The sequence below is a fragment of the Dioscorea cayenensis genome, unplaced genomic scaffold (assembly GCF_009730915.1).
Source record: "Dioscorea cayenensis subsp. rotundata cultivar TDr96_F1 unplaced genomic scaffold, TDr96_F1_v2_PseudoChromosome.rev07_lg8_w22 25.fasta BLBR01000868.1, whole genome shotgun sequence".
In the NCBI taxonomy this organism is placed as follows: Eukaryota; Viridiplantae; Streptophyta; class Magnoliopsida; order Dioscoreales; family Dioscoreaceae; genus Dioscorea; species Dioscorea cayenensis.
The window spans coordinates 1-134,085 of record NW_024087259.1 but is presented as its reverse complement, the minus strand read 5'-3'; the positions used below and the strand labels follow the sequence as shown (position 1 = coordinate 134,085).

The 134,085-nt window shown below is 35.8% G+C and overlaps 18 protein-coding genes and 1 non-coding gene across 30 annotated transcripts; 5 read left to right on the top strand and 14 right to left on the bottom strand.

The window, feature by feature from the left end:
• Positions 1–330: 330 nt before the first annotated feature.
• Positions 331–9,809, bottom strand: LOC120255154 (MMS19 nucleotide excision repair protein homolog; the record flags this gene model as incomplete). The annotated part of the gene is made up of 13 exons (XM_039263040.1): positions 9,657–9,809; positions 8,880–8,942; positions 8,713–8,767; positions 8,082–8,179; positions 7,191–7,230; positions 6,906–7,060; positions 6,732–6,791; positions 5,315–5,503; positions 4,354–4,407; positions 3,891–3,977; positions 3,027–3,774; positions 690–989; positions 331–488 (listed from the first exon to the last, which is right to left on the bottom strand). Coding segments are annotated over exons 1-13 (2,079 nt in total), but the record flags the coding sequence as incomplete, so codon positions are not given.
• A 10,661-nt stretch (positions 9,810–20,470) lies between these two features.
• On the top strand, positions 20,471–22,842 carry LOC120255156 (auxin-responsive protein IAA26-like). Its single transcript, XM_039263043.1, has 6 exons — positions 20,471–20,691; positions 20,809–20,905; positions 21,702–21,964; positions 22,051–22,198; positions 22,402–22,465; positions 22,575–22,842. The coding sequence occupies exons 1-6, from the start codon at positions 20,472–20,474 to the stop codon at positions 22,611–22,613; spliced, it is 831 nt and encodes a 276-aa protein (XP_039118977.1). The 5' UTR covers position 20,471; the 3' UTR covers positions 22,614–22,842.
• Positions 22,843–27,150: 4,308 nt separating this feature from the next.
• LOC120255155 (rRNA methyltransferase 1, mitochondrial) lies at positions 27,151–28,799 on the bottom strand. The gene is made up of 2 exons (XM_039263042.1): positions 27,336–28,799; positions 27,151–27,230 (listed from the first exon to the last, which is right to left on the bottom strand). Exon 1 carries the CDS (start codon positions 28,733–28,735, stop codon positions 27,365–27,367), a length of 1,371 nt encoding a protein of 456 aa, XP_039118976.1. The 5' UTR covers positions 28,736–28,799; the 3' UTR covers positions 27,151–27,230; positions 27,336–27,364.
• Positions 28,800–31,434: 2,635 nt separating this feature from the next.
• On the bottom strand, positions 31,435–32,669 carry LOC120255150 (probable 3-hydroxyisobutyrate dehydrogenase-like 1, mitochondrial). Its single transcript, XM_039263037.1, has one exon. The coding sequence runs from the start codon at positions 32,626–32,628 to the stop codon at positions 31,615–31,617; it is 1,014 nt and encodes a 337-aa protein (XP_039118971.1). The 5' UTR covers positions 32,629–32,669; the 3' UTR covers positions 31,435–31,614.
• Positions 32,670–46,679: 14,010 nt separating this feature from the next.
• On the top strand, positions 46,680–51,344 carry LOC120255152 (elongation factor 2). The gene is made up of 3 exons (XM_039263038.1): positions 46,680–46,735; positions 48,030–48,173; positions 48,592–51,344. The coding sequence occupies exons 2-3, from the start codon at positions 48,083–48,085 to the stop codon at positions 51,030–51,032; spliced, it is 2,532 nt and encodes an 843-aa protein (XP_039118972.1). The 5' UTR covers positions 46,680–46,735; positions 48,030–48,082; the 3' UTR covers positions 51,033–51,344.
• Positions 51,345–52,728: 1,384 nt separating this feature from the next.
• On the bottom strand, positions 52,729–57,625 carry LOC120255153 (hexokinase-1-like). The gene is made up of 9 exons (XM_039263039.1): positions 57,307–57,625; positions 56,044–56,194; positions 55,763–55,951; positions 55,001–55,075; positions 54,700–54,855; positions 54,435–54,533; positions 54,201–54,331; positions 53,628–53,709; positions 52,729–53,534 (listed from the first exon to the last, which is right to left on the bottom strand). The coding sequence occupies exons 1-9, from the start codon at positions 57,579–57,581 to the stop codon at positions 53,184–53,186; spliced, it is 1,509 nt and encodes a 502-aa protein (XP_039118973.1). The 5' UTR covers positions 57,582–57,625; the 3' UTR covers positions 52,729–53,183.
• Positions 57,626–59,580: 1,955 nt separating this feature from the next.
• On the bottom strand, positions 59,581–62,571 carry LOC120255161 (probable pectinesterase 53). The gene is made up of 5 exons (XM_039263050.1): positions 62,166–62,571; positions 61,801–61,990; positions 61,423–61,629; positions 61,090–61,325; positions 59,581–59,826 (listed from the first exon to the last, which is right to left on the bottom strand). The coding sequence occupies exons 1-5, from the start codon at positions 62,546–62,548 to the stop codon at positions 59,679–59,681; spliced, it is 1,164 nt and encodes a 387-aa protein (XP_039118984.1). The 5' UTR covers positions 62,549–62,571; the 3' UTR covers positions 59,581–59,678.
• A 3,218-nt stretch (positions 62,572–65,789) lies between these two features.
• Positions 65,790–67,824, top strand: LOC120255157. The gene is made up of 3 exons (XM_039263044.1): positions 65,790–65,920; positions 66,038–67,368; positions 67,497–67,824. The coding sequence occupies exons 1-3, from the start codon at positions 65,851–65,853 to the stop codon at positions 67,581–67,583; spliced, it is 1,488 nt and encodes a 495-aa protein (XP_039118978.1). The 5' UTR covers positions 65,790–65,850; the 3' UTR covers positions 67,584–67,824.
• A 73-nt stretch (positions 67,825–67,897) lies between these two features.
• LOC120255158 (bifunctional pinoresinol-lariciresinol reductase 2-like) lies at positions 67,898–76,029 on the bottom strand. 4 transcript variants are annotated; one of them, XM_039263045.1, is made up of 9 exons: positions 75,846–76,029; positions 73,845–73,973; positions 72,040–72,175; positions 71,548–71,665; positions 71,167–71,400; positions 69,376–69,510; positions 68,866–69,106; positions 68,312–68,518; positions 67,898–68,176 (listed from the first exon to the last, which is right to left on the bottom strand). In XM_039263045.1, the coding sequence occupies exons 5-9, from the start codon at positions 71,371–71,373 to the stop codon at positions 68,007–68,009; spliced, it is 960 nt and encodes a 319-aa protein (XP_039118979.1). In that variant the 5' UTR covers positions 71,374–71,400; positions 71,548–71,665; positions 72,040–72,175; positions 73,845–73,973; positions 75,846–76,029; the 3' UTR covers positions 67,898–68,006. The 4 variants fall into 4 exon arrangements, with proteins under 4 accessions (XP_039118979.1, XP_039118981.1, XP_039118982.1 ...); XM_039263047.1 differs by having other exon boundaries at positions 73,868–73,973; XM_039263048.1 differs by having other exon boundaries at positions 73,878–73,973.
• Positions 76,030–76,615: 586 nt separating this feature from the next.
• LOC120255165 (derlin-1) lies at positions 76,616–80,550 on the bottom strand. Its single transcript, XM_039263055.1, has 7 exons — positions 80,443–80,550; positions 79,473–79,608; positions 78,221–78,294; positions 78,016–78,109; positions 77,310–77,438; positions 77,051–77,211; positions 76,616–76,929 (listed from the first exon to the last, which is right to left on the bottom strand). Exons 1-7 carry the CDS (start codon positions 80,457–80,459, stop codon positions 76,812–76,814), a joined length of 729 nt encoding a protein of 242 aa, XP_039118989.1. The 5' UTR covers positions 80,460–80,550; the 3' UTR covers positions 76,616–76,811.
• Positions 80,551–82,007: 1,457 nt separating this feature from the next.
• LOC120255164 (endoribonuclease YBEY, chloroplastic-like) lies at positions 82,008–88,110 on the bottom strand. Its single transcript, XM_039263054.1, has 12 exons — positions 87,672–88,110; positions 86,769–87,020; positions 86,560–86,655; positions 85,238–85,415; positions 85,078–85,161; positions 84,869–84,969; positions 84,387–84,479; positions 83,926–83,997; positions 83,410–83,529; positions 83,293–83,343; positions 82,940–83,128; positions 82,008–82,317 (listed from the first exon to the last, which is right to left on the bottom strand). The coding sequence occupies exons 1-12, from the start codon at positions 88,032–88,034 to the stop codon at positions 82,150–82,152; spliced, it is 1,767 nt and encodes a 588-aa protein (XP_039118988.1). The 5' UTR covers positions 88,035–88,110; the 3' UTR covers positions 82,008–82,149.
• A 601-nt stretch (positions 88,111–88,711) lies between these two features.
• On the top strand, positions 88,712–94,109 carry LOC120255163 (probable histone acetyltransferase type B catalytic subunit). The gene is made up of 10 exons (XM_039263052.1): positions 88,712–88,899; positions 89,587–89,628; positions 90,347–90,456; positions 90,820–90,888; positions 91,409–91,447; positions 91,524–91,597; positions 91,720–91,816; positions 92,181–92,262; positions 92,356–92,516; positions 93,179–94,109. Exons 1-10 carry the CDS (start codon positions 88,824–88,826, stop codon positions 93,839–93,841), a joined length of 1,413 nt encoding a protein of 470 aa, XP_039118986.1. The 5' UTR covers positions 88,712–88,823; the 3' UTR covers positions 93,842–94,109.
• Positions 94,110–95,134: 1,025 nt separating this feature from the next.
• On the bottom strand, positions 95,135–99,389 carry LOC120255159 (clathrin interactor EPSIN 1). The gene is made up of 11 exons (XM_039263049.1): positions 99,125–99,389; positions 98,970–99,021; positions 98,799–98,878; positions 98,640–98,718; positions 98,481–98,564; positions 98,226–98,371; positions 97,860–98,126; positions 97,639–97,754; positions 96,622–96,905; positions 95,770–96,145; positions 95,135–95,577 (listed from the first exon to the last, which is right to left on the bottom strand). Exons 1-11 carry the CDS (start codon positions 99,163–99,165, stop codon positions 95,363–95,365), a joined length of 1,740 nt encoding a protein of 579 aa, XP_039118983.1. The 5' UTR covers positions 99,166–99,389; the 3' UTR covers positions 95,135–95,362.
• Positions 99,390–100,744: 1,355 nt separating this feature from the next.
• Positions 100,745–104,022, bottom strand: LOC120255162 (meiotic nuclear division protein 1 homolog). Its single transcript, XM_039263051.1, has 10 exons — positions 103,947–104,022; positions 103,186–103,266; positions 102,763–102,879; positions 102,034–102,072; positions 101,754–101,861; positions 101,577–101,639; positions 101,441–101,492; positions 101,199–101,243; positions 101,051–101,130; positions 100,745–100,940 (listed from the first exon to the last, which is right to left on the bottom strand). Exons 1-10 carry the CDS (start codon positions 103,947–103,949, stop codon positions 100,905–100,907), a joined length of 624 nt encoding a protein of 207 aa, XP_039118985.1. The 5' UTR covers positions 103,950–104,022; the 3' UTR covers positions 100,745–100,904.
• Positions 104,023–107,387: 3,365 nt separating this feature from the next.
• LOC120255169 (transcription factor RAX2-like) lies at positions 107,388–108,457 on the bottom strand. Its single transcript, XM_039263066.1, has 3 exons — positions 108,257–108,457; positions 108,015–108,144; positions 107,388–107,896 (listed from the first exon to the last, which is right to left on the bottom strand). The coding sequence occupies exons 1-3, from the start codon at positions 108,390–108,392 to the stop codon at positions 107,524–107,526; spliced, it is 639 nt and encodes a 212-aa protein (XP_039119000.1). The 5' UTR covers positions 108,393–108,457; the 3' UTR covers positions 107,388–107,523.
• A 309-nt stretch (positions 108,458–108,766) lies between these two features.
• Positions 108,767–108,839, bottom strand: TRNAV-UAC. The gene has a single exon. It is a non-coding gene; the product is annotated as a tRNA-Val (tRNA).
• Positions 108,840–108,948: 109 nt separating this feature from the next.
• On the top strand, positions 108,949–112,107 carry LOC120255166 (RNA polymerase sigma factor sigC). The gene is made up of 7 exons (XM_039263056.1): positions 108,949–109,153; positions 109,836–109,996; positions 110,079–110,630; positions 110,789–111,019; positions 111,108–111,248; positions 111,332–111,532; positions 111,662–112,107. Exons 1-7 carry the CDS (start codon positions 109,072–109,074, stop codon positions 111,941–111,943), a joined length of 1,650 nt encoding a protein of 549 aa, XP_039118990.1. The 5' UTR covers positions 108,949–109,071; the 3' UTR covers positions 111,944–112,107.
• A 2,569-nt stretch (positions 112,108–114,676) lies between these two features.
• LOC120255170 (transcription factor MYBS3) lies at positions 114,677–116,151 on the bottom strand. Its single transcript, XM_039263067.1, has 3 exons — positions 115,300–116,151; positions 114,967–115,163; positions 114,677–114,892 (listed from the first exon to the last, which is right to left on the bottom strand). The coding sequence occupies exons 1-3, from the start codon at positions 115,610–115,612 to the stop codon at positions 114,800–114,802; spliced, it is 603 nt and encodes a 200-aa protein (XP_039119001.1). The 5' UTR covers positions 115,613–116,151; the 3' UTR covers positions 114,677–114,799.
• A 3,149-nt stretch (positions 116,152–119,300) lies between these two features.
• LOC120255167 (probable acyl-[acyl-carrier-protein]--UDP-N-acetylglucosamine O-acyltransferase, mitochondrial) lies at positions 119,301–124,102 on the bottom strand. Of its 9 annotated transcripts, none has more exons than XM_039263060.1 (11): positions 123,861–124,102; positions 123,702–123,775; positions 123,503–123,627; positions 123,308–123,416; positions 122,759–122,851; positions 122,573–122,689; positions 122,393–122,476; positions 122,158–122,262; positions 120,772–120,858; positions 120,588–120,694; positions 119,399–119,548 (listed from the first exon to the last, which is right to left on the bottom strand). In XM_039263060.1, exons 1-11 carry the CDS (start codon positions 123,943–123,945, stop codon positions 119,527–119,529), a joined length of 1,008 nt encoding a protein of 335 aa, XP_039118994.1. In that variant the 5' UTR covers positions 123,946–124,102; the 3' UTR covers positions 119,399–119,526. The 9 variants fall into 9 exon arrangements, with proteins under 9 accessions (XP_039118991.1, XP_039118993.1, XP_039118992.1 ...); XM_039263061.1 differs by having other exon boundaries at positions 119,466–119,548; positions 120,598–120,694; XM_039263057.1 differs by lacking the exon at positions 120,588–120,694 and having other exon boundaries at positions 119,301–119,548.
• Positions 124,103–134,085: the final 9,983 nt, after the last annotated feature.

Here is a 134,085-nt window from a genome sequence, read left to right as displayed (position 1 = left end):
CACATACATTAAGTAAAAACAATATTCCATCTATCATATCGTTGTCAAAGTCTTGATCCATGAAACAATCCAAGAAAAGAAAAGGCTTATTGACCTAACAATCAGCTGTGATTGACACCAGAGAAATAGAGTGAAAACTTACTTGTCTCACTGGCTATCTGGAGTACCATCCCTATATTTAATCTCTTAGAGATGTGAGGAAAATTGCTTTTGTGGGACTTCAGAAGGGAGCCATATCAAAATAAAATGGGTGATCAAACCCAAATTCTTTTGATAATTGAAAGTTGAAACTTTCTCACGTAACTTTCTAAAAGACAACAAATATTATACAAAAATTTTGTTACCATGACCACCATAAAATATCATAAACTGTTGCAAGGGATACATATGTGATAAGAAGTAAGAAATGTGCACCATGGAAGCACTTGATGGGAGTAGCACTTTAGCAAAGAAAGTAAAATCTCTGCAGAGCTGGCCTTGCCATTGACCTACACACAGAAAGAGAAGTATCATATCAGTAAACATTCCAAAGAAGAGAAAATAAAATCACAACAAACTCAAAAACATGTCATAGAATACTCTTATTAAGAGGGGTATCATCTCTTAAACATACACAAGCATCTAAGATTTTGGCATAGCTTGCTCCAGCCATCTAGTTGCTACCAGCATAAATTCCCACTTAGTCATACCAATTTCACAAATAGCCTCCAAATTTTGAGCAAGGCAGACAGCTGAATCATCACTTGAAAACCACGAAAGCAACCTTTGAACAACAAATTCCTCATAGCACATTGCTTTCTGAGAATCATTGGATTTATCAACAAATAAACCAATTTGGACCAAAGCATTCAATGACAATCTCCAGACATATGTGTCACTGGGCCTATCTTTGATAACAGTCACAAGGATAGCTAGCGTGTCCTTGAATACATCCTTTGATAAAGGTGAGCAACATTCTGGAAAAGTTGAAAGTACTTGCAAGCCCTTCACTGTGAATATTCATTAAAAAAACAAAGCACAATCAAATTGTGCAGAACATGTACTGAATATTCATTAATACATAATTACAATGAAAGTAGGACAGATGAATGTCACAAAAGAAGCCAGAAGAAACTGCTGGTTCCCAAAAACAAAATAATTATTCAAGCTTTCACATCAACTAAAACCAAAAAGGTGCTCAAAGTTATTGTAGTTCACCATACAAAAACAACCAAATGACTTGAGAAGATCATGATGAGGGTCATTAACAATTCCATGTTCGAGGCCTGCACATTGTAAATGCTACTCTAAGCAGCAAAACGCTGTCAACTCATGCATTGCAGTCTCGCTTTTGCCACTTATATGTCATACTTCTGCTATATCATTTATAATTCAGATCATATTCATTCATCCTACTTACAATAGGCAAGACTTTGATATTTTAGTTATGCATACAAACATGCAGACTATTTCAAGTTGGAAATCTGTAACGTTAATAACAGAGGTATCCCCGTCTTTTGAAAATTCAGAAGTAAATCTTCTCCATCCTCGAGCAAGACCTCCTTAGGCAATCAGATAACGTACTTTTAACTGAATCATCCAAGACCAATCCAATTGATGGTAACCAAACGGATACCCAACATCAATCAAGGATACCTTCCAGCTAAACTCCCACTGTGGAATTTATTTATAGTGAAACAACTTAACGTTATGTTAGCTCCAAGATTCACAGTCTATAAGTTCAGATGCACCAGCTACCGTTCACACTATGCACACTTTTTTTTATTAAAATCGACATTGGCTGGTTAAATAAGATATACGGCATTAAAAATTTAGTCACTCTTCACTGGGAGAACATCCCTGAAGTGGCAGCCTTGTAATGAACTACTATTGGTGGATTTCACATAACTTCTTGACAAGCTCATTACTATGACAAATTATCAATACACAAATAACCAGGAAACCCAAGGAAACCAAGTCTATGAAAACATAGTAAGTAATGATCAATTCTGAGATATGAAATTTTCATCTTACAAGTCCACCTTAAATTTAAGTTTGTGAAATCAGATAATGAATAGAATAAACCAGTAGGAAAATTATACCAAAATTAAAGGCACAAAATGATGAAACCTGAAAATATAGCACTGGGAATAACTAATACAAAATTTTCATATAACATATAGGAAAATTCCACCCTTAAATAGATAAATACTAGTTAAGTTATATATACATATATGTATATATATCTACGTGCGTGAGTGCGCGCGCACACAGATCAATTCCAAATCAAACATTCTTCCTTAGCATTGATTACTTGATGTTAATATATGATCACAAAACCCTAAAAAATTTAATTAAAAGTCTAAAACAACACTACTTCAATTCAAGTAAGAATAAGCATAAACCCCTACAAAATAACAAATTATAAAATAAGACTTTCTAATGAAAAAAAAAAGGCCTCACAGTAAAGCAAACAATCAAGGAAATAAGCGTCAATACTGCTAGGCCAATTTAAGGCTGCCTCTGAGAATAAACTTTTGAATTATTTAGCATAGGTCGGTTCAAATTTAGATTCTTCCTGAGAAATATTAATGTCCAGTCCACTATCACAAACTTACCTCAAAACTGATATTTCTGTTCATTTTCTTTCAGAACAATGGACCACATCAGCAGTGAAAATACAACTACATCATCCAACTTTCTAAGTCAGCTGATCAATGAACATTGAACAACATAGAGTTCCATATCCCTCTAACAAACTGCTTCGTCTCGCTAATCTTGTTCTCCCTTACTCCCTAACTAGATATACATCATCAACTTAGCAAACAAATTAGAAATCTTAATTTATGTGACTTCAGTTAAAAAATGTTAAAGTAGTAGAAACAAGCTGATTGGCCCCCAAAATATGTTTTTGAAATGATCACCACTAAGGAGGCAACCTTCAATACCATCAGGTAACGAATGATGAAGTGGACAGTAATTACAATTAACAAAAAATCTTCACAGATGGAATAAATGGCGAAGGTCAAATAATGACAGATTGTAACCTGCATAACCAGTGACTTCCTGTTTATGGTCTTCGTTTACCGATATGGAGTTATCAAGTGTAGCCACTATAGATCCAAGATAGCACGTTAATGGAGTTGCAAAAGATTTAAGTAGACAAAACCATCCGTCATGCATTGATATAAATTGCTGAGGAAGAACTTCAGTAGACAAAGTTAGATCTCTGCAAGCGGCAACAAGTTCAACACAGATGTAAATGGCTCCAAAACTCACTGCTTTGGGGAATGAATTATTCTTCATAATGAAAGAACGCTCAGGACTGTTGGGGGTAACTTCTAAGATGCCCATAAGTGAAATAAAAAATTTCTTAAATACTCTATCACAGCAAACACTCGAGACTTTTGATGATGTGGATAAGATACTTCCAAGAGCCTGCAATTGCCTTTTGCTTTCTTTGGAACAAACTGCATAGCATTTTTCACCACTTACTGAATTGAATGCTTTCTCAATACCATCATCTTCAATGATCAAACCCAGAAATGAATTAGCCTTTGGATGATTTAACTCTGAAATGGCAGTTTGCAAACAAGCTAGAGTTTCTTTTGCAATTTGATCACCAAGGGGTTCCATCTCCCTGACAGATTCCACTGTGGAAGGGGATGAAAAACCTGGTATTGAAAATGTGAAGATTGCATCTTTTAAAGCAGACCAGATACTTTCGGCATATTTCATCATTCTAACAGCTCCATAGCATGTTATGCAATTATTGAGATATCTCAAAGAATCAAGCTGTAAAAAGAAAAAGAAAAGAAAAAATGTGCATTTAGCGTGCAAAAATATCTCCCAACAGTAAAAAAAATTATATTGCATGGGAAACAGAGGCTGGAGCAAACATTCTCACAAACCTTTGCCAATGGAAGAGATGAAGAAAGCTTTTCCAGAAGAAGTGGCACAGCAAGTGGCTCAAAGTATGGAGTTGAGCAGAAGGCCCTCTGAATATTTGGGCAGATGATATAAAAAATAACATAAGTAGTGATAAAAGCGTTAGTTTCGTCGCATTATAAATCCAGAAATAAGCAATTGGTAGAATAGCATGTCTGGTAAAAACTGCAAGCACCTCACTGAAGGAATAAATCAGCACTTTGGAAAATAGAAGCATGTCATTATACACATCACAATAAATGACTATATTGCTTTATTTGCCAACACTCCATTTTCCATTAAACACAGATGTGTAATTCTCAAAATTCATAGCCTACTATTTCAACCGCAAAATGAAGGATTTAATCAACTAGAACACTTCCTACAGCAAAGTAGTTTAAAAATGTTAAAGATATTAACTATGAAATAAATAATCAAGTTACATACCATCAGACCTCCAGAAAGTTCATCCCTTTTAATATCAAGATCATCGCTTCTTTGCTGCATACAAGAAAAAATAAGAAAAAATTCATGCTAAGGCACTGGTTATAACAGCACCTAGGTAACAACTCCCATCCAAGTAACGGACAGAAAGAATTTAGACTACAGCAATAGGAAACTCAAGCATATGCATCTCAAAAGTAACAGCAGAACAGGTGAGAATATAGTTAGACACAAATTTAAGAAGTGCATTTGGCCATCAACTCAAAAGAAGTGCATATAGTTACTAACAATAAACACTAAAATTGGTTAAAGTTGCCATAGTTTCGACTAATTCATAAACCTTAGCAACATAAAAAATAGAATCAAGACCTTCAGGTGAAGAAAACACCAAAAAAGACACTCAAATACAATATATGATGGCATGACCCAAATTCTACAGAAGTCCCATACAAAGTAATAAGAGAAAGGAGAGGACGTGAAAATGAGGTTACAAGCGCCTTCAATTACATAATAGAAACTAGAAATAAGGCTTAGAAGTGGGTCAAGAAGAATATCACTTGTTGCTCCTGAACACCACATGATTCGAATCAGAGCAAAGATCATCAATGATGACAAACTGATTGGGCAATGCCATAGAGCAAGAACAATGGGCCAGTGGTAAGAAGGATGCATGGAGAAAACTTGTATTTATGCATATTCTTGTCACAGTCCTATCTGTAAATATTACAAAAGTGGAAGGTATGGATTTCCTTAGAATGAGTTTGAGAAGAAGCTGTTAATCAGGTTTGCACAGTGTTTTTTAATCAGGGACACCTGTTCTGAAAATTCCCTACATCATCAGAATCAGCTGAAATGCAGGAAAAGCCGTTAAGAAAGAAAGACACAAAACCATTAACTAAAATGCTGATTGAACTGAACCAAACTGAGCCAATTTTTTGAATGATAAACAAATATTAAGACTTACATGAGTGAAATAAACAGGAAAATACCGGCCTAAGATCTCAAAAAGATCATTAGCAAAATCTGCAACAAAGCCATGAGGTTCTGGAAATAACCGAACAAGAGTCTCCACTAGATGAAATGTGAGCAACAAACATCGTGGATCCTTTTCTTCATCTATTGCATCACATATTCCATAAACGAGGTCATCACCCTACAACAAATAATAAATAAGTAGATAAAATAACAGTAGAATTTGAATTCACTACAAGTCTAGTAGTAACTTGACATAAAGAAATTCTCGTTTTTTTTTTGGCTTCTAGTTAAGTCCTTTCCATAGTCCAATAGGTAATTTCATAAGCCAATGCAATTGATTAGTCAATATCTGAAGTAATTCATAACAGCAAACGGGTTGCATTTTTTTACTTCTTCAGTACCTCAACATGACATGAGCATGATCAAGATTCACTTAAGTCTTAATGTAACTGACACAAGTATAGCAGCATCACTCAGGTGCATTTTAGCTAACAGATCAAAATTTTGAATAGAGGGAAAAGAATAAGAGTGACTGCTATTACCTATTTGCATGAGGAAAAATAAATTTTGATTAAAAAATAATTACTTAATATCATTTCCTTGAAATGGCAAAAAAAAAAAAATTATGTTACCCTTAACTTTTTGGTAAATATCCCCAAACCTTCTTTAATCTTTTGCTTTTGATCCACCTCTTGTACATATTCTCAGCCTTTCAAAATTTACTAACAGAACCTAGTTTGGCTTATTACAACCCTGTATGGGTAGCAAGCGGCAACTGTCAATTGACAAATATCCAAAAGGAAGGTTTATACGGTAGATAATATCAAGGAAAGGCCATTATGTATATCTGAGCGCAGCTTATGACAACAAATACATCTACATTGAAGACACAAATCTACATTCAAAAATGAATACTATGACAAAAACTTGTAAAACTATAGACATTTTATGTTAGAATGGAAAGTGGTCCCAGGAGTCAATGAAGGGCGAGTTAAGTTGATCATAGAGCAGTAGATGCTTTTATCCAAGAAGACTACATGAGTCTCATCACTGAAGTTGACTGCTAGATTTGGTGTACATGGATGAGAACGACATACATCGTCTAATTTTGATGATTAAGATAATAAAGAGTGGAACAGTAGATGGTGCATATTGAAATCAATTAGGTCATGATAGTTGAAGTCCAAATAAAATGTAACGTGTTTTCCATTTACGTGAACTGAACTTTCCAGAAAATAAGTTCTGTTGTGCCTTATTCACATGGTGAGCCGAGGAGTATGCAGGGAATCCATTGAATAGATGGCAATCCAAGAATTAGAGTGTGATAACGAATGCAAGAGAACATTTACATATAGAGATTGTTAAATAAGAGCTGACATGGTAGCAGCCAGAATGCAGACACTTACAAGTGTCACCATCTCCTCAGGGAAAGTGTCTAGTAGGCACTGAAGAACTTCAAAGCATAGCTGCAGATCATAAGCACAAAGTTGAAATAATTTAAGGCATCTTCATGTTACTGTTAACTATTCTCAATTTTTTTGTGCATCTGTGCACCAACAAAATCACAAAAGAGATCTAACCTTACGATCCTCTACTGCTAATGACTGTACTTGAACATTTTTAAGAAAAGACTCAGCCAGTATCTTTGCATCGCCACCTTTGACCATACCAAAGGTATTCCTTCTCCTTAGAAGGGCTAGGCAACCAATAAGTGCTCCTCGCAAGGCTTGCCAATCTGCCTGATGTGCAGCAGAACATCACATAACGTTTAATAGAGATAATATGTAGCATTGCAAGAAAAATTCCCTGGATGGCAAAGAATATAGTTTTGCAGCTTCAATACAAGAAATTCGAAGTTAATATACCTGCCATAACCAAATAATGCTCCACAATGCTAGAGTACATCTGATACAAAAAGGAAACATGCGAGAACATTCAAGTTCCTTCCCTAAGGATTAAAATTAGATGTAGCGGTGATTGTAAATACTGGGACTCATGTTTACACTGTCCATTTCAGAGGATAAAGTGCTTCAATAAGAAGCATTTCACGGCAATCAAGAAAAATGTTCAACTTCGGGGATTTAAGAGGAAACTTACTAAGCAGAGCGATTTAACAACGAAATGATCATGCCTAAGTTAGAAGTCAGAATACCTACGGATATGAAACAAGAACAGGTAGGTAACATTACAGTAGAAATGCTACAAGCCAGTAGAACATGTTTTCCATGTATAACACTCAGAACATGTCAAGACAGCAAATGTTTGGACGCCTAAAAGGTTAAAAGAACTGCAAATATTTTAGGTTGGCTAAGTAACTCTGGGAAGAAGTGTGTGTATATCAGACATGCAGATACTTCTGTAAATAAGACATTCTCAATGCTAACGCATGATCCATAGTAACAGAAATTAATCTGAAGTCACATCATAACAAGATACTTCAGTTCGTTATGACCATGAACATGTATTTTTCCACTTATATGAGGCAATAATAAATCCCTAGACAAATTAAATCCGTTGTTCCTGCAGTTAGTTCAAAAGGCAACAGAATGAATGAAATTTGGAAGCAAACTATGGAAAAATAAGGATCATAGGAAAGAACAGACGTAAACAAGTGTACCTGCAAATTGGTGGTGGGGAAGGCTAACAGAAAAGATATCTAAGGACTATGATTAATGATTGAAAGTATGACATGAGCAAAATAAAGAAGTTGGTAATTAAAAAAATAAAAATAAAAAAATCAATGCATCCAAACTCACCAGCCTTGATGTGAAAAACTCTACCAAGCTTCCTATAGTGGAAGCATTCAATGATTTCCCAGAAATACGTGATAGTATTTCTGCCAGAAGAATGATACCTGCAAAAATGCACAAATGGGCACAAGCATGATTAAAATAATGAAGCAGAGAGGAGACAGAGAACAGCCATTGCATGGTAGATATGCTACTATTGTTTTAGCTATTTCAGAGAATAAAGTTGTTGCAGTTATATGAGGCTTTCTTGTAAAGTTATGTGCATGTGCAGTTAAATGCTCAGCTCCATGCATTTGGCTCATTTATATTCAAAACTAAAATGGTGCTATATTGCAGACACTGAAGACTAAACATACATGGTCATTTTTCTATCATACTGATCATTTATCTGTTTGCTTTTCTTCTATTACGCCGTGAGAAAAAGAACTAAGAAAGAAGAATACAGGAATCTTTTTCCCATAAACAAATAGGTATACATTTTTCAAATGCGAATGCTCACAGGATATGGTATAACCAAGGATCTTGTCTATCCACAATTTATCCCAGCCTCTTAGGAGGTATGCATCCAAAGTTATGTAAATGACTGTAAACTGACATTGATTGCAAAATAACAATCCATAACAATGAGGAGCCATACCTTTTTTACGAATAATGTGGTCCGGAGTAGTTAGATAAAGTTCCATATCCCTTACCTATAGATAAAAACCAGCACACAAAGAAAAGTTGTAGTCTCCACTGAAATTAAAAAGGTGAACTCCAATCCTAATTGTGCAAAAGATAACAATTAAGAGTTGTTGAGATTACCAATGTCTCAAGAGTTAAAAGATCTTTCTTCACAAGTGCTGCAATTGCATCAAGGCTTGCTGACTGTAACCCAAATAATTCAAGCTAGAGCATGAGAAGAACAGATAAGACAAAAAAACATGCTAAATATATTGAGAAAAGAGGATCTAAAACCAAAACTGACATGGAGGCACTAAAATGCATGCATTCTAATATATATATATATATATATATATATATATATATATATATATATATATATATATATATATATATATATATATATATATATATATTTTTGAACAGAATTGTCATAAACCTACTAACACCTTGCACTAATGACCCATCAAAAGCATAAAGGAACAAGAAAAAAAAAATATATATGCCAACTTCCACATTCAAGACCTGGTACTCGCAACATATAAAGATAGCAAACAGCAAATGAAAATTCTTATTGCCAAACCAAAATGTCAAGTTCCATGACAACTAGCAGGTAACCCAAAAATCAAAAATCCATTCAAACCAAATGAAACTACTAAAACATACGAATTCCAGAGTTTCTTTGGTAAATTTCAAAGGGATCTTGCACTGAAACCAACTCAAAATCATCAAGAAAAGAAAAAAAAATAAAACAATGCCAATTGCTGGGATGAAAACCTGATAATTGCAACATGTGAAGATATCAATCATCAAATAATAGTAAGATTACCGCGCCAAGCTCAACAACAAGTATCCCTAAAATTAATTCAAACCAAACGAGAGAGAGAGAGAGAGAGAGAGAGAAAGAAAGAAGTCAACCTTCTGATTCGGGGAGCGGGAGTCATCGATGAAGGCTTCGACATGGGGGATCCACAAGCTAGGGTTCGCCATCAGAGCACTCGGCGAGGAAGGAGATGGGAAGCGGTGAGGGTTTTCTCTCCGGCGAAAGAGGGCGCAGTGCGAGGGTTTAAGACTTCAGGCCCTCGTGTATTGCCGCCATTAACAGCGAACAAGTATAATGATCGCATGCCACGTGTCATTGATCACACCGCGCAGGGTAAATCTATATATATTATTTAAATAGATGAATGCTCGAAGAAAATGTTCCACGTAATAAATTTAAAGTTTTATTATATTTAAATTTTTATTTAAATTAATTATTATTTATGTAATAAATATTTATAAAAACTTTTAAAAACAAAATATAACAATAATTTTTATTATATGAGTTATTTAATTATATTATTTTTAATTATATTTTATATATAATATTTTTTCAAAACTTTCAAAATTATTAAAACCACAATACGGAGTGGTGGATTTTGTCTAGTATATATAAATAATGCTACAGTTCCATTATTTTAATTTTTTTTAAAGCTTTACATTTTGTTTTCTTTTGTATTTGATAAAAAAGGCTTTTTAATTGTTATAAGCTTGTTTATTTAAAATTATTAATTATTACTATTATTATTTTAGAAATTTTTATGCGTTCTATAATTATTTTAAGGAAAAACTCCCAAAAAAAACACTATTGGTTTTTTAAAGTTGAAAAAAAAAACTTGTATTTTCATTTTCTGTTTACATGATATGTATTTTATTTTGTTAGAAAAAATATTGACAGGGTTAGTTTCGGTTTATGCAGTAAAAGCAATTTCGCTATTTTTTTGGCTGCTGTAATGCATATCATGTATACTTTACCAATTACTAGTTGAGGTTTTTAAAATTTTTTAAATTGAAATTGCTCATGCCAGCACAATAAAACACATATAATATACAATTTTTTTTATTTTTTTTAAAAGAACGATAAACGCATGGCATGAGTTGATTGAGATATTACCTGTGAATTAATTCCTCCACCGAAGATTCCAACCCTCACCATTCCGCCCTCCACATAAAACACTTTATTTTTGTGTGTTAACCACTTGAACCAAGTGGCTTTTGCCACATATAATATATATACATATTTTTTAAAAAATTATTATTGAGAAGACATAATTTTTTTTATAATTTTATTTTATGCTTTAAATAGAAAATAAGATCGGTTACAAATTTTAAAATAAGAACACTAGCTTTGATCATTGAGAGATGAGTCTCCAGTACAGTTCACTGTTGAACATCAAGGCGGTTTTCACACTGAAATCATTATTATACAATCCGAATCAAAAATCCAGTTGGTTGGTCGGCACAATTATAAATATTTTTTTTATTTTCTATATCTAACTAAAAATAATATATCTTTTTTGAAGGACCAAGTGCCACGCACTTGGACTTCACACCCTTTAGATCAAGTCAGCTTTTGCTTACTTGGCTTGGCTTCTTTGCATTAGCTAACCATTTTTTATTATCCTAAATACGAAATATGAGAATCCAAGAAATAAAAAGTTTAAAAAAAAAATTATTGAAAATAAATCTTCTTTTACACCCCTGTCTTACAATTCTTCTTCTACATATCTAAAGACAAACTTTTAAAAAGTATTTATAATTCTCAACCTTCTAATAAACAGTGGGGATCAACTCAATCTGATGGTCCTAATTTACTCTCTAAAATACTCCACGCAATTCAATACTCATCAATAATCTAAGTCTCTTTCATGTACTATAATTTTTCACTTTATTTTAAACTCAAAGAGAGTACTCTAAAATGACCCACAATTTTTTACATACTTCATAGTTTACATAATAGTTTATATTACAACATTTAGGGCGGTTTGGATGCATCCATGGAATGGGAATGATTAATTCTTTAAACCCATTACTTTGTTTGGTTATACAGTAATGGTAGTCATGAATGATTGTGCAAGGAGTGAGGGAGGAGTCACATGGGCTTTTCACTCCTCCCAAAATTGGGCTAATTCAGCATTCTTTGGTATTGAAATACCTATTTTGCCCATACTATATAATCCTAAAAAACCAACTAATCTCAAAATGTTTGATCTCCAATACATTTTAATTTATATAATAACACAAATTTTCATTAAATAGTATAATTTCAATAATAATTCGGTTGATAATTTTAGTGATATGGAAAAATAACATAATACCTAATTTTTTTTAAAAAAATGCTATTAACATTTTCTTTTATATGTATTGTTATTAAACTTAATAAAAAATAATTGTTCAAATGAAAATTTTAATTTAATTTTAAATTATGATAAAATAAAATGACAATACTTAAAAATTTAATTAAAAAAATATTAAATATTCTATTTTCTGTCTTATTATTAATCTGAATAATAAAAAATTATCAAAATAGGATATTAAATATTCTATTTTTCTATTTTCTATTATCTATGTCACTGATAATATAATTTAATCCTATAAAGGTTATAAAGGTCATTTTACCATATTTTTTTTTTTACTTTTTCTCATTCCCAATGAACTACCCCCTTATACCTTACCAACCAAACACATCTTTTATTCCCACTCCTTCTCCACTCCTCTTCATTTCTATTAATCCCTCACTCCTTTTCATTCCCAATCCGGGAACCAAACGGCCTCTTATAATTTTTTTTTTAAGTATGAGAGGAACCATCCTTATCGTCGATATGGCGGGGTTTCTCGATCTTTGGCTCACCGTACTCAACTCTTATTGAGCCGGGCGTGACACAGGACCGCGGCCCGCAGGGAATTTACTTTGTTAATTTATTATACAATTAAGTTTATTTAAAAAAAAAAAAGAAAAAAAAGGAAAACAAATGCTAGCATTGCGAGTGAGGGCCCCATAATGAAAGATCAATATGCGGGTCCCACCAGATACACAATTGGACACGTTTCTTGTTATCGTTTATTCGGATGTAACCCTGGTTTTCCACGATTCGTCCGACAACCGGATTCCCAGTGACAGTAATGCATCATTTCCGGTAATTACAAAAATGCCCCTGAGTGAGACGAATTGCTTTAATAGTTTAATTAGCTCATTGCTGTACCAAATGTCCAAAATGTTATATTGTGCATGTGACCTTGTTAATTAGTTTAATTGATATTTATTTTTTATTTTTTCCAAACAGATGAGACCAGTGACGGAACCAGGACACAATAGTAGGAGCTGAATCTTAAGGACAAAGTGTAAAAATTTAAGAAAAATTATTCAATAAAATAATTATTTTAAATGAAGAATTATATGCTAATATAACAAAATTTTGAATACACGTATTTAAAAAATATAAAGTATAATTAAAATTTTTGTTATTACTTGTAGTAAATATATGAGATTTTTTTAACAATCTAACTAATAAGTACACATCTCAAATTTGTATTTTTTTAAAAAATATGAGATCCCTCTCACTATAGATAAACAAACTATTATTTATAAAAAAACATTTGTCCCTTCACTTTAGCATATATGGTACATTATAACATACATATATGTTATAATATATTTGCTAGGCTATCAATTTAAACTTTTTTTAAAATTACTAAAAAAATTTATTTAAGATTTTTAATTTTTTTTATAAATATTTATTAAAATTTTGAATTTTAGTAATTTTTTATAAATAAAAAATAGAATGCGAAAACAACACATGCATCATGTGTTATAATATATTTGTTATGTCTTATAATCAATTTATATTTTTTAATTACTAATAAAAAAAAAATGTAATGTAAAAGCAACACATGTACCGGGCATCGAACCATGGTGGGTCAAGGTCATATACTTTATAGTTATATGAGCCCATTAACCACTCAAGCACAACTACATTGCACGCTTTCATGTGTCTAAATATTTTATTTTATATTAATTTAAATATAAAAAAATCGGAACCATTAAATCTTATGTTGCATAAAAAATAATCTCCCTGACATCGAGGGAGTTTTAGCCCCTACTAGCCTCTCTGGTTCCAAGCCTGGATGAGATTCATGAGGTTGGAGATGATGTGTTATCGAGTAATGACGTGTATGCAACCACATAGCAGAAACAGTTATAACTATCTCTAACTCAGCACAGTTAGTTAATGGTTAGCTGGCGGTTAGGATGCTAATTAGCTATTCGAATGTGCACTAAAAAGAGCAATGTTATTATGTAAAGATTTTTATTTTACACATTCAATAGTATGAGATTTTTCCCTTTGTCTCTCATTGTCTTCAATGAGTTTTTTTCTTGAAGTTGATCTGTAGCTTGATTTCTCGATGATTCAGCTTCTTCATTACTTGAATCCAATGGAAAATCACCATCTTCTTCTCGTGAGTAGAAGTTCAACTTTTGTTACTTTTTGCATTTTCACCTTTTGTATTTTAGTGTAAATTTTACAATTTACTTTTTGTGCATATATATTATTGTGTACATTATATATATATATATATATATATATATATATATATATATATATCTGACAATATTCCGGCGCAGGTGAGAGCAATAGCCATACGAGAGAGACAGAAAAAAACAAGTATGTTATGTTTTGTTTTTTATTTTTTCCCCGTATGTATAGTTGGAATAAGAAAATCAATGATTTTGATCTGTTGAACTACTGTGCTAAAAATAATTCAACATTTTAGATTAAAATACTATACATCCCACAATACTTCTTTATGCATAAACATCACGCCATGACGGCAAAATAGTTTAATTAATGAATTTTTTTTTCTTTTGCTAATATAAAACGGGATATTTATTTAATATATATATATATATATATATTAAGAAATGGACAAGCCACTATTCATAATATTCACCATATTTAAGGGGAACATGACATTAATTTACTATATTTTTAAACATTTTTATAAATTAGTTTAATTCTGAAAATTTTCTATTATGCATATACATTCATATACATTCATATATGTTAGCTTCACTTAATATATATACACACACACACGTACCCCCTTGCATATTTTCTTAATTTGCAAAATTTACAATTTCTTCATATTGGCATCAATAACCCCTAACAAAAACAGAGATATTTTCCTTAGCATTTTGCTACTTTAGCACAAATATTTAATTTGGTTTAGCATGATAATTTTCAGTAAATAAATATCATCAGGTAAAAAATCCAATGTATTTGGTATTAAAGTGTATGGATATTGTATTTGTGAAATAAAAAAAAGCATTTTTAATTATTTCTCTCAGTTTTATAATTATACGTACGTTTAGAAAAACCACTGAGAGCGATAAATAAATATAATTATCATACATAAAATAGTTCGATAATGATCAATAAAAAAATTGCTGGTATATATGTCATACTGCTTTTCTGAGTTGGATATTGATCTCATATTGGTGTATATTCAAATATTCAATGAAATTTTTAAGGGAGTGTATGAAATTATGCTATTTTTAGGGGGTTGTAAGCAAAGAATTCTTCACGAGAGATGGACGTGCCACCACAACAAGATCATGCAACGTTTCAACTATATATATATATATATATATTATTATTATTATTATTATTATTATTATTATTATATCTCTGAAGATCATGCAAAGCTTCTCCTCTCCTAAGGGTTTCTTTTTTAAAAAAAAAAATTTAAAGAATTCTCAAATTATTACAAACATTTGTTATATGAGATCATGGAAAGAAAAAAAACCCACTATCCGATTTCTAACCGCACACCAACATCAAGAGGGAAACGGATACAAACTGGATCTCAAAATACATTTAGTTTTGGAACAATAAAAGAAAATATATGCAAAAACCGTTGTTAATCGTCTATTGTGAATTAATTAGTTATTTAAATGCGGACATTGGGTTAGTTAAATAGTTAAGATATTCGCTCTCATGTAAGAGGTCGGGTATTCAGATCTCACCCAACGCATGGTGAGTAAGGGTTCATTGTGTATGAACGATGGGCCTTCTATGTATACAGGATGCCATAGGATCCCGTTGTGAGAGCGGATTTACAACCCAATTCATACCTTACTAAGTGATCAATTCGAGGTTATGTACATCCTTTAATTTACTTTTATGCTTGTGGCATTTGTAAAATAAAAAATAAAAAATAATTATATGCAAATTAAGGCATTCAAGCAATACTCACAAAATTTATTAGAAATTGAACAAGCTTGGCCTATTGAACAACTTTTTATTCATTCACACTTCTAATTAATCTTGCAACATAGATAAGCCACGTCAAAAAAAATGTACATGTGTGAAGTTACTACCTCAACATATTTTGCTCTCACACTACGTGAGTTAATATTTGAATCCACATCGATGTGGATTCAAATACCACAAATACCAATAAAAAATATTTGTGTTATTGGTATTCAAATACCAATAACACAAATACCAATGCAGAGGATCAGGTGCCATAAACGAAAAGATGGTCGACACTGTTAATTATTCATTTTACTTGCATTAAAAAATATTTTATTGATATAGTTATATTATTTGTTAAATAAATATTTTGGCCTGGTCATGAAATTATTTCATTGTCATAGAGAATAGGAGCAAGTAAATTGTAGTTTCACTTTCCTTTGTTATCATCTCTCTTGTATATATATATATATATATTGACAAATATATGACAAGCTCGCAGCTCAATTTAAGGGAAGTCAGAGATGTACATAGGTGTGGAGTTGTAAACTGAATAACCACTATATGCTCTAACTTTATATAGGTTATAAGATTCAATCTTTGATTATCCATGAAATAAACACTCTACGTAAGGGATCAACACTAACAGGGCAAGATGCCATTGGTTCTTTCTTATGTACTTAATAAATATTTTAAAGCTTTTCACTTATAAAGGCCTGAACAAAAGTTACTTTATAGAAGGTTCCATTTATTTATAGTAGTCATCCCTTCGTTTATATCGAAGTGATCTTTCTTGATGCATATCTCTGACATAATATATATATATATATATATTACAAATGTGAACAAGCTACGTGCCAGGGTTGAGCATACATGTAGAGTTGAGCTCTACAACGTACCCGTGTTTACCTATACGAACTAAAAGGTTTGAACTTGCTTTTTCAATGAGATGAACACCTTAATTATGCAGAGGACTCAATATCAATAATTTAAAGTGTCATTCTACTTTTTATTGAGATTTTTTTCTCTTTTACTATGGTACATAAATGATTTTTTTTTGTTTTATTTTCTCCCCCATATCATCAATATCTCATATTCAATTCTTTTTAACAAAATCAATATTAGTTGTATATCACTTCGCACAAAGCAATCTTCTGGCATATGTTTATCAAATAATATTTTACCATATGATTTTTATCAAGTTCTAACCTAGTTATTTACGACAATCAAAACACATGATTAACACATGGCTTGAGAGGCACAAGTATGGCATCAATGCCAAAGTATCTTTCTTTCTTGATCACATATTTTTTCCAGCATATAAACATACATAAATACAAATTTCAAACCCTTATTATGTTATAAGTAAAAAGATGCAACATTCCGCATGGCATCTCAATTTGATTCTTATCTGAAGTGTAGATCATGACACTAACATTAGAGTTCAACCTACAAACCTAGTTCAAAACAAACAATTTTGTATTCAATTTATCAATATTATCAACATTAAGCCATTGAATCACAATTCTCACATGAATCACAACCCCTAAATTTTTTATTTATTATTACTATTATTATTATTTTAAAAGTTCGGTCTTATCCTACTACCTTGTACTTAACGTATCGAGCCAATAATTTTCATTTTCTAGAAATGGACCACTTTTAGATAGGTCTTTTCTTTCATTGAAGAAGATGTGTGGGCTTACTTGTCTAGTCTATTTCATGGTGTTTTATTCTTCACTTTCAAAACCCTAACCCTAACGGGCCAAAACCTTGTATATATTATAAATAGGGCATATTCATGACCATGGAATCAAAGTTTTTTTTTTAGAATTCACAAAATTCACACAATTCACACAATTTTGATGATAATATCTATGATACTCACTCAATCCATTATTCATTTTCACACTTCATTTTTCACACATTTTCAATGCTCATTTTTAGATGTTTTTTTCTCACAATTTGTTTTCTTGCTTGTTTCTAGATTATATAAACCGATTTTTAAAGGGAGTCATAAATACATGTTATATTAATTTGGTCGGTTAAGTTATAACATTTGTGAAATGAAGAATTATTGATTGTATGTGTAAAATTTAAAATGAAACTAATCAAAATGAGACACATCAAGAAATGACTAAAATTGTTTGTGGGAGACTCATTCAATCATTTAATTAATATAATAAAAAAGAATTATTTAAATAAAACAACTTAAAATAAAAAAAAACAATAATAAAGCTAATAACTCTATCTAATTTAAAGGCTATTACATCATATCTGTGATATTAATTTATCTTATATATTTAATGTAATTTGAGCTTTAAAAATATAGTGTGAATTTGGTTTAGACATTAGGCACGATGTGAAGGAAGTCGATATAAAAATTTTATTATCTAAGTTTGAAATTTGATGAAAATAGTGATAGTATTAGGTCCTCACTTGTGGTGTGTGGTTTGCAACCTAAATTTGATATTTATAATTAAAAACACACGATTAAAAGTTTAATTTTTATTTGCACAAGACTCTTAATTAATATATATTTGTCTAATCTGTTAAATAAATAATATCTATAGTTTTTTTATAAATTATATTATATATATCAATATTTGGATTGAGAGAAAATGAAATACAAATTCTATTGTAGGCGGTCAAAATATATTAAATATATATGCATATATACATATTACTTGCAGCCTGATTTGATAGTGAAATATATTCTCATTTTATTTGTCATATTCTTATAACTCTTCCAATATGATTGCATGCCACTAATGGCCCGGGATTCTATGATTTCACACTATTTAAATAAGAAGTGAACTCAAACTTTGTTTGAAAATTACCCATACAATATTATTCTCTCGATTTTGATATAATTTTGCATAAATAAAAATAAAAATATTAATAAAAAGCAATAGAGAATATTTATATCAAGAAAAATTGAATCCCACACTTGACTATGCGCGCGCGCGCACACACACACACACACACAAATCTTGGGATGTTATAGGAGTATATATATATATATATATCTTCAAATGGAAAATTTACTCGGTTTGATTCCTAAGCGATATTCTGAGTATACACATAATAAAATTTTAATTATTTTATATGAAATTTAACCGAGTTAATAAATATTTGGAGGGTTTTTAAGTTACTATAATTGATGCATTATTATACATATATGTTTTTTTTTTTTGAATAATAGGTGACAAACGTCTTTTTTATAAATATAAACAGTACTGGAGCCCGATATACAGTGTATGTTCAGTACAAAAATAATATAAAATCTCATATGAACAGGTATATGAATAATACAGCTACGGAGAACAATCCTGTCAGGAGAGAAATTTGAACACATGACCTACTCTTTACATATATGTTTTTTTGACACATTTTTTTTTTTTTGGCGGTGATGCTTGTCGTTATTATGAATAAAATAACTAAAAGTATATGTGTAATTATGTATTTGTACTAGGGGTAGATATGGAAGAAAGCTAAAAAGATAGAGAAAGGAAGAAATACAGGTGGGGGGGCAGTAATGACTAATGAGGAATTTGAAGGCTTATAAAGGGCTTAAAATTAAGAATGAAAATAAAAACAAAACTTAGAAAAAGAAAGAGAGGAGCAAAGAGAATCAAAGAGTGTTATTTGAGCTCCTGGGTGAGCGTGCTCTGCTGCCCAGCTTTGTCACTCCTCGTTGCTTGCGTGCTCCATAGTCCATCCTCCAATTTCCCACTCTCTATCTCTCTCTCTCTCTCTCTCTCTCTTTCACTCTCACTCTCACTCTCTCTATTTGTTTTTGTAGAGAGATATATAGATATATATATGTATGTATATATAAAGGTGTTCAATATGTCTTTTATATGTTGAATAGGGAGAGCTAAAGGGTGGAGCCTTTTGTTTCTAGTTGTCCTACTGACTCATCTGAGGCTTAAAGATTCAATCTTTTGAGGATTTGGCTGTTGCTTCTCTATTTTCTGAGCCTCTGAGTTTTTGTTTTTTTGGAGTTTGGGCAGGCTTTGGTTCTGGGAAAAGAAAAGGCATCGCCTTTGCTCTTCTCTTTATTTTTCATCCATCTTTCTCTCTTGCTGTTCCTCCAGTTTGGTCTTCTGAGCTTCTCTTTGTCCTACCTTTTGTTCTATCTTTCTTTCTGAGAAGGTGAGTGTGCTGTTTATGTATAATGGTTTGCATCTTGTTTTTTTTTTTTGAGCTTTATTTTATTTAATTGTTTTTTTTTTCTTTTTTGGTGGAGGTTTCTCATCTTTTGAGTTTAATGGAATGGTCTGAATCTATCTGGTTATTATTTGATGTGTTTCTTTTGTGAAGTTTTTCATATTTTGATTCCATGGAATAAATTGCATCTTATTTTATTTTATTTTATTTTTTAAACTGTTTCTTTGTAAAAGATCTCTATCTTTCTTTGCAAAGTTCTCATCTTTAGAGTTTCAAACAGAATGGTTTTTCATCTTGTTTTCAAGTTCAAACTTTATTAAATTTTTTTTTTCTCATCTATTCAGTTCAACAAAATGGTTTGCAAATCTTATTTCTCAACCATTTCCTTGTGAAGTTTTCATCTTTTCAGCTCAATGTTCATAGTTTCAAACTTTTCTCCTGAATTAATTATTTTCCTTCTAAATTCATCAGATCTCTAACAGACATGGATGAAAGCCAAGGAAATAATGGACTTAAATCATCTCCTCAACTTCTAAACTTAATCCCAAATGGTCATCACTGGATGGTTAGAGACACAAGAGAAGAAGGTGGTACTAAGTTTGGAGCGCCAGAAGAGAAGAAACTAGAGCTTAGTCTTTGTCCTCCTGGTACTCAACAAGAACACCGGTTGCAAATCAAAGACAACAACACTGAGAGAACTTTAAGTATGTATATACATACACATATACATACATACATACATACATACATACATATATTTATATATAATATAGTGTATTAGCTTAAGCTTGAGCTAGTTTGATACTTGTGTTTTTGAGCAGCTTTTCTTCAGCAAAAACAAAAGGGGGCCATTGAGGGAAAGGCTGAGTGTCCTTTAACATCAAATGCAGCTGGAACAAACAATGGTTCTCAGACAAGGTACTATTTTGATGGTTTCTATGCTATATCATTGATTCCACATACAACTGTTTCTTGTTCTTCTCTCTCTCTCTCTCTCTCTCTTTATTTTTTGTTTTATTTTATTTTCTTAAACCCTGCCCTTTTTTTTTATCTTTCATTCTTTCCTTACTGGTATTATGTTTTCTCTTTCTTTCTTTTTTGTGGCCTTTTTATTTTTGTGTGTTCTTTATTTGATGAATGATTTGTTTGTTTTGTGATTTGTGGTGGTGTTTGGTTGTGGATTGAGAACTTTGTTTGTTTCTCAGCAACATGTGATTTTTTTTCTTGGCTTTTTTTTTTTCTCTTTCCTTGAAAGTTGAAGAGAATTGTTTGCTTTTTCTTCTTTTATGTCTGTATAGACTGTATTTGTATTTGTATTTGTGTTTGTGTGTGTTTTAAGGACGTAGTGCAAGGATCAATTTTATGTTTTTATTTTCATCATTTTTTTTCTTAAAAAATAGGAAAGGGATGTGTTAATCTGTATTTTGGTTCTACCACAAGGACCAATTTTGTTTTGTTTTGTTTTTTCCAATTTTATGAATGCACAATAAGGACAAAGTTTGTCATTTCTTTTATTTTTCTTCACAAAAGAAAAACCAATACGCTTTGCTGTTTTGGAAACTACAAAACATTGATAGTCTGTAAGCCTGTTTTCTACTGAAGTTCTCCCACTAATTTGATTAAATTTCAAGAAAAAAACCAATTTTGTAAGGTATCTACACTTGTGCATATCTGATTTCTACATCTCTTTCCTAATAAAAAAAAAAAATTCCAGGACTAGTTCTGTTCCTGTCGTCGGATGGCCGCCAATTCGCACTTTCCGAAAGAACATTGCAAGTAGTTCTTCAAAACCTTCACTAGCATCTCCAAATGTGCCGTCAAAGACCGAAGAAACGCTTGAGAACTGCAAGAAAGGATTGTTTCTGAAAATTAACATGGATGGTATTCCCATTGGCCGAAAAATCGATCTCAAGGCTTACAACAGTTATGAGAAACTTTCTCTTGCCGTCGAAGAACTCTTCCTCGGCCTACTTGCAGGTAATTTCACAACATATATCTAAAACACTCAAAATTTGATGAAGAAAAAGAAACTCAAAAGTCTTGAGTCTTTCATTTTCATGCAGCTCAAAGGGATCACCAAACCATTGGAATTCAAGATGGTTCTCAGGAAAAACAGGCATTCAAAGGTTTGCTTGATGGCACTGGAGAGTATACCTTAGTTTATGAAGACAATGAAGGAGATCGAATGCTTGCCGGAGATATTCCTTGGGAGTAAGTCTCTCTACTCTTCATCATCCAATCAATGTTCTTGTTAAACCTGGGTAATAAATCATGAAATACAAAAATCAAAACTTGAAGTATTAATGCTAAAACTCAATTGATTGATCACTCAATTGTATACCTGAATAAAACGACAGTAAATAAAAGACGCAATGCCATTTATCTAACGAACATATCTGCTCTGTAACCTGCAGCATGTTTGTTTCAACAGCAAAAAGACTCCGAGTGCTGAAGACGGCCGACATTTCTGCACTCGCTGTAAGTAACACACAAATCAGCAACACAAATCAAATCTAATTCTTGTATTTTTTTTTTTTCTTTTCTATGACTAATGAGTCTTTTGCGTATTTGTTTTTCACCTATACAGTCAAAATCAAAAGGCAAGAAGAGAACATCAGAACGTTGAAATCAGTGAAAAAGAAACCTTGTGCATTTGTAATTTGCCTGCTAATCTTAAAAGTAATGTAGGTGAGTAATGAGTATTTGGATTGTTCTCTGTTTGTTCTTCATGTCTTGTAGAGAGTGATGACTGTCCTCTTGTTTCTCCCTGTTGTGGCCGGCTCTGTTGTATTCTCTGGGAAACAAAGTGCTGTCTAACAAAAATAGAATCACCACTACTAGATATGTAAATTTAATTTTATGAGTTTTTTTATGCATGATGATTGCTGTAAATGTGCAAGACAATCCCCCATACATTCATATTATAAATTTATAATGGCAGACTGGCAGTTTTTCAAACCTCATAGCTGCGGATATTATATATATTGATGAATTTGAGGCCTTATGGGGGTATACCTGCCAAAAAAAGAAAAGGTGGATTGTGAGATAATGGACAATAAGAAAAGGCTAATTTCACACACAATTTTGCTTTCATGTGCTCATCAATCTTAACTTATTTCATTGAGCTAAACACAAGAAATCAGTTCTGATCCTTCTTTTCCAATTTTTATTCACCTCATTAAATCCAAAAACAACCATCAAAAACTTGATATTACACATATTTCCCACAAGCAAGTTTCTGTAGCATATATCCCTGTTAATCAAATCCAACTTCAATAAAAAATATGAAAACTTTCAAAGATCAGTACAAATTATTTAAAAAGTTCTGCACATCACAAAACAAAGGGTGAAAAAAATAATCTTAAAATATCTGACAACAACCACAATAGTTGACTCTAAACTCAGGGGCATATACATAATTTCCAAATATCTGACAATCTCAAGGGTATGAATGGAAATTAAAAATTCACCTAGATATGTGAGAACAAGAACAAGAAAAAAAAAAACAGAAGAAGAAAACTCATTATTGGTCTCCATCATGGCCAAAGTTGCAAACAGCCAAACAAAACACAGTAAAGAGATAGAGTAGGTTGCAGTGGCAACATCCTTGTCTGGAATCTTAATTATCTTCAGTGTCTGTCTCATTGTCTATGCTCCCAACCACACCTTCTCTTTTACCCCAAGTGTCCCTTCATACAAACTCTCATACTAAAGGACCAAACGCTTTGAAAACCAAGACAAGATTCCATTTAGTATTATTCCACCTTCTCTTACAATGAACTGAACACTTTAGGTGGTTGGATTAAGCAAAAGTTGATGTATTTTTAAGCTACAAAGTAACAAAGTTGACTGATAATAAGATTGGGTGGTGATTAAGCATAAGAAAAGAATGGATCTAATGAATGCTTAGTTGCTTTTTGGATAATGGCTACACTTTTCATGAGTAGACACTTCAAAAGGTAGGTGTGTTCTATATTTCTATATGTCTATTTGGTATGGAAATTAATTAAGACACTAGTCAGGGATAGACTATTTAGAGTGTGGACCTATCCATACACATGTTGTTACCTAAATATTTATGTCACACTGGCCACATTATTGTTGGTTATATAATACAACAAGCGTAGGTAGACTCAGAGATTAATTTTGATCGTCTTCCCAAATCAAACTCATCTACTGAATCCGACAAATAAAATTAGGCCAAAATAGGACTCAAGAGGTGAAGGAGAACTTTTTTCCTGAAGAAAGAACATACTACAGTGTGTGAAAAGAAAAAAAAAATACATATATACAACCACAAAGTTTTTCCAAAAAAAAAAACATAATTGCTTCTTCTTTTCTACCATATTAGATACAGATATATTTGTCTTTTGCTGGTATGCAAATTTCCGCAAAAAGCATAATAACAAAATTCAAATAAAGATTATGATTGGTCCCATCAAAGATTAGGAATAACATGGTTTATTCTCATAGCAATTCTATGCTAGTTAGGTCCACAAGAAATAAAGTCTCTTGTTACCAGAAATAACAAAAGTTACATAAGATACACTAAATATCTTCCATTTACTAATCCTATTCAAAACTGAAATAATATGAAAACAGACAGATGATAATCCTGACCTGTAGACAGTTGAGAAAACAATTTCTTCTTTCATTGACTTTTTATTCTCCCTGCTAACTAAATTTGCAAGTAGAGAAAAGCTCTAGAGAGTCTACTACTATGATGAAAGGAAAGAACAATACTAACATAGGACTGTAACAAGGCAAAACCAATATGGACAACCAAAATGATATACGGCATAAAACAGTTGAAAATTCTCAACTAAACAGACAAACAACCAACTTAAAAAAAAGGACGAAACATTAATTATAAGCACTACAACGGCGAAGCAATGACAATGAAGAAATGACAAACAGGAATTTCTAATGACATGCTTACCTATAAGGCCGACTTGTCAAAGTACTTTTTTGTTTCACACCAATAAGTCCTCCTTTCTTTTGACATGTGAAGAAATCAAAATGCATGGCTTGGATTCAGCCCATAGGCTGAAACTGTCAATAATGAATGAATTTAAAGTATCAAAGACTAAATAAATTGGCTTACAGAGAAAGGTAGTTATCAAGTAAGGAAGGGAAAATTATGATGCGCAACATGCTGCCTGATAAATACCAGTACCACCATGACAAGTTGGAATCAACCACAAAGTCTATTATATTACAACCTACCATTCTGAACATTGTTTTATGATCGTATATGGCCTACTGTCTTTTTAATCAATAAAATACCTAGCAGGCATTAACAAACACATTAGCAGTCAATCCTACAGTTAAAAAATTTAGATTATCGACTTAAGGTAGAAAAGCACATCACAAGAATTGTTCAGAAACGTTGTAGGAGTCAAGATTTACCACCCACATAGCAAGGAATGACTTCTGTCTAACCCAAGACCCTGTGAACAGCCACCATAAATCAGCTTGTGCCATGAGGTGGCTTATTTTCAGTTCTTCCATTCCTTTATAATGCTCTAAAGGGGACCAGGAGGCTTCCTCAGATCAGCTCATAGAATGGTGTGTCTCAGAAATAAACTGGTGGTTTCTATCAGTGCTCTGTGTTGCTTCGGTTAGAATGTTGTGGTGGTTTTGCTTGTTCCTGAGGGATGCAAAAGCAGAGGTTCCTATTGCATACCCAATTCAAAGATAGGGTTTATACTTCCATTATAATGATAATTATGATCATTCATAGCTGGAATTGATTCAAAATGCATGAAAATATCAAACATTAAAGCAATATTGAGTTTTCTTAAGAATGTCTAATTAGGTGCTTCTAATGGCAAAGCAAAAGACCTCATCGACCTCCCATATCGGCTTTGATTTATAATACAGACAAAACACAACGGTTTTGCAAGAGACTAACTAGGAGAACCACCAGGCAAAGCATTCTAATGGCTCGTCATAAAATTCCAAGAAAATTTCACAAGCAAAAACTGTAAACCAAATAAATTTGTCACAAGAAACCTCATGAAGAGTTTGTTTTTGTCTGGTTCACAATTGGAGTATCAGGTCTGATAAAATGGTATAACATCTGTAGGTGGCAATGGCCAAAATATATCACTGACTTATTGTAGTTGTTCAGCACTGCCCTAACCCTAAGGAATTAACTCCAGATCTCATCAGTCCTACTTTAAATGGGAGAATGGATAAAAAAAAAATGGTGTCAAAAGTTGTTGGCTGCCTCAATACAGTTTATGGGGTAAATTTTGTCACAAGAAGGGCATATTACTTTACTTAGTTAAACAAGAGGAGAGAGACAAGACTGAGCAAAATTTCCAGGTGAATTTTTTTAAATCAAGTAAATAAGCATCTGTAAGAAGAGGACTTTAAATAGGAAACTAAATTCTAGCTGTCACAGAAGCAGTGATTTTGGCGGCATCTTAGAACATGAGAAAAATGTAATGCTACTAATTCATTGGGCCACTGCGATGAACATGAAGATGTTTGCTTATTCAAGCCAGTACAGTCACAAGTCTAAGATAAATAGACAGCAGATGCATATAATATACTTGGATGGTGAATCATTACCACTGCTTATATATTGTCCGATGCATGGTAAAGTGAAAAAGTAGAGATACAAGTGATATTCTACTGGTCATGATTTTTTAAGTCCTTTCAGGTCATCATATTGGTAATGTAAGATCTAAAGAAGAAACTTTGGAATGAACTACTAGGTTGGGAAATATGCACATTTGAACATATGCTAAACCAAAAAAACAGAATATATGAAGGTTCTATCGAATAAAGCAAATGAAAATAAACTTTAAATAACACAGTGGCAGGTTTGGTAGGTGCAAGACAGCCCATGTTAGCAAAAGCAAACCAGAACAGTTAACATTCTGCAGATAACATTCGGCGGATGTATCATAAATCCGTGCTGCTTCAAACATGAGCAGGAACACAGTAAATAAAATATCAAGGTTTAGATTTCTTACCAGAAAATTGTTCAAAATAAGTAAAGCAATTCCTTCTAACCATGCATTGCTAATTTCTGAATTGTCATAATCATCGGAGAGATGCATATCTTCTAGCACCGAGTTCTTTTATGCAGGGTATACCCAGAAAAGATACAAAATCAATGGCATTCCCATGGATAGATGTCTCTCTCAAGATGCATCATACTTCTCGCCACCGAATATATATAACTTGAATAAACAATTGATAATCCAGAATTATCAAACATATAACAACTCTGCCATAAGATACAAAAATCAGCAATCAACGTTCTGACTCACATTGCTACAAATCAGCTACTCTGCAACAGGAACAACACAAATAAGTAAAGTAGAGCTCCAACCATCTGTTAAACTGTGGCCAGGTTTACTTCTAACCAATGGAATTGGTAGTTCTTCCAATTAAATGGTAAAGCAGCACACCAGTTGCCACACTAACATTCAAACTCTCAACGGTGAGAAAAGACTTCAATGCATGCCCAGATTGAGCTCTGTCCGTCTCTGCATCTTCTGTTTCACTTTCTCCAGCACATACATCTTCCCTTATGTTTCCAGGAATTCTAATCAACTGAGTGCAAGATCTCTCCACAAGTGGCCTCAACCCAGTCCCTTCACTCCCCAACACAAGAATAGTAGGGACCCCAACTTCAATTTCACACAATGGAGCAGCTCTAGATGAGACCGATCCTCCAAGGACCCTCCATCCATTTTCAGAGGATGCGGTTAGAAATTGCATCATATTCTTGCAAGACCTCAACTCAATTAGCTCAAGTGATCCAGCACTCGCTTTGCTGACCACACCGCTAAGAGGTGCTGAGTTCTTCGCACAAACAACCACCCCTTCAGCCCCAAAAAAATAAGCAGACCTAACAATGGCTCCCAAATTCTGAGGATCTGTAACCTCATCCAAAGCCACCCAAAGAGGAGGAACTCTTCCACCTTCCACCAGCATCGGTTCCAATTCTCTTATACTAACCATTTCCAACGGAGATGCATCTAAAACCAAACCTTGATGAGGCCTGTTATCAACCACCATGTTAAGATCATGCTTCGAGGTCTCAACAATCTTCAATCCAATCTCCTCAGCCATCTTCAAAACATTCTCCACTCCTCTCTTGTCCTTCTTCCTCCTATTGTTTCCACTCAAATCCAATCCTTGCTGCACATAGAGAGCATAAAGCTCCCTCCTTTTCACTGACAATGCTGCTAAAACCGGTCCAACACCATAAACACCCTGCCCAACAATCTTTGGCACCGAAGACTCCGCAGCCTCCTTTCCCATTTTCCGGTCCCAACTCTCCTGTTTGTTCCACCGGCGAGCCTCAGGCCTCTCAAACCTAGAGTACCTGGCCCTCATTCTATCCCATCTCGAATCATCAACACTCTCTTCCTCCTCCGATTCTACTACCTCAACCTCAACCTTCTTCAGCTTTTCTTCCAACTTCTTTCCACCATTTCTAGAGAAGTACCTCTCCGCTGATGCTTCCCACGAAGAACTCTTCTCTTCTCTTCTCGATTCCCTTTCTCTATTCGTTGCCATCCAAGGCAGCGACTTTCCAGAGTTTCTGGCGACCCTCCGCGGCGAATCAGTTGAAAAATCTCTAGGTTTCGGGGAGAGGCCATCAATGCACAGCCCAATTGTTCTCCAATGGAGGATTGGAGAGGAAGGGCTTCGAGAATGGAAGCTTGGAGGCCTTGAAACCCTAGAAAACAACGGGGTTTTAGCGAGGTTGAAGGAGAACATGATGAAGTAGTCCAAGCCCTCAACGATGATCGAATGAGAACGAATCAGTGGCAAATGGCCGCAGATTGAACATGATCACAGCCGTCCGTTACTGCCTAGGGATATGAGTAAAATAGATTTTAGTAGTGCATATCTCGAGGAACAACAGATGGCTCTGATGATGTTTTAGCTAACCGTGATTTAGTTTTGGTTTTTGTAGGATTATTTGAAAGTTTCATAATTCCTTTTATAATATTTTTTTTTTCCTGTGTTTGTTTTGTAAATTGAAAAAAAGGGAAAAGAAAAAAGAAAAAGGAATTAAATTCACAGAATTTATTGAAATTATGAAGGATTTTATCAGAGATGTTCCAATAAGTATTACTCCATATTGTAGATTTGTCAAATAGACCTTCTTAGCTCATTAAAAAGTATAAAAACACACACACAATTCTTCTTTGAGTCAGCTTTAACTCACATATAAGGTATTTATGAAAGAGAGAAAAGTTAGAAATATTTTTATTGGCCGGTACAAAAATGAGAATTTTATTAGAGGTAAATACTCTTTTGTCACATCCATAAATTTAATCATATTAATATAAACATATATATGTTCAAATACTTTCTTATTACCAACTTAAATTTTTGATGAGAATGAATTCATGGGCTATTTGTTTCATCAGCATCAAACATGGAAGCATCTAAGGGCTCTTGATTAATTCATCTAACACGTGGGGGAAAAAATGCAAGCAAAATTCATGAGTGTTGGAGAGAGGCAAGAGGATTAAATCAGAAGGCACGGCAAAGCACACCATAAAACAAAGAATGTTCGGGAAACTATTTAAAAAAAAAAAAAATCAATGACTACAAAATTCCTTGCATAGGGTGTTCGTGTTTTAGTCCATCTCGGCAGCGTGTGAGATAATAAATGCATTGAAGAGTTTAATTTCACGCATGTCGACATTTCCGATATGATTTGTCCATGTTGTCACAAACATGCAAAATTATTGGTGGAGGAAGACACAAAATATCACATAGACAAAATATAAAAGTTATTCAGTGACGTAGTTATGGGAAAAAGACACCTACAAAACCTTTAAAAGGGCTATATATATATATATAAATCATATAACATTTCTTACACAATACAATTGAACTTTGTTAATTATACAAGTTCATCATAAAACAAGACGGAACTCTAATCTAGTGCAAGTGGGTTGTAGTCACCTGATTTGTTTCTCAGTGCATTTCATGCAATGGATCTTTTGTTTATAAGAAGGTTTTTTGAACAACTAGATGTCCTGGAAAGTGGAACAACTAGGGCAAAATTTTCTAGTGAAAACAGGTTGACATTACCTAATTTATACAATGGAACATTGTTACTATCATAGGTTTATCATAGAACTAGATGACCAGAAAAAGTGAAACAATTAGGGCAGAATTCTGTATTGAAGACAGGTTCAAATTACATGTGATGATGATGATGATGGCTAAACCACTGAATGCGCGATTACCATATGCGATCAGGAACCAATAAGCTTATCACATGTATTCCTTTGAAAAAAAAATATGAAAATGGATTATTAGTAGTGAAAGAAAAAGAATCATGAGCATATCTCAATTTCCCTTTCACATATAGTCCTAAAATTATTTGTTTCTAGAAACTAGAAAGGAAAAAACTAGCTTCGTAAGCATGTAAATGAACTCCAATCTAAATCCGACTTCATCTACAAAGGACAAAGTCATTTCAGTGTGTTAAGTTATGGAAAAGCTTTGACTAAAGTGGCATAAAAAATGGTCAACCTTTCTACTATATCAAATTATTCTATGATGCAATTAATAAAAGTTTGCTGAGCTCTTACCACAATAATAAAGTATTGAGAACTAGTCACAAACTTTGAGCTATCAGCATATCCTTGGTAATTGAAAGAGCTTAGGAACAAATGCATTCATCCCAGGCTGCTAAAATATGAATATTTAAGCTCTCCTTGCTGCTTTTCAGTCATATATGAAGATGTGATTCATATAATAAGATCATCTGATGCTCAAACTCCTCCAATATCATTTCACATGCTTAATCACCTTGATGCATATGGGCCAATGACCACAATTTTGTAACAGAAGATGCATTTTCTGTCCTCTTTAACTCTATAACATTTATATAGTATTCCTCTGGGTAATATGGAAAAAGAGGTTGGGGGATTGCAGGATCAGTTAGACCAAACCCTACTAAAAAGCACAAATTCAATGTACCATTGGTCCATTAGGTTACACAGAATAGTTTAATAAAACATGGAGTTATTTCAGGCAAATAGAAATAGAAGAATCATCGATTAATAGCACAACATCTGATCAGAACTCAAGTCACCCTTTTCATAGGTTTGCCAAAGCATCCTGAACCTATTTCAATCTCATAACCAGTTTAGGAGGAAACCACATGTGAAAAGAACAACAAGAACAAAAGAGGGAATGGTAAAATAAAACAAACATCCAGTTTTGCAAATTTCATTGCCATATTGGTATGATAAATCTTAGAACATCTTTCGTAGAGCAGAATCTCAATCATTAACCCGGAGTATATTTCAAATGTTTGACACAGACCATGATCCAAGCATATAACACATTGGAAAGAAAGAATTCAGGTATATGCTAAACTATAAAACATCTCCCTCAGATTAGTACCTCAACAAGTAATTCAAAGAATAACTACTGTGATCCAAGCATACCATCAATTGGAATGAAGAGCACTGGCATAATGAAACTGCAACACAACATTCTCTGAGTAGCATCTCAACCAGTAATTTAAAGCAAAGTTCAAAGTTTTAACATTCAACATAGAGACAGAATCCAAGCATGTCATCGATTCTGAATGGAAGAACAAAGGTGAGATTTTTACCAATAGTTCAACCAGACCCAGAGGAGCCTCCCTTCAAGCAGGTATTGTTAAGCCTTTCAATCGCCAATGCCAGCGCTTGTGTCCCTAGCCCTCCTTCCCCATGAGCCACAAGCGAAACATAGAGCTGCTGAGCCAGTGCCAGCCCCGGCAACGACAGTCCCAAGGTCTCGCATTCCTTCAAACAAATCCCCAAATCCTTCACGAAGTGATGCACATAGAACCCAGCCTCAAAATCCCTGTCCAGGATCCTCTTCCCATAGAGTTCCAGCGACTTCGACCCTGCGGCGCCGGTGGATATCGCCTCCATCCACCTCTCCACATCAAGCCCCACCTTGTGCGCGTACACCATCCCCTCCACCAGCCCCACCATCGTCGACGCTATTGCTATCTGGTTCCCCAGCTTCGCTCTCTGCCCCGCCCCCGCGGCCCCCATGTACCTCACCGTCCCCATACATCCAAAAAGGGGCTTAAGACGCTCGACGGTGGACGCATCGCCGCCAGCGAATATGGAGAGGGATGCAGACCGAGCACCACGGTCACCGCCAGACACAGGTGCGTCTATAGACTGGCAGGAGGCGGCGATGGCAGCCGAGGAGAGCTCTGCGGCAAGGGACGGGTCACTGGTGGTCATATCAACGAGGACGGATCCAGGCGAGAGGCCAGGGAGGGCTTGGAACCCGACAAGGCGGACGTCGGAGGGGTAACCGACGATGAGGAAGAGGACGTCGGAGGCCTGGGCGACGGCAAGAGGAGATTCAGCGTATCGGGCTCCGAGATCTATGAGGGTCTTGGCCTTCGATGGAGTTCGATTGAAGACGGTGAGGGAGTAGCCGGCGGAGATGAGATGCCCAGCCATGGCGCGGCCCATGACTCCGGTGCCGATCCAGCCGATGCGAGTGGTCTCCGGCGATATGGGTCGAGTCTCCGGCGATGTCGGCGCCATGGAGAGGCGGCGGTCGAGCGGGAAGACGAGCTGGGATCGCCGAAGAGGACGAAGGATGCGATGAAAGCGAGAAAGCATCAGCTGAAAGACAGCCAGTGGCACATCGGTAATATTTCTGTTTTTCACTAGCAAACAAATGTGTAAACTTGCAATTTAGTCCCTTGTTTAACCCCTTGGAAGTTTTTTACGTATGGGCCCTTTTTAAGTGTTGAAATTCATTTGTACTCCCTTGTTTTTTTAACCAAAAAAAAAAAAAGTGAAGATGTTAATATTGTTTTTGTCACTTGCCGGGTTTGATTCTTTTTAATTTTCTCAAGCTAATAATATCTTTTTTTTTAATGGTATATGAAAAATTGTCAAATAAATAGAAAAAATAATAAATCACTCCAATAACAAGAAAGTTGGTGTTCATTCATTTGTCATTACTAATTTATTGCCATTAAATATTGAATTATAAATATTGTATTAATTTTAGCAAAAAAAAAAAGTTTTATCATAATTTTTAAGTACTCATTTTTCTCTTAAATAAATAAATGTTGAACATTTAATTTCCTCTCAATGTAACTAGTTCACATTTATATAAAAAAATCAGTTTTAATAATAAGAATTTCTATAATTATATTTATTTATATCCCCATGAAATAACTTTAATACCTTATTTACATTTTTGGTTGAAGTTAATTTAAAATGCTACGAGAAAGATTAACTTTAAATTTTTATTTTTATTTTTCCCTTTCAGCAGAAATATTTGATTTACGTATAGCATCTTTTGCTAATTCATAATATGAGTATATAATAATATAATAAGTGAAAATTGTCAAAAAAACCCTTTAAGCCAGTAAAATCGCTAAAAACACCTGCTATATAATCCCTAAAAACTCTCCTTTTAAACTCTATGCTTTTTCAAAACCCCAAACCCCTGAATTGATGAACCGAGCTGAGTCAAAATTTTGCGGACAAAACGCGTGATCGCGCTCAGATTATCCGACGACATTTCTGAGAGGGGCGCTGTCAGAGTAACGAGACGACTCATCGAGCCGCCACTCGCTCTCGCTCGCTCACTCTTCCACTCCTCGGGCGTGTCTGAGTTGTCTCACCGCCACACCAGATTCGCGAGCCTTTTTCTTTTCCCACTCCAGACTATCTCAAAGGAGAGGTCCACCGCAGCTAGATCGCATGTCGTACCATCGCTTGCAATCTCCATGCACGAGTATGCTTTTACTGCTAACCTGCTCGCCACAAGAGAGCATTTTTCTGGGCTTGCTTTTGCCAGCTCCTCGCTTTTGTCGGAAGACATCAAGTGCTCGCAGGGGATTTCTACTCGGGTTTTGTTAGTCCCACGAGATTTGCGCTAGGGTTTTGTTTTTGTTTTCAGCATTGCCCCAGATACACCATCGAAAAAGCTTTTTCCGATCGCATGCTGTACTCCGCGTAATATTTATAATGCATACTCTCTTTCATTCGAGCATACCGGCAGCTTTTACAAACGAGTACGATCGCTGGGAAAGTCGAGACGTTTGACGCTTAAGTTTTGTCAAGCCGCTGCTAGCTATTCTCGCTCGCTTAATAAACCGGCCTGCTTAACATTCGGCGGTTCTCGCTTAATCAACCGGTGATGGCTACTGCTTAAAACCTTAAATTTGGCGCCGCTTAAACTTTTGTGAATACCGCATGTCGAATGTGTCGTCATCGCCGCAGTCGGTGATTACGGGCGTCGCACCTAGTTGAGTTAACGGGCGACGCTCATTCTCGATGACACCCCAGAATGACACTTTAGTCAATCGATACAATACGTACTCTATTGACCGGGAGATTAGTTCGACTCCGGACACCGCTTTGCGCTGCTCACTAAGCCGGAAGCTATATACCAAGCAGTAGCTTTCTGATTCTTCTTTTGCAAAGGCATCGACCGGCTCGCATTCAACAACCCGTCGATCGGGAAGTCACGAAGCTGTGACCGCAAGACGCTGCACTCAAGATGTGGCCTGCTCGGGTCCATAGGCTGGGCGACGGCTGCGTCACAGCGGTCTTCGTACGAAGAAAACCCTGGCCGCCGGCTCGGCGCGAGCGTATCATCAAAACCCACGAGACAGTTGGCTGCAGACGCCCACCCAGAGCACCCTACAGCGCAACTTGTTCGGCCATGTAGAGAAAAGATAATTTCTTGTCAAACTCCCCGATGCTGCACCTCGCGGGCATAGCCCTCTTCCCAAATACGCTACGCTCGATTCCGAACCGGATCGCTGATTACGTCGAGCATCTACCACCACGGGCGATATGCACTGGGCGCAGCGACGCAAACGGGGCTTTGGGCTGGAGGATATTCCACAGCGCCGAGCGCACGATAGATGCGCGAGAAGAAGCACTCAACACGTGGTACATTAAGGGGTTGCTCTGGCCGCGGCTTAACGCGGGTTTACGAAATGACCTGAACGGGAAGCAGTCCGCTTCAAGAAGATCCCGCGACGCCGTCGCTACAAGGAAGATACTATAGTCTACAAATGGTAGAAACCACTTTGTCATCGTCGATGTAGAGGTAATAAATCACGACAATGTTTAACATAAGTCTTAATGTTTAAAACATTTTATTTAGCGCTTAACTTTAGTATTTTACCGCTTAACTATTATTCATACCGGGTTTAAAATATTTTGTTCTCCGCTTAATTTATATTCTATAACGCTTAAATATATAAACACCTGCTTAAATATAGTTTTATAGTGTTTAAAATGAACGATTTCTACCTAAATTGTTCGTTTTACATATGTTAGTTTCTCGAATGTTCGCTAACGTCAAGAAGAAAATATTTGTTGGGGCAAACCCACTGATGGATGCTGCCCTCCCGAACCACTGGGTCAAAGAAGAAACGAGAGGCAGCTTTCATCGCTGCTGGCTGACGCCTGCTTCCTACTTCCAAAATTTCACCACGCCGCATCTGATTCCTCGACGCCGCAGAAGCCCTCCCCTACAGATTGTAACAACCCCCTACCACGACAACGACAGGCCCCGATTGCGGCAGCCTCGACCATGGCAGCCCTCTCCGACCGCAATATCCACCGCCGACATTGCGGAAGTGTCACCGCAACTCTTACGCAGTATGCCGACATATTGATGTCCGAGTTTCGCTTGTCAGCGTGGCCGAGGCACTGCAAGGACGTTTCACAACCAACCGCGCCATCCTCTAAAGAATCATAACCGGGCACCGACGAACGAGGCGTCAATTTGACATGACGACATCATCTGGAAGGTTTGGCTCCCAAGTTTGTCACACATCCGCGCGCGGCCGACAAGCATTGCATCTCAGCAGACAATCCCACCACAACAAGAAACCATGTAAGTGATTTTGTTTATGCTGCTGATGTTGTCGCTGGCCCCTCAAGACGTCGGCTGATGCACAATCCCACAACAAGAACAACCATGTAAGGACGTGTTCTCGCATGATGTCGCCGCCATCGTCCCCCGTGATCAAGGAAGATGACGTCAAGTACCCCGACCGAGTCAACGAGAGATGATCAAGGCCAATAAAAATGGGACTGTATTTTCCGGACTCTTTATTCCAAGAAGAAGAAATGGGTCGCCCGAGTCGCCTTTAACAACACGCAGGTGAGTCGATGAGGATCTTCCTCAACTCGCTCGTACGGACGGTAAGTTTAAAGTTTTTATGATATTGTTTAAAAGGTTTTGTTATAGTGTTTAACGCATTTTCTAATAGCGCTGTTAATGCCTTTTATGTTATCATTTACTTTGTCCGCTTAACGCTTAATTATATATAATATCATGTAAACAATTGATAATATCATTTAAATATTTACAATATGGTCTTATTATATCTCGTATCGCTAACCTCAAAGATCGCCGCATGGAGGAACACGACCGCGAAAGCACCACAGCGATAAATTATACACACGCTGCGGAGAAGGAGATTGTCACCATGACGATGATGGACTGCTCGGATGCATACTACAAAAGTCACCGAGCAAAGAGCCATATCCTTAAGCGCAAGAAGCGCCTGCCCATCAGCTTTATACGACAAAGGTGACGACCATTACGAAACAATTAGCGCGGCTATGGTCGGGGATGTCAGCGCAACCCCGCATGGTTCAAATGTTATCCTCCCGATAATCAGCGAATCGGCCACTTATATCGTCGTCCCGGACAATGATAAACAAGAATACATGCATTATTCTTCGCGTCCGGGAACGATAAGAATCTGCTGGACATGGTAAGTTCTTAATTATGTCCGATCCCGATATCTGCTTGGTATTTAATCGAGATTCTAATCTCGACTCAGCATATCTCGACTAACGGAATCTCCATTCTGACAATTGTGCCGACATGGAGTTCGCCAGTCGGGCGACTATAGTACCCGCCGCGTACCCACTTGGAAACCCCACGCTAAAACAAGGAAGCCGATCAAGGCAATCTACGCCATGCGGTTTATCGAGCAATTACTTTGAGGCGAGAAGTTACGCTACCAGCAGTATGCATCTGCCTCACCTGGGACTAAGGTATTTTACCCGTGATACTTAAGGAGTGGAGTAGGGTACTGTGTCCACGACAAAGGGGGTCGCCACAAGCTGGTTAAATTTTGTTTTAAGAACATGTCTCAGTATATCCGAATGTCACCTTTTGTTTTCAAACGTAAATCGACAAATTCAATTCATCGTTTTCGAGATCAAGAGTACTGACTTGTATATCTTAACGTAAATTTTGTTTGTTTTGAATTGTAAAGGTGTTAAATTCTATCTCGCTCATTTAATTGTTTTAATTTATCGCTCTAATTATGTACATTTCACTTTCATTGTTTAAAACATACTATATACTCGCTTAAAACATCGCTTGAAATATTTCAAATTACAAGTCAGTATCCGCTTAAAATAACACCGCTTCTTGTTAAATAAACGCATTCATCAGAAGAGTAAGAGTTTAAATACGAAAAAGTCGTCGATCATCACACACACTGTTTCTTTTAGAAACAATGTTTCTCTTTTGTAAATATTTCGACATATGTTACTACCCGTGATACTTAAGGAGGGGACGTCATGCCATATGTCATGAGAACAGCTTTTAAATATGGCACTGCTGCTCATCTGGGCCATTTCATTGTTTAATTTACGTCAGAATCGCAGTATATTTCCGCTTCTATCATTAAATATACCATATATCATTTACACATCAATAAATGTTTCAAAATTACAGCTAGATCCGCTTAAAAATAACAACGTCTCTCGCTTAAATACATTCAATTGCATGAAAGAGTAAGAGTTTAAATATGGAAAAGTCGCCCATCAATACACAATGCTTTCCATGTCATCGCCGGCTTATTTACAATGCCTGCGGCTGACGCGTTATTACAAGATCGGCCAATCGCGACTGGATCCATGGCACACCGGGCCGCACGTAACTCATCGGACATCAAAACGCTGGCGACTGATCCTCTTTTCGCCTCAGGCCGCCCAGCTCGCCTTCTCGAACACGCGGTCGCAGAACGAAGCTCACGATTTCCGGGCAAGGCCTCGCCATCGCTTCGCATGGGGAATATAGCTCTTTGCACGCCGCCAGTAATTGTCGACGCGTGGCACCCGCCAATAAATCGATGCACGCCGCTGCGTCTGCCTCGCATTGTCACGCGCAAGCGTGTCTTCAGTAAGGGATACCATAAACTTTCCACTTCGGCTACGAACAAGTTCGATGGTGAGATTCACCGAAGCTCGCCGCGACCGGTCGATCACTTCAGAACGATCATCGACACAACGACCAACACGAAGATTTCGCCGCCCTCAACAAACGATCTCTACCGATCGTGATGTCCGGGCATAAGTAGGTCTCCATTTGTCTCGCTTGCTCACGCCCGGCTACATAACATGCGATCAACTCAACTCGCAAATAAGGTTAAACAAAGACAAATACGTGTTAAATAATTCAGAACATGTTTCGAAACATTATCAGAAATATTTAAACGAAAGGATTAATATTTAAAGTCGATAAGTGTAATTAAACAAAGATCGAGAATGTTTAGTAAGCGCTTACACTAAATGTTAAGTGTAAACCAACATCTGCAGCATCTTACGGAGTCGACCATTTTCGGCCACCCAGAAACGACGAGCTTCCTCGATCCAAGCATCGAACGACCCGCCGACGCTTGAATACATCTCACCCCAACGATCACCCTCCCGTCAGAGCATCCACACCAACGTGCCATATCCGACGTATTAATCAACCAAAGTGATGAGCTTCGGTGCGATGCGGCCTCGCAGCTCATTCACTCTGTATCATCGAAATCTTAGCCGTGGATGCCCACGCAACGCGGAAGCATATGCATCAAGACTTCTTCCCTCAACGCCTTCCCAAGTCTCGACATCGCTTTTCATAAAATCGGCTCCAAATGTCGAAGATAGTACGCATGTGGCGAAGCATGAAAGATTTCGCAATCATACTCACAAGGCTCCCTCGACCGTCCGACTAACGGCAGTAATTATCTCACGACAATCTCCATCCTCGTATAAGGCATCGCCTAACTTAGATACGAACCAAGTCCAATTGGCATCGGGTCTCGCTCGCTCGACTATACCCCAAGGCGACGCGAAAAACTATTGTTTCCATCTTTCCCTCGCACCCAAGAGTGTACCCCAATATTTTCCAAGGAGGCGCATGTACCATCGAGAAATAAAGTAGCGCTCGCAAGTCTCTCTCAATCCTGACAATACACGCTAACGTAAAAGAAAAAGAATGCACGCTTAAAAACGATCACCGCCTCTTTCCACGCATCACAACGCCGCCGGATTTTTCTCAGTGACTTTTATCCACATACTCAAAGCAAACAACGTAGTCAGAGATGCCATCGCCGCCGAGGATCACCCGGCATGCTCTTTCTCCCAACCAAGCTCGCTAGTATGGTATGCTGGACACCATGTTCCCGCAACATGCCCTTCTCGAACGTCGACGGCCTTGCATAAGGGATTTCGGCCCTCGAGCTTCCAATCACTGCAGGCGCTAACCCATTTTTCGACGCTTTGACGTGACGCTTAACCTACGCCACCACCGCAAGCTGATTGTCGATTGTCTTGATTCTCGAAAGTATTTTTGTTATACTCTTTTGACGCATGTAATGCCCAACGACAACCACTCCAGTCAAGATTCCACAAATACTGGCATGTTTTTCGTTTTATGAATTTGAAGTCAAAAATTCCTTTGATCGCATGATTTCAAGTATTATGAGAGTTTTCGACGACGGGCGAAATAAAGAATTTTCGCTTCTCTCATTTCATTTGGTCTGCACGTATCTGGCTTTCTCACGATATATTATGGAGAGTCTCGTGGTATCGCTAGATTCAAATCGGGAGGAAGAGTGCCAATGTTCACTGCCTCTACTTTCTGGGAGTTGGTGTTAATGAGATACGCGAGCCACTGGGGTCCTCAAGTTTCTCTTATCAGTGTTAAGTTCATCACACCAAATGGATATAAAACGGTTCGCCCAATAGAAAACGATGTCGACTTCAATGGACGTGTCACGTCCCACTCCATCTTCAAAATGTGTCAGAAGTTGATCTCGTCGTCGAGACGTAAAAATGTGTCATCGCCGATCCTAAATGAAAACGAGGTTTACCCGCTCAGAAGTTACTTTTCTTTTAATTATTCCAACTGGTTCTGGGGTCATTATTGTTTAAATATGTCCGCTATCGGGTTAACATCTTGTACTAGTCGCTTACGTTATTAGTTAATCGCTAAGTATTTAATTTAACGCTTAAATATTGTCATTATCACTTAAACATTATATTCTCCGCTTAATATATTGATCTTTCTATTCGATCAAGTGTCAGGGCGTGAATTCAGATTTGCAGAGTGCTCCCAATCATCTCCATCGCGACCCTCGACGCTGCTGGGATGTCTTCCTTCCTCGCCGATCATCTCAAGGGTTGTCATCGATATCGATCAACGCTTTTGACGGTGTCGAACATTTCAGTGATGTATCAAAATCATGCAATCAAAAGGAATTTTTGACTTCAAATTCATAAAGAACGAAAAACATCGAGCGATCGCGGAATGCTACCGATGGTCAGTTGCTCGCGCCTTCACGATCAAAAAAGAGTATAACAAAAAAATACTTTTTAGAATCAAGACAATCAACCTCACACACTTAAGTGTGGTGGCATAGGTTCAGGGCGTCACATCCGAAAAGCGACCAAAAACTGGGGTTAGCGCACGAGTGATCTGTGGCTCAGCGACCGCCCCTCAGACAAGGCCATCGACATTCGTAGCGACACGTCATGGGAACATGGTGTCCACATACCATACAAGCAGTTTGGTTGGGAAAAAAGAGCACGCCTCGGTGGTCCTCGACTGGGCAGCTGACATCTCCACTCATGATCGCTTGCTTTGGTATGTGGATAAGGTGCTCGAGACAACCTTGCAGCAGTAATCGCGGGAAAGAGATGGTGATCGCTTTTAAACGCATTCTTTCTTTCAACAGTATCATGGGATTCAAGAGGGCTTGCAGTGTCAACTGATGCTCGACGGTACCCACCTCCTTGGAAAATATCGGGCACACCACCAGTGCCACAGGAAAGATGGAAACAATGGTTTTTTCCACGCCGCCTTCAGTATAGTCGACAACGAGACCGATACCAATCGACTTGGTCTCATATCTAAGTTAGGGCGATGCCTTACACTGAGGATGGAGATTATCATGAGATAATTACCTTCGGTCTGGACGAGTCCAAGGGCCTCAGCGAGCGAATTGCGTAGAGTCTTCCTTCTTCGCCACACGCATACTATCTTCGACATTCGAGGCCAATTTTATGAAAGCCAACGCCGACTTGGGAAGGCATCGAGGAGGAGTGTCGGGTCTATACGCTTCCGCATTGCGCTGGGCATCCACGGCTAAAGATTTCGACGATACCGCTGAATGAATCGCAGTGCCACATCACCCGCAAGCTCATCACCGGGTCGACTAATAAACCTGATACGGCACATCGGGTCGAATTATCCGGCTCGGAGGTGATCGTCAGCGTAGATGTATTCAAACGTCGCTGAGTCGCTCAATGCTTGATCAAGGAAGCTCGTCATTTACCGCTGATGAAAACGGGTCGACTCCATAAGGTCTCGCAAAATGTTGGTTTACACTTAACATTTAGTGTTACCCTTTAAACATTCCCAATATTTGTTTAATTACACTTGTCTGACTTTAAATATTAATCCTTTCGCTTAAGTATTTACAATAATGTTTAAACATGTTTACAAATTATTTAACCATCGCTGTCTTTGTTTAACCTTATTTCGCTGTGTTCAAGTCGACGCGACAAGTTATGTAAATCCCGGCGGAGCAAGCGTAACAAACGGGAGACCTACTTACGCCCAAACATACATTCCAAGGTAGAGATCATTGTCGAGGACAACCCAAATCTTCGTAGTTGGTCGTCGTGTCGATGATCGTTACGTAACCCGATCGACCAACAGAAAGAACTCGCTGGATCTAGCCATCGAACTTGTTCACGTCGAAGGTGGCAAGTTTATGGTATCCCTTGCAGAAACACGCTCATGCAAAGAATAACGCATGCACACCAACGCACATCGATTTATTAGCGGTACTTCACCGTCGATAATTAGAAACCGGGCGCATAAGGAAGCTATATTCCCCATACCCGATCGACGATGACAGCTTTCGCATCTAAAAATCGGAAGCTTTCGCTGAGACCGCTCGCGACGAGAAGGCAGCCCGGGCGGCCTAGACTGAAAGAGGATCGAGTAGCAAGCGCTCGACGTCCCGCGAAGTTACATCGCACTAGCCGCCATGAATCCGGTCACACCGACGATCTAGAACGAAACTGTCGCCGACTCAGGCATTGTTAATAAGTCGATCGACGATGCAGAAAACATTGTGTATTGATGGGCAACTTTCCATATTTAAACAGAGACATTTTTATTTTAAACGGATACACTGTAATTTGAAATATTTCAACTGATGTTTAAACGGTATATAGTATATTTAAACAATGAAAGTGAAATGTACATAATTAGAACGTAAATTAAACAATTAAATGAAACTGAATGGAATTTAACCTGCTTTACAATTCAAAACAAACAAAATTTACATTAAGATATACAAGTCACGCCTTCGAACACGAAAAACAATGAATTGAATTTGTCCGATTTACATTTGAAAACAAAATCGACATTCGGATATACAAGACATGTTCTTTCAAAACAAAATTTAACCCGCTCGCGATCGACCCCTCGCTATGACACCTACACGCCTCCCTCCTGAGTATGCGTAAAATACCTTAATCTCGAGGTAAGGAACGCCTCGTCTCGCTGTAGCCGTAACTTCTCACCTCAAAGTAATCGCTCGATAAACCGCATGACGAGATCGCGCAATCGACGCCCTTGTTTTTGCGCGGGTTTCCAAGTCGCGACGAGCCGGTACTTTCGTTGTCAGCCGACTCGCCAACTCCATATCGACACAATTGTCGAATAGATTCCGCTGTCGAGATACGCAAGTCGAGATTAGAATACCGATTAAATACCAAAATGTATATTAATCTGACATAATTAAAGAACTTACCATGTCCAACGCTGTTTCTTATCGCTCCCTGACATGTAAGAATAACGACGATTCTTGCTTTATCATCGTCCGTGACTTACCTACATGGAAGTGGGCCATTCATGATTACTCTGGGAGGACGACAATTTGAACTTACGCAGGTCAAGCGACAACATCCCCCGACCATAGCCATAATTGTTTCACGCAAAGGTCGCCCTCGCTGACATAAAAAGCGCAAGCGGTCTCGGGTGACGGAGGCGCTTTGTAAGGATACGGTTTTCGTCACGACTTTTCAGTACATGACACGAAAAGCGCCCATCACATCATCACACGACAATCTCCTTCCCTCAAGCATCAGGTATAATTTGTCGCGCGGTGCTCACAGTAGTCATTCCTCCACACGATAGTCATCGAGGTTAAACGATAATGTATATAATAAGCACTCATATCAGAATATTTAAACGATATTATCAATCGTTACATGATATTATATATAATTAAACGTTAAGCATAAAAGTAAAATGATAACATAAAGGCATTAAACACTATTAGAAAAATCAGTTAAAACACTATAACAAAAACCTTTAAACAATATCATAAAAAACTTTAAACTTACTCCGGCCCTATAGATAAGTCGAGGAAGATCCTCATCAACTCCTCGTCAGATGTATAAGACGACTCAGTGCCAACCCATTTCTTCTTCTTCGAATAAAAGTTTTCCCGAGCCAGCTCCCGTCCCATTTTTTTATCGGGCTCGATCATCTCTCTCGCCGCTTCTGGCTTCGGGGTCTTCAAAGATCATCTTCCTTCGACGCGGGACGATGGCGACAAAGATCAACCGCAGCATACATCCTTACATGGTCGTTCTTGTTGCTGGATTGTGTCTCGGCTTCGACGCGGGACGACTGCACGACAACATCAACCGCATAACATCCTTACATGGTTCGAGGGACGGCGCACTGGCCGCGAACGCCCTTCCAGCTGCCTCAACACGAGCGATGCCGAGGAAACCTTGGCCATCAATATCCGCACGCCAGATAAGAGTCATGCGACATCTTCGCCTAATGTCACCGTGGGCCGCCACTGGGCCGGAGGAGCCGCCACGGTCTGGGGGTCACGCCACAATCGGGGACCGCTGTCGCGGGTAGGGGGTTGTCAAACCGCGCGGTAGGGGAGGGCCTCCTGGCCGAGGAACGCGTGCGCCGCGTGGGTCTGGAAGTAGGAGAACCAGGGCCCAACGCTGCACGACAGAGGCCGCCTTCTCATCTCTTCTTCGAGCAAGCGGTTCCCGAAAGAATAGCATCCATCCGCTTCTGTCGCTCTCAACAAATATTTCTTCTTCAAAGATTCACGAATCCAAAATTTTCAAGAAACTAACATATGTAAACCAAACAATTTCAAATAAATCATTCATTTTAAACTATAAAAACTATATTTAAAACAGAGTGTTTATATATTTAAACGTTATAGAATATAATTAAACGGAGAACAAAATATTTAAAAGCAGCATTTAATAATAGTTAAACCGTAGAATACTAAAGTTAAACGCTAAATAAAAATGTTTAAACATTAAAGACTTATGTTAAACATCGTCTCACGATTTATTACCTCTTTACATCGAGCGACGACAAGTCGGTTTCACCGCCGCCGCTTTCCTGAAGTACTTTCACCGTAGCACAAAGATCCTGGGATCTCGCCGAAACGGACTTTCTTCCCCTGCTCCGGCCACCAGAAACCGCACGCTAAGCCGACCGAGCAACCCTTTAACGCATCTCGTGGTCGGGTTTTCTTCCCCGACAGATCTATCTCAGACTCGGGCAAACCGCCGTGGAATATCCTCCATAAGCCACTGCAAGGCCGCGACGCGCCCACGCCAGACGCCCCACGGGCCGGGTAGATCATCGACGTAATCAACGATCCAGCCTCGAACCGAGCATGATGTATTTGGGAAGAGGATCGTCCCCATGAGGTACACCATCGAGTTTGACAAAATTATATTCTTCTCCCTCTCGTCGAACAAGTCGCACTGAGCGCTCTCGACGGAGTCTCTGCCTCTCGTAGGTCTTTGATAGATACCGCCCTTTCGAACGCCGACCGGTTTTCTTCTTCCGAAGACCACTCGCGCCGCCATCGCAACGCGGACTCAAGAACGAGGGCCACATCTCGAGGTCTCGAAACTCACAGAGCTTTCCCCGATCCTCGAATTTATCAGTGCGACCATCGTATCTTTGCAAAAGAGAATCAAGAAGGGCCCTCTCTTGGTATATAGCTTCCATCTCAGTGAACGCTGCAAACGGTGTCTTTCGAATAATCTCCCAGTGTCTAGGGGTCATGTTATCTTTCAATTCAGCTAAGGTCTCCACAACCGGCACAAATAGCATCGCCCATTAACTAGGTCTGACCGCCATAATCACAAGCTCGCGATAATAACAACACATTCAACACGCAAGATTGACAAAAGTTTAAGCTGAAATATAAGGTTTTAAACCAGAACTCTCGCTTATTAAACAAAGTGATATAAAATGTTAAACAGTAGACCCATTTTTTTAAACAGAGACGAGAATACTTTAAACAGAGACAACAAATTTTAAACTCAGTAATATCTCATTTCTAAAACGCCACCCTCCTTTCAGAAACCGCAAACCTATATCAAACGAAAGTGAAATGTACATTATAAATATTACATAAATCATAATAATCGAAAAACTATTTCGATAGCAGATACATACGAAAACGCAAAACAAAACAAAACCCCAAATGAGAAATCTCCTCGCAGACTAACAAAACCCCACTGAGAAATCCCCTCGCAGACTTCAATATCTTCCAACAAAAACAGAGCACAAAAACAAAACCGAAAAAAATCTTTCTTTGAATGTAATCGCTTAACAAAAACCATACTCAATACTTTAGATTTTAAACCCGATGAAATGCCAAGTAGTACATGGGGACTTCTCCTTCGAGATACTGCTGGAAAGGAAAAAGTCATGAAATGCTAATTACAGAGGCTCACGAGAGACAACTTTGAGACACCTTCGAAACGGAAGAGTCAAGACGCGAGTCGAGAAAAAGCAAGTAAACTGCCCAATAAATTGCCTCTGGATTACCCCTACGGAAAACCGCCACTTCCTCTCAAATCGCCGAGATGATCAGCAGCCCACGACTCCCCACGCAAGGGCATTTTCGCCCAAAAATTTGAAACTCACTCCGCTCACATCCGCTACAGTGCTTCAAGGCTTGAAAAAATATGTAGCTTTTAAAAGCGAGTGATTTTGTGATCGCAAAACTAACGTGTTTTTGCAATTTTTACAAACTTAAAGGGTTTTTTTGACAATTTCCATTTTTTTTTTTAATTTTTAAGCTTTGGTTATATACTTTTAAATATAAATAGTAATAAATGCGAATGGGAAGTGCAGTGATATTTAGGAAAAATGAGTTAACACGTGTTCAACATCGATAGGATATCTAAAATCTTATCGGACGGTTGGCAATCAAGGATTTCATTGGATCAGGTTAGTTAACGATTCCGCAGGGAGAACGAATAGTTTGTAGTGGAGGCTTTGGGTGGTCTATAAATACACCCCAAATAGCAAACAAAGGCAAGCTAGGGTTTTGGGTGCATTGGCGGCTCCATTTTTGTGCGCTTGGAGGTCAATCTCGATCCCATATATGCTGTTTCTTCTTCTGATTTCATTTAATTCATTGATATTCTTGTAGTTTATTGTGGATTATAATCATCAGCTTTGATATCTGCTTGTTTTCTTTGATTGCCATGCCTGAGAGTTGTAGATTGATGTTGATATTATCTGTGAATTTTTGGGTTTATTCTCGAGTTGCAGATCGATTTGAGTTTGCTATTCGAGTTGTGGATCTTATTTGGATAACAATAGTTTAAGATCGGTAAATCGGGTTGATCTGTGGATCTGAATTTGCAAGTGTTATTTACCTTTTGGGTGGGCATTTCTTGTGTAATTTTTTGAGTGTTTGATTTGTTGTAGTAGATAATCCTTTGGTTTTTGGTTTTCGTTGGTGGATGTCATTTTGGTTTTCTACTTTTATGCTAACTTTTGGGGGCGAAAATCTGTCTAAAAAGTTTTTATATTGAAGGATTTTGAGTTCCTTTGAGTTTATGATTATATATCTTATGCGGGGTGTTACATTTTTTTTTAGTATTTGGACGCATCTGTGGAAATTGTTGGATTTTATTGTTGCTGTTTGATATGACTTCAATTGCGAGTTTTAATTCATTGTATGTGTTAGGTTGAGAATGGAAATGCAAATTATTATGAAATTGGCAGGAACTGTGTGTGAATTTCTTCAAGCGTAAGTTTTATTCCTAAAGAGTGTCTATGCAATCTCCACTGGTTTTATAGCACAACATAAGTAGATGATCGCCCCTGCCTTTGTGTCTACAAGCTTGTGATGGATGGTAGATTTTGGTGAAAAAAGTTTTTGCCTTCACAAGATAGTGATTAATGTTCTTGTGAAAGGTGTAACCTGATTCCTTGTTGATAGTAGTAGTTGTCCTTTCGTTTTCCTGTCTTTCCTTTTTTTTTTTGTTTATTTGGCTGTGCTTGGTTCCCTACTTTAATGCTGCTTTGTTTCATATGAGTGCTTCTTTGGTTGGCCTTAATAAAAAATTCGCAGATTATATAAAATTTGATTCACATCTTGTATAGAATGCCATGGATTGTATAGGTCAATTTTTTTTTTAAACTGATCCATTTATTTGTTGCTGATGTAATTTTATCTTGCTATTAAAATACAAATTACTTATTTTGCAGAAATGCACCCTAATTTTGAAACAAATGAAAGTTTGATTCTTACTGCTTAGCATACTTTGTTTAGTAGATGCTTCAATCGTTGCTGTGCATTTTTCATTTATTGTATATATCTTACAATGGATTGTGTAATGATACGTTGCTGTTTGATTTGTTTGTGCAGGCCTAAGTTGTTTATTTTCTGTGCTGTTAGATTGATATTTCAAAGCAGCCAAGATGGTGAAGTTCACAGTTGAAGAACTCCGGAGGATTATGGATCTTAAACATAACATCCGTAACATGTCTGTCATTGCCCATGTTGATCATGGTATGCCCTGTTTTGATTTTTTTATTCTTCTCTGCTATAATATCATTCTTTATTGTGTATGCTGCTTAGCAATTGACATCTTTGACTTGAGTTAGTGTATTTTTCTGATGATAATATGAGCTCTGGTTGACACATCATCCTCATTGTTGCTGCTCAGTTTTTTTTTTCCTGTGTTTACTGAATTATATGCCATATGAGCTCAACATATAATGATATCTATGCACCAAGTTGCTCCAAAGTTAGTTAATTCAATTCTGTATACTACTGCATTTCTAGAAGTTGGTTCTGCTATTGTGCCATTGTATCCTATTACATGCTGTATCTTTAGAGTAACTCCTATTTCTGATAAAATTAGCTTTAAGATACACTGTATGCTGGAAACTAACTGTACCTAATGCAATTTTTTGGTTTTTGGCAGGCAAATCTACTCTTACAGACTCTCTTGTGGCAGCTGCTGGTATTATTGCACAGGAAGTTGCTGGTGATGTTCGGATGACAGATACCCGTCAGGATGAGGCAGAACGTGGTATCACAATCAAGTCTACTGGGATTTCTCTTTACTACGAGATGACTGAAGAGTCTTTAAAGAATTACAAGGGGGAGAGAAATGGAAATGAGTATCTCATTAACCTTATTGATTCCCCTGGACATGTTGATTTTTCTTCTGAGGTCACTGCAGCTCTCCGTATTACTGATGGTGCCCTTGTTGTCGTTGATTGTGTGGAGGGTGTATGTGTGCAAACTGAAACTGTTCTGAGGCAGGCACTGGGAGAAAGAATTAGGCCTGTGCTGACTGTCAATAAGATGGACCGTTGCTTCTTAGAGCTTCAGGTGGAAGGTGAAGAAGCCTATCAGACTTTCTCACGTGTCATTGAGAATGCTAATGTCATTATGGCTACATATGAAGATCCTCTCCTTGGTGATGTTCAAGTTTACCCAGAGAAAGGAACTGTTGCCTTTTCTGCTGGATTACACGGTTGGGCCTTCACACTTACGAACTTTGCCAAAATGTATGCTTCTAAATTTGGAGTTGATGAGAACAAGATGATGGAGAGATTATGGGGTGAAAATTACTTTGACCCGGCAACCAAGAAGTGGACTACTAAGAGCACTGGTTCTTCAACTTGCAAGCGTGGCTTTGTTCAGTTCTGTTATGAACCAATCAAGCAGATCATCAACACTTGCATGAACGATCAGAAGGACAAGTTGTGGCCCATGCTGCAGAAACTTGGTGTCACCATGAAAGCTGATGAGAAAGAATTGATTGGCAAGGCTTTGATGAAGAGGGTGATGCAAACTTGGCTACCTGCGAGCAATGCTCTTCTTGAAATGATGATCTTTCACCTTCCATCTCCATCCAAGGCACAAAGGTACCGTGTGGAGAACTTGTATGAGGGCCCTCTTGATGACATGTATGCCAATGCTATCAGAAACTGTGACCCTGATGGTCCTCTCATGCTCTATGTTTCTAAGATGATTCCAGCATCAGATAAGGGTAGGTTCTTTGCCTTTGGTCGTGTTTTTGCTGGCAAGGTTTCCACTGGTCTGAAGGTAAGAATCATGGGACCTAACTACATACCTGGGCAGAAGAAAGATCTGTATGTGAAGAGCGTCCAGAGAACTGTCATCTGGATGGGTAAGAAGCAAGAGTCTGTGGAGGATGTGCCCTGTGGGAATACTGTTGCAATGGTTGGTTTAGATCAATATATCACCAAAAATGCAACATTGACAAATGAAAAGGAGGTTGATGCTCACCCAATCAGAGCGATGAAGTTCTCTGTGTCTCCTGTTGTGCGTGTTGCAGTGCAGTGCAAGGTTGCTTCTGACCTTCCCAAGCTTGTTGAAGGTTTGAAGCGCTTAGCCAAGTCTGATCCTATGGTTGTTTGCACAATGGAAGAGTCTGGCGAGCATATTGTTGCAGGTGCTGGAGAGCTCCATCTTGAGATCTGCTTGAAAGACTTGCAGGAGGATTTTATGGGTGGAGCTGAGATTATTGTGTCTGACCCTGTTGTTTCTTTCCGTGAAACTGTGCTCGAAAAGTCATGTAGGACAGTCATGAGCAAGTCCCCCAACAAGCATAACAGGCTCTACATGGAAGCAAGGCCGTTGGAAGAGGGGCTTGCTGAGGCAATTGATGACGGCCGCATAGGCCCAAGGGATGATCCTAAAGTTAGGTCGAAGATTCTCTCTGAAGAGTTTGGTTGGGACAAGGATCTTGCCAAGAAGATCTGGTGCTTCGGTCCTGAGACGACTGGCCCAAACATGGTTGTTGATATGTGTAAGGGAGTTCAGTACCTCAATGAAATCAAGGATTCTGTGGTGGCTGGCTTCCAATGGGCTTCCAAGGAAGGTGCACTTGCTGAGGAAAACATGAGGGGCATATGCTTTGAGGTGTGCGATGTTGTCTTGCACGCTGATGCTATCCACAGGGGTGGTGGCCAGGTTATTCCAACCGCAAGAAGAGTCATTTATGCTTCCCAGCTGACTGCCAAGCCTCGACTTCTTGAACCTGTATACCTTGTCGAAATCCAGGCACCTGAGCAAGCACTTGGAGGCATCTATGGTGTTCTGAACCAGAAGCGAGGCCACGTATTTGAAGAGATGCAGAGGCCCGGAACCCCATTGTACAACATCAAAGCCTACCTCCCTGTCATCGAGTCCTTTGGTTTCTCCAGCACACTGAGGGCTGCCACATCTGGCCAGGCTTTCCCACAGTGCGTCTTTGATCACTGGGACATGATGTCTTCCGATCCATTGGAGGCTGGTTCGCAGGCTGGACAACTTGTGGCGGAAATTCGCAAGAGGAAGGGTCTCAAGGAGCAAATGACACCTCTGTCTGAGTTCGAGGACAAGCTGTGAGGTAAGTCTTCTCTTTAATCCCGATCATATCAAGTCCCGGACATCTGTGGTAGTTATCTGTCATCTCCATTTTTCCACCCACCTCTTAATGTTATTATTATTCTGAGTTTATGTGGGCATGCCTCACTCGGAAGAGTTAGTGTCATGTTATATTGCATGTTTATGTTTGGACAATTTTAATTCTGTAGCAGTGTCAGATCAGAAGAAACACTTATGGATGTGCTGCAGAGATGCTTTGCATTTTTGTTTGACTTTACTTTGTAACGTATGGATGTGATTTTCTTAAAGTTTGTTTTGTTTTATCTTTTTTTTTTTTGGTTTTCTGTGCTGCAGTTACTATTCTAAATCTCAGTAATCAAAATATAGTCAATTTTAAGTTATTTTGTTGATCTGCTGCATTCCATGGTGTATTTACCCTTAGGGGCCGTTTGGTTGGTGGTAATGTGCAAACATTACCGTCTGTTACGTGGTAATCTTTTCACATTACCATGTTTGGATTATTGATGCTGGTAATATCGATGTAATCGTGATTATTGCTCGAAGATTACTAAAAGCGTAGTAATCCCATTACCACCAAAAATAAAGTGATTATGTTGGATTACCAAAGTTGGTGGTAATCTGAAATATTTTGGACAAATATGCTCTTTATTTAAATATAATAATTTTTCATACTTTTATTTGTTGGATAAAAAGATTAAATTTAAATAACATTATTTTTTTAGAATATGTTTAGCTTCGAAAATTTAATTTTTATTCAAAATTTTATTTTATTTTTAAATTTAAACTTGCATAAAATAGTAGACTACGAGGGTATTTTTGGGAAATTTAAAAATATTACCAAGTTTTATTATTATGAATAACGTGAGTTTCCAACCAAAAACGTAGTTATCATGAATTACTCACAACATTCCTGGGCATATAATATTCCCAATCTTATTACCATGGTAATCTCGTTACGTGGTAATATATCATTACCGCGAACCAAACGGTCCTTTAGTGTTGATCTGGGGTGTTATTCTTTTTAATCCATCCTGTTATATATGATTATGTTTAATAAAAGGGTTATTCTGCTCAAGGATGAATGATAAACTAACTGTACCCAGGCTTAAAAATGAGGATGCTGCGTTATTGGATCATATAAACTGTTACTGTGGGGCCATATGTGTTATGGTTAGGTTTCTCTAACTGTGCTGGATTTTTACCCCATGGATGGTTTTAAAAGGTATATATTTTGTTAACTCTATCATTTAAACTGCAAATTCGATATGTAGTCAAGTTACATTTAAATGTCGAGTTTGTGGTACTTGGTTGAAGCTGGAAAGCAGTGGAGTAACATGAGATAACTGTTTTAGAATTTGAATGTCAGTTAACAAATAAAAATTCTGCTTTAATTTTATTTGAATTACTATGAAGATTCTCTTGATTAACACTAATTCAAGCTCGCACGCACATATTCTTTGTTCGAGTTATATTGGGTGTAGTAAATAGTCAAATTAATTTAGTGGTATTACTTTTTAAGAAATTATAATAATTAAATGAAATTTAAAAATATTCGTATTTAAAAGTTTCTAGTAATTCCAGTTAGAGTTGCGTAATTTACAACAATTTGGGACACCTCAAGCGTATCCAATGTCATCCCCATTGAAGAATAATACAAATTTCAGTTAAAATGACCAATGTCTGTAAGGTACAAAATACAAGAAATAATCACAGAACCAAACATCAATCATGCAAAGTTGAACAACTCTATGATTTCCTCCCATTTATTCTGTAATCCTCTAAACAAATACAAATATATGAGAAGTAAAATATGGAGCAATTGGATGTCAAAAATGGAAAAGAAAGCACAAAAAAGAAGGAAAAAAAAAAAAAAAGAGGGAGAGAAAATCAATGACTTGTGTAAAGGCCTAAAACAATGAGAAACTTCTTGCCAGCAGTGGAGAAACAATGAATAGGATGGTTTATGGTAGCACCATCATCATCATCTCTATTTCCACTTGCATTTATACAATTTTAGTAGGCAAGTTGCTTCTCATTGCTGTTCAGAAAGAGCTTCATACCTGAACACTTTAAAAAAGCAAGCATTCATTAGTTGAAGGGAGGAATTTGAATGCCATTAAAAATTTAAAGTGAAGGTTGAAGCAGTCTCCTTTAGGATTCTCTGTGCTCGAGATATTGAGAATGGGACGCCGCAAGGAGGGCTGCTCCGATGCCTGAACCATCATTGGCATGGTCAATGACAATAGTGGCAGCAACTTCTTTGCTGAGTATTTCGGCCAAGGTGCTATTCAAGCACTTGCTGAATTTTGTGTAATGCTCGAACAGACCGCCATCCACAGCAATCACTGTCCTCTGTTTGATATCATCTTTGGGCAAAGTGTTTCGGCCTAGCTTCTTCAGGATGCCCAGAATGCCTGCAGCAGCCAGGCGGGCACCTCGGTAGGCAATTATGTCGCACAACTTGACGATCAGTTTTCTTACCTTCAGGGAGGTGTTCTGAATCTAAAATTGAAGTTGAAACAAAATCTTATGAAAACAGCTAAGTTTCAGTTATTGTGATGGAATTTGATGCAGGAAAAAAAAAAGGATTTGTACCCCAAGTATTTCCTTCAGTTTTCTCCCAACAACTCGAAGGTTCCATGACGTATCATGGTGCATGGCAGACATGGCAGGAGTCCTGGAATGCATCAGAGTGTTATTCAATGTTGGATTATTCACACATGTAGGTTCAAGTCACAGACAACATTCAGAATGGTAATTGAAATTAAATTGCATACAACACCACACCATGCCAACATAGAATAGAAAAGAAAAACTCCCATATGGATGATCCAAGCGATGAGTTCTTCAATTCCGAATCAGATTAAGCAGAGAACATCCCTATAATGTTAGCTTTAGCATTTTACAATATCTCTCTATGGGAAAACTAATGCATCCTCAAGTAACTTCCTTCCTGCAAGTTTTCAGATGCTGCCTAAATCAAGCATTTTGGATTTTTGTACGAGTAATAGCAAACTGTAAATTATCACATCTTAGCCCCAACTGTCATCCATCATTTTACCAACAACAAACTCTACTGTTCAAGGATAGGAAAGGCATCTACCAGACAAATATTACAATATAAGCAATCTTGTTGGCAAAAAAAGGTTGTGAGAGAGGTAATCTTACTTGAGTATAAATGGCTCATTGAGCTTAGGTGGTACAACATCACCAAACAAGGCAGCTCTTTCAGCCAATTTCAACAGGACTCTTCTCAAGATTTCTCCCAAATACATTCCAGCGATTAACTTCTCAAAAATCTGGACTCAAGGCAAATATAAGAAGAGTGAATCCTTTGGTGTTCCATACTTAACAATTACAAGGAAGTTTAAAGATATACTCATGATACACTGGACGTGTTACCTGTTCACCAGGGTTCAAACTCTCAAGATCTAATGCTAAGTCATATTCTGTTATTGTGAAGTGAGATGATTGAAAGTTCCCCCACTCCATGTTAATAACCTATGCCATGAAGTGGCCAAACTCATGAGAAATTAAATTTTTTTTTCAAATATTATGCTTTTGATAGAAAACAGAACATTAAAATCTAGTTATTTGTTTGAAGTATATACTTATGAGCATATTATTTTTCTCTGGTTTAAATGGCCAGAGGAAAAAAGGCAATTACCGTTTCTCCAGATTTTGGTGGGGTGCCTCGCCACTTGGGAATTGCTTGTATACGCTCTATATATGCTGCATTTGTCCCAGTACCTAATATCACACCAGCAACGACATCCTTATCATGGTATCTTGCTCCAGCCACTGTTCCAATGGTATCATTGACCTGCATAAAGATCATCACAAGTGTGCCTAATTCTTTTATGAAGGTGAATGGATTGTAATAAATGTATGTATATTTAGTAGACACCAATTATAAAAATTATTAATTTTCAGTTCTGGTTATTGAAGTAGAGTGGAAGGGAACTCACCAATGCTGCAACGCGCATGTTAACGTCCCGTTTTGCCATAGCTCTTGACAGTTCAGCCACCACATCTTCCCCAACCTGGAATTTTTTTTCTAAAAGAAAAAATAAATGCAAGTCCCAACCAAACAGAAGGAAATTACAGAGCTGGAATTCAGCAACTATCAGCATACAGACAATTTTACTGGATAATTCTATACAATCTTTGGATTGGTACATAGTTGATTGAATAAATAAACATAAGGATTTGTACACCACATGACAAAAGAACTAAGGACACCAAACATTAGCATTCTGGACATGGAGAAGATGTGAAAATGCAAGCAATTTACCATCAATTATAATTACTACTCACAATATAATTTTGATTATGCAACTAGCTGAATTTACAAAGATTTATCATGAACTTTTTAAAATTCCTTTTTTTTTGCATTTGATCATGAGTCAGAACCATTACTGAATCTTCCCAAATGGGAAAACCACATACATGCTCAATCAAATAATAAATGCTGATGACTGAACTTAGAAATCAAGGTACATATGAAAACCATTTAAAAAGGAAACGCAACGTGCTAATGCTTGTACCTACTGCCTTGCATCATTTCAAACCAATCCTTTTTTTTTTTTTGAGTAAAGTGGGTACACCATAATTTATTATATAAAAAAAAAAAGTTACACAAAAGAACAATGAAAATCAGTTGATCATCTCACAACAAAGGATTCATGGCACAACAGAATTACAAGAGAAGGAGAATAACAATAACTGACCATGTTAGTGATATTGAATCCCTTTGTCCATTTCACAAGAACTCCTGATGCAATTGAAGATTGTTTCACGGGGAAAGAGAAAGTAAAACCAATCTCTCTTGGCCTGTAGTCATCATCCGGAAAGTGAAAGCCTTCGCCTTCAGAATTAACAAAATCTTCTAATTCTGCAGCTATGAAGTCAAATAAATCCTGAAAATGAAACAAATATCTAATCTCATTAAAAGCATGCTAGGAGAAGAAAAAACACAAATAGCTTAAATCAGTTAGAATTTCACACTTACATCAACGGTCCCAACCATCAACTTTGGAGGAATGGCAACTTCCACAAATTCTTGCTTAACAACACGTTTTCCCTGTCCACCCAGTTGCACACGAATAATGCGGAAGTTCGTTCCTCCAAGGTCTAGTGCATAAAACAATCCTTTTTCATCCCTAAAACCAGTAGAACCGGGCATGTGAAATAACAATCTCTTATACCTTCGGATGCACAATATTAATTGTAAGCATTTTGGCCATATCTTGTTTGACTAATACAAGAATGTACTTCACCAAAATGCAAAATGCAGATTGTAGCCAGAAACAGAGCAAAAGAAGATGATTATCATACTCATGTGATTCACATCAAAAGGAGAAGCTGACCAAGAAAAAAAAAATTCAGTTTATTTTACAAAAACCAAATTAGAGATAGGGACCACTGTTACTTTTTATTTTAAAGACATAAAAACCGCCATTTGGCTACAATCTGATGACATCAAAGATATTTAAAAACCTAAATACATATAATTATGAAATAAATTATTTAATAAATTATTTGTAACACTCAATACCTGGAATCATTAAACTCTTTGCATTTATAAGCTATATAACCAATTTAAAAATTTAATTCCATGTCTTCATTATTTATCTTTTAGATGTTGCATGCCTCCAAGGTAACAAGAAGCAATAACCTTCCATAAAAAACATTTCATTCTTAAATTTCCAGAAAGGAAACAATTAAAAGTGGCAAACATAATAACTATACCGAATCTATCAAAAGGAAGAAATGATGGAAGAAATAAGAAAAGAAAGACATTATTGCATTTACTTTGTCAATCTGCATAGAACTCTGGTCTAAGAACCATTCTTTGCAATTGCAAGCACAAAATTTGGAACAACCAAATCACAAGAAAAAAAATTTGTGGATTTACATTCTTATTTATAATAGATGCATTCTGAAATAATTAAGCTGAAAGTCATCAATTCACAACAAAAGATCAAAAAAACAAATAGACCTTCTCACAAACAACAAATCATAAACATTCTTCTCATCAATGAATCAAGAACACAATCGAATTCAAAAAATTAGAAGCAAGAAAATGCAAGAATCGATCTCTTTCACACAAATTAGAGAAATAAAGCGAGAATTAAATCACATCAATAAGACCAAAAAAGAAAGAAAAAAAAAAACAGAGAAAAAGAAAGTGAACATGAATCATAATTCACAACCATTCGCAATCGAAATCAACCCTAGAAAAGCGAGTTTGCTGGAGAATTATAGTGATTACCCAGTGGGGAGGTTATCGACGTAGCTGAGGAGCATCTTGAGTTCGCTTCCGCCATCGGACTCGAGCCCGGCTTCCATCTTTATCGCCATGTCGTTCGCCAACTGGTTAAGCCTCGTTGCCGACATTGCGCACTGCTTCTTGAATTCCTCGACGATCTGCATCACCGGCGCCCACCTCGCGGCGCTGGTCACCATCCTCCGCCTCACCACCAGCGCCGCCCCGGCCACCGCTGCAGCCCCGGCCACCACCACCGCAGCCACCACCGCCTTCCCCATGATCTACAAGCCCCACTCCGAACTCCGAGATCGAGCTTCAAACGAGAGAGAGAGCCTTCGGCGTAGAGGAGGGACCGGAATGGAATTTAAACTTTTCAGAGGTCTTTAATGAAAAAACCTTCTTGCAAGATCTAACGAACGAAATGCTTTTAAATGGGAGTGTCAGGGGTATTCTCGTCATTATCGGTTGAGAGGTCGTTAAATTTCTGTTTTTTTCTTGTTTTTCAGTGAAAAAATTTATATATATATACATATATATTTATTTTTCTTGTCATTTAGTGAAAAAATTATTATTATTTTTTATTTTTCTGTTAATAAACATTCTGTTAAATTGTTTTTTATTTTTGTTTAGGACCCATATTAGGATTTTTAACTGGAAAATATTTAATTATTGATATAAAAATTGTTATTACTGTCTTTTTTTAAAAAAACAAAATATAATGGAAATATTTTGTGATCTATTAACTTACCCTTAACTTTTTAATTTTCTTTCATTCCCAGAGGTTGTTTTGTTATCTAGCAAAGAAAAGGTTTTTTAGGATTTATATATAATTTTCTCATGCATTTTTAGAGAATTTATTTATTTATTTATTAAGTTGTTTTTAACTTAAGAATTATTTTTAATAGTAAGTTGGGTCAGTAGGGAGAAGGTTGTTAGGAAGGGTATTTTTGGATTTTGGTTTTTTAGCATAGGTTTATAATGAGAATATTTATTATATAATAAAATACCTTTAATATTTTTTTTAAGTGACAACTAGTGAGAATAGTTGTAATAAAAGACTGTCTGGGAGATTTTAGCTTTTATAAAATATTTATAATGGATAAAATTTTTTATTCATTAAAATGTATTTAATTTTGAAGGACATAAGTATTTTGTTTCTTAAATAAACCATGATATATATATATATATATATATATATTTCTTTTGAGTGAGAAAGTAAGTATCTAAGTGAAATATTCTTAAATTTATTATTTTAGTTTTTTTAAGGTGTTTTTTAATGTGAAAATCCAACTTAAAACATTATTATTATATGGCGGGAAGCAATGTTATTTTAGTCAATTTAATCAAGAAAATGGTTGGGGCTAGTTTGGTCATTATAGTATGAGGTGACTGATGTGAGATCTGATCTCATTCGGTATGAACACGTGGTGGATTCCTGGAAGATCGTAACAAACTAAAACGGGTTATCGGATCTTGTATTAATAATTATTTATTAAATATTTTATTTAGCAAATAATTAGTATTTCATCAATTTATTTTGCTTTGGCGTGTGAGCATTCAACCTTTAAACTTAATTTTTATGTGTATATATATATATATACACACATAAATTTTGGAAATATGTGTATATTTCCAAGATTTTTACTTTTTTTTTTTGCCTAATTTATGAATTGATTTTGTTTGAACTTTTGAGCGGTTTTTTTGAAAAAAAAAATTAATAATTTCAAAATATATATTACGCACAAAATGAAACAAGTCATAATACTCACACACACACACACACATGAATCTTTAATTTATCGAAATATTTATAATTTTTTTCTCTAAAAATAAATATATAAATATATAAATTGTATATATATAATTTCAAAATCAAATTGACTAGCATGTAAAAAAATCTCTGAATGACCACTAAAGAAAAAGCTTTGGTTAAAAAAATCCCACGTAAGTAAAAAAAAAAAAGACAGTAAAGATTTATTCCGATTGTATCTCAATTTGATTTGATTTTTTTATTTTTATTTTTTGAAGTAATCATGTGATGAAATATAAAATGTTAAACTTCTTTTTCAATATTCACTTTAAAAGCAAAGTAAAAAAATCTTCAATATTCTATTTTCCCACTTACATAATCCAAGTGTCACTTGTAATAAAATAAAAGTTTTTTTGACAATAATTTTGAGAGAGAAAAAAAAAATGAAAACACAAAGTACTTTAATATTAATGTCCATATCAATCTTATTTGATCTCAATCCACTAATAATCCTAAACATTATCATTATTAAAAGTCAAACCAAAGAGCTAGTGCACAACTAAAAAAAAGAAGTAAAATGTAAAAATTATAATTAGGAGTTTAATTTAAAAAACAAAGTAAGAAACTATAGTTTGATCCAATCTAAACCATCAATGAAGTTAAGGGAAATGAAGGGCTTTGCTTCCTCATCAGTGAGCTCCCTAGACCATGAAACTCTCCCACCATGATTTGCTCCTGCCCCTGTGCATTTATATTGTCCATAGAACACTGCCCTGTTTAATCAATATAAATATAATATATGTCACATTAATTATTCCTTTAAAATATAGTGCATATATTACTAACACAAGAAAAAAAACACACAAGTTCAAGAACAAAATTTTTTTTTTAAAAAAAAGTGGATAAATTACATTTTATTCAAATAGCCAACCGAGAACAGAAAAAAAGAATAAAAAAGACAAAGTATCAACTCTGATCCAGACAAACTAGAAAGACATCACCAGCAGTGATACATTTTCAAGAAAAGAAATGATCAAATAAAACACATAAGGATAAAAGAAAGACTTAATAGTTGGAAGAACAAGATTTTTTCATTTGTTATTATTATTATTATTATTATTATTATTATAAATTAAAAAAAAAGCTTGGCCAAGTATCGAAACATAGACATAAATTGGTGTACTTGGTCATCTCTTCTTAAACAAAAACTATGAAACTTGTGGACACCACATTGCCACAAATTTTATTTATTTATTTATTAAAATTGAAATGGATAGGGTTGTACTTAGCTTGAAGGAGTGGCCCAAGATCTCAATACCTTTATTATGTAGAGTTTGTTATTTAATGTTGGAGTTTTTAGTCAGAGATGCTTAATAATGATTCCAATTGTTTAATTGACATATTAAAAGCTTATAACTACCATTTGATGCCAATTAGTATTTTTGTTTATTTTATTTTCTAAACTAGAAACAAATGTACCTTTTCATCTAGTACCTTAGTTTTTCTATCAATGATAATTGTCAAATACTAATTGAAGTAAACTAAACTTGATGTCTAACATGGATACTGCATGGATATATATTTACATTAATGGCATACACAATTTATTTATATTTATCTTCTCTTTTATTATAAGTGTTTATTGCTAAAAATTTTATTTGTCCCAATTTATCTGTCTACACAACTAATTTAAAGACTAGTTTTTTAAATTTAATTTTTTTTCAAATTATTTAATTACATTGTCCTCTAGCAGGACCACTTTAAATGATGAGAGAGGGATAAAAGATAAATATTCATAAAAATTTTTATTCTAATTATTTTTTATTTTTCATGCAACAATCAAAATGAACATTTATAATGAGACATAAAGAGTAAAATATAAAATAAATTATTCAAGATAACTGACTCAAAGTACTCAAATGAATAACTTTGTGATTAAAAATGATCTCCAATCTAGTGAGCTAAAAAAGGATTTAAAACACAGATAAAAAGAGATTAAAATAAAAATAAAGAAGGAAGGAGCAAAAGGTACTAACATTTGCCTTTGAGGATCACCCCAATTATTCCATCCTCTTGGGATTATAATGTTGTCCATATAAGTATAAGCAAAGACAACTCTTGAGAAATATCCCCAAGCCCTGCCCAAATAAAGGACACCTGAACCAGTCACTCTGCATCTCAAAAATGAGAACCCTGTGTTCTCCAAAAAACTCATTCTGTTTTGTGCTGTCAATGCACCATATTTTTCTGCAATTGCATGCACATGACACCCCTGTTCCCAAAATAAATAAAAAATAAATTAACAAAGTTCAATTCCCATGCATTCATTGCATGACCAGCATTGAATGAATTAATGAAAAGAAGGTGACCTCAAAAAGAGAGAGTGCATTGCCAAAGATGAAATCAACAGAGCCTTCAATGTAGCAATCTTTGTAGTAATGTTTGCCAACATGATCATACAGTGTGTCTTGTGCTCCTAAGAACTTACATCCTACAAAAGCTGCTCTATCTCCTGAGATCCTCAGTGCCACTGCTTGTAATCCCTTTTCGCCGGGTTTTGGAATTGAGTTTGTGTTCTACAAGTATAATGTTTGGTAAATATTGAAAATCCTGATTTATATAATAGAAGCGTCATCGAATGTAAATATTGAAGCATAATGCCTTGGTGATAAAGATAATATATCTCTAAACATACAAATTGACTTCAAGTTTAAGTTAATTTTTAATTTTTAATTTTTTTTCTTTACCTTGAAAGTGATGTTCTTTGCTATGAAGTAAGGTGCATTGATAGCAAAAGTGGCAGAATTGAAGGTCCCCATTGGCTTCCCATTTGCACCAAGAGTTTGGGCAGTGTCTCCCCATTGAATCACTGTCTTATCAGCTCCTGCCCCTTGTATTGTTATGAAAGCCCTCAATGGTGATATATTCACCTTCTCTCTGTTAAGACATAAATATTTATATATATATATATATATTATGTAGGTTCATTCAACATATGTATATGTATCTGATATGTTAGTTTTGTACTTAAGAAGTTCATCACAATTTAATAAAAGCAGGGGAAACAGGGGAAAACAGAGGAATCAAATAGAAGACGAGGAATGAAACTCACCTATAAGTTCCAGCATGGACTCTGATTACAACTCTAGCTATATTGATGAGAGGGAGTGAATCAATGGCTGCTTGAATGGTTTTGAAGTCTCCTTTGCACGGGTTCTTGTCGACGGTAATTGAGAAGGAAGGCAATAACATGTCACGGCCTCGATTAAAAGTCGTGTGCCGGAGTCCTCTGATAGAATTCACCCATCTCTTGAACTCCACTTCTCTCACTTGTGCTATTGTTTTGTTCACCGAAAAGCGGTTTGTTTTGCCGTGCCGGAGTTTCTTCTTGCGGCATTGTACTTCAATGGAGTTTAGAAGAAGAAGAAGAATGAAAAGGGTCAATATGAATTGAAGAATAGAAGAAGAAGAAGAAGAAAAAGAAGAAGAATACATGGTGAAAATGCATTGATTTTGGTTTTGGGTTCCCTGTTTATGGTGGGAAACAGGGGAAGAGGGGGGCATTTAAAGCTTTGGTTTGGCTCACAAGGATTTCATAGTGAAAACTAAGTATGAGGGCCATGTTTACGCATGACCTCAATTGAATGGATTGTATGTGTTTGTTTGCTTTGACTTGTGAACTTTATGGGACCTTCTTCTCTGTTTTGTTTAGATAGTGAGCTGTATGGTTTGTTTTGGGTGCTGTTCTCTTCTTACATTCTCTTGATTTTGTTGTGATTGTGTTATGTAATCGGTTTTATTTATTTATTTATTTATTTTAATAAAAATAGATAAATCATAATTTTTTAAATTAAAAAATAAGTGCATATTAACACTACTATAACATAGTAATTGATATTTTATCTCCCTTGATCTGTTCAATAGGTCTCGAAGAAAAGAGAATCAATTTGATGTTAATTTTATTTTATTTAAAAGAGTTTTGTAATTATTTTATTTATGGTGTTAAAATTGTGTTTTTCACATACTTGGAAACAAATGCTGTAGGAAAAAGATTAGAAAATAATTTGTTTTGGTAAAAAATCTAAATTATAAATTTTAGGTAAAATTTCATCTTATTATAAGAGGAGCTTTATAAATGCAAATGCTTATCCACATGGTTATAGACCAATTAATTTGTTAAATGATATTGGTTTATTCTAAATATAAGAGCCAACTATATATGAAGGATGAGCTGTTTAATGAAAATCTTATTATATTTCAAATAATTGTAAAAGCACCACCATCGAAGGAGGGGTTTATCTAGAGGTGCAAGATGAGCCGGCCCGGCCCGGGCATGGTGCGGCCCGAGCATCATGACGTGCTCGGGGCCGCCTGCCCGCTTGCAATCGTGACGGGCCGGCACGGCCCACCGTACAAGGGGGTCGGCTCAGCCTGAGCACGGCCCTGCCAAACCCCTGGGTCATGGGCCGTCTGACGGGCCTACCGACCCGCTTTTTAATATTAAATTATTTAAATTCTTTAAAAAAATATTGTAAAAAAATTGTAAAAAAATACTTTAAAAAAATACTAAAAAAATATGGATTAAAAAAATCTAAATATCATAAAATATAAGTTTCTTGATTGTAAAAAATATACAACACATAAAGACTATAGAAAAAATAATTAAAAAATATGTAAAAAATTTTAATTTACATTAATACAAAAAAGATAAACTGATGAAATTTTAATTTAATTCGTGGTTTTCTTGAAAAGTCCGAATTGATGAACTGATGAAAAGGTGGGGGAATTGTCAGATTGATGAAACACTTGAGCCGGATTTGATAAACTTCAAATCTTGAACTTGAAGAGATTGAGAACTAAGAGAGCTTGGAGTCTTCAATGCTTGAGAGATTAGAACAAGAATGAGTAATTTGGTGTGAGAAATATGTAAGTGTTTGAGGGTATTTATAGGTTATTTAAATTTTTTTCTAATTCCCAAAAATACCCTTGTAAACTAGCCGCTTTATTGTTGTTAAAAAGGGTAAAAAAAGTAATTATATTTTTAAAGTCTAAAATAGCCCTTTAAAAACTAAATCGCTTTTATAGTTGTTAAAGCAGCTACTAAAACGTCATTTTCCAATATTTAAATTAGTTGGGGAAACAAATACAAAAAAATAATAAAAAAATGGCGGGCCGTGCCGGCCCGGCCCGCAACGGCTAGTGGCGGGCCATGCTGGGCTGGCCCGCGTGCTTGGGCCAGCCCAGCCCAGGCGGGCCGCGGGCCGTGCCGCCCGCGGGCCACCAAAGTGTGGCTCAGCATCGTAGCTGGCCGTGCAGGCCGAGCACGCACCCAACTCGTCGCCGGGTCGCAGCGGGCTCGGGCCGGCACGGCCCAGTTTGCACCTCTAGGTTTATCCTTTTGGAGATGGTCCCATCCATACATGTAGATTTCATTGACATAAAAAGAAATTTTTATGTAAAAAAATAATTATAATAATAAATAAATCAATTATATTTTTAAAATAGATTTATAACCATATAAAAATATATTTTTTTTTTACATATGTATATCCATGTAGAAATCCAAATCTATCCATGTGTATATATATATTTGATGAAAAGTACATACTCTTGAGTTAGTAAAGAGATGTATATTAAATTAATATTTTACATGCTTTCCTTCAGTTGTTGGGGTCACATATAATCTAAACTCTAACGAAGTTAATTCCTTTACATGGGATTCAAACTTTCATCACTTTTCCCCTCTCGAGGGATTTGGGGCTAGTGTCGCTAATCGCCTGACCTGTGTGGCTTTGCTAATTATTAGTGTTTCCTTCTATAAATTTTAATATATATATATATATACATACATAATAATTCATATTTTTTAAAGTATAATACAACCATTTGTTGATTAAGAATGGGGTCTTGTGCTTAATTGTTAAATTACTTCATAAAAAGGAACTTTTGCTGGAGCTTGAATACTTTGATGCGTTTGTATACTCAAGTATCAATTTTTAGGTGTATAGTTACATAAATATCTTTATATATATATATATATATATAGTATAACTCAAAATGCTAAAATAAGCATATAAAAAGTAAATAATTTTTTTCCAGAAATGTAAATACCTAATAATTATGAAACGTTAAAATATTAAAATGTACACGCAAAAAAAAATAAAATACATTTATTAAATATTAAAAGATAAAAAAAATTAAGTGGACTCAATGTTACGTTTAAAATTAAAAATCTTAATCTACCATAAACAAATATGAACAAATTATGAAAGAAGAAAACATGTGAGGGGTTAAATGAAGTCTTTTTGGTTAATAAAGTGGATAAACTACCCAAATATACATATTTTTTTTTATTATTTGATCCTCAATCATATATTGGAAAGGAATCAAACCTTTAACATCCAGTATGAGAGTTAAGTGTTTTAACTGCTAGACTATTGCCGTAGTGACTCTTTGGTATTTTTCCATACTTTTTTTATGGTCACTCCAATTTTTTTTTTTAATTTATACTGTATACACAGTTTTTTATAATAATATTATCAGTAAATATATCATAAAAATGAGTTAATTTGCAGAAGAATGCAATTCCAAACATTTGAGGGGCGTGAACATAATATCAAGACTTATGGTGGTATTTATGCAAAACATTCAATATCTCCAACGGTCACAAGTGAGATTCAAAACTTTCTTATAAGATCCGCACTCCCACACCCTCCAACGGTCAAAATTTCCCCCAACGAATACAAGAACAAGAAGAAGAAGAAGAAGAAGACCAAAAAGATCAGTTTTTCCCTCTCATGGATTTCTCCAAATCCTCAAAGAAATCTTCAAATTCTCGCAAATCAGTCTTCAATACCAATCCTTCTGGTAAGAAAATGGAGGAAAAAAAAGAGAAGGAAAAAAAAAAAAAAAACTTTTTGGCTTCCATTTTTGATAGATTTCTCTTCTTGAATCCTTATTTACTTATTTGCTCTTGTTTCTCAGTTCATCACAGAAGAAATTTTCAAGAAGCTGATGAAAATGAAGATCCAAAGGCAAAGAAGGCCTTGGAAAAGAATTTAATGGACAGCATTGTCTCCTCAGGTTATAAAAAGAAGATCTTGGCAGAGATGGATGATGATTTCTCACTGAATTGTGATGAAAACATCTTCAGAAGTACCCCTCAAACATCTTCAGTTCCTTATGATCCTGTGACAAATTACACTTCTCCGAGGCCTTTGTTCCTCCGGTACAACCCAAATAGGCGGCATGAGATTCTTCGGCGCATTGAAGGTGAATTGAAGAAAGAGGAATCACAAGAATTTGTCAAAGATGATGATGATGATGATGATGATGATGATGATGATGATGATGATGGAGATGGTGAAGAGAAGGAAGAGGAGGAGGTGTTTGAAGAGAAACCCGGGGTTTTCGGTATGTTATGGAAGTCATTTCTAATACTAGGAGTACTCATGATGTCTACTTGTTATATATCTTGCATGAATTCTAGTCATCTTCCATACAACGGAAATCAAATGAGGTTTCAAGAAGAGACTTTTAGTAATGTCAGTAATCTGGATGTGTTTCCAAAAAGAGTAGACATGGAATGGATTGTAGAAAACATTAACAGTAGTATGTTGATTCATGAAGTGAAGGAAGTGCATGATTTTCAAGAAATTATAGCAGGGAAAGAGGAAGAAGAGACACTGTTATTGGTGGAGAATGATGTTCCAAATGATGATGAATCTTTGGTGGAAGAGTGTAGTGAAATACATGAAGAAATTGTAGACACTGAAATGTTGGAAAAGAAGGATGTTTTGAGTGAGTTTAGACAAGATTTGCAGAATCAATTGGTTCCATGGATGCCATTAACTGATGGAAATCCTGAAGAAAAAGTTGAAGAAAATAAGATGGTTTTATATGATGGAAATCTACTGCTTCTCTTGTCAACAACTATCTCAGTGATACTAATTGGGCTCTTAATGTATTTTAGAAGACCGAAATCAGATTCAGCAGTAGTCTCTGTTCATATTGAAGCAAAGAGTATTATTGATCCCAATGCAAATCTTCAGATTGAAAAGCATAATTTTTCAGATGTTAATCTTGAGAATGAGCACAACGAGTTTTATGAATCCCGGCCACCATTGGTCGAATTGCTTGGGGAGTTTTCTGTCGATAAATTGGATTCAAAGGAGAATGAACAAGCGAGGACAGTGGCGAAAAAGACTTCAATTACTGTTGATAAAAGTTATCGATCTTCTTCTTCAGTGAAGTCCTTAGCTTCAGCTGCAGAGAGTATTAGTGTTACTACCCCAAAGAAGCCATTGAGGAAAGAGGTCAGTACTAGCTTTTTAAGAAGTTTCATTCCCTTCACAATTGAATTTCCAATGCATTCAATTTATGAGATTAAAAATTCATGATCTGATTCATTTCTGTATTAATCCTGTTTACTGTGATGAAACAGGAGGAAGAGATCATCAGTGCCAGTGCAAGCATAACTCCTTTGAGACGATCAAACCGAATCCGCAATCGAATCACTTCTCCTTCATAAAAACTTTAATCCAAGCGAATTACCAGCCTGTACTTCAGGTTTCATTTTTTCTGTTGTATCAATATTAAATATAGAAACACTGATTTGTGTTTTCAGTGATATTCATGTATTTTTTTTTCCTCTTATCAATTTCCGCCTGCATATTGCATAAGATGGAAAAATCAAGAAGTTTCTGGTTCTTGAAGTTTCCCTAATGATTTGAACTTGTGAATCATTAAGTTTCAATGAGATGATATTTTTAATGCCACAAATAGCAAAGAATCTTTCATAACAGCAAAAACAAAGAGAAACACATTCATTGCTTTCAAATATCATGAACAACACAAACAAAGAGAGAATTGAATCCATTATTTCAAATGTCATGAACAAAACAACAAAAGAGGAAGCATTAGATATCAAACAAAGTAAAGATGATTGAGTTTTCTAGATAAAGATGAAACGTCGCAGATACTCTTCGGCAGAAACATACTTGTACTCTGGATAGAGGTCATTTGTTTCGAGACTATATGGTTTCTCTGGTTCAAAGTCTAAATCTCCACAGTAGTAGATTTGGTAGAAATGAGCTACAGCAATTTGCTCAAATAGTGGGTATTCTGCACAAAGAATTACAATATAAACTTAGTCTAGAGTTTTCCTTTTCCTTCAGATAAGAAAACTAACTTGGTTAAGAGTTAGGCGCGAACATAGTACTGAGTTTAGTCGAATGCAAATAATAGATATAGACTCACTGTCCATTTTAGAAAGCCAATCCTGCGGCGAGAGAATGAAGGTCTTGTCGAGGACTTTGCCAAGAAGTTTTTCCCAAATATTGACGACTTCCATTTGTGTCAAGATGTTGGCCGGAGGACGAACATAAAGCACCTTGTTCTCTGCCCGGTGATCATTGGCCGCCATCATTGTGTACATTGCAACATCTTCTTCGGCCACCCAAATACCTGCATTTTGAGTATACATGATAATAGTTCTTTTTTTTAAAGCAAAAACACAAAACAAAGCAGTGCATATTGCAGAGCATATTATGTATATATATCATATTATTAAGTAACAGAGAGTTTGATAAAACAATTAAAATATCATTTAAACTTCATATCTATATTTGAATCATAAGAATAAGCATAGGCCAATTGAATGCAAGAAGAAATGATAAAACTATATAGAGCAACAATGTAATATAAATAATATGATTTTGCACAAATACATATACCCTCTATAATAATGATGACAAATATGGTATTTCAAGTATGGAACTAGAACGTATAAAAGAGCACAAAAATATTCATACATTTCTTATCGCCATTGCCATAGATGGTTATGTGGTTGGTAGGAGGCATAAAGGTGCCGAGCTGAGCAAGGCCGGCAAGGAATATTCCGGCAAAACAATTAGCGGAAACATAAGTGAAGGGAATTTTCGCTTCTTCTAAGGTTCGTCTTATCACACATTTGTCGATGAAAATTTGGTTACCCGGGGGAATTGCATGAGGCATTCGGTCTGCGTCCATGCCAAACTCAGAAGGGATGTACCTCTGCATGCATACAATGCATTCATGTAAGTTGTTACCATTTAGACTTTAAGATGTATATTTGTTAGTCAATCAGAAATATTTTGTCTAAATCCATAGTTTGAAGTTCATTTGGAATTGTTAGATTAGAAATCCATAAAAATATATGATTAAATTTATTAGCAACTTGATTTTGTTTTGGAAAAAGATTTGTTTTGACATTGATATATATATATATATATATATATATATGTAATCCAAAAACAAAAACTTAAAAATGAAAGTGAAATAACCTTAATGTTGCCAGCTTCTTTAATGGCTTGAATGAGCTTAAGCTGCTGAAGGATCTGATCACTAGCAACAGAACAAACCACTACATCCACTTGCCTCAGTGCAGAAACCAAGCTTTCATGATTATCAAAAGAACCCTAAACCAAAATAAATAATAATAATGAACCAATTAATAAGAAAATTAAGAACATTTTTGTCTAGAAAGTGAAAAGAGGACAAAATAAATATTGTTTGTGAAAGTAGAAGCCGGGGAATAACACTGCTTCAAATACTTCAAACCAATCCCGGTCCATCCATATAGGTAGTGTTTGGTTGGATGTAATTCTAAATGCAATGGATTTCTAGTTACAATGTAACTGGAAATACTTCACTTTCAAAATACAGTGCAGTCAAATCTTGTGTTTGGTTGGATGTAACTGGAATTATTGTATTATAAGATTTTATGTTTGTTTGGAAGGATTTGTAAATCTGGAATTGGAAAACATGTGTATAAGTGTATGTATATATGTATATGAGTATATATACATGTATAAGTATAAGTATATGTGTATATTTGTGTCTATATACATATATACTTATATATATACCTATATATGTGTATTTATAAATGTAAACATACTATATATAGGTATATCTAGGGAATGTATATACATACATGTATGTATATATAAATATATGTATGTATATGTATGTGTATTTATAAATGTAAACATACTATATATAGGTATATCTAGGGAATGTATATACATACATGTATGTATATATAAATGTATGTATGTATAGTATGTGTATACATATATGTGTATGTGTATATATGTATATGTGTATGTGTATATGTATAGATTTTTATATATGTATATATATGTATGTATATATACATATGCATATATACTGGTTTTGAACTCCCGGGATTTGGTTTTACGGTCATTTTGGCCGTAAACCAAAATCCCTCAATGATGGGATTTCAAAAACACATAAAAAATGAAATACATTAAAACAAACACCGGATTTTAAAAAGGTAGGGGATTTGGAGTTACATGTAACTCCAAATCCCTTGAAACAAACACTTTTCAATAAAAAAAAATTACTTGTACAAATTATATTTATCAAACATATTTTCTTAATTATTTGTTTATATTCAACTATTGATATATATATACATATGTTTGAGATACTTCATTGTTTTCAGGAAGTTGGGAAGTCAATTTGTAATCTTAATCTTGAATAACCTTGATGTGTGTGTGTGTAAAACTATAGACAAACTACAGGTCTATAGTTTTCAATTTACCTTCTAAATAGATGGAAGATATAATATATATGTTTATAACTTTGTATAATTTAAAACCATCAAATATCTCTAATTAACGCTAGAATTATTATCTATTTTAGTTCATAAAATAAAAATATGTACTTTCTAACCCTCCAATTAATAAAACATTTCATATGACTACAATCTGCAGCACTAAAATAGTCTGTGCTTCATTCCCCTCTTTACTCAAGGGTCAAGGGTTTGAATGATATAGGTGATTTGTCACAATTCCTTCCAGAAAAAATAATAATAATAACAATGTGATCATCCATTTAACAAAGGCAGTTAATGTGGGTCACATGAAAAGATCTGAGCAAATCTTTTATTTTGTGGCCAAGACAAACTTGACCCAAATTTTAGACTATGGAAATTCCAGACTTAATTATGAATATACATTAAAACACAAAAAGAGAAAAAATAAAAGGAAATCTTTTGAATAAAGAAGATAAACAAGAAAATAAATAAATAGAAAGGAAAAACATACTTGAAGAAGGAGAGCTCCCATGATTTTGAATTCCATGAGCAGTTGAGACTTCTCCCTAGAGGAAGCATTTTGAGGGCGATAAAGGATGTAAGTTTGGTAATTGAGAGCTAAGCTGGCCTTAACCAGCTTCCTCCCAATATAACCACATCCACCTATTATTAAAATTTTCATCTTCTTCTCTTCCTCCTTCCTCTCATCCATCTCCATCTAATCTTTTCTTCTTCTTCTTCTTCTCTATTTCAAAAAATGGATACACTGGATATAATTATAATGGAAAGAGCTCATCTTCATATCACCAACCAACAAAATTTAGATGCATTTTGTACCTGGAAAGCAACTTTTCAAATAAACAAATATAAAAAACTTTGACCATTTGCAAACCTTTATGCTGTAGGGCCGAGTAAAGTGTTGTTGGTGGGATGGACCTGTCACCTGTGAAGACTCTGAGGTCTAGGTCTCTGTCAGAGTTCGTCTTCTACCCAACAAATTTTTTTTTTCTCTGAAAAAGATTTTGTTTTGATTACATGAACATGTAGATAATTCTTAAAACTCTATTAAATACATCAGTGCTATTATCGCTCACATTAGCATTATTTTTGTAAAATCATTTGCCATATAATATAATAAAAAATTAACGACAGGTATATAAATATTTTTTAAAAAATAATTAGGCAATTCAATGGTAAAATTAGTACATTCAAACTTTGAGTTGGGAGGAAAAAAGGAGTAACAACCACCCTGTGAAAGAGTATTTTTATCTTTCAAAATTTTTAAAGAAGTCATTTTATCTTTTCAAAATAAAAAATATTTATTTTAGTCACTAAACTATACTAACTTATTTGTTTTGCCCATAGTACATGTAATAAAACTAACCTTAATGATGGGTGCCTCTTTAATGCCTTCTTTGGAAATGAACTTGAGCAGCTCACGGACCCTGGTCACCAGCTATAAAACACACCACCATATCCAATTGCTTCGGTGCAAGCTTTGATGATCATCAAACCCAATCCTAAAAAGGAGCAGCTAATCACTGACAATGATAATGAAGAATATGATTATAAAGGCAATAAAGATACTTGAATAGAGAATAAACAACTTGAAGAAGAAGAAGAAGAAGTCCCTACATCTTGAATTTCATGATAGTTTGGCAGATATCCAAATGAAAAGCATTCTTCTACTAGACTACTCCATCATCTTTGATCTCCACTGTGTGACTCTACAAACTATTGATTATCATCTTGCTGACCTCTATTTCCAACAAGATATAAAACTCATATATATTATTAATCAAAGCATGTGCCATCATGCTATATAGATATATATTTTGTTCCAAATCCAATTAATAAATGGCAAGAGAATAGGCCACAAAGGCACAAATTTCAAAAGCTAGACCACCCAAAACAGAATTTCATGTAGCGTGTTGGGGCTTGAGGAGGCCTGTTACTCGCTTTTATCAGTTGTGTTGTGTTTTCTTTTTCTCTGTCTATTTCTGGTTCCTTCGTTGTTACCACGCCTAGTGGTATGATGTTTGCTGTTGTTTTGTCTCCGCCATCTCTAGTGTGGGATTTGTTGCTTGTTCTCTCCTTTCTTTAATTTAAGTGGTTTATTCAACTTTTCAAAATTCATGTAGCTGGCAAAGGCATGATAACAGCATCATGCAATGTGTATATTGGATCAAACCCATATGAGAAATTGATGTGAAGCTCCTGGCCTCTGGCAAGATCGAAAAAAAGGTAACAACTATAATGGGGAAAAAAAAAAAACCTTGTCCACAACAAGATTATTGTCCAGACTCCAAACTATGATATGCAGAAGAAACCAACTGATAGGGATGACTCTGTGAAAGATCAAAATTTTCTTTAAAAAACCTAAGTAAAGAGTCTCATTGTTAGGAAGAAGTGATGGTTAAGAAGGTGAGTGGCCTTTGATGATCTACAGGCCCTGGTCAATGAGGTAATCACCCATCCTCTCAACGATCATGTTGCACTGTCCCGGAGTCATGGGTTCATCGTAGATACCAAAGATCAAAGCTTGGATGGTTTTCTTGACAGTAACACCACCTGAGCCCTATGGTGAGGTTGAGCATGGTTACGCGAGTAACGAACTTGCATAGGCAATAAAAAGATCATTTCTGCAATTCTAATAATCTCTGGGTGGAATGAAATAAATTAAGTGATATCCAAGAAGTTCATAAAGGGACTGTGTAAGCCAGTACAGATTTAGCAGGAAAAAGGACCACCATAACCACCAAACTAGTCAGAATAACAGAAAGGAAGAACTCAAATTTGTTGGGGTGCATAAGAATAACAGTAAAACCACACTTTTAGAAGTGGCATATTTTCAACCTTTTGAAATGCCACCTACTTGATGTTAAACATGACCTCGATAAAGTATGGAAGATGGGCAATTACCTCAAATTTTACGGAAGGGTGAAGCTATGAAATGAGATTAAAAGCACTTTTGGCATCAGAATATTGCCCACTTTGACGTTGTAAGCCTCAGAAAAAAGCATCAACCAAATGTTACTAGAAACAGTTGAAGCAGACCGACATAAAATAATCATAGGGACATAATAAAATGAGTCCAGAGGCATCAAACTTCAAAATCAGAATTTTATATTAAAATCTAGTGTAAGAGCATGCGTCGGGAATGAGAAGTAAGGAAATTATTGTCCTTACTTTCTTCCCTCGAATAACAGCACCTTGTATTACCATATCCTTTGTAGATGCAATATGCAAGCCAGTAGGAGCAAGTGAACCTGGTTCATTAAAATCATTGACAATAGCTGTCAACTCCTCAGGCTTAAACTGCATGGTCACAACAAACATAGTTAAACCAGAATTTAAATATCTAAAATGCAAATGTGAAAGCATCAAGCCTTAAACAAGGCAAAAACATTACTTTGTGAAGAGGAAGAAAGTAGAAAATCTTGCCGTCATAAAAAAAAAGAAAAGATATTCATCTACTTCTGCAACAGTAAACTTATTGATTATATAAACTCATCCTTAGAGGAAATGAAGGATTAAAAACTCACAAGGAATCTTGTTAACAGAAACATGAACCTCAGTCAGACTGTCTTCTACTTGGTTTCAACTAGTTCAAATAACAGAATATAGATGTCCATGCAATACCCCTCTAGTACACTATCCATAACAGAAAAAAGTGAAAAAGGACAGAACATAAACAAGAACGAAAAAAAAAACCTCAAGGAAAAGAAATGATGTTGAAATGTAGTTAAGCAACAATCACATTGCCAACCAGCATAATAACAACTGAAACAATATCATGATTTATTACTTCTCTTTTGTATGTCTATTAGCCAGTGCAAAGGCACTGGCTGCTTCAGAAAACAAAGGTGCAGTTTATGACGTGGCATTAAGAAGCCAAAACTACAGGTAATGTATTCGTGATTCAGTCAAATCCCAATCTAAGGTAGCTAGATGGTTTTGCAACAACAAATAATACTACCAAAAAATCAATTAAATGAAAAACCAAGTCAAATAACAACCATGGATCAAATGTTGAAACAAGACATCAAAACATTCAAAATATTAATCATAGATATAATGTCTTTTTTTTTTTTTTAAGAGAACTAGAAAATAGTTACTTCATAATATAACAGTAGTCTAGGGCCAAATTGGAAAAAAACAGATAAAAAGAGGTGAGACAGATTATTAGATACCAGTAAGCAGTAACCAGAAGTAACACTAGGTTATGTTGTCTTAAAGCAAAGTAACACTAGTCATCACAAGGACAAATGAAAAAACCAGGAATGTCAAATGTAGTTTGGAAGTTGAACAACTTTTAAAACCCATGGGCATGACAATTAAACAATTTGAAAGACATTCAAACCAGAACCCTTAAAGGTTTTCATTTTGAATGATAGGCCCATGTCTAGCAACTATGCATTCTTGTTTTTGTAGTATATATAGAGCAGAAGCTACTCAGATCTGCAAAGAAAGCACTAGAATAATCTTTACATGAGCACGTTATCTTTGATCCTCTTCGACACTTAAAAGATAGTTAACTGAGGTCATAATTTCTAGATCCTTAAATATAGATTTTCTAGAACAACTATACTTCCACAGATGTAATTCCAATTAACAGCAAAACCAATACAAAAAACCATTTTTTTGAATTTATTCAGAAATATACCACACAACCCCATCAATACCAAGGGACCTACTTGAATCTCCCACAAGATATATACCCTTATATGAAAGCACTTGAACAAGCTTATTTCGAACACAATTTTAACTTCATTTGCCATATATAATAGTTCCTTTAAAACCAAAACTAACACAATGCCATTCAACTGATTCTTCAAACATCCATTTTCTAAGAATAGAAGCTCATATCGAATACAAATGAATACAATATATAACCAAGTCTCTTTCACCACCTACATCCGATACATCAGCATAAACGAATGATCAAAATATAATTTTTTTTTAAAAAAATTGGGAAAACAAGATCAGCATGAAACCATAACCAAGATTTTTAAACAATGAGAAATTGGTCATAATCACAAAACAATCCGAACCAAAAACCAGTCCCACCTCGCGATATCACCACAAAAGAAAAAACCCAAACGCATTCCACAACTCCATCACCTCGGATAACAATAATCATGTCGAAAAGGAGATCAAAACACAAGGAAAACAACATGGGAACTATACCTGATGGAAAGAGGAGCTCTGAGCCCAGACGCTGCCGTCGAGGCCGATGATGGCGGAGGAGGTGAGCTTCTAACCCTCAATATCGCACATGAGGTGATCATTGACGTAGGTTTGCCACGACATTGCTCCTCTTTTCGCTGTTCTTCGTCGAGAACTGAAGGATTTCGACAAGCGAGGGAGGAAGCAGGCGGGTAATAGTATATATATATATAAAGGAAAAGGGCGGGTCTCAAACGTCTATAAACGCCTATTTAGCTCGATTGAATAAGTAGCCTTCAAGTCCGGGCTTTATTAAGGGAAAAAAAATTATTGCCCTTGGTTTTGTTTATTATTACGATCTTGGCCTACCTCATTGATGTAATTGTGATTAATGGTAATTAATTAATTGGTCTAGAATTGTGAGCATGATATAATTAAGATAAATAATGTATTGAAAATACAAATACATAATTTCGAAAAACAAACAAACAAACAAAAGAAAACAATACAGTTTTCTTAATTTTTCTTAATATTACTCAAAGCAGACAAATACAAATGCTTGAGGCATTTGTTAGCTAATCCCCTACATCAAAAATAAATGTTGATAATTAATATATATATATTTAAAATATACATTGTGTGTAGCTTTATTGCAATGTCCACAAACCATTGCAAGTTTGCAACAAACACAACTGAAAAAAATCCTCAACTTTGGACTACAAAAAGGTCGTAATCTTATTACTAATAATAAGAAGAACAGCAACAAATATAATCAAATGGGAAAATCAATCAGCAAGAGAAACAGTGCTGTTGATTTCAATCAGCTCAAGCAGTCAAATCTTTGTATGTAAAATTCTTGCCTGGAATAACATGTTGAATCATAATCCATCTAAGCAAACATTTTCACTAACTGCAAGTCAGAAAGTATCTATCAAATGTTTTTTTGTTGTTTATCAGACTCTTCAACACAGACGAACGATCTTTTCTTCATCGATTAAGCCTGTAGCTCCTGCCTCGGAAGGTCCCACTGGAAGATGAGTTGCCGGGTTGTGCAGGTGAGTTTACTTGTGGACCACCCACTTGCCACCGCGCTACAAGTCTGTGTCTGCGCCACAAAAGAGTTAAGGTTTTCCTAAAGAGGCAAAAGGCTGAGTAAAGAAAATGTAGCAATAGATGGTATGAAATGCAGATTAGTTCACAAATTTGACAGTAAATAAAAAGGATACACCCAGACAGGAGTCTTCAAAATGTTTCTGCCTGTGGAGAGTGGGTACAAAACGGTTAAGAAGTAATACAGATGTCCAGCAATAATTCCCATGAGGTCAGGCATAATTGGTGAACCGAAGATAACATCCAGTGCAAGCATAGCCCAAGGCAGATAAAAAGCCTGTAAGTTGAACAAGAAGGAAGATGAATCAAAAAATGAGAGAAGCTGTCAGATTTGGAGAACATGGATAACAACAGGGAGGATAGAAGCTACAATACCTTCAATGTGACAAGACCATATATGTTGATCTGGGCTGTAGGAAGCTCTCTACTCCAAAGATATAAAAGCATGAAGACTAATGAAATGCCTAAGAAGTTTGATTGCAGTAATGGGATGGCAGATAATACCTGAAATCAAGAAACAAATAAATTTAGAAAATACACATTTTACTTGTGTTCTAAAAGAATACAACAATAATTTGGGTTGTTTGCATGTATAACCCTGCAAATGACTTGAGTTGCACATGCCCTTGCAGATACTGCAACTAAGGATATGCCCCCATAAACCACACATTGTTGCACTTAGATACCCCTACAGTGCCCAGAAGTTCCCCTCTCTCACATGTCCTTAGCTGGCTTACTTTGAATGGGAACCTTGCCCACTTTTTGCAATACCAAAATTTCCCTTGGGAAAGATAAGGGCTCTAACTCCACTAATTTTGACTTTCACTCTTTCCAGGGTAAAATACGCAGATTAAACTATTGAAGGGGTATATGGGAAAATAAAAAGTAAACATTTCCCAGATTTCTGTTGCTAACGGTCAGAAACCCAGACTCACGGCTAGATATGGGACATTCTGAGGTTTATGGGGTATAAATGCAATTACAGTGCTTGCAGAGGTACATGTGCAATTTGACATTTGCAGCGGTTTGTATGAAATCAGCTTAATACTTTTATCCTAAATTGGCAAGAGAACCAACTAACCAGCAAAGACAGAGCACCGAATATCATCATCCACAAATAATCAGCTGTGCGTTTGTCAAATGCACTCCTCTCTAATTGTACCCCATATCTTGCTCTGCATATCAAATTTATCAGTAAATAGGTTTAAAGTCACATTAAGGTCTCATAATCAATTAATCACTATCGCAAATGGAAACACAAATTGAGAGTGAACTTTGATCCTCACATCATGAGAAGCCGAATTCCAAAGTTGATTGAAAATTTACCAAGGAAGAAAAAGTTGGTAAACAACCTCCACACCTGTAACAACAGAAAAATGAGGCATCTCATGCATATATGAAACCAAGATGTGAATATGAAGAGCGTTACATCAGAATGTGAACGTGAGACTAGTAATTAGTATAAATAATCTTTGAATCAAGGTCAACAAGATTTAGACAACTATTGATTTAAAAAGGAACAAAGATATTTCAATGGAAGTCTGCAACAACAAGATTTTAGTAACCCATGAAAGTGTGGTGTTGGAAAAGAATTAAAAGCATAGAACTGATTCCTGTTGTTACCACAAGGAAAAACAAAAATAAGAAAAAACAGCCTTCTTGCAAAAACCCATTAGGGACTGGCACACAGTTATTGTAAGAGTAGATGCATAGATGAAAAAAGGAAACCAGGGTTCATATCCTTCAGAGTAAAGTTGGCAGTGAAACCAACCTGGTTGTGGGCATATTTTTTTAAATCCATAATTATTTTGATCAATGGGGAAGAATGGAGAAAATAATATCTGAGTGATCTCTGCAACATAAGCAAACTTCCCTAAAATTTGCAAGTCTGGAAACATACCAAATAAGGTGTACTTTGTAGATGAATGAATCAGGTCAACAGTGAAAAGTTGAATGCAGGGATGTTTAAGATTTCTAAGAATAGCATACAAGGTGGAAGAGTAAACAATAAAATAAGATCAATTCACTATCTCAGGTGAAATGAATTTTTCTTCGCGAAAGGTCTCCAAATGTCAATAACATGCACTAAAGAAAAGCCTAGACTAATCGATATCAATTCATGCAGTCAGGCATAACACCATGCAAAAAGAATACACTCATCCTGGTAAATGGTGGAATAATATGCAATCAAATAAGATTAGTGCATTATCTCAGATCAAATAAAGTTTTTTTTTCCAGGGAATGCCAACATATATCAAAGGCACATAAGGGAGAACATCCTACGCCAGTCAAAGTTTAAGTGAACAAGTTACAATTCATATAAGAAAACTTATGCAAAAACAGAAGATAAAAAAAAAAGGTGACTTAAACGCACACGAATAAAGAATTTCAGTTTTCTACAGATCACACACACATACACATGCAGGGAAGCTAAGTCTAAACCAACCTAACTTCTAGCTAAAGTGATTATGCAAAGTAACAAAACTGGTAAAGTAAGAATATCAGCTTAAGAAAAAGAAATGTGACATTCATGCATACCTGAAAACGATAAAATACCCAGGGATAGTACAATGCAATAAACGAGACATCAAGTAGGCCAAGATGAAATGCTGTTGTCGTTAGCAAACACAAGGTCCCGTAGGCCTTGCTCACCGGTGGCAGAGAGTTGTAGTATCTGAAAATCAACCCAAAAGAACAATATACAGCTTGATATCAACACTGAATGGTGAGTGTAAAATAATACCAAAATCCACAGAAGGCATACAACTCATTTGAATAAAGAGTGCAGAATTAGTTATATGTGAATATCTAAGGAAAAAAACACCAAATTTTTAAGTACTTCATAAATAACACTTAAAAGGTGAATATACGTCAAGGAAGAGACAAGAACACACATAAATTTTGATCCATCTCATGTTCTCCATTCAACATGACAAACAGAACCATCTTTGACTTGTTTTCTTTTATATTCCCCTTATTAATATACCGAGCTCTAATTGAGATGAAAAGGAAGAAGACAAGGGGAAATTTTTAGTACTTCCTTTTCCTTCATCAGCTATTCTAGTTTAATTTCTTCGAAATTATTCCCATTGATTTCTTTTTCTATATTCTCCCTCAATCAAAACAAGCTTTGTTAATCAACAAAGAACAGGAATACACCTTTCCATCCCTCTTTTCTTCTCTTTTCCTCCAATTTCACTTAAACCACACACATAAAAACATCATAAAAGCTTTTAATTTTCCAAACAAAAACAAAACTCCTAGCTCTAATCCTATACAGCCATAGTAAACATCAAGGCCTCTCTGCTGCGATTGTTGAGCAACAATTAAACATCTAACAACTCCTACTCAAAACACATTGACCAGAAGAAATCACAAATTGAATCACAACAAAGATCAGAGAGCATGAAGCACAACAAAATTCAGGAAAACAATGCTAATCTACAAAAATCAAAGAGCGATTCGTGAAAGAAGCGAATGCATCAATTGGGCAGGGATTTGAGCTTACTCTCCGGGCGTCGACATTAGAAATTTCCAAGAGATCGATCGAGAAAAACAGCAAAGATATCAATCAGCGATGAAGACGATGAGCTTTTAAACTCTCGAATTAATTTAAAATAGAGAAAAAATAAATATTGGAACAATTGCGAAGCTTCTCAAAGCTCGCTCCAAATGAAGCATTTTGAGTCGTGAGATCTGGATCGGACGGTTGTGAAGGGTGGAGAGGGTGGTATGACGTGGTTTCGGATTAATGACCGTCTGATCTACTGATCGGACGGCTATGTTTTGCTATTGACACGTTAAAATTTCGAGTTGGAAATCCAGGTCGCTGATATTATTCGGATTTTAATTTTAAAAATTAAAATAAGTAGTCAGCTTTCTTTCTTCACATGCATATACATATTCCCTATGAATTTATAATAACCTTAATACATCATCAATATTCATGCAATTTAAATTTTTTTTAAAATAATTTTACCTTCTCATCACAAGGGAAAAAACAGAATAGAGGAAACTGACAGTAAAAATCAATGTTTTTAAAACCGGATCAGATAGTGACCGGTCTCATATTTGGGTCACGGGTCAGTCAGTTTGACCGGATGACCCATTTTAGTCCAGATGATGTCATAAATAAATAATTATCTTAAATATTATATATATATATAATATATACATATAATAACAAACTTTATCATATTTTTAATCATAATTATCTTATTATGATTTTATCAAAATTGTTGAAGATTCAAATAATTAATTTAGATAAAGCAACAAATACAATTCCCTAAATCTTTTATTTCTTAATCTATTAATCATAAATGGATGATGGTAACTACATAAATTAAACCGTTAATTAAATTATTAATTATATGAGGATGAGACAAGACATAAACAAAAAAAATTCAAAACAAAACTAAAACTAAGTATGGTTAATTTAATTTTCATATTTGATCATCATTACCATTAAAATAAAAATATAAAATAAAATAAGTCCTAAATAATCTATACTCTCAATTCTGAGTTTTATTTTTCTCATACTCCAAAATCGAAAGTTCAAGAATCCAAAACAATATTTTCGACAAATCGAAGACTCGAAAAGCGTCGTGAAATTAAGAAAAAAAGAAGCCCGATTAAATGCACTAAATCCTTTCTTACAAAAAAACAAAAAAATAAAAATAAAAAACAAAAAAATTAAAAAATTGAAAACCGGGTTCCATCCGGTTTTTGGTCCCGATCACGGATTTGTGAGGGTTTGACCGGGTTCAAAAATTTGAGTCAGCGATTAATCTAAAAACCGGGACCATGGGCCGATTCTCGGTTTTAAAAACATTGGTAAAAATCATGTTTTATGGGAAAAACCAGAACAAATTTCTCTCACTTGTATACATATGAAATACAAGAACATGCATATACATATATGTATATATGTATTATACACATTGCCAAATAATGCCTTCAAAAGCAGTTCAAGTATTGAATGTAAACTTTCTTTTGCTTTCCTAGTTTGAAAGCAAGTATTAACCATCAATCTCCAGTCCAATCAATGAATATTTTTAGCAAATCATTAAAACCAACAACTACAACAGAAACCACCAGCACAATAATGAATGTATTATTGTTTGACTGAACGTAAAAGTGGAAGCATGGGTTGATTGAGTTCGTCATGTGTATGCTCCAGTAAGAATAACTACTGATTTGGAGATGCTCTTTGTTATTAGAGAACATATTGGTATATAGCCTTGGCAACACCATCTTCATCGTTGGTAGCTCCGATTGCATCGGCCACAGCCTTAGTCTTCTCCGATCCATTGGCGAGGGCGACGCCTAATGATGCTAGTTGTAGCATCTCAACGTCGTTTTCACCATCTCCAATTGCCATGATCTGTTGCAATGAATGTGAGATTTATGAAATTTGCTACCCAAACAGTTTAATGTAAACAATGGTGATCTTTTGGAGACTATAGAACAGTAGTCATGTATAGCATCAAGACAAGCAACACCTAAGGTCTGAAACATAGTAATAGAGGGCATTTTTCTATGATTTCCTCTAACCTCCTGCCTAGAAATATGCTAAGTTCTGTGATTAGGAATAGTAGAATTGGAATGAAATCTACTTTCTAGGATAAATCCCATTGTGACAAACCCAAAAAAGCTCTTTCCAAACATATTTCAATCCATTTCTAACAGGGAACTTTTGAGTCATTGTGATCTTGTCACATTCTCTAACCCACATTCAGACTAAGTAAATCCAAGCTTTAACCCATGAAGTAACAAGACAATTTTTTTTTTTCATCAGGAAACACATTTCCAATAATTGTATTTTTGTAGACTTGAGCAACATAGTCACCTTGGAACACCCAGAAAGTTTTCATAACAACCAGAATAATGTATCTTGATTTCTTTGAATGAAGAATCTAGTGGCTGCTCATGTCACACTAATAAGACTTTCACAAATTGTAATACAAAATTAAAAATGCAACACCAGATGAATACTTAGGGCATACCTCATTTGCAGTAATATCAAGATGATCAAGCAACAATTTTACCCCACTGCCTTTATTAGTTCCAGCAGGCACAATCTCAAGCATATCTGCCTGTGCCTGGACAACACCAGCCCGGCCTCTGACTGCTTCTTCCCAACATGGTCGCAAATTAGATGAAACCCCCTCAGCTGTGTGAATGAAGAGCAATTTCTGCAACATAGAAAGAATAATTTGTGAAACAGTCCAAGTTATCCAGAAACATGAAAGCAATTGAAAATAAACATCAGCCTGGACCATGGCATTGGTGAAGCACTTGGGCAACCATGACATGGAATCATGAGAGTGTTTTTAACTAAATTTAGGGAATGACTAACCTGTATGTCAGCGGCTGCTAGAAGGTGCTCAACTGAAGGCATCACCTCTGCCTGCAAATAAACATCAGGGTGCATACAAATTAAAAGAAGCAAATCAATTCATGCAACCTATAGTACCTTTGGCTCATGATAAACCATGTGCAGTGAATCAACCAGAGGATGTTCAAATAATGTCAGGCATCTGTCCTGGCAAAAGGCTACTAGAGGAACTCCATGCTCCAGAGAATAAAGACAAGCCTGCAGTTAAGAACAACAAATAATCGCTACATAAAAATCTTCAATCTGTTAAAGCAAATGATGAACAATGATTTAATTCAAAACACTGGTCTTGCACGTTCTACTGTAGCTTCCTGATTGGGTTACTTGAGAACTTAAGTCTTGAGTGTGTCCAAGCAAATTTCCATCAAGAACTGGTTTATTTTGACTCTTAAAAATATTATGTCCTCAAAAATAGCATCAATAAATAAGTTTATGACATTGATATTTTGCAAGAAGTCGAAGGACAAGAACTGAGAAGGCAAGCCTTCTGATGATTGTTAATTATTCAGTCAATAACATGCAGAAAACAAAAACAAAAACAAATACCAAAATCTGATGTTCAATGCAGAACTATACATAGGGAAAAAACTTGACCTCTCTACAGACAGTTTTTTCTAAATTTCTCCTGTAAATCTCTCGGCCTTGTCTCCCATAAACAAGCAGCCCCTGGTATTCAAAATAAAAGTGAGAAAAGGACAATTCTGGGAAACATAACATAAGCATCTAAAGATAAAAACATAAGCAAGCATTGTCCTCCAGGACATATCCCTTGAATATAAGTACCCTGGCATATTTAAGTGGTTCAGATATGAGTAGCATGGCAAGCATTTTGAGATGGTTTATATATTAACAGTCTCAATTTTCTTTTCCCACCAAAAAAAAAGAAAAAATGCAATTCACCACGGAGATAAAGGAGATGAAATCTTGCAAGAAAAACTGAATCTTCACACTTTCCACCTATCAACAGCACATCCTCAAGAAAGGTAACAAAGCGATGACAATACCTTGCATTATTAGCATTTTGCAAACTAGGGTGGAGATGAGAAATTAAGAACCTGTAGGAAGATGCCTGGTGAAATTTCAGAGACAACACCACCCTTTCCAGCCAAACCAACCACCTCCAGAGCACTGATAACAGCAGGGCGGGTCTGCAAAAGATAAACATATTAATTGATTTGCAATTGTAATCTGATCAGCAAAGATCCACTAAGCAATTTATGATAAAATATGACGCCAAGATTGGACCATTTGCTGGAAGGTATTATCAAAGTTGTCTATGCCTTTTCATTGAATTTATCATTTGATTAACCAGAGCTCAAGAAGATCAGGTTCAACAATCAACAGCTTACTCAAGAAAATCCTCATTCTGCAACTAAAAGATAATGTGCAAACAATTTAACTGCAAGCTGGAATTCAATAACAACTGATAAAAGAAAGGAAGAGACTCATTAATCTTAGAGAAACTAAAAAAGTTGTTTGTCCATAAACATTAGGAAATTGGGAGAAAACAAGCAAAGAAGGATATAACCCATCTCACCTTTCCAGTAGCAATTACAATGTTTACACCCTTTGAGACAGCCTCCCTCAGAGCTTCAGCATTATTTATACTGATCTGACTTTTACTGTTAAGAAGAGTACCTTGTTTGCACAAAAAGCAGTTATTTAAAAGAATCAAAGAGTAAGCACAAAAGTGAAAGATTAAGGAAGTGCTACATGACAAACTTTTTGCAAGCAATGTCAGCTCACCATCCATATCGCAGAAGATATAGCTAAGTTTTGGTTTATACAATTGCAGGATGCTTGTTTTCTTCATATCATTGTTAACACACCCTGTGAATACCTTTAGAGTGAGCCATAGAATTTAAGCCAGTGCTAATTGTCCAGGTGAAGAAACCAAAAAACGTACTATCAGAAATGTCTGTCTGAAGGCTTCCATCATTCAAAGCATCATGCGCACTCTTGATCAGGCCTTTCCCCTTCCAACCAAGACTTTTCAAAACCAGTTCTTCTTCCTTCTCCATTTCAATCTCAGCTTCAATGCTGATCTCATGATCAAAGCCTAAAAGATGCAATAGACCATGAACCTATAAAAAGAGGAGTACACAGTTAAATTCAATTTGACTGATCTAATTAACTTCAACTAAAATGTAGGCCAGGAAGTTATAAGGGTTCTGGTGGGAAGGTCTAGTTTCATTTGAGGTCTTTTCCAGATTATTCTGATAAAAGACTTAATGATGCAAGTCTCGGGGGGAAAGGATTTCAACATATAGTAGAATAATGATATGTGTCTCATGGGAGCACATAAAAACCACAATACAAAGGCTCTGTATGAATGGCCTCCTCTAACCAAAAGTTCTTATAGAAGAGTATGCTTCATATTGTCATTTGTGGTCCACGCTATATAAATAGAAATGTTAATTAGCATGCAGTATGTTCTTAACTTACCAGGCTGACTACGCCAGAAACCCTGGTAAAAGAAATTGGGCTTGGCCTTGAGATCTCAATTTGTCTAAGAACTATCACAAAATAAAATTTTATGCCGCCACCTATTTATGTTCAAATTTGCAATCAAACTTATGTAGAAATATACAACAGGAAGGTCTAAACTATAAATCGGAGCAAATTACTGCTGCTCAGGAAAAGTAATTAAGAACAAAGTTGAGAACTGACCTCAACCTGCTAATATGTTATCAAACTACCCTCAACCCCAAAACTAGTTTTGACACATACATATCCAGTTATAAGACCGAGCATGTTTAATTATTAAGGTAAACAACCTAAATAGTCCATACTTTTTCTTATGTTTCTATTTTGGTCACCCAAAGTTATGATTTGATCCTTACGTTTAGTTTTTGTTGCAATAAGGTCATCTGAGCTTACCATGTTAACGGTGATCATACGTGAATTACAATAAAGTCACCAAGGCTTATAGTGTTAACGGCAATTATACATGGTTTGCTATATTGTAAGCCACATAGACTTCTAGAGGTGCATGAGTTACAATAAGATCACCTCTAGAAGTCTATGTGGCTTACAATATATCAAACCATGCATAATTGGCATTAACATTGTAAGCCTTGGTGACCTTATTGTAACAAAAACTAAATGTAAGGGACAAAATCGTAACTATTTAGGTTGTTTACCCTAATTATTGATAATACTACTACCACTAAAGCAAAATAGAGCTAAAAAGACATAGTGGGAGAGAAAAAAAAAGTTGAAAATTACCAAGAGAATTCGAATTTCATCAACAATTGTATGGCCTCTCTCTTCAGCTTGACGTGCAGCAGTTTCAATGGAAATTACTATATCGCCTAACATTAGCTACAATAGCCATGACAATGCGTTAAAATCTCACAAAGTAATATGCTCTACCTGCTAAGTAACTATAAATATATATAAAAGAAAAGGCTTCTGACCTAAACATATTTTCTTACAATGGGTATATCAAGTCCAGGGATATGTTGGGACATTGAGAGAACATCAGTGGCATGGTCCTCATCTCTCCACTCTTTATTCAGCTTTTGAATGAAATCATCGTTGCATAGTAATACAGATAGCTCAATATTATCAAATTTGTCAACATCAGTTATTGAAGCATCTCTGGTTTTATACTTGGAATCCTTTAGGCCGTCAAATGCAACCTTCATTGCCATTGGAGCATCTGTTCTAAGCATTTCCGCAATGCTCTGCAGGATTACAGCCCATTGTCAAGCACACACACAAACGTACAAATAAAAAAACTTGATCCAATTATAGCTCAACGGGTCTATGGTTCAAAGATGGTGCCACATGTAAAATAAGCAAATGGATAAAAAAAAAAAACCACGAAAAAGTTCAACCAAATTTATGAAACAGAACATCAATATTGCAGTAATTTGAAGATTAAAAATAGGCTACAAACATTTCTCAGACCCTTTAACTGTTAACAATTCATACACTATGTGGGATTCAAAAAGCAACTGGCCTATAAAATATATAATTTCTTTTTCTCTAGACTTCCCTTAGCTCCTTCTTGATGCCAAACTCATGTCACTTGCCAAAAAAAAAATACTGAAGTATAGAAAACAGTAAACATCTATGAGATTTTATAGTTTAACAGACAACAGCGGCAAATATAGATTGATGCATGATAGAAGAGAAGAAAACAGTAACACCAATAATATAGATAAGCAATTGAAAGAAGATACAGTGCTCAATAGTACTATTATTTTTCCTTTTCTGGATTTTTCTCAATTTAAACTCACCCGGAACCTCTACTAACAGCATTAAAAGAACACTATAACCTTTCAAATGCTAAACCGAAATCATAAACGATAACCATAAGAACGAATAAAAACCAGAATTTCAGGATCGTCAGGAAGCTCCTCCTCGATGCAAATCTTCACATCGAGCTCAAGCAGCTGCTTTTTGGACTTCTGCTTCTTCGCCGCCCTCCGCTGCCCTTGTTTGCGGAACGCCCGCGCACTGACGAAGAAGCCCGGGAAAGGGATCCGAGAAGGGGAATAGCGAGTCCGGGAATGGATATCTCTCCATTGAGAAACACCCAACAAGGGTGGGAAAAGAGAGGAAGGAGGGAGAGAGAAAGCGATGACGGTGGACCTCCGCGAGCGCCACCGGAGAGCGGCGGAGATCTGTGGGCGCGTGATGGGAAGTGAGGGTCGAGAGGCGAGGGGAGCGCTTCGAGCCACGAACCTCGCCATTGACGAACGGAACGAAGCTCGAAGTTCTCAGCAGGGACCTGTTTGCAAAATTTGGCGGCCAAGAAACCTTTTTTGATCAAACATAAAAAGCCAAAGTTATTTCATAAAAGCCCAATAAATTGATTTAAAGTGTATGTATGGTCATAATAAAACGATCAATAGCTCAAAAGGGTTGTTTTTGCAAAATTAGCAAATTTTTTCGGATGGAACCCAAATTTTATATAAAACCCTGTAAGTTAATTTAATTACATATATTTAGAAGATATGAAATTAGATTTTTTTTTACATAATAAAATAATAAAAAGTTTTTTGGCATGTTAAAGAGCTAAATATGGGTCTTCTGGAGAAACAATGGTTTTATTTATCCAAAATTGCAGAATAAAATTTTTTTTTAAAGAAATTAGTAAACACCGTAACTAATACATTACCGTATTTATTTATTAATCTTTAAATAGGGGTGTTTGTGATTTTTTAACTCTCGCACATAATAGAATCACAAAAAAGAGATGGGTTATATGAAAATTTGGGTGGTGGCACAGGAACAATTACAAAAAAAATAATGCTATATTAATTTTATTACATATAGAAAAAGAAAAAAAAAAAAAGGCTTCTCATAATAAAAGATAAATAGGGTACGTTTTTGCAAAAAGCCCAAAATTTCAGTATTGAAAGAGAAATAGCTCGGGAACGCGCCCACCGACCCCCAATTTCCCGCCTCGCTCGCTCTCTCGCTGTTTGAAACCCTAGAAATCTAGGGTTTCCAACCCATTGAAGTCTAAGGAGAAGGAAATGGCGCTGAAGCACAAGGGTGAAGAACCTGTACCCGATGCCAAGAAGCGGAAGCGCGTTGGATTCACCAAAATCGGTAACCTATTTCTTGTAAAATCTATCAATTTTCGATTTCCTTCATCTTCAGTTGATTTCACTGCTACTCTTGTAGTTTCTTCGTGGATTTTTTTTTTTCTGAATTTAGCTCTGAAATTGATGAATTGGACCTTTGCTCGTGCTTTCAGCACTCAGCTGTTGTTCCCGCCTCTTCTTTGGCGTTGGAAATGTCATGTCTTGCGAGTTTTGTTTAATTTTCTTCAAATTAGATGGGAAATAGCTAAATTTTAGATGACATTAATACTTCTTTGCGAGATGCTGCCAGCTGTTCTATTTAAAATCCATTTTGGTCTGATTTATAGTTTTTTGTTTAGCAAAGAGAACAAAATTGTTTTAGGTTTGGTTTTCGCTCTGGAAGTTTACCGTTTGATCTCATGTACTTTGTTGTGTTTGATCGGAATGCCTGTTGTTAAACCACAATTTTGTTGATTAATTTCCTTCTATTGTTGTTTAATGAAGCTGAGTTATATGGTTTACAAGACGTTATTTTGAAAAGTTATGCATTTGAAACTCTTTTTTGGCTGTGGTTGTCGTTGTTTCCACCATGGAGTCTTGGGTTTGGGCTAATTTTCTCACAGTATAAACTTGTTTTGCTGATTTGCTAGTGACTTTTGATGACCTCATTGCTTTATTGTTTAATCCTTCCTTTTTATTTACTGCTATGCAGATCCTGGAATTGAGGCAAATGAATGCATCAAAGTTTTCCTTGGTATGATGGCCTTTATCATTTTTTTCTCTCTTTGGTGTGCAGGCTGGAGTAAAACGCATGCTTGCTTATTCATTATTTTAAATTATGTGAGACTTAGTGCCAACTCATTATACTGAACACCTAAAAGAGTTTTGCATCATTACACATGAAGTTATATTTTCATGCAGTGATTTTCATTCCCCTGATTAGTAAATGTGTCATCATATCTGAGTTAAACACAATAAATGGCTGACTGGATTTTCTTGGGAGGCTGACTTTATTCTGTTGTTTGTGGTAGCACATGTTCTTCAGCTTACAATTGCTATGAGTCCATCAAATCTTAGGGTTGTTGACTCTAAAACACCAGCTTATGCTCAACATGGTTTTCGCTTGGATTAGCTGCTGGAATTTACCTCATTAGTCATGAGAAATACTTACATCTTCACACTGAAGGATAAGGGAAAGGAAATTAAGTCTTCTTAGCATTCCCGCTCCGTTAAACAACATATTAGCAGCAAATCCAACAGTAAGGAAGATGGCTAGTTAGCATCTTTTCTTTTGGCAGTAATATGCTCACCATGACCGTCTCACATGTTCTTCACGAAGTAGCTTATGAATATAAACTATGCTTTCTTCGGCAGCACATTTATTCTGTGTGGTTGTAATGCCTCTTTCAGCTCATTTGATTTTGATCTGCTTCCATTTCATTAACATGCATTACTTCTTGATCTAATCACAGTCAAAAACCAGGATGAGGTGGGTGATAGGAGCAGCTTTTGCATTGACCCAGTTGACCTAAACCAACTTTTTGGTGAGGATGGCAAAATTTATGGCTACAAAGGCTTAAAGGTAAGTGTGGCTGCAGATGTTAAAGGCTAAAATCTGGATGCTCTGCTCTTATTTTTTATCCATCTGCCTCAGTGATTGACTGACATGTGTTTGCTATAAAATTAGAGTATGTGTAACTAATATGTCTAAAAATATTCATTGGAAAAACTGGTATAACTGTTTGTTATGAATCTTATGCTTATTGTTAGATTTAAAGCCTCACTTGTTGTGGGATGACAGAAATACTGTTACTACTAACTTCCAGTGAAATATTATATGTGGTGCAACCATTTTAGCCATCATTTTTTTCTTCCTTAAGCAATATCCTTTTGCTCATCTTAACATATTCAATTTTTTTATATATATTTAAAAACATTGTTGCAGATTGACATTTGGCTGAGCATTGTATCTTTTCACGGATATGCAGAATTTACATTTGAGAGTACATCTGATGTAAGTATTTAATGATACTTTGTTCATAATATTCTTAGTGTTACTTACGAGTTTGTCAGCTAATATGCTAGCCATCATCCTGTACAGCACATTTTCAGCCTTCTTTTATTACGTTGTTTTTGTTAGTCATTTGAGTTATAGAGTATATTTACCTCTTTCTGTTACATTTGAAATGCTTTTCATATGCTCATTTATGTAACACGTCACTGCTTTTGAATAGTGAGGCTTTCATATGTTTGTATGTCATGCAAAATATTCCTTGATTCTGGCATGGCCCTTGTCATGTGCCTTACAAAAGGACCATGTGGAGCAGATAATTGTGTATAACCTTTGCATGTCATCTGGCTTGTGTGCAAAAGATGTAATTGCACTTGTCAAATTTTTAAATGGTTCTGAATTCATGGAAAGGACTTCATTTTCTGCTTGTCATCTATTCTTCTGATATGTTGATTTACCTGCATAATTCAGTTCCACATGTAATGTATGAATTATAATACTTGCTACTATCCACACTTTTCAGGGAGGAAAGGGGATCACTGATCTGAAAACTGCACTTCAGGTATTTCATGCCAGGCAAAATAAGGCTTCCTCCAAGATTTCCTTATCTGATATGTTAAGTTTGAATTTTGCATTAGAATATATTCGGTGAATCTTTGATCGAGAAAGCTGACTTCCTCGAGTCATTCTCAAGAGAAAGCCAATGCATTAGGTATTTTTTCTGAATCTATTCATGGGAAAATTCTATTCTAAGTCCATGTAAATGAGCCCCAGGAAGAACTTTATCGTCTAATTGTTTGTTCTTCTGCCGTCATTCTCATGGATGGATCTCAGAACTGTCTTATCAGATGGAGCAGTTGTGCGTAGTGTTCCCTTGATGGGAGATGAAACATCTGAAACACATGTGGATGCAGAGGTTTCTGCTGTAGAGGTGTGCTTTATATTTCTATAGCATTTTTAACTTAGTGCTTTCCTTTTATCAAAAAGAATAATATAATTTGGTGATACCGACTAATGCCATCGACATGGAAATTACCTTTAGTATCATTGTAAATTAACTCTTCTTTTAAGGCAATCTGCTACCAGTTGGGATCAAATAATCACATTCCTTGGGTAGGGTGGTGTATCGCCCACTGGTCTTCAGACAAACATTAATGAGAAATGATCTTCTAAATAATTGTTAAAAAGTAAGAGACTAATTTTTGCCCAAAATTTTGCCCAAATTTATGCTAATTTTCTTTCTTAGATTCATGTGAGTTTCAATTTTTGGCTATGTCTCATTTTCGCTTTCTCAGGTTATTCGCATGAATCTACTAAACATGCCTGTTGGATTACTTTACAGTCGCCTTATACCCCTTGTCCTCCTTCTTGTTGAAGGTAAGTATCACGTTTCTGTTGCCAGCAGTTTTCATTACATGCTGAATTTGTGTTTACTGATAGAGGCTTATTATTTAAACTTGTTTTCTTTAGGGGGCAGCCCTATTGACATTGCAGATCCAAGATGGGAAATTTATTTTGTGGTGAAAAAAACAAGGGATAAGTCAGGAGATTATTCAATGAAATTGCTAGGTTTTGCAGCTGCTTATCTGTTCTATCATTACCCTGATTCTACACGGTTAAGAATCAGCCAGGTTAGTTGTTTAATTTTTCATGATGATATATGTATATATATCTTTATAAAATCGTTGGACTACATTCCTGAAAATGTTTAGAAATTTATCAATGCTTAGGTCTTGCATTTAATAGAAATACTGAAACTAGGAATTGGTTGACAGCAAATTTGCCATAACATATTGAGCCAAGTGCTACAATTTTGGAACAATATATTACACTGGAACGTATCATCCAAGAAATTTTAAGCCAAAGTTTTGTTGTTGATCTACCATGTGCTACTATTGTATAACTATTCTTGGTGAATGTCGAAGTTATTGTCCAACTGAGGGTCCTACAATCTTCCACTAGGCCAATGCCACCAACTGTTTGTTCTTTAGCTTTATCGTGTGCTTTCAGGTTGACAGTTTCTTATATGAGAATTTCCAGCTCATGGAATTTGATGTATCCAAACAAGATTTGCTCTCAAGCTCATTTATGCTGATCCTATCTACAAACATTTTTCTTATGATGGACATTAGTAATCTGTTGATTTACAGTGATAGTTTGCTTTTGTCATGCATTCATGGTATAGTTTGTCTACATTTGAATATGATGAATATATATATATATATATATATATATATATATATATATATCAACTCAACAATATTGCTTACATATTGCCCTAATTGTGTTGCAGATATTGGTATTGCCCCAGTATCAGGGTAAAGGTTATGGCCGTCTCCTTCTAGAGTCCGTGAATTTTGTTGCGGTATCTGAGAATGTTTACGACGTTACATTTGAAGAACCATCCGAGTACCTCCAACATCTGCGCACTTGCATTGATACCCTTCGTCTGCTGTCATTTGAGCCATTAAAGTCGGCCATTAATTCCGCCATCTCTTCCCTGAAAGAAGGAAACCTATGCAAGAAGACATCCAAATTGCTCTCTGGACCACCGCCAAGAATGACTGAGATCGTACGTCAAAAATTAAAGATCAACAAGAAACAGTTTCTGAGATGCTGGGAGGTTCTTATCTATGTAAACCTTGATCCCAAAGATAAAAAATGCATGGATAATTTCAAGACCTCTGTTTCAGATCGTGTTAGAAGTGATATCTTAGATAAAGATTCAGAGAACAATGGGAAACGTTTGATCGAAGTACCAAATGACTACGGTCATGACATGACCTTTATCGTATTCCAATCAAACACTGATGAGGAAGTGGATGACCAAAACGGCAGTCTGGCTAGTGATCAGTCCACCACACAAGAGGAACAGTTGAACCAATTGGTTGACAAACAAATGAAAGACATTATTGAGATTGCGAAGAAGGTAAGTTCGTTCGATAACAAACAATGAAGTAGGAACTGTAACAGCTTCTAAATTGAACTTTGATCATATGAGATTTTAATTGGTAAATTAAAAAGTGAACTCTATTGTAGCATACTGAAAGCTGTTTGTTGAAAGCTTTATCGGTTTGTGAACTCAAGTTCCAGTACCAGTGCAAGGCTATATGAGCCCATTAAGCCTTCTTATTTATTTTGTAAAACAGACTTAGTTCTCTCGCATATTTGTCATGCGAGTCTGTTGGTGCTTTATGGAAAAATACCAACATGCTTCGCATTAATCTGTTTCTGGACTTGAAAATATTATTATTAGCAGGTGATCATATACATGGCTGGTAGCTTCCGCAAACTCGCATTTTTAGTTTTGTACAAATGTTAAGTTGCACCTGATCAAGTTTGTGCGAAGTTTAATTTCTAGACTTTCGCTCAAAAGGCACTTATTTTCTTTTCAATGTAGAAAGCTCACATGAATATAAATGTGGAGTCCTCTTTGCAACGACTAAAACAGATGACCTGTTTTGCGGCGTTAGACATGTGAAAAATTATCATTGTAGCATTAAAATATTATTACTATTGCGCAGTTGATGCTTAATATAATATCTCATATAATGGTTGGCCTAATCTAATTTCGTGATATTAGTTTTTATTTATTTGTTTGTTTATTTATTTTTTGATGCGATTTCTCAGATGTCGCTCAAATATATGTACGCATGTATCACGCCTTCCATTTGTAGACTTGAGGCTGATCCAGCCTTAATTAATTAAGATTAGTTGTTTATATTTAAGGAACAAAGCGTATGTTGCATAGTGCTTCGCTACGCTCAGAATTCATAGTTAGCCCATATTCGTGAAGAGATAAATCTACCAGATCATGGACCACCCGAATGAATAGAACGATTAAAAAATAGATATGTTCAGTGAATAATGAATAACAAATGTGCTTATGCTGTAGTTTATACTACTAGAATATTTGCAATGACTACAACATAGGCGGTCACTGAGCAAAGAATCTTTTCTTTTTTCTGTCTTTGCTTCTGTATTTTCTTTTTGTTTTTTGCTGTTTTTTGTTTTGTTGTGCCCTTTGGGCCTTGGCCTGTAACTTGATCTATTTGTACTTCTTCTTTTTATTGCTCTTTCCCTCAAAAACATAGGCAGTCACATGAGATTTCTATACTCATCTCAGAAAGAGAAAAAGAAGCCATATGCTTCAATTTAATATAAAGATACAAAACAAAGTACATTCTCAATTGAGTAATCATCATCACCTCATATTTGATTACCATGTTCATCAGAAAGGCTCAACATATAAGCACTCAAAATGTATATAATTAATAACCATCCTCATCAGAGAATTAAGGGGCCATACATGAGTAGAACAATGATAATGATATGTGTATTTAGAACAATACTAATGAGCAACACACATCAACCTCAAAAGAATGGAAACAAATCAGATTCAATAGTAATGCCAACTGCCTGGCAACATCCGACCTTAAAAAATAAAAAATGATTGAATCCAGACAAGGGGAAAAGCTTACTTGAAATTCCCAAATTGTTGTTGGTTAAAAGCAGGAACATTTCCACTAACTCCCATTGTGGATGAAGAGAACCCAGGGGTCCAACCAACACTTGATCCTACTCCCATGGCTCTGCCCATGTAATTGTAAGATGATGCAGCAGGTCCTTTCTCCTTCTCATCAAAGTCGAGTCCCCCTACAACCCCCACATCGGCGAGAGAAGTTTTCTTGGCTGCATCCATATTTGACCAAAATATGAGAACGAAAGTGAACTCGGTTCTTTTAGTTTATTTAGCCATATATGATAAATGAAAACTCCGATATACACTAGACAAATCAAATATCCATAAGGAAAATGTGTAGATATAAAACGCTGATCATCACTGACAAGGATTATTTCATAGTTTTGGGAAAAGAAACTCACGGGCGGTTATGTTCAGGTCAATGAGTCCACGACTTAAGGAGTCCGCCCATATGCCAGATTTAACTTGAAAGGTATCCTTCTTGGGTGCCAGCTGGGATGATGCCACTGATGAAAGCTTGTCGAGGGTGTTTGAGTTGTTCATAGACTTGTCTGAAGATTCTTTGCTCACGGGATCAGAATGAGAAGCAAAATCACCAAATGGATCAGATCCTTCAAAATTGTTTAAGGGAACTGCAGCAAAAGGATCAAAAATATTGTTGTTTGTAGAATCTGGTTTGGAGGAATTTGTTTCAGAGTGCGAAGGCGGAACTGATGCTGCAAAGAAGTCAAAATTAGAAGGAAAGGCAGGTTGACCGGCAAAGAGATCAACATTTCCCTGCATAGCAGCATGGAACTAACAAATATCAACAATGGCGTTTAATTCGTATGACTGCAGAATAATATAGAACACAACCCATACGACCATATAAACCACCTATTCAAATGTATGGGTCCTTTGACATGCATCATATTTTCTTGCTGGAACAGTAAAGCATATAATAGCATTAAGAAATATTCAACAAAGCAATTTATCATATTATTGGTTAAATAGCAACGCATCTCATCAAGGAAGCTAACTGCTGAGAAATTTAGACAGTTTTTTTGTTTGCCAAAATCCTAATGTGTGAAGGGGAAAAGAGATGATATGGTATTTTCCTTTCTCCAATCTCTAAACCTTCTGTTCAAAGGTCCAGTACTAAAAACTAGAATGCAGATGAGAGGCAATGTCAATCTCTCACAAAGATAAACAGATACTGGCAATTGTCAAAATAACTGATTACAATAAATAGCACAGAGGGTTGAAAGTCTGACCTGAGAATGAGAATTTGTAGCTGTTTCTGTTTGAGATGAGGCTGACACAAATGCAGCATCAGCAAAAAGATCAGTTTCAGATGCCAAAGGGGAAGATCTTTGAGTAGCTTCTTTCTGAGGCGAGGCTGATACAAATGCTGCATCAGCAAAGAGATCAGTTTCAGATGGCACAGCATGGTTTGTGGTAGTTGACTCAGTGGAAACAGATGTCGGTGCATCCATGAGATCAACCAGTAAGCTTTCTCCAAACAAGTCCACTTGGTTAGCCTTAGCGGCAGCGGATACTGCAGAATATCACAAATAAAATAACCAACTTGACAATAAGGAAATAATTCATAACATAATATCTCACATTCATCAACCACAACCTGCCACTGTATTAGAGACATACCAACAAAGCTAAAAGTATTAAATGTACAGAAATCATGGAGGAGGAGGACCATATCAAAACTATCCAATTACAAAAGAAAGCGTTCATAAAACAGTCTGGGTTATCAACATCACACTCTTCCAATAGATAGTGTCATTAGAAGAAATATGACTTCATGCTAATCAAATCTATGATAATATTTAGATAATTGCAACACTATAAATCCAATGCCCTAGACATCCAACAACCAAAAGGAAATTCATCTCCTACTAAATCTAGGTCATCTAGAGAAAATAACAAAAGAATGTGCATCAGACTAGGTAAGATTATACTCCAGCAAAATACACCATTATATGGGCATTTTCTTTTCATTCGTTGATGAAGGTTCCCCGATAATTCTTCAGAAGAAAATTAATACTCCACATACCAACATAACAAGGTAAGTCATCTGACACCAAATATCAAAAAGTAGCTTGTGATTCACGATGAAAGACAATCAAAAAACAAGCTGAAATGACATTGTCAAGCACTTTTTCAAGCATATTAGCATGGAACTTAAATTTTCTTACACAAAACAGATAGCAACAGAATTCTTACCGGTGGTATGACAAGAAACAAAATGCACATAATAGCAACAGAATTCTTACCGGTGGTAGAAGACCCACGGGGATCAAAATCATCAAAATCATCATGAACATTCTCTAATTCTGCAGCAGAGGATTTAGAAGCATCCGCACTAGGCTTACTCAATGACTTTGCGGCACTTGACAAGAAAAAAACATGATATCCGTCAGCAATTCCACAAATAAATACAATTACATAATAGATAGTTCATTCAACAACATTCACAGGAAAAAAAAAAAATCACCTGACACCATGGTTGAATGCCTTCTTTGACTTGTAGCCTTCACTTCCATTAGAAGAACTTCCTGTTGACTTACTAAAGCCACCTTTGCTACCACGACTCACATCAGCTCCATCTCCAGCGTATTCTTCATCTTTATAACCATCTCTAAATGAGTCGCCCTCTTTTCGATTGCCAAAGCTCCCATAACCACCACTCTCAAAGCCGCCGCCACCATATGAGGAAGCACTAGATTTATATGTTATCCCCGTCGAGGACAGCCCAACATACCTATTTATGGTTGTATTCATGAGACCAACTTCTTTACACAATCTTCTGAATAAAAACTCAAACACAGAAGACTATTTCAACAAGCTACAACTAACTCACTTATCACGATTAGCTGAAGCTTTAGTTCTTGCTTGTTGGATTTTATCCTTGTCTCTCAAAAGACCTAAAATGGTTTCCGCCTTCTTCCTAACATTGATGCCTGAATCCTTTCCATTAGGCTCCATATACTCAAAACTCGACACCGACTTCACAAGCACAAAAAAGCAGAAACACATCATTTATGAAAGCCACAAAACATGAATTTTTTTTTTTTTTAAAAGCTCTTTTTCAATTAAGCGAGTAAGGAAGCTGTACAGCAATTTTAGAGCTATGTTCAAGGATGTCATCAACTGCACGATCCGAACCATTTGCTATCAGGTACTCAATAACAGCCAATGCCTGACAAAATACACTTCTACAATAAATCAATCAAAGTTCCACATGAACTAAAAAAGCAGTTGAAAAAAAGCAGACCTTGTAAACATGGCGCCAATTCGCGCCAGTATCATTCAACCTCGTCCAAAGTACATTCATAATCATCTGGCATTCAGTGCTGCAAGCAATGAAACCTTAATGACTCAAAATCTAGCAACCAAAATTCACATGAACAAAATCACAAAAAGAAATCCTCACTATTTTTTGCTATTCCGCGCAATCTCCAACAGATCAGATCCATGAGGACCCCAAGGCTCATTACTCGTCGCATCAAGAACCTAAAACTCCACAAAAACACAGAAAATCATAGAAACAAAACACTAAATCAGAGAACACCACTAAACCAAACCAAATAATTTGATCCCAAACCTTCTGCTCAATCTCCGGAACCTTGAGAACCTTGAGATTCACCTCCCTCTTACTGCAAAACAAAAACGCCCCCAAAAAAATAAAAAAAAATCAATAAACTCAAAGAAATGGAATCGATCGGTGAAACAAGAATGGATCTGAAAGGAAAAACATACATATCTCGCACGGTTTGATCAAAAACCTTCATGAAATCCATGGCCGCGGAGAGAGAGATTCAGCTCCCAACTCCTCCTCGAGAGATCGAGAGATCGAAGAGGAAGCGAGTTGGGATTTGGATCTCAAATGAGGAGAATCGGGGGCCTTGGAGGGGATGTTGATGGAGATCGTAGGGCTGGTGATTTTTCTTGGATTTAAAGAAGGCTTTAATTGACGGACGAGATTTGATGTGGCGGGTGAGTACAAAGAGCGATGTTTGGCGATGGGTCGATTCCGGGGTCTCTTTATGGATTGGAGGGAAATATCTCCGTATTTTTTATGGGTGCGGCTTCTTATCCGGTTTAGCTACAATCTCGAGGCAATCGTGTGGCTGTATGACGAGACACGTGGTTAATGGATGGCACTTGGACATCCATTGACGTAACCATCATGCGCACCGCCCACTCTGGTTTCTTTACTTTTAATAAATAAATTTATGGGTTTTTTTTTGGTGGGATAAGCACCGCGTTGCCTTCATTGGCCTGGGAAGAATATACCAAAATATTTTTTATTTTTATTTTTATTGTTGTAATAATATACTGATTATTATTAAGGTTGCTGATATAAGCTAAATGTTTAATGATGATTAATTATTTAAAAAAAATAAATAAATCACATACATTAATAGAAACAAGTTACAAATTACAATGGAAACCGAAGAATACAACAGAAGAGGAAGAACAATAATTAATTATATTCAAATAAATTGTTTTTATAGAATAAAAAAATTGAACTCAAAACAAAAAAAATTTAGAAAAAAAAATTAAAAAGGCAGGATTCTCAAAGAATAATTTGTTTTTTATTAATATATATTATCAAGTTGAATTTCAATGAAACCGAAGCTAAATTATTCTCTAAAACGTGGTCCACATTCTATTAAAATAGAAACCCCTCTAAAACGTTGGTTGAAGATGCTTCTACTAACCCAATTGATTTAGATCTTTTACCAAAAAGGAAAAATTCTTCATAATTTTTAGGCTTCTATAAATCTTTACTATCAAACTATTCAACATATCCAACATTCATTTTGTGCAGTTCCAGGTCAGCTCAAGTTTAAACTCGACTAACTAAATACACAATGGTTCGAACACTGTCACAATTCAATTAGACCACATTTACCTTAAATTCAAGCTAGTTTTAAAAAAAAAAAAAAAATGATTGGTGGCAAACACTCCTCATTTAAGAGTTTATTAAAAACATACAGAAGTGCACCAGTTACGGTAACAAATCCTCCTACTCTGCAACCCTAAAAGAGTAAAATCATTATTTTCTCCATAAAAGACACACTCAATCCCATAAATAATATTGATAAACTATATTAAACCTAAATGTACAATACATAGAACAATACTATTGAAGAAAGGATTCGAATTTTTACACTCTTGTGTCAAACCATTAAACTATGTAACGGTTGACAAGCTGAGGTTGTTTCATTCAAACTTAGGTTGCTCAAGTAAAGCTCATTTAAAGCACTAACAAAGAACTGGCGATTATTGTTTCCCAAATAATAATAATAATAATAATAATAATAATAATAAAAGAAAAAATAAAATAAAAGAACTGGAGATTGTCAGCCCATGGCAAGAACATATCAGATGAACAGTACATTGCTCAAATTACAGGATAATTAAGGGGTGTATTGATTAGAAAAATCTATTATAATGGGTTTTCATGTTATGCATACCTCCAACCATTTATATTTTGCAACAAAACATAGAATCCATTTATTTGCTCTCGTCCTCATTCCAGATAATCAAAATCCTCTGGTATTCCCACCTGCATTTGAGTACAACACTGATATTATATAGGTTGATTCAGATTTGAGTACAAACTTAAACTTAACAATAGCCGAGAAATAGAGTGATGGAACAAGGAAAGGCATCCACCTCCTTGTACAAATGTTCAAGTTGTTCTCTGGCTTGAGGGAAGTTGTTTGAACACCATTGCTGAAGGGTGAATATGTTGTCTGAGAAGCAATATGAATATTGTAAGACATTAAGAGTGAAATATATTGCTAGGCATATGAAGACCTACCTGTCCATCTATTGGCTGCTGTATGGGCCACCTCAATTGCATTTTCTGCCATGAAAACATGGATAAACTCAAACATGAACCTAAAATTGTATATACAATGAGTCTCAGAAACATGAACAAACACTTGTAGGAAACGGGAACCAAAAATTTTGAGGAAAATATTGATAGTGCAGCTTGACTAATGTAATTAAAATATATTTGTATAAACGAAAGCAAGTCTCAAACAAAATCACAGTTATTACTCATTGATTCAAGAGCTGCTGGATCATTGTCAGCGTAGCAGGCCAATTCCTCCTGCATGGATGAAATCCACTCAAGACCAAATATTGATCAAAGTTAATCCTTCAGAAATGGAAAAATAAGATATTCTGTAGTGACCGTCAACTTTTTATGCTGCAACTCCACAGCCTTCAGCTCCTCTAAAGCAGCCTCTCGCTCATCCTATCATATGAAGATGAAAGTTGAGTGTGAAGAGTTTCAACAAAATTCCATATGGTAAAATCATGTTCTTGATGAGAAAACAAATAGATCAACCAAGTTGGAGACGTAACTTACAGATTCCTCCCTGCCTTTTTTCAAGTTTTCCCTCTGTTCAGTAAGTTCTGCAAAACGCTTCCGACTGCTTTTAAGATCAGATTCCAGTTTGCTATAAGCATTCCTCAACTACTTATGTGAAACAACAATTTGAAAAGGTTAGTTCTCACAAACAAGGGTGGTTAAAAATAAGTTGATCACTTAGATATTTAAAGGAACCAAATCCCTGTTGTGTATGGCCATAGTTTTAAGAAAAGAAAATGGGAATCAGTACGTGACAATAAGAACAAGATAGTTGTACCTGATTTCCAGCACAACTAGGAAGACTCCAAAAGTACACCTGCCAGGAGAGAGAGAGAGAGAGAGAGAGAGAAACTGATCAGCAAACTAATTAAAAGAAGATAAAGCTAAAAAGTTGACACTAGCATACCAGACAGTTTTGTAGATCTAAAGATACAAAAACACATGGGTTGTAGGAAGTAAATAGGTTACCCCAGAATTCTCTGATAGCCTAACTGGACCGATAGCAAGATTAAAAAAGATGATACCAAAAGAACTATAGAAAGAAATCTCCGAGCACAGATTGTTAGAGCAGTGAGCTAAATCTCTTGATTGAGGGAAAAACTCGAGCTTCGACAGAACTAAAGCATAACATAGCATGCTGGATAGAAAGCAAAAATCTGGAAAATATGATACTCCACACCTAGACAAAGACATTTAAAAATGAAGAATAATGAAAGCGCTCATGGTATAGACACAATGAAGGTTCTAAGCAGCATTATGATGTGCTTAGAAGGATTTTTTCCCCCTTTTTTGAATGCTCAAACAAGAACGAAGCATTCTTAGGATCAAACAAAAGAATCCACAAACCTTACCTGAACAATTGCAGATATCCAATCACAGAAAAAGTTTGTGAATTCTAAAAATACACTCATAGAGTGCCTATCTTTTCTTTCAAAATAAGGTCATAGTGAAAGAGTATCTTTTATTTGCATATAAAAAACCTGAGAAATTCTGAATGTCTACTTACAGAAGTGCCAATCTTGTCTTTCAAAACAAGGTCATCATCTACTAGACTTTGAACAACATCCTTCACAGATTGACTGATCACACCTTTCTTGGGACCCAGCTTCTCAAGCTCTTTAAGCTGAAAATGAAAAATAACATGAATAAAAACATGTGAGCTGGAAATTTATTTGTGAATCAATTTAACAAAAGAAGGTATTCAGAAAAATTTACAAAATTCAAAGTCTGATTTATTTAATGATCAATGCAAACAACAAATAGGATTATCCTTTAATGCAATCAATGCACAACCAAAATTCTAAACTGAAAAATGTAAATGATTTTTCATATAATAGGAAAAACAGGCAACATCGCAGATCCAATCACTTTCTCATATGAAAGATAAATGTTCCACAACTGGCACCTGATGACAGAACAGTGAACTTACAAGAAAGAAGCCCTGGGAATCATAGAAGATCTGAAGCATTTGCTCACGCTTTTCCTCCAACGACAGACCTCTTTTCTTTGACTAAAGCACGGGTAAGAAATTAAAGATCAATTCTTAATATTACACACAATAGCACATGATATACAGAAAATCATCAAATTAACAAGAACCAAAAATTCCTATAAAGTTAATGCTTTAAAAGTAGAAAAGACCTTGTCCACAGAACAATAGGATCAAATCCAAAATTATTTACATATCAGAACAGTTGTATTGCCAGCAATGACAAAAATAATGTTTGATTATATGAAACTAAATTGGGGAACTTTACATGATGGAATGTTCATCTTGAAGACATGAACTTTAACATTGCATACGATGTTACATCTAACACATCACCGTTTGAGTTTGAAAAATTGGTGTTTTCACAATATGGAAAAATGCTTCAAGCCTTCAAACACTAATCTTAATAAACATGCCTTTCAATCACAATCAAATCACTTCTCTCGGAGAAGAAAACACCCCAGATGATTCAGAAAGTGTATTATAGCAACGAAATCAACAAAACCAATAGGAATAGCAGTATGAGCAAACAAAGCATTGAAATCCCAAAATCAAACTAATAGAAACCGAAAACCCTAGAAAAATCATTGACGGAGATGACAAAAACTACAAGAGATGATTCAGCAAGTGGATCATCATTGGAAATCAACCAAATCAAGGGAATTTCCAATCACATCAAAGGATGAAATCGAGGAACATACCATCGTTGAGCTCGAGCTTTCTGAATGCCAAAATGGGGAAATCGAGAAAGACTGTGATTTTTGGCGGGAACGCGAAATCTATTGAGCGGAAGTGGAAACGGGTCGGATCCTTGCTGATCCAAACCCGGTTTTTTATCGGATCTGAAAACACCCGAATCCGCTAAGATTTTCCAATATGAATTTTCCTTTTCTTTTGTTGAAATATTTTCTTATCATTATTATTTAATAAAGTAACATGAGATCCATCCATCTCATCCTTCTAACTTTGTGAAAAATCCTTCAAATTTTTCATATCCTTAAAATGCCCTTGCTTTTTTTCAATTATTTACTTTTAAATCTAAATATATTAAATTATCAAATTGACTCTAGTTTTACTCACTAAACCCGGATGATCATGTCATTGACCACTGACCTAGTAACAATAGACCAAAGAGGTGGAAATCTCACCTCTTCTTTTGGTACACATGTCCTTCAAATATGAAATAGATGAGTTCTAGTGCTAGCGAGATAGGAGTATTTTTTAAGTATTATATACAAAGATGGTAAAAATTTAAAAAAATATTTAATAAAAAAAAACTTAACAATAGAAAAAAAAATTGTCAAAGGGACTACTAAAGAAAGTTGTGAACTTTTTTAAGGATTGATAAGTAATTTTACCTTATTATTTTAATATATTTATCAGCAATTATAACAGTAAAAATTAAAATTAAATTAATTCCATCAACATGCAAGGGCTACATGTGTAAAATCCCAATCTTATAATGTGCATAAAAATATGACTTATTATAGGAAAATTGGATTTATTAAATCCATAAAATTAATCACATTAAAATTTTCAAAATAAATAATTGAAACATGTTTAACATCGATATATCAAAGTTTTTAAATTATTAATCAAAAATTGACTTTGAACTTTGATGCATAGATATCAAGGATCCAATGAAAACATTGAAAAGGATGTGTTATGTGGAAAATGCAAGTGGAGCTATATTTTAATTTTCCTGGCCTTGGCATCATATATTTGAATCCATCCGGCTTCCAAAACCAACAATTAAAATTATATTTATTAAAAATTGTTAATAAAGTTAGACAATATATTAATTAGTATCAACTCTGAACCGAAATTCAAACTTTACAACTTTTAATTCAATTTATTCCAGTCTCAAAGAAACAAATGAAAGTTAACATAATACCATTAAATATTTTTTTTTCTATTTTTATAATTGATTTATATGATTTTTTTTTTCTTGGTCAAAAACACACACCCTTAGACTACATTGTGGAATCAAATTGTGGGTCAATGTTCACAATGTTGATAGAAATGTTTGAGCTTGCAGGCACCCAAAGTCAAAGTCACATCACCAAGACCAAGCTTAAATTATCCATCCTTTTCATAATATTAAACATTATAATTTTTTTATTAAAACAATGTTAAATGAGAAAAAATATATTTACAAATAAACAGAAACAAAATAAAATAGGTTGACAATTCCAGACAATAACACATAATTCACTAGTAATAAAAATAAGATTTAACAGAAAAAATAGTAAACAAACAAAAAATACTAATGACACTCTAGAAACCATCATCGAAGAAGATTGTCTATCTTAAATGATGAATGATGCATAAGTAAACCATTGTTTCACTATATATGCGGAGAGCAAAACCAAAATGATATGTACTTTATTAATGGTAAAACAAGATACTTAAGCTTAATAAATTTGATTAATTATTTTCATGTCAACAACTATATATAGAAATATGTTGTTTCCATGTCATTTACTTGGTCTAAATTATCAATATTTTCTCTTTGAAGTAATAAAATATGACGATTATAAAAGATATGATTTAATATATGTAAGTTGAAGTTATTTATTTTTATGAAAGAGGACACTGAACAACATTAAAAAAAAAAAGATTGAAATTAAATTATGGAAAGCAAATCAAAAGAGAAACTTGACTAAATGTACATGCTAAACAAATCAAGATAAGAAAAGAGATCACAATGTAATGAATGATGGATTACTAGACTAATCAATATAGAAGATTACAATGAACATTAAAAATGAGTACATAATTTTCTTAACGATATTATAATAGTATTATGTAATAATGTAGAAATACTATATAGTATTTTTCACTCACTATTCATTATACAAACATGATGCTAGGAGAGATTTGATCGTTCGCCTCCCCACTCACGACCATTCTTTTTTCATGGTTACAAGTCTTCATGATCCTTTGTAAAAAAAATAATATCTCTATCCTTTTAGGGTTGCAAAATAGGGAAGATTTATTATTGTGGGATTATAGTTCCTGATATATCATCTTAAGCACATACAGTAGGATGTCATTGCCTAGTATGTTAATCTGTCCTACATGATAAATATCTAAATAGTCATTAAATCATTATATATAACTGATGCATCAGTATACATATTTGTCTGTTTAATAATTAACTTATTTAGAGTGACGCTTGTGACTTTTGTAAATAAAAAAAAATTATATATATTATTTTTTCAAGTTGCTCCTATGTTTATCCAAATCCTTTGAGCTTGGCGTAGTTATATATATATATATTTTGGAATAACATCACTTTTCTTATGAAGAACCAATCAAAAGTTGAGCACAAAATAACTAATAAAAACATATATTAATATACATATATATATACCATGCATGATTATGGATAGTGATGGGCATTACTTGGTGAAGCTTCTAGGAAATTGATATTCTTGAAACATTCAAACTCCCACACACACGGTCTTTGCATGGATAAATAAGAAAAAGCTTTGCACATCAACTAGCATTAAATTAAAACTTTATTAAAGTTCAAAGTATTTTAAAAAATGCTAATAAAGAAGAGAGATAACAAGTTGTTCAAAGGAAAAAAATTGATACATAAACTAGTTGTTTTCCATAGCTTTGAATTAGTCTTATATATATATATATATATATATATATATATATATATATATTCTTCCAACCATGCAACTCTCATGGGTTGTGAATACTACTTTAGAAATCCTAACAAATGTTGTCACAAGTCTCATGCACACTACATAAATTAAATACAGTGATAGTTAAGCACCGGTTACAATAATTTAAGATATATATAAAATTTAATTGAATTTTCCTACATAGATAAAACATTTATGAAAGTATAAATATATATATTATCTTCTGTACTATAGAAATTGTAAGTAACTCATTCTGACTTTATGATGGAAAAATTGCCATTTTATTTTTTTCCTTAACTCAAAAGGTATTCCGTTCGATATATATATATATATATATATATACATATGGCTTTCAATTATCTAAATAAATATAATTTTAAATATAATAATAATATCTACGACACAAATGAATAAATTAAGCATTTGACTTCTATGCAGAAGATTGAGGAATCAACTCTCTCTCAATACATAATTAAAGAATAAACAAATGATGTGCGGTGATTTAATTATCCATAATATTAATTAAGAAAAACAACAACATCAATACAAAAGAGTGACACCACCAAACTTGAAAAAATGAACACCACTAAAAGAGTTATATACAAGAGAGACCATTCTAACCAGCAAGGAGTTCATTGAGAGATGACTCAAACCCAAACTCAGTGAACAAAACATCATGATCATCTTCTACTACTCCATTACAAGACCAACCAACAAAGCTACCACTAGTGTTACTACTGCCATTATTCCCCACTGAAACCGATGACAATGAGGTCATCTCCGGCAATAAATCATTATAGTCATGGTAGTCTTGAATCAAAGAAGTAGTGTCCTTTTGTTCAACTTTAATGTTTGGAGTGATCATTAAACTTTGTGATGATGGAGGAGAAGAGATTTGATGAAGAACTTTCTTCTTGAGCTTTGTGTTCCAGTAGTTCTTCACATCATTGTCTGTTCTTTCATGCAAATGTGAAGCAATCACAGACCACCTACATGCATACATATATATATATATATATATATATATATATATTAAAAAACAAAATGAATTGAACCTATTTATTTTACATTTATATATGAGAATAAATTAAACATATATATATATACCTGCTGCCAATGGTTTGATAAAGAGTGAAGATGATGTTATCTTCTTCAGGAGTGAAACCACCATGTTTGATGTTTGGTCGGAGATAATTGAGCCAACGTAAACGGCAACTCTTTCCACATCTATTAAGGCCTAATCATGACAAGAGTGAAATTTTCCAATTCAATTGCTCAGAGAAGAGGAGATCAAATTAATGAAATATAAAAAAGAAAAGAAGAAGGATTTTTTTTTTTTTTAAATTAACCTGCTTTGTGAGGTAAAGAAATCCAGTTGACAACAGTGCCATGTTTATTGAGATAGGATTTAAGAGTTGCATCTTCTTCAGGAGACCATGTCCCTCTCTTCACATTGGCTTTATCACAACAAGGAGCTCTTCCCATTTTTTCTCTTCAATTCTATACACACAGATCACACTGACACACAAGTACAAAATAAAGTGATTAGTTCTAAACCATATCTATCTATCTATCTACCTATATATATATATATATATATATATTATATTATATATATATATATGTATACAGAGAACTAGAGATAGATGAGTTGTAAGCTAAAGATATAATTAGTGGTTTATAGTGGGGAGGGTGTTAACCAGGGATTTTATAGGAGATGATGAAGAAGAAGACCCGAGAGGGGAGAGAGGCTTACTTTGATGGTTGATTTTTATTTTTTATTTTATGTGTTGCCTGGTCAATGAGTCAACGGAGAAAAGTTTAAGTTATGAAGAGGGGAAAAAAAAAAAATTAAATAATGATGCTGCCCAGGATCGAACTGGGGACCTTTAGTGTGTAAGACTAACGTGATAACCACTACACCACAGCATCCTATATATATTTCTATTTTGTAAATAAGTTTGATATTCAATTATAATAATAGAAAGATATTTTTATATTTTGGGCAAACACTTGCAAGTGAAAACATAGAGCAGAGATGGGAAATCAGTGGAGTGGAGTCCTCTTCTCTCTCTCTATCCACCTGCTTAGAATCTCAAATATACACTTGTTGACACTATGTAACCAACTTCTTTTCTAAGCTGGACAAACTGGAGTTTTATCCATGGCTGCCTGTAAGAGGTTGGCTTTCCCACTCCAATCTCACCTTCCTGCTAGATACCAACTTCAACACTTTCCATCTTCATGTAAGTTTTAACACTGATCTGAGGTCTTGTTGTTTTTCTTGTTTCTTAAGTGGCTTCATCTTTGTAACTTGTAATAAAAATGTCTCATGAAATTGTATGTTCAAACTTCACATAATATGATTCCAAGAATGAGGTTGGGAAAAAATGGCATTGTTGTTCCTTGTCATGCTTATGATGCTTGTTTGTTTGTGTGTTTATGTTTGTGAGCTATTTTATTTAATTGAAGTTTTTTAGTGATTGAAAATGTGTTTGCATTTTGGATAAGATCAGGAAAGAACACATGTTTGTGTGTCTATGTTGACAATATATTCTAGGGGATTGAGGTTTTCTTAATTGGACTTCAAACTTGTTTGAATTCCATTGCCATGTGTTCTTACTTTGGATTAGTTGAGCAAAGAGCACAGTAATTTGCTCATATGCTTATGTTTGCAATGTATTTGATGTGATTAAGGTCTTCTTTTGTTGAATTTCAAAATTGTTGGCATTTCAATCTCATCTTTGCTGTGACAGTAGTTTGATTAAGATGAATACATTAACTTGTTCATATGTTTATGTTTATATTTGTAATTTTATTTGATTCTCACATCTGTTTTGAAAAATCTAGTTTTATAATTTGTACTTTGTAGATAAATTTCCCAGTCATACCGAGCTTTAGCTCTTCTTACCTGGTTTCTTTTCACAGTAAGAAGTGGAATTCCTTGTTCTGCAAAATTATCAACTCTACATGTGATTTTAGAGGGAAGTGAAAATGAAATCCGGCAAAAGGATGCATTGAGAACTTATGGATGTTCTTGTGGAGACAAACGAATAATCACTGGAGACATATCTAACAAAGTTAAAGAGGTGAAGAATAAATTAGAGGAAAAATTCCAATCCTTTATTATTATTATTTTCCGACACACTTCATTCTCTACACGCGTTTCAGGGAAACGTTGGTAAAAATATACGAAGAAGTAATCATGATGCAAATGAACAAACGGCAGAAATTGACACTTCTTCAGCTGCTGGCAACTCTTCAGAGCTAGGATTGTTATTGGAGAACCTTAATGAAGTCGAAAGTATTGTTTGTGATGCAGACTTAGTCAGGCTGGAAAGAGAGATTCTCGTTCACATCCAAAGACTTGGGGCTCTTAAATTATTTCATGCATGTCTTTCAAGCACTGTCTCGACATCAACTGCTACAGAAAATGAATTCCTTAGAGATTGTTCGACGGAGTGTTTAGGCAAGAAACCAGAGAATGAGATAGTTGTCCACAGTGGGAAAAAGGAGCAGAGGAAAATAAGAAGAGCTATAGCTTCAGAAAAGGCTAGAAAGGCAAAAACGGCTCCATTGTCATACTCGAAAAGAATGGCCAAAGTTAGAGTACCGTCATTTTTGGTTCCCTCTGGTTTGTCGGGAAATTTAGATTCTACGCAGGCAGGGAAGAAAAGGATTGTTATTGCTAGCAATGAAGCAGAAATGTCCAGGGGAGTTAAGGTAATCTGTCCTTGAGCTATACCTTTATATTCAATTCGGTTCTCAAACACAAAACATGTTCAATTAGGTTCATGAATACAATTTTTCTGCAAGTCATGAGATTCGTATAATACAAAGCGATTCACGGACTTTATTATGAGCTCTACTGTTATTTGTAGGAGTTTGCGGAGTTGGAAAGAATACGAAGTCAATTGGAAGAGGAAAGTGGCAAAGCAGCCAGTTATGCCAAATGGGCAGAAGCAGCCGGCATTGATCAGAAGGCATTGCGACAACGACTGCAGTTTGGTTGGTATTGCAGAGATAAACTAATAAAAAGTACGAGATCTTTAGTCATTTACTTGGCGAAGAACTACAGGGGAATGGGAATAGCCTTCGATGATCTACTTCAGGTTAAGCAATGCATCTTTATCTTTTTGCCAATAATGAAATTGGATGTATGTTCTTGACTGTGCTTATAAAACAGTGCCAAAATATCAGGCTGGAAATGTGGGTGTTCTTAGAGGTGCTGAGAGATTTGACAATGCAAGAGGAAATCGGTTCTCAACTTATGTTCAGTATTGGATAAAGAAATCAATATTAACTTTGGTGGAACGACACTCTAGAGGAATTCAAATACCGGTATAAGATTGATTGATGCATTTTGGTTCTGTGCTAGTAGTTTTTTGCTGCTATTCGGATTATTTGTTTCTTGTGGTTTATAGGCGAGATTGGAGAAGGTTATTAGTCAAGTGAAGAATGCGAAGAAAACAATGTGTAGAAGAGATGGGAAATATATAGGAGATGATGAGATAGCGGAATTCACTGGTCTTCCAGTTGATAAAGTCAGATTGGCGAACAAGTGCGCTCGAGGTGTAGGTTCAATTGACAAGGAAATCGGCATTGGATGGCGCGTAAAATTCATGGTACAACACAATGCCTTATAATTTTCTTTTTTGTTTTCTATGAAAATAGTGCTCTTCTTAAAACAAGCGTTTTCGAAAGTGTTTCTCTTTACTGTTCTTCATTTAAAGATAACTGTCGGAATGATGCAGGAAGTCACACCAGACACATCAATAATTTCGGCTAATGAAATTATCACAAGACAACACATGAGAAAAGACATTCTCGAACTCTTAGAAGGTCTACACCCGAACGAAAAACTAGTACTGGTACATCGATACGGCTTGGAGGACGGTAAATGCAAGTCACTCGAGGAAGTTGGGAGACTATTCCATGTGACCAAAGAATGGATCAGGAAATTAGAGAAGGGAGCTTTGGCCAAAATTACAACAGAAGACATTCAAAATGAATTGAGATATTATACACACTTGTAGAGTTGCAGTAATCTGTTTTACTGCAGTTTTCTTTTTCTTTTTTTTCGTCTTTCTGCAACTTAGCAACATATTGATTCTGTGTTCATTCAAATTGGTGTTATAGATTCAAATTGGAAATTTTAAAAGATATGTATCTAAACAATGGAGTTTAATATTTATATATATATATATACACACACTTAAATGTTGTTTGATGGATGAGAAAGGTCATGGCCATGATTAGTGAAGTGATTTGTTGGATTAATTCAAATAACAAAATATAATATGTTTTAAAATTCACTTGTTTTTAAACATTAGTTGGTGAACCAATTTATCTGGTTAGTTAATGTAATAAATGAAACATTAGTTTGATAACCCTTCCATAATTTAAACTCAGGTTGTCTCATATGTAAACTTACTATTTTTTCAAATTTTGAACATAGTATTTGTTAGAAATGCATGTCATCTTTCATTATAAAGTACCTAATTTTTTTTTGAAAATTTACCACAATAATATTGGAGGTTTATTTTGCATTTGCACCTTGCCAAAAGTCATAATCATTTTTATATACATATAATGTTTTGCCCTAATGCTCCTCCAAGAGTATATATAAATATGTAATATCGAAAAAAAATTCAATAAATTAGTCATGAAATTAGTAATACATGCATTTAATTTGAACATCTAAATTGTATAATTTGGCACTAAATCAACAAGAAATACACTACAAAAGACCAATGAATTTAAATAAACAAATAGAAAAATAAAAACAAAATCTCAAAAACAAAACAGAAAAGCAGAAAGAAAGGAAAATAAAAAAAGCCAAGATTGGGGGATCCAGCTGCATCTCCTAAACTCAATCTAGACTGGCAAAAAAGACAAAGCTAAGTAGTTAGTGTTTGTTACGACCCTAACATTTGTGTGGGTTAGGAGACCTGTTATTTTATAGTTTGTTTTTATGTTTTTATGTAATTTGTTTTGGCTCCATTTCTAGTGGATGTTATTTGGACTTTTTTAATTTAATACATGTGGATAATCCAATTATATATATATATATATATAAAGAAAAAAAAAGAAGAAGAATATGATATGTTGTAGATTGGGAACAAAAGATTAGCCATATAATGATAAGTTGTGGTCCGTTTATATATTGGTAGGTTTGTGTTGGAAAACATGTGGTTATGAGAACAAATAGGTGTTATTTCCTCTTCCTATTAAATGTGCCTTTCTTTTGTGTGTGTGTGTATATATATATATTAATTATCTTTATCATTTAAGAATGTTAATTATAAACTTATTTAAACTTGAGTAAGAATACAATTAAATTTATTGTTAACATCATCTCAATTTGGTTCTCTAATTAAAAACAAAACACACGCGCAGTGACATGCCTGAATTGGATGTTGCAAGTGGAACTTGGATTGTGGAGATTTGAGTTTCATGAAATTTAAAATTTGAACCTGCAGTGATTAAGTCTAGTGGACATTAAGAGTTAAATATGAAGTAATTTAAGTATTTGTTAAATTGAATTAAAATGTTTTTATTTTTTCTTTGAGAATAGGCAAAAGTTCGCCCACTTAATGGTCTGTCAAAAACATACATATATATAGAAATGCACCAATTATGATAGATTATCAACCCCTAAAAGACTTATTAACTCCGAGATGATATATGGGGTAATAAAAGTCCATCACATGCACGCTTAAAGATTTATAGATATCAAATGAAAAAAAACCCTTATCATACGATCTTAAAAAGGAGAGATATAACTCTTATAAAGATCTATCCATGATCTATTTGAACTGCAGGCATAGAGTTTTGATTTACATTTACACATCCACTACTATATGATAATCCATTACACTAGACGGTGGTTGTCAATTACAATGATTTTAGATCATACACATTTGTGAAAAAATAAAAAAAAATTTGAAACCACACTATCCTTCAAAAGAAAATACATCCTATGTGAACAAATGCTATTTCTACTCCAAATATTTAACATTTGAATGAAAAATTTACCAAAATATCTCAAAACTATTTATTACACTCTCTTTTATGTGGTGCTTGAATTCAGAGAAATGAAAGAAAACTTGATTTCTTTTTTTTCTTTTTTTTAAACTTGAATTAAGGGAAAAGAAATATTGATATGCTCTCTTTTTCGCTTATACTCCTTTTAAACATCACAATTGCATTTTAATCAAATACGCAAAAACCTTGGTTTTTCAAAGATATATATGCACCCAAAAAAACATCAAAAAAAGACAACCACATTGACAAATGAAGCCAAATATTAGCCACATATATATATATATATATATATATATAAAGGTAGCATAAAAAATTGTCGCCATGGATTATTACTTGAACAGCAAATAAATAGAGATAGAATTAAATCTCTGGATAGACAATACTACATGACTGTTACAATACTATGCAAAATATTGTAATAGTATTGTTTATTATTCATTGAATCTCTTGTGAGAAGATGATTCCCTACTTTCGAAATTTACTGGTCAAGTTAATAAATCCCCTAGAGGTTGATAAACCATGATAAATTGATGCAACATTGTACATGTCTATCCTTTGACAACCCTTTTGTGAAGCGGTGCTAGTCACCTTTATAATATATATATATATATATATATATATATATATTTAAACCTTTAAAATTTGTTTTATAGCCATGAATGAACGGACACCACTTGTTCTTCATTCAAGTGGATGAATACTCAGCCATGGAAGACAATGAAACCACAAAAAGAATTAGCTTGAAGAGATGAAAATTTTATTCATCAATAACATGTTGATTCACTATTTGATCCTCAAGAAATTACAAACAAATTTCAAGCTCCGACGATTATGGTTTATACTTTTTATTGATCCAGCAATCGTGACGAGGCGATACTGAGCTCCAAATCTGGCAGAGGACATAAACTGAGCTCAATTACACTTGCACAAGGTCCGACCTGAAAGAGAATTGATCGAAAATGACAGTCAGTTCCAAATGGTAGTGTACAAAGCGAAAGAAAAATTGTTTTACCGTGTCGAACAAGCTCAATCGACGCTTCTTTTTGTTTATGTTGTTTTGTCTCAAGAAGTATTTCTGAGCATGACTGGCCACTTGAGTTGGTGTTCTTGTCATCACAAAGTGCCTGGAGATTCCTCTCCAGTCACCCTTACCGAGTATCTCAAGACCTGCTAGAAATGACCGGTGCTCCTCCTCAGTCCAAGGAACTCCTGCCGAACATTCAAACCATTGAAAATTTGAAATCATAATTCAGAAAGAATAGAAGAACCAAAATTATATCAAATGCAGATAAGAGAGAACATTCAATCTATGTTTTATCAAGCCAAAGTATAATTGTCAACTCACCCTTTTTCGGCTTCTCGGGTGTTTTTCCCAAGAGACCATCAGAGAGATAGCCATTGGAGATCTTTTCAGCAGCTTCATCAACCGAAATATGAGAGGAAGACGACGATGATGAAGACGGAGAAGCAGCGGCATGAGAAGAAGAAGAAGACGGCAGAAAGTCCATGCTAAAGCTCTTCTTCAAGGGAGAACCAATATGAAGTTGCACGCCGAAAAGCCGAAGTCCATAATTATTCACTCCACTTATTGGGTTTCTGCAAGTCCTTGAGTTGTGACCATTATTACCACAATGAGAGCATTTCCTTGCTATCTTCATCTCCAGCAAACCAGACTCTTGAGCACTCACTCAACTCATACACACCCAACTTCTTTTGCTATCCAAGACTAAGGTGTGGTTTATAAAGAGTATCAGAGAGACAAGAAAGTGTTGCTTGGATGAAGCCCACTTGAGAAAATGCTAGCTATCATCTTTGATGACGCCAATAAAGGAGAAAAAACAAATGTGAATGTTAGTATCATTAATCACTGCTTTATGCCGATGTGCATAATGTAGTCATATACATACAAACAACGTAAATGAATACTCGTATTTTATGAAGCACTTAATAGGGATGGTTACTGGTTAGTTGAAGACATGCTCAGCCAATGTTTTCAAGGTGATGTGAAGGAAAGTTGGCGGTATATTCAAATTATAGAGTTGGATGTTGGTGAGTCATTTCATATATGAATCTGAAAGATGTGTCCATAAGGTGCTATCCTTTGCTATTGGTCTATTGGTATGGAATCCTTCTATTGTATGCTTTCAAGAATACTCAACAATTTCATACGGAAACTAATAATTCTAATACAAGGTAATCTAAACAGAAAAAAAAAATAGTTATAATTGCTGCCAAACTAGAAAACAGAAACCAAAAGAAGCACTCATGTAATTACCAATTTACCACCCACTGAATTACGTTACGGGAATTAATATATAAAAAGGAAAATCATCAAGGAAGTAGATTTGTAAATTCTACAAGTGAACTTTTATAAGCAGTGTAATTCAATGAATAAACACGATAAATAACACAACTTGTAATATGATGATCCTTGTGTAATTATAAGGAACAGGAATATTCAATTCCAATGGGAAAATGAAAGAGAATGATACTGAGAAGTGTTCCAAACTTCATTTTCAATCACCTACTTTCATGAAGAGTAAGTTTGGATTGAGAGAATTTTAAATGAAAACAAAAGACATGAAAAATTTTACCAATATATCTTCTTTTTCCCTTTAAGCTCTATACCACTTTTTCTATTGAAAGTTATCTTGTCAAGATCATAACACTAATGCTCTTACTTTCCGCTATAATAAAACAATAAAGTAATTTAAAGTTCTATTCAACTAAGTTTGGACCAACATATACCTTCTTGAAAAGATAACATAACCAATAACTGATTATTAATGTTAGAAGCACTTTCTATACTCCAAGACAACTTTATTGCTTGATTAAAGCCACTGCCAGTGGAGACCACTTGTGCTATTGTTAACTTTGTTGGAAAAGTAGGAGAAAAAACAAATCTAAATGACAATTAGAAGGACAATAGGGAAGCTGAATAGTGAATATAGAACCTCCAGCAAATATCTGCAATATTGGGGAAGTGGTTTTACAAGCACTTTCTAATAAACTATTGATTAGATTATGTTTTATCCCTAAAGCCTTTTTGGGTGGGATCTGTTTCATGCATAACCATCCACCTTCAACAGCTATAAAAATGGTTTCTAAAATTTTCCATTTGTATGTCTTAAGTTGCATTGCATCAAATGATTCAAACATAAAGATAAATCTTAAACATATCCACAGTAATTTTTCACGAGGGTGAAGAAATCTATTGAGAACAATTCCACCCACTTTCAACAGCTATTGAATTGCATTCTAAAGTTACCCTTTAGAACCTCAAGTTCATTGAACCAAATGTAAAGATAATAAGATAATGTTGAAGGTGCAGCAGAAAATTTTTCTACATTTATTTTTCACAAATGATAAATTCACCATTAAGAACAAGCCCATCCACTTTCAAAGGTTATGGAATTAGATCCTAAAGTTTCTTTTTTGAACTTCCAGTACATTGTTTCATATAGATAGATGTTAAACTCCCAGAAACAAGAAGTGCAGCACCAAAAAAAAAAAACTGCATTTATTTTTACTTTATGAAAAAGAACAAGCCCAAGCACTTTCACCAGATACATAATTGGATTCCAGAGTTTTCTTCTTGAATTCAAAGCACATGGTATCAAAAATAAAGATCATCTTAAACTTTCAGAAAATAAGGTGCAGCAGAAAGCATTTCTACAAATATTTTTCTTGAATGACAAAGAAAATTCTCAGATCAATAGCAAGCCCAGAGATTACTATGGATCATGCATACATTTTGTCAGATTACATAAACAATTCAAAGTTACAGAAAAAAATGTGCTTTAATTTACATATAGTTGGTGGCCATTAGTTATATTTAATGCTTGACAAAGACTGTCCTCCACTGAGCTTTCCATAGCAAACCCATACATTGGTTTGCTTAAAAAAGGGTCCATATTGAAATAGTAATTAATCACTAAAAACAAAGGATTCTAGACAAGCATTTCACTGTCTCTAAAGATCTAAACCAACATGTAGACCCCCAGATTACATTATATTGGGTTTCTTTTATGTGATAAAGAACTAAAGAAGTATCTTGTCTACCAAAGGGTATATTTCAAAAGAATATTTTATTAGTTAGGATTATAATAAGACACAAGTTGCCAAAGAGGGGCACAGAGACATTGGGTCCCTCTCCTAATGGTGTTACCTATCTTATTTAGAATGCACCTACAGAGAGTAAGCTTTAAGAAAAGTTTAGGTATATGGTTTCTACCTTTCTATGGGTAGATAGCCTAGATTGAAAAGAAAACAGCATTCAAACTTATTATTTAGTTATAGGAGTTCAAAGGCATAACATTAACCAAGGAAAACTAATGGAAACATCACTACATACACTGAACTTGGTTATCTACAATAACTAGTGGCTCTAGTATAGATGCCTAAATAATGAACCCTTGTGCTTGGAAAGCAAATAAAGGGGAATTAGCATGACACAACAATATAAATGACACATAGATTAAAAGTTTAGGAACTCATATTTGAACCTTTAGGATCATTGATTTGAATCAGGCTAAATGCTATATTCTCAATGCTTGAACCGAAACCAGAAATAATTAGTTACAAAACATGCAGTTATTTGTGTACCAAGAAACATAGGATATCAAGAAATTAGCCATTAATTGAACTATATCAATATCCCTTATAATTAGAGTTATAAACAAAGAGATAGATGAGTTTTATGGTGAAAGATCTGCATATGTATATGAAAGAGGGAAGATGAGCAACAAACCAACAAGAAATACTAGCTCCAGGTCCAGATGCAGGCAGAGAACAACAAAGCTTTGATAGAGGAGCAAACTTGCCACAAGACAGCAATAACATGGTTCTGAATTGCTATAACTTGTATGTTCAAGGCATCACTGCACAGTAACTTCAAAATATGCAAACTGCATGATGCAATAGTAGACTGTAAATGACAGCATTAGTAACACAGTCACTATGCATCAAATTGGCATTACAAAATAACAACAAGTACTTGTCAATTGGAGCAAACTCCGGGTAGGCCTTCGCAATCTGACCAGTTACTTGTTCATATAAAAAACAAGGCAGGGAAAGTCATTGCATTCATGGAACAATCACAAATAGTAATTCAGAGGAAGAAAACAAAAACATCACCATCATAACATTAAGCATGAGCTTTAAAAATCTTCATTTAAAATGCGTGAAGTAACTTCCGACCTACCTTGCTGTTGTTATCAGACAGGACTTCCCTCATTTTCCAGCACTAAAATCAGGATGTTTAAGAGATAATAAAATGGAATAATCTTCGTCAGTTGATTGCATTTGAAGTTATTAATGATTAATGGACCAAGGGGGAAATCGCCCTTCCAGTAAGAATAGCCTCAAGAAGCCATCTAAAGCTGATTGACACAAAGGCTGCTAGTTCATAATGTACAGTACAATTTTACTATTATCTCTGGGAAAAAAATATCAATACATTGCCTGTAGTAGATTAACAGGACTGTGACGCTTTTAACTAGATGCAATTGTACAACCAGCCTGCTTGATGCAAGTCGGCAGCTGTTGAAAGCTAGTTTTTTAGTTGCATCCATCATCCTAATCTTTTGCTTGTCCTGCCCAACAATGCAAAAAAATTGACATTTGATCAAACACCATAGAAATCTTTTCTATCATTTAAGAACTTGTATCTATTATTAACATCTTTTGACAACAATGCACAACAATCATTATAATCAAGCCAAAAATAAGGTAGAATTACTGTTTACATAATTATTACATTAATAACATATCTGCAGTACTAGAAATAAGCCAATGACAAAATTGCAACACCACCTGAACCAATCATGCCAGCTTCTGTTATTTCCTTTTACTAAAATAGTGTCAGGAGAGGAGAAAAAAAGCAACATACTGATTGTTTAGAATGTTGACAAGTGGGGCATTGATCCACTATTAATTGTTATTTGAATTTTTCAATATTTTTCTTCAGGGTATAAAGAGAAATGCAGATCCTCATAAAGGCAAATTCAGGTTTAAAGATAAACCTTTGAAAGGATTTCACAAAGAGAATTGCAAAATCAACCATGCTGCGTATTTATCCTATTATATAATATAATACATTACAGCATGCCAATCTATAAACCCCGACTAACAATGCATGACAGATAGTTCACTCTAGATAGTTAAACAGAAAAGTTTCTCAACCATTGTTTACATGAGAAGTTACGAAGAGTTATGGTATGTGATGTGCATCATCCTCCACCATTCAAACTTTTCTCCATCAAGAAAGGCCGTGAGAAACATGAACCGGATATGAGAGCAATTCTCTTGTGAATATGAAGGCAGCGTCAACATAGTTAATATAGAGTGTATCTTTTCTTTATAAACATCAATTGATGGCATTGATTTTTATGAAAAATAGAAGCATGAGATAAACAAGAAAGGTGAATGTGAAAGAATGCTTAAATAACAATACTGACACATGATCTGAATTAAATTCCTACAGGTGGTTGCTTAGGCAGAATTGTCTTTGGATATAAATCAAAAAAGACCTTTAGTTGGTACACAAAAATACCATGGCGATTTTGACATTAAAATAAATAAATAAAATAAATAAAACAAATACTAGCATTGTAAGCTAATCAAGAACCACACCAATTCCTACACTTGCAAATTCCACGGCGATTTTGCGCAAATGACTCACAGATAGATTGCACCATTGAACATACAGCGGAGAACCGAGCTAACTCTTTGTCATGTGCCTGTAAATGGGATTGCACTATACATACATATTCAAAGTTAAATCCGGAACAGTAAACAGAATAAAAAATCTCTTTACCACTTCAGAAAGTCGGTTCTCAATTCCATCAGACTCTGTGTCATTGGGCATGAATATTTTTTTGTAAGCACTCCTCATGCTTCTAACCTTGAATTAACAGTCCTTAAATAATCAGTTGCATAAAAATATAGACATATTACTTAGGTTAATGTGAAATAAATTAGTAACGCGATATTTCACTGAAACAGGGTCATACATTTTCAAATAGCATTTTTTGTGGAAGCAAAATGTGTAGAGAAAAGCTCTCAATGCAGCTCACAGTGACCAAAGAGTCAGCAATTGTCTAGAAATTGCTCATTTAAAATTTAATTCACTTGAAATCTTGACTATCACAACCCTTCCAAATTCCATAACCATATAAATATCTTTTAGTTTCTGATACCAATTTGATTTACAATAGGTCAGATGTCATTGTTCATTTCTCACATCTATGTAAAAGTTAGTAAGAGCTATTGAAATCAAGTCAAGTAATCAAATAGCTAGCAAATCTTTTCAGAGATGGTAAGTCTTTGACTTTTCATTTGCCTGATCCTAACGCGTGCTGCAGGGTATTTTTGAAGGCCCTATTCACAATGAAATTCTCCTGCCAAAATGGAAGAGGAGAGACATGCAAAGGAGAGGAGTGAGATAGAAACTGAGGAAGACAGGTCCAACAAGGAACTATATTCAGTATATCTCCTTTGTAAGTGCACAAGAAGAAATATATTTCATAGAAGTGGCATAATTATAAAATTAGGAATTGTTAGATTTGATTCATAGTTCATAAATACACAAAAGATGTGTTCAGTTGGTGAATAACATGGGTTAACCTAGTTTATCTCAATCAATTCCCCAATCAAACGAAATAACATGGTATGGTATAGGAAAAATTATTTTTACAAAATTTAATTAAGCAGCTAAACATTATTATTGATTATTCATTAAAAAATATTATTCTACTCAATCAATTAAATCAAATTTGGGTGAACTTGGGATAAAAGTATTTTTCTCAAAACCAAATTCAAACTTTAAAACTCATATCCTAACTTATTAGAATCCCATGCAAACACACTCTAAAACTTCATACTGCTAGGAATTCATAGCGAAAATTCATTTAAGAAGGTTACCAATAAAATGTGTTTTTGAATAATTTTAACAAATTAAAGGAAATATCATTTTTTTAAGGGTGCAACAACCATTCTCTCCTTAACACTAATACATGCATGCCAATGTAATAGATGGTACAACAACCATTCTCCCTTTAACACTGATGCATGCATGCCAACATAATTGCTACATTGCAACAAGTTAGTGATCTAAATTAATAAACTATTTATTAACTGCTCAAACATAGAAAGTTCACTTGGCTCCAAGTATAAGCATGTAAAATATCTTCCTAAAACTAACCTCCATGCTTGAGAAACCATGACGCCGAAGGCCTTCTAAATTCAAGCCACGAAGCTCTGCTCTATCTCCAGAAACCATCATATACTTTGGAACATCTTGTGCAATCTTTCTCGTTAATTTGTGCAACAAAAAGGATTACAGATTCACATTTCAGCGTAAACATTATTGCTGATACCTACAAATTTTATTGAAAAAAGTATAATTGCACAAAGCAAGATTCCTTGGTTTAGCTTACCACAGAACCCCCACCAATGAAACAATATGATCCTATGTGACAAAATTGATGAATGACAATAGAGCCAGCGGTGTGGGTGTAGTCCTACATAAAGACAATTACTTTAACCAATAAGCATCAAGGAACATGTACTGAAAAAAAAAAACACCTTCACATAGATACGAAGAGAAGACGGCTCACCTCCACCACAACATGACCAGCCAACAAGGTGTTATTAGCAAAAATATTATTTTTCCCAATTTTGCAATCATGGGCAATGTGGCAAGATCCCATGATAAGATTGTTGTCACCAATAACCTAGCAAAAGAAAACAATAAGTTAAATGGAAAAGTAACAGAAAACTTTACACAAATCACAGTAGAATACCGTTTTTTCAGTTGATTTAGAAGACCGATGAATGGAAGTATACTCCCTGATCTCATTGTTATCACCAACAATAAGAAAACACTCATCCCCTGGCTAAAACACAAATAAAAGCAACCAATTATGTCTTCTCAACAAATAGAGTAACCCTTGATGATAAAAATACAAGCTAATAAAATGAGACAGATAAATGACTCAGAACAAACATGAAAACATTGTGCATCGGAGATGTTCTAAACCAATAAGAGACATGTGAGATCACCATGCCCAAGCTACAGTACAATATATTCCAACAACACCTTAAAAAACCTCCAATTGCTTGATCTTTGCACAGTTATCCACATGCTGTAACCAGTTTGGCTATCTTCATAAGTATGTAAGGCTACAAGAATTTTGTGATCAGAGCTACATTCTCAGCACAACTTCAGTGCAACCTTGAAATGGCCATGACTTCATTGTTGTAGAGTCCAATGGACTATAAGCTACACTATATACACTCCAAAAAAAACAGCAAATTCGCCAACACAAAACCAGAGTAATCAAGAAGCACACCTTGTACTTCAAATCTTGGCACTTCACTCCAATTACCGCATAATGCCCAATAACATTATTTCTACCAATGATCGTACGCCCTGGAAGATCTGCACCAACAATAGCCCCACTGCCAACAAGTTTAAAGCTCCACCTTACCAAATATAACAAAAATGCAAACCTTATTCAATCAAAGCACCATTTCCATAGCTTCACCTAAGTACAACACAGCGTTCACCTAACTCAGTGTCCCCCACGACATGGCAACCAGGATGCAATTCACAGCCATCACCAATCCTCGCAGCAGACCCAACAGTGCAGAAGGGACCAACTGAAACAGCCTGCAAGAACAATCAAGCAAATTAAACAACTCTTGCGTGAAAGAGAGAAGAAGATAGAGGCGTGTAAACGAGACCTTGCCGAGAACGGCGCCGGGATGAATGATCGCATAGGGGTGGATTGAAGCATTGCCGTCGAGTCTCGGAGCTCCTGAGAATGGATTGAATTCAATGAAAGCGAGAAAGAGAGAGATAAAGGGGAAGCAAGGAGCGATGAAGAGGATGAGGAGGAGGACCTTGGTGGAGATGGCGCAGTGGAATCGAAGGGGAGACGAAGCGAGAGAAGGAAAGGAACCGGCGAGCAGCTCTGGAGGCGAGCATGGCGTCCGGCGAGGAAGAAGAGGGTTTCAGATGGTGAGAAAATGGAAGGGGTTTTGCATTCTTTTTTCATAAACACCCTCTTATAAACACATAATTCTTACAATATAACTACTGAAGGGAATGTAATGCATGAAGTTTGATGGATCAGTATTTGATTTATGGGTAAGATTTATTTAATTAATTATTTATTTTACTTGTCTTATTTTAATGAATTTTTTTTTCTTTCTTATTTGTTTGTTTAAAAATTCATAAAATATAAAATATTATTTTTAAAAAATTTACTATTTTATATTTAGTATATTTCTATAAATTTTAATAAAACATATTCAACTACACATTTTATTAAATTATATTTTAAATAAAAATAATCTTAAAAAGTGAAGATAATTCTTAATTTCCAACTAATTCCAATCAATTTTTTAAATTTATATAAATTAATTAAAATGGACACTTATATCTCCCACAAAACATATTCAAGTAATTTTTGGTTTGACCTTTAATTTGAGAAAGAAATAAAATGCACACGCTTCTAAATTCTAGATATAATATTATTTTAATAATAATAATAATAAGGGAAAATTACTGTTCACCCCTCGTAATTTTCAAAACTTCCCAAAAACCCCCTCCTACTTTTGCACACCCCGGACAGCCCTTCCGTTAGTGTTTAACTTCCCTTTTACCCCCTACCGTTCACTTCAAATGGGTCCATGTTGTGAAATCCCATTTTTGGCCTGAAGGAAAGCGCCAAATCACATCATGTTCAACCTTTTGAAGGGCTTTCTACTTGGTTTAACGTTTAAATATTTTACTAACATGTTTAATAATTATCATATCCGTGTAATACTTCCCATCTCCGTTTAACGTTGTCTTTACATGTATAACTATTCATATTAACGTGTAAATTCTCAAAGTCTCTGCAGAAACGGCGATCTTTTTTTCGCTTGATCCGAATCGTCGGCAGTGGCACGTAGGGCGTGGCAAGAGTTATGGTATCCCGCGATAAGAATTAACGACTGCATTAAAAATTTACGCACTGGTAACATAATTCTTCCCGAACACCCGCTCGCTCTCATCACCAATGCTCGGCCATCGCGCGCTTAACTTTTTTTCTGGATATGAAGAGTCACCGCCAGTGAATTCACACCATAACAACCGTAAAGAACCCTCCCCGACGGACAACCACCCTCGCCATCCTCATCATCCTCCTCCTCCTCGCTCCTCCTCGTCCCTCCTCTTCCCACGGACAACCACTTATCCGAAAGGATGTTTCGTGAACCTTCTTCCTTATCTTGAGAATCATTTAGCCGCAATCACGCAACAGTTAAACTATCTTTTTCGCTCAGTCGAAATGCTCTCATAATCGCCTCGAACGCAGAGGATTCTTCAAAGCTGGACGACTGCAAGCAATTAGCTGAGCATTTCGACTTGGGTAAGAAAAAGAAATTTTTTTCACGATTTCGTGATCATGGAGGATTCTCTAGAGGAGGAAGATCGGAAACATCCTTTAAGACGGGGTTGATATTTATCACTCGAGACTTTCTCGCTACCATTTAAGAACATTACGCCGCAGTACAACCATTACGCTCGTGTTTAACTATCGAGATCTTCGCTTAAGTCCCGACCACGACACATCGCCCTAATAGTCGCTTTTCATGAATGTGTGTTGTTTAACCTTTTTAATGTCAGTACGTCAGCAGTGTTCAAGTCGATGCGCATGTTATGCAACCGCTGGAGCATTCGAACGTATGCACACTTGTTTCGCTATACGAGGGTCGAGTCGCTGAGTGTCCAAAGTCCGAGCTGACGTGTAGAATGTTGTAAATGTTGTAAATCTTTTATAAATAAAACGAAACAAGCTTTATTCGACCGTGAACTTCGAAATTTAAACATAGACCTAGTAAAAAACAAACAATGTGGGAAACAAAAAGAACGCCATCAGAAACAATAGAAAAATACGTAAATATGTTTAAACAAATGACAACGGTGTTTAAGAAAAAAAGTTACTCTTTAAACAATGACAACGGTGTAAACAATAGAAAAAGTTAAACACTACTCAAGTTACTCTTTAAACAACGACAACTGTAGTTTAAGAAAAATACGTAAAGATGTTTAAACAAATGACCCGTGAGGTACCCATCTTCAACGCTGATGTCAGTGAAAAGCATTCAATTTAAACAATAACATATTATTTAAAATGATATAGACTTTTAGTTAAACAATTAACCGCTTTTTTTAAACACTATATGTATCTGCTTAAACATAAAAAGCTCGACGCTTTACACGTAGACTCATGTTGAGTCGAGAACTTTCATTCGAACGATGACAATATGTCTTCCTCGCGACAGTGACATATATTTCCCTTTTTCGCCCTTGGGATGGAGGGAAAAAAATACCGCCCAATCACATCACGCCTAGTCTAACCTCTATGCATACAACGCTGCACTTTTTTTTGTTTGCCTTTTCCGATCGCTGCTTGTTCTTTACATCTTCTACTTCTTCTTCTTCGTCTTCTTTTTGTTCTTCATTTCATTTGGTTTGTACGATTTGGTTTTCGAATCGATATATTATGGAGAGTTTTTGTGGTATTGCTAGATTCAACGGGAGGGAAGAGTGCTAATGTTCACTACCGCACTTCTGGGAGTTGGTGTTAATCGAGATATGCGAGCGACTGGGGTCTCAAGTTTCTCTTGTCGGTTAAGTTCATCACACCGTATGGATATAAAAACGGTTTCGCCCAATCGAAAACGATGTCGACTTCCAAACTGGATGTGTCACGTCCCATTCCATCTTCAAATGTGTCAGTAGTTGATCTTGTCGTCGAGACGTAAAATGTGCCATTGTCGAATCCTAACTGAAAACGAGGTTTACTCGTCAGAAGTTCCTTTTCTTTTTAATTATTTCCAAATTGTTCGGGGTCATTATTGTTTAAATATGTCCGCACATCGGTTAACATATTATACTAGTCCTTTACGTTATTAGTTAATTGCTTAAGTATTTAATTTAACGCTTAACTATTGTCATTATCGCTAAACATTATACTCTCCGCTTAACATATTGATCTTTTCATTCGATCAAGTGTCGGGCAGGAATTCGGATTCTCGCGAGTGCTCCCATTCATCCCCATGGGCGACCTCGGCGCGCTGGATGTCTTCCTTCCTCGCCGATCATTCTCAGTGTTGTCGCTGGATATCGACAACGCTTTTGACGCTGTCGAACATTTCGTGGATGTACTTTCAAATCATGCAATCAAAAAGGAATTTTCGACTTCAAATTCATAAAGAACGAAAAAAACATCGAGCGATCGTGGAATGCTACCGCCGATGGTTGTCAGCTGGCGCCTTCACGCATCAAAAAGAGTATAACAAAAAAATACTTTCGTAATCAAGACAATCAACCCGGCACACACTTTGCAGTGGTGGCATAGGTTCAAGGCCACATCCGAAAAGCGCCCAAAAAAACGGGGTTAGCGCACGAGTGATTCGTAAGCTCGACGACCGTCCCCTCGACAAGGCCATCGACATTCGTAGGACATGTTATGGGAACATGGTGTCCACATACCATACAAGCGTGCTTGGTTGGGAAAAAGAGCACGCCCGGTGGTCCTCGACTGCAGCGACATCTCCACCTATGATCGCTTGCTTTGGTATGTGGATAAGGCGGTCGAGACAACCCTACAGCTGCAAGCGATCGCGGGAGAGAGACTGCGATCGCTTTTAAACGCGCATTCTTTTCTTTCGACACGGTATCGTGGGATTCAAGAGGGCTTGCAGTCACTGCTTTCTCGATGGTACCCACCTCCTTGAAAAATATCGGGTACACTCATCGCGCCACAGGAAAGATGGTAACAATGGTTTTTTTTCCACGCCGCTTTCTGTGATAGTCGACAACGAGACCGACGCCAATCGACTTGGTTCATATCTAAGTTAGGCGACGCCTTATACGAGGGCTGGAGATTATCATGAGATAATTACCTTCGTGCCTGGACAGTCCAAGGGGCCTCGTGAGCGCAATTGCAGAGTCTTCCCTTCTTCGCCACACGCTGCATCGCCTTCGACATTTGGAGGCCAATTTTACGAAAAGCCAACGCCGACTTGGGAAGGCATCGAGGGAGGAGTGCCGGGTCTATATGCTTCCCAGCATTGCGTGGGCATCCACGGCTAAAGATTTCGACGATACCGCGAATGAATCGCAGCCATATCACCCAAGCTCATCACCGGGTTGATTAATAAATCTGATATGGCACATTGGTCGAATTATCTCGCTCGGAGGCGATCGCTGGGGTGAGATGTATTCGAACGTCGTGAGTCGCTCAATGCTTGGATCAAGGAAGCTCGCCATTTACCGCTGACTTTAAAAATGGTCGACTCCATAAGGTCTCATGAATGTTGGTTTACACTTAACATTTAGTATTACCCTTTAAACATTCTCAATCTTTGTTTTAATTACACTTGTCTCGACTTTTTAAATATTAATCATTTTCGCTTTAAATAATTACAATAATGTTTAAACATGTCGATCGAATTATTTAACCATCATCGCCTTTTGTTTAACCTTATTTGCCGTGTTCAAGTCGATGCGATGTTATGTAACCCATGCGAGCAAGCGACCAAACGGGAGAGCTACTTACGCCCGCATATACATTCGGGTTAGAGATCATTGTCGAGGACGTACCGAAATCTTCGTGTTGGTCGTCAGTGTCGATGATCGCTACGGGCGATCGACCAACGCAAAGAACTCCGCGGATCTCGCCATCGTAACTTGTTCATGTCGAAGGTGGCAAGTTTATGGTATCCCTCGCAAAACATGCTTTGCGCAAAGCAATAATGCAGCATGCACACCAACGTACATCGATTTATTAGCGGGTACTTCACCGTCGACAATTACAAACCCAGCGCATAAGGAAGCTATATTCCCCATACCCGACGACGACAGCCTTCGGACGGAAATCGCGAGCTTCGCTCATGCATCACCGCGATTAGAAGGCACCGGGCGGCCTAGACGAAAGAGGATCGAGTCGCAAGCGTTTGATGTCCGCGAAGTTACATCGCAGCCACCGCCAAGGATCCGGGTCACAATCGACGTATCTTGCAATGAAACTGTCGCCGACTCAGGCATTGTTAATAAACCGACGATGACTAGTGGAAACATCGTGTATCGATGGGAACCTTTCCACATTTAAACTCTTACTCTTTTACAACGAATCGAATGTATTTACACGTAGACATTGTTATTTTAAACGGACATACTCGTAATTTGAAATATTTTCAACCGATGTTTAAACAATGAGTGCATTTATTTAAACAGAGACAAGTAGTTATTTTTAAACGGGCTACACCGTATTTTGAAATATTTAAAACTGATGTTTAAACGATATATAGTATATTTAAACAATGAAAGTGAAATGTACACAATTACAACGTAAATTAAACAATGAAATAAAAACCGAATGGAATTTAACCTCGCTTTTACAATTCAAAAACAAACAAAAATTTTACATTAAGATATACAAGTCATGTTCTTCGAACACGAAAACAATGAATTGAATTTGTCCAGATTTACATTTGAAAAACAAAAATCGACAATCGACATACAGGACATGTTATTCAAAAACAAAAATTTAACCCGCCTGCGACGACCCCCTTTGTCACGGACGCCTACCGCCTCCCTCCTTAAGTATGCGGGTAACATACCGTAATCCGAGGTAAGGAACGCCCTCGTCTGCGTAGTCGTAACTTCTCACCCCACAAGAATCGCTCGATAAACCGCATGACGAGACTCGCGCAATCGACGCTTCCTTGTTTTTTTTGGCGCTGGGTTTCGTGTCGCGCACGCAGCGGGTACTTTTGCTGTCGCCGACTCGCTTAACTCCATATCGACACAAAGGTCGAATAGATTCCTACTGCCGAGATATGCAAGTCGAGATTAGAATACCGATTTAAATACCAAAATGTATATTAATCTGACATAATTAAAGAACTTACCATGTCCAACGCTGTCCCTTATCGCACTCTGATACGAAGAATAACGCCTCAGTATTCTTGTTTATCATCGTCCGTGACGACGTACATGGAAGTGGCCATTCATGATTATCGGAGGACGACAATTTGAACTTCACGCAGTCTGCAGACAAAGATCCCCGATCATAGCCATAATCGGGTCATGTGCGCCGTCCCCGCTTGACATAAACAACAAGTAAGCGGTCTCGAGTGACTGGAGGCGCCTCTGTAAGGATACGGCTCGTCACCGACTTTTTGTATGATGCATACGAAAAGCGCCCATCACATCATCAGCGACCATCTCCTTCCCCTCAAGCAACAGGTATAACTGTCACAGTGAGGCCGATAAGGGCCATTCTTCCACACGATACATGTCGAGGTTAAACGATAATGTATATAATAAGACCATATCAGAAATATTTAAATGATATTATCAATTGTTACATGATATTATATATAATTAAACGATAAGTAGAAAAACTTAAATGATAACATAAAGGTATTAAACACTATTAGGAAATAGTTAAACACTATAAGAAACCCTTTAAACAATAACATAAAAACGTTACACTTACCTGTCCATAGAGCAGCTGAGGAAGATCCTCATCAACTCCCTCGTCAGATTTGTTAAGACGACTCAAAGCCAACCCATTTCTTCTTCTTCGAATAAAAGCTTTCCGAGCCGTCTCGTCCAATTTTTCGATCGGGCCTCGATCATCTCTCTCGCTGCTCTGGCTCGGGGTCTTCATCAAAGATCTTCCTTCGACGCGGGACGATGGCGACAAAGATCAACCCGCATACATCCTTACATGGTTGTTCTTGTCGGGATCGTGTCCGGCTCGGTCATGCGTAATCGCCGGCCACCGCCACGCCACCAGAACGGATTCGACGATCTTCTCAACCGCGGGCCATGACAACAAAGATCATCGGGAGACACACCCTTAACTTGTTCTCGATCTTCGTGGATCGTGTCCATCTTGACGCCGCATCTCTGCACTGGCTCCACCGGGTCGACGATTTCATCGAGAAGAGAGTCAACGACCTTCTCAACCGCAAGAACGGCCACATCATCTACGATGTCCCTCCACCGCTACGTCCCATGTCATCAACGGCGCATGACTCAAGAATAAAGATCACCACCGATGGTGTCTGCTATTGCTTTCATCGTCACCGGCGCTGGAGACAGAGGCAGATTGTTCTCCTCTTTTTCGCAAGTCTCTTCGAATGTGGCCGCCTTTGAACGACCTTCCCGATGATGTCGCTCGCTGCCAAATCCCGACGCCTCGCTCGTCCCGGTGCTCAGCTTCTTTTCGAGGGACGGCGCACTGGCCGTGAACGCCCTTCCAGCCTCCACACGAGCGACAAGCCGAGGAAACCTCGGTCATCAATATCCGCACGCTCGCATAAGAGTTGCGTGACATCTTCGCCCAATGTCACCGTGGGGCCGCCACTGGCCGGAGGGGCCGCCATGGTCGGGGACCGCTGCTGTCGTGGTAGGGGGTTGCTGCAACTCGCCGGGTAGGGGAGGGCTTCTCCTGGCCGAGGAACGCGTGCGCGGGCTGGGCTCGAAGTAGGAGAACCGCGGCCCAGCACAAGCACGATAGAGGTCGCCTCTCATCCTCGCCTCGAGCAAGTGGTTCCCGAGCAACGGCATCCATCCGCCTATTGGCCCCAACAAATATTTCTTCTTCAAAGATTCACGAACCACTCAGAAACTAACATATGTAAACCAAACAATTTCAATGAGATCATTCATTTTAAAACTATAAAAAAACTATATTTAAACAGAGTGTTTATATATTTAAACGTTATAGAATATAATTAAACGGAGAACAAAAATATTTAAACCCGTATGTAATAATAGTTAAACCAGTAAATACTAAAGTTAAACGCTAAATAAAAATGTTTAAACATTAAAGACTTATGTTAAACATCATCCATGATTTATTACCTCTTTTCCATCGAGCGACGACAAGCTCGCTTTCACCGCCGCTCGCTTCCCTGAAGTACTTTCACCAGTAGCACAAAGATCCTTGGGATCTCGCCGAAACGGACTTTCTTCCCCGCTCCGGCCACCAGAAACCGGACGCTAAGCGCGACCGAGCAACCCTTAACGTACCCTCGTGTTGGTCTCTTCCCACAAGATCTATCTTGCACCTCGGGCGGCCGCCAGGAATATCCTCCATAAGCCACTTGTGCGTCGCCCGCGCCCTACGCCAGACGCCTCCCACGGCCGGTAGATCATCGACGTAATCAACGCATCCAGCCTCGAACCGAGCATGATGTATTTGGGAAGAGGACTCGTCCCCACGAGGTACACCATCGAGTTTGACAAAAATTATCTTCTTCTCCCTCCGTCGAACAAGTTGCACCAGAGTGCTCTCGATGGAGTCTCCTGGCTCTCGTAGGTCTTTCGATAGATACCGCCTTCGAACGCCGACCGGTTTTTCTTCTTCCGAAAGACCACCGCGCCGCCATCGCAACGCAGCACTCAAGAACGAGGGCCACATCTCGAGGTCTCAAACTCAGCAGCTTTCCCCGATCCTCGAATTTATCTGCGCGACCATCGCATCTTTGCAAAAAGAGAATCAAGAAGGGCCCTCTTGGTATACGGGCTTCCACCAAATAACCGCAAACGGTGTCCTTCGAATAATCTCCCAAATGTCGAGGGGTCATGTTAACTTTCAATTCACCTAAGGTCTCCACAACCGTGTCAAATAGCAACGCCCATTAACTAGGGTCGACCGCCATAATCACAAGCTCGCGATAATAACAACACATTCAACACGCAGATCGACAAAAAGTTTAAGCTGAAATATAAGGTTTTTAAACTCAGAACTCTCGCTTATTAAACGTAGATATAAAATGTTAAACAGAGACCCATTTTTGTTAAACAGTAGACGTAGAATACTTTAAACGAGACAACAAATGTTAAACTCAGAATATCTCATTTCTTAAACGCCAACCTCATTTCAGAAACTCGCAACCATATCAAACGAAACGGAAATGTACATTATAAATATTACACTAAATCATAACAATCGAAAAAAACTATTTCGATAGTGTATACATACGAAAATGCAAAAACAAAACAAAAACCCTAGCCGAGAAATCTCCCTCGCAGACTAACAAAAACCCCACCGAGAAATCCCTCGCAGACTTCAATATCTTCCAACAAAAAAACATGAGCACAAAACAAAAACCGAAAAAAATCTTTCTTTCAGAATGTAATGCTTAACATAAAACCATACTCAATACCTTAGATGCAGAACCGATGAAATGCCAACTAGTCACATGGGGACTTCTCCTTCGAGATACCGTGGAAAGGGAAAAGTCGATGAAATGCTAATTACAGAGGCTTTCACGGTAGAGACAACTTCGAGACAGCTTCGAAATGGAAAAGTCAAGACGTGAGTCGAGAAAAAGCAATTAAACTAGCTCCAATAAATTGCCTCTCGGGTTACTCCTACTGAAAACCGCCCACTTCCTCTCAAATCGCCGAGATGGTCAGCACCACGACTCCCCATGCAAGGGCATTTTCATTCAAAAAAATTTGAAACTCACTCCGCTCACATCCGCTACATGTGGTTTGGGGGTTTGAAAAACATAGACTTTTAAAAAGGAGTGCTGTGATCAGAAAACTAATCTGTGTTTTTTTGGCAATTTTACAAACTTCTAGTGCTTTTTTAATTTCCACTAAATAAAATTAATAATATAATAAAAAGATATTATATAATCTTCACCCTCTCAATCTCATACCAAGTTTCTTCAACACCTTGTTCTCCTCCTATTCGATCTCGCTTCGCCACTCTCTGCCCTCCTCCACTCTCAGTCTCGTGCTTGGAGATCTGAAGCTCTCCATCAATTGTCTTCCCCTATTCGATCCTCGCTCGCCACTCCCTCCGCCCTCCACTTCCTGAAGCCTTCGTGCTTGGAGATCTGAAGCTCTCCATCAATGGCGTCTCCACGGATCCTCCTTTCTCTCTTATTCAGAAGCTCGCCGCCTCAAAGCACCAGCCCCAATTCTTCCGATCTCATCCTCCTTTCCCTCGACCTTCTCGCCTCCAATCCCATTTTCTCCACCTTCCTGTCGCCGGACTTTGATTATGCCAGTTTCTCCCTCCAAGGCCCATGCCTGATCCAC

What these genes read in the sequence shown, in the direction of transcription:
- LOC120255156 (XM_039263043.1), top strand. Translation starts at nt 20,472, where the DNA reads ATGGATGAAAGCCAAGGAAATAATGGACTTAAATCATCTCCTCAACTT. An exon ending in AACAATGGTTCTCAGACAAG is followed by an intron (nt 20,906 to 21,701) that starts GTACTATTTTGA and finishes AAAAAATTCCAG; the next exon opens with GACTAGTTCTGTTCCTGTCG. An exon ending in CTTCCTCGGCCTACTTGCAG is followed by an intron (nt 21,965 to 22,050) that starts GTAATTTCACAA and finishes ATTTTCATGCAG; the next exon opens with CTCAAAGGGATCACCAAACC.
- LOC120255155 (XM_039263042.1), bottom strand. Translation starts at nt 28,735, where the DNA reads ATGTTCTCCTTCAACCTCGCTAAAACCCCGTTGTTTTCTAGGGTTTCA.
- LOC120255150 (XM_039263037.1), bottom strand. Translation starts at nt 32,628, where the DNA reads ATGCTTTCTCGCTTTCATCGCATCCTTCGTCCTCTTCGGCGATCCCAG.
- LOC120255152 (XM_039263038.1), top strand. Translation starts at nt 48,083, where the DNA reads ATGGTGAAGTTCACAGTTGAAGAACTCCGGAGGATTATGGATCTTAAA. An exon ending in CATTGCCCATGTTGATCATG is followed by an intron (nt 48,174 to 48,591) that starts GTATGCCCTGTT and finishes GGTTTTTGGCAG; the next exon opens with GCAAATCTACTCTTACAGAC.
- LOC120255153 (XM_039263039.1), bottom strand. Translation starts at nt 57,581, where the DNA reads ATGGGGAAGGCGGTGGTGGCTGCGGTGGTGGTGGCCGGGGCTGCAGCG. An exon ending in GATTCAATATCACTAACATG is followed by an intron (nt 55,076 to 55,762) that starts GTCAGTTATTGT and finishes AAAAAATTCCAG; the next exon opens with GTTGGGGAAGATGTGGTGGC. An exon ending in AACTGAAGGAAATACTTGGG is followed by an intron (nt 53,535 to 53,627) that starts GTACAAATCCTT and finishes CTTCAATTTTAG; the next exon opens with ATTCAGAACACCTCCCTGAA.
- LOC120255161 (XM_039263050.1), bottom strand. Translation starts at nt 62,548, where the DNA reads ATGTATTCTTCTTCTTTTTCTTCTTCTTCTTCTTCTATTCTTCAATTC. An exon ending in GTCCATGCTGGAACTTATAG is followed by an intron (nt 61,991 to 62,165) that starts GTGAGTTTCATT and finishes ATGTCTTAACAG; the next exon opens with AGAGAAGGTGAATATATCAC. An exon ending in ATGCACTCTCTCTTTTTGAG is followed by an intron (nt 61,326 to 61,422) that starts GTCACCTTCTTT and finishes TTTTGGGAACAG; the next exon opens with GGGTGTCATGTGCATGCAAT.
- LOC120255157 (XM_039263044.1), top strand. Translation starts at nt 65,851, where the DNA reads ATGGATTTCTCCAAATCCTCAAAGAAATCTTCAAATTCTCGCAAATCA. An exon ending in CTTCAATACCAATCCTTCTG is followed by an intron (nt 65,921 to 66,037) that starts GTAAGAAAATGG and finishes CTTGTTTCTCAG; the next exon opens with TTCATCACAGAAGAAATTTT. An exon ending in AGAAGCCATTGAGGAAAGAG is followed by an intron (nt 67,369 to 67,496) that starts GTCAGTACTAGC and finishes GTGATGAAACAG; the next exon opens with GAGGAAGAGATCATCAGTGC.
- LOC120255158 (XM_039263045.1), bottom strand. Translation starts at nt 71,373, where the DNA reads ATGGAGATGGATGAGAGGAAGGAGGAAGAGAAGAAGATGAAAATTTTA. An exon ending in AAGAAGCTGGCAACATTAAG is followed by an intron (nt 69,107 to 69,375) that starts GTTATTTCACTT and finishes GTATGCATGCAG; the next exon opens with AGGTACATCCCTTCTGAGTT. An exon ending in TTGGCTTTCTAAAATGGACA is followed by an intron (nt 68,177 to 68,311) that starts GTGAGTCTATAT and finishes TTCTTTGTGCAG; the next exon opens with AATACCCACTATTTGAGCAA.
- LOC120255165 (XM_039263055.1), bottom strand. An exon ending in GGGTATTTTATCGTTTTCAG is followed by an intron (nt 78,295 to 79,472) that starts GTATGCATGAAT and finishes CTGTTGTTACAG; the next exon opens with GTGTGGAGGTTGTTTACCAA. An exon ending in ATGGTCTTGTCACATTGAAG is followed by an intron (nt 77,212 to 77,309) that starts GTATTGTAGCTT and finishes TTCAACTTACAG; the next exon opens with GCTTTTTATCTGCCTTGGGC.
- LOC120255164 (XM_039263054.1), bottom strand. Translation starts at nt 88,034, where the DNA reads ATGGCGAGGTTCGTGGCTCGAAGCGCTCCCCTCGCCTCTCGACCCTCA. An exon ending in TCAGACAGACATTTCTGATA is followed by an intron (nt 85,162 to 85,237) that starts GTACGTTTTTTG and finishes AGGTATTCACAG; the next exon opens with GGTGTGTTAACAATGATATG. An exon ending in TTGATATTACTGCAAATGAG is followed by an intron (nt 82,318 to 82,939) that starts GTATGCCCTAAG and finishes TCATTGCAACAG; the next exon opens with ATCATGGCAATTGGAGATGG.
- LOC120255163 (XM_039263052.1), top strand. Translation starts at nt 88,824, where the DNA reads ATGGCGCTGAAGCACAAGGGTGAAGAACCTGTACCCGATGCCAAGAAG. An exon ending in CAGAGGTTTCTGCTGTAGAG is followed by an intron (nt 91,817 to 92,180) that starts GTGTGCTTTATA and finishes TCGCTTTCTCAG; the next exon opens with GTTATTCGCATGAATCTACT. An exon ending in TGTCCTCCTTCTTGTTGAAG is followed by an intron (nt 92,263 to 92,355) that starts GTAAGTATCACG and finishes TGTTTTCTTTAG; the next exon opens with GGGGCAGCCCTATTGACATT.
- LOC120255159 (XM_039263049.1), bottom strand. Translation starts at nt 99,165, where the DNA reads ATGGATTTCATGAAGGTTTTTGATCAAACCGTGCGAGATAT. An exon ending in GCATTCAACCATGGTGTCAG is followed by an intron (nt 97,755 to 97,859) that starts GTGATTTTTTTT and finishes TTTCTTGTCAAG; the next exon opens with TGCCGCAAAGTCATTGAGTA. An exon ending in CTACAAATTCTCATTCTCAG is followed by an intron (nt 96,146 to 96,621) that starts GTCAGACTTTCA and finishes GCTGCTATGCAG; the next exon opens with GGAAATGTTGATCTCTTTGC.
- LOC120255162 (XM_039263051.1), bottom strand. An exon ending in AAGACAAGATTGGCACTTCT is followed by an intron (nt 102,073 to 102,762) that starts GTAAGTAGACAT and finishes CTCTCCTGGCAG; the next exon opens with GTGTACTTTTGGAGTCTTCC. An exon ending in AAAAAGGCAGGGAGGAATCT is followed by an intron (nt 101,640 to 101,753) that starts GTAAGTTACGTC and finishes TTCATATGATAG; the next exon opens with GATGAGCGAGAGGCTGCTTT.
- LOC120255169 (XM_039263066.1), bottom strand. Translation starts at nt 108,392, where the DNA reads ATGGGAAGAGCTCCTTGTTGTGATAAAGCCAATGTGAAGAGAGGGACA. An exon ending in TTCTTTACCTCACAAAGCAG is followed by an intron (nt 108,145 to 108,256) that starts GTTAATTTAAAA and finishes TGTCATGATTAG; the next exon opens with GCCTTAATAGATGTGGAAAG. An exon ending in TATCAAACCATTGGCAGCAG is followed by an intron (nt 107,897 to 108,014) that starts GTATATATATAT and finishes GTATGCATGTAG; the next exon opens with GTGGTCTGTGATTGCTTCAC.
- LOC120255166 (XM_039263056.1), top strand. Translation starts at nt 109,072, where the DNA reads ATGGCTGCCTGTAAGAGGTTGGCTTTCCCACTCCAATCTCACCTTCCT. An exon ending in TATCTAACAAAGTTAAAGAG is followed by an intron (nt 109,997 to 110,078) that starts GTGAAGAATAAA and finishes CACGCGTTTCAG; the next exon opens with GGAAACGTTGGTAAAAATAT. An exon ending in AAATGTCCAGGGGAGTTAAG is followed by an intron (nt 110,631 to 110,788) that starts GTAATCTGTCCT and finishes TGTTATTTGTAG; the next exon opens with GAGTTTGCGGAGTTGGAAAG.
- LOC120255170 (XM_039263067.1), bottom strand. Translation starts at nt 115,612, where the DNA reads ATGAAGATAGCAAGGAAATGCTCTCATTGTGGTAATAATGGTCACAAC. An exon ending in ACCCGAGAAGCCGAAAAAGG is followed by an intron (nt 115,164 to 115,299) that starts GTGAGTTGACAA and finishes AATGTTCGGCAG; the next exon opens with GAGTTCCTTGGACTGAGGAG. An exon ending in GATTGAGCTTGTTCGACACG is followed by an intron (nt 114,893 to 114,966) that starts GTAAAACAATTT and finishes ATTCTCTTTCAG; the next exon opens with GTCGGACCTTGTGCAAGTGT.
- LOC120255167 (XM_039263057.1), bottom strand. Translation starts at nt 123,945, where the DNA reads ATGCTCGCCTCCAGAGCTGCTCGCCGGTTCCTTTCCTTCTCTCGCTTC. An exon ending in CTGGTCATGTTGTGGTGGAG is followed by an intron (nt 122,477 to 122,572) that starts GTGAGCCGTCTT and finishes GTCTTTATGTAG; the next exon opens with GACTACACCCACACCGCTGG. An exon ending in AGAACCGACTTTCTGAAGTG is followed by an intron (nt 119,549 to 120,771) that starts GTAAAGAGATTT and finishes ATTGTTGGGCAG; the next exon opens with GACAAGCAAAAGATTAGGAT.